The following is a 144,179-nucleotide window of genomic DNA, read 5'->3' on the forward strand; positions in this document are numbered from 1 at the left end:
GCACTGATTACTGTAGAAATGTCACTGGTAACCCCAAAAGTGTCAAAAATGTCAGTCAAGGGTCCGATCTGTCCGCCCCAATGTCACAGTACCGCAAAAAAAATCGCAGATCGCCGCCATTACACGTTAAAAAAAAAAACAACAAAAATGACAGAAATCTTTCCCTTTGTTAGTAAACACGATAACTTTTGCGCAAACCAATCAAAATACGCTTTTTGCGATTTTTTTTACCAAACATAGGTAGCATAAAACAAATTGGCCGAAAAAGTAAAAAAATTTTGATTTTTAAATTTTTTTTTTGGGGAATTTCATATAAAAAAAATGTGAAAAATATTGCTATTTTTGCAAAATTGACGCTCTTTTTTTGTTTATAGCGCGTGATCAAAAAATCGCACAGGTGATCAAATACCACCAAAAGAAAGCTCTGTTTGTGGGAAAAAAAGGACGCCAAATTCGTTTAGGTACAGCGTCGCACGACCGCGCAATTGTCCGTTAAAGTCACGCAGTGCCGAATCGCAAAATACCCCCTGGTCGGAATGGGGGTAAAATCTTCCGGGGCTTAAGTGGTTAACAAATACCAATTTAAACAGTAAACCATAAATACTCCAGTACACATAAGAGAATAAGGGGTTGTTGGTCTTGGGAGGCACCAAAAAATCCAATTAAAAATGGTATCAGTATCCAAAAAACCAACGGTCCCCAGCCGCGCAACACCAGCTCGGGAACAAACACACTTTACCACTGATACCCTTTGTTACCACTTCCCGGTTAATCCCCTATTAACCGGGATACACCATAGGGCTCCATACCGTAGATGGGTCACCCTATGCACTGACCAAAAATCTGTTAACGCCTCCAAAGACCCCCAACCGCCAACCCCAACAGCATTCCCCAACAACCCACAATCCGACTCAACATCTTCCACGTTCACATTCCAAATCCCAAAACTCAAGGGCGGGAGGGCGGGGATTCCTCCTTCTTCTTCACGATCCGTACGGCTCTGCTTGTGACCTGCAAGCCAACACCCAGTGTTACCGTATCTTTGACCCCACCCCACCCTGAATAACCCAATCCCCACTCTTGACCACCAGCCACAGCCCACCAGTTAACCCTTTCTTGCCCGTGTCCCGTGTTCCCTATCAACCCCATCATGAGGCCCTGCGCCTATTTTTTTTTGCTCCGGGCCTATCTTTAATTCAATGTAGCACATGAAGGAGAAACATAGAATGAACTATACAGATTGTAATCATAAAGTATTTATGAGTTATGTTAGCTCTGTGTAGGAGACAGGTCCCCTTGACTTAGTTCAGCATGTGTCATCTGACATGAAAAGAAGTCAGAAATCTTGTCTGTTCCAACAATCAGGTGTATTAGGCAGTGAAAGTAATTATTGGTTAGACGTGGTGAGTAATTAACATGTGATGCACTTGTAGAACATTAGGGAGAGTTACAATTATGAGTGGTAAATATTTACTGTAAGTTATCGCAATGTGCAGCGGCTTGTTCCATCGGCAAGTTATAGCAAGCTGAACCCAAGCGGCTCCTTCCCGAGTGATGCACGAGGTATGCGGAGAACATCTGGTTTACTGGTAACTATGTCAAGCCAGCAATGTGTACACCTTGTAGCACCTCATTACATGTTGCTGCGCAGCCAGAAAACAACAAGCCCATTCCGAGACAATGTGCAGATATTCCCATAGGACAGATTTCAGGATCGTCCACATTAAAGCTCAACTCAATACTCTTGAAGTGGGGCTGCCCCTGTACTGCAAGGGTTAATGCTTGTTATGCCTAGGGGACCAGAAAAGCACTTTTAGGCTTCATTAACACTTGCGGTTGGCGTGCAGAAAAGGACACGCAGTAAAGCCACATTTTTAATCATGCCCCCCCCAAATGCTCCCCGTTAAGCTACAAAGGCAGGAAACGGGGTGCACACATGGCACAGGTATGATGCTTTGATTCACATTCGGTGGGCTGTATCACCAGGGTGTGCAACCCATTCAACCAAATGGGCCATGTGCAATGTGCACAGTTGTGGTGTGGCATTTACAGGGTTAAACAGGCAGTGAGGAGTCAACAAATCAAATCCTCACAAACACCCCTGAAAAGTGATCTGGCCTCAGACACAGTGACAGCCATACATCTAAACCTACTACTACCTAACTTTCCTGATCCTCCTCTACCAAAGGCTCCCGCCATACGTCTAAACCTACTACTACCTAACTTTCCTGATCCTCCTCTACCAAAAGCTCCCGCCATACGTCTAAACCTACTACTACCTAACTTTCCTGATCCTCCTCTACCAAAGGCTCCCGCCATACGTCTAAACCTACTACTATCTAACTTTCCTGATCCTCCTCTACCAAAAGCTCCCGCCATACGTCTAAACCTACTACTACCTAACTTTCCTGATCCTCCTCTACCAAAGGCTCCCGCCATACGTCTAAACCTACTACTATCTAACTTTCCTGATCCTCCTCTACCAAAGGCTCCCGCCATACATCTAAACCTACTACTACCTAACTTTCCTGATCCTCCTCTACCAAAGGCTCCCGCCATACGTCTAAACCTACTACTATCTAACTTTCCTGATCCTCCTCTACCAAAGGCTCCCGCCATACGTCTAAACCTACTACTATCTAACTTTCCTGATCCTCCTCTACCAAAGGCTCCCGCCATACGTCTAAACCTACTACTACCTAACTTTCCTGATCCTCCTCTACCAAAGGCTCCCGCCATACGTCTAAACCTACTACTACCTAACTTTCCTGATCCTCCTCTACCAAAGGCTCCCGCCATACGTCTAAACCTACTACTATCTAACTTTCCTGATCCTCCTCTACCAAAGGCTCCCGCCATACGTCTAAACCTACTACTACCTAACTTTCCTGATCCTCCTCTACCGAAGGCTCCCGCCATACGTCTAAACCTACTACTACCTAACTTTCCTGATCCTCCTCTACCAAAGGCTCCCGCCATACGTCTAAACCTACTACTACCTAACTTTCCTGATCCTCCTCTACCAAAGGCTCCCGCCATACGTCTAAACCTACTACTACCTAACTTTCCTGATCCTCCTCTACCAAAGGCTCCCGCCATACGTCTAAACCTACTACTACCTAACTTTCCTGATCCTCCTCTACCAAAGGCTCCCTCCATACGTCTAAACCTACTACTACCTAACTTTCCTGATCCTCCTCTACCAAAGGCTCCCTCCAGGCTACCATTCCAGTCCCTGGAGGCTCTTCTCCCCTATGCAGTGGTCACAGGTCCTCTTTATTTGAAGAAAGTGGAAAATTAGAGCTGGACCCACAGATTTATCTCACTGGTATTGCTATCTTAAAGTATTGATGTTGCGGTAAATGATCAGGTTCTTATTTTTCTCATCAATTTCAATGCAGGGTCCATAGTCTTGCACTGGACGGGAGGACATTGGGGAAAAGTCCATCACGACGGAGCATACAGGAGAAGAGAAGAGTGCTGTCTAAGGGTGCGTTCACCTGCACAATGTGTAATGCAGTATAACACATTGCAGTAATTGTTAAGCAAAGAATAAAACCCATGAAGCCGCACATCAATGCATACCCACTGGTATTGGAGTGAATGGCAGTCTCAGCCTGGGCTTCCGCCAGGTCACGCACCCGATGTGTTTCGCTCCGCCCCTCTGAGCTTAATCATGGGCATTGCATTTACTGCTTTTCTTTCTTTTCATTTTTTTTTTCTCCACGCTGAGACATACGAGGGGACGCGGCGGCCATTTTCTTGGTTGGGAACCAGGTCCTGGGATTGCTCCCTCGAGATATATGCTTCATTATCTCCTTCTAAATGTGAGTTGCCACTTTTTAGTCCTTGCATTAATAAATTTGTGACTGTACTTCACTATGGGAGTTGTCCCCTTTCTTTATTTATGCATTCATATCGAGCGGAGCTGATGTGGTTATCGTAGTGAGCTGGGCTGTCATCTATATGGTTCATGCGATTTCCAGCATAAGCGGTTAATGATCTCTGTGGTGGGGATCATTGTATTGCGGTAAGGGGCCATTTCTCTCCATTTGGTGGTGGTCTATATGCACTGGACTTCAGGATGGTGAAAGTGTGACATTCATTACGGGGAGCACATCTCTTTTTCTTTGATGGACTTGATCTCCAACTATTTGATTTTATTTGGACTGTTTAGTTCAATGTACTATTAATACGAGCGCTACACCATATATGCTAAATGAAGGAGTAGTGCGCTCCGAATTACATGCGATCTCCACAGCCGCAATAATGTGAACCGGCACTTAAACAACAAAAATAGCATTTTCTGAAAGTACAAGGTGACAGGAATATGAGTCAGAACACCAAGGTCACACATTCTGTCTGTAGAGGCAGAGATATGGCATTAGAGTCAAGTATAACATCAGAAAATAGTGTCAAGCAGTAATGGAATCCAAACTGCACCATGTTTTAACATTGCTGGTATAAGATGACACCTCATTTGATTGTAAAGCACACCAACTTGGTGTAAACGCGTTTCAAGGGACAAACCCTCTTCTTCTTTGCTCTGAAGAAGAGGGATTGTCCCTTGAAACTTGTCAGCTGGCAAGACTGATTGGTGTCAGGGTCATGCCAGTTTAATCCCTAATCAAGGACCAGCTTGCCCTCTGGTTTACTGTATGTACATTGCTTTTTTTAACCTACAGCTATTAGGAGTATTAGAAGTGTAAATATGATATCACTCGCGCCTCTGGGATGTTATATATATAATGGAAAGCCGCTAGTTTAAACTATAGGTATAGTTGAAAATATGGTAAATGAATAAAAACTGCGCTATCCTCTGGTGATCGAGGGCTCTGAGACCCTACTGCATATGTAATGTGTCAAAAAAACTGTGTTGAGGTATTACTACCTTGTGCCCATATAAATCATATATATTAATAAAAATGTCACAATAATTATAAATGTGAAACGGTATAAAATATTTAATATATTATTGCACTATTTGCACCTTCTTTCCTCAAGCACATCTTTACTATGGACTATTTTTAATGATACTTGTTTTATCTTGGAAAAATTCATTGAAAAAAAAAAAAAAAAAATTGAAATTTATTGCACTTTATGGAGGTTATTTAATTAATTGTTTTGTGGAATAATATATGAATAATTGCCAGCACATATATTGCACTTTTATGGATGTCATTCACCCACCTAGAGATTATTGTTGATTTACATGTTGAAATATTTTATACCGTTTCACATTTATAATTATTGTTACATTTTTATTAATATATATGATTTATATGGGCACAAGGTAGTAATACCTCAACACAGTTTTTTTGACACATTACATATGCAGTAGGGTCTCAGAGCCCTCGATCACCAGAGGATAGCGCAGTTTTTAATCATTTACCATATTGGGAGTATGCATTCGATTGATTTCAATTTTCTAATAAAATGTCAGTAACGCACTAGGCCCATGCGCCCTTTTGTGTTGTTTCATTTGTTTCAAGATTCCCCGTTTTAACGAGGGCGGCATTGGCGCAGATTTCCAGTCCTGGATGGGGAACTGATACTAGAATGGTCATTGCTCACAACTGTTCTCAGTAATTGATGCTCCTGATGATGCGCGTGTCGCGAAACGGCCGTAAAGCTTGACTTATATGAGATTCTGCTGCCATTGTGAGCTCAGTTTGGCGGCATACTATGTAAGTTCACGTGCCTCATGTTTTCTTAGGCACTCTATATGGATTGCTTGCACCGTTAGTTGTAGAGTCCAAGCACCATTCCCTGCTGTTTGTGGTTTGGTGGTGTTTTTATTTGTTTTTTACATATTTTAATAAATACTACACTATGAGCAATTTTTTCTGATTTACGTGATCCTTCTGTCTGGCATTTGAGATTGAGCAGTTTCCCTGATGACTTCACCTGTGAGGTTGGAAGATCTACCACATCCATAGAGTATCAGATGTATCTTCATAAGGAAGACCACTGAATACTGAATGCACATTTGCTGTCCTATAACGTAGACAGCAACTGGTTCTGGTGAGTGTGCACTTCTTATATTTGGTGGAGGGAACACACAGATGGTGATTCACTGAAATTGTGGAGTAATAACACTGGAACTATTTCATTTACACTTATGGACTTTTAGAGCCGGTTCACACTACTCCGACTCAAAGTCGCCCCGACTTTGGGCGACTTTGAAGTCGCCTGTGCAGCGCGACTTCATCGCGGCTTGCAAACAACTTCTCATAATAGAAGTCAATGCAAGTCGCTCCGACTTCGCCCAAAAATAGTGCAGGAACCTTTTTCTAAGTCGGAGCGACTTGAGTCGCTCTGATTAGAACAGTTCCATTGCACAGCATGGAGCGCTACTTGACCAAGTCGCCTGACAAGTCATAATAGTGTGAACCGGCTCTAATTCACTTTATTATGATCTATTTTATTTGATTTAAAACTCAGTTTTGTTTAGGCACATTTGTATACTTGTTGAAAAGTATCACTATTAGACCGCATTCACACTAATCCGACTTGGACCGCGACTTGTAAGCCTGACAAGTCGCGGTCCGTCACGCTCCCATTGTGCGGTACAGGAGCCATTCTAATAGGAGTGACACAAGTTGCTCCGATTTAGAAAAAGGGTCCTGTACTACTTCGGAGCGACCTGGAGGCGACTTGCATAGACATTCATATGAAGTCCGTGCAAGTCGTGCCGAAGTCACGCTGCATGCGACTTCACAGGTCGCCCCCTAAGTTGGAGCGACGTAGTGTGAACCGGCATTTAGGCTGCATTCACATGTCAGCGTTTGGATCGCGGGCAGAACCGCCGCGGTTCCGCCCGCGATCCGGAGATTATTGCAAATCTCGGGACGCCTAGCGTTGCCCGTTGATTTGCAATAGCCCCCCAAACGCTGAGCGATGTTGCCGCGATTTCCGCCTGCCGAATCGCGGTAACATCGCGCAAACAAAATCGCGGGACGCAATACGCTCCAAAAAAGTACAAGAGCTTGCAAATCAACGGGCAACGCTAGGCGTCCCGCGATTTGCAATAATCTCCGGATCGCGGGCGGAACCGCGGCGGTTCTGCCCGCGATCCAAACGCTGACATGTGAATGCAGCCTTATTCATACAGTGTTGCTTTTTTCTTATATATGTTTTTTTATGTTCTCAGTACGGTGTCAAGTGTGTTCACGTTAGTATATGCAAAGCAAAGCTTTTTGCCTGTGCGTTGTGATGAGTCAGTTTTTTAAGTTGAATATGTGATTACAATCACCTAAAGGGGAGCTGAACCAGTTTTATTGCAACTACATTTTTTACTACACAAGCACCCCAAGTTTCCTCTTCCCCCTCCTCATGTAAATAAAATGTGTAAACCCTGACCTCAGATAAGATCATCTGCTCTGCTGGTTAACCTCAGTAGCATCTTCAACTTCTGCTAGCCTGCAGGTTGCATAATACTAAGCATGCAATGATTTAAAGCTGAACGTCGTCAAAAGTACAGCCCTGCTGCAAGGGTCAAATGCTTGTTTAGGTCTAGGAATCCTCCAGAGGTTGGTCGGGGTTCCCTGAACAATCAGTCATTTCTGCCTCTCAGATAAGTTCCCACTGACATCATTGGTCTTTTTAGCTATCTGTAAGGAGCAATCTTCCCACTGACCATCATAGTAATGTATCAAGAGTTGTAGAAATAGTACATTTTAGCAGGGGTTCACTGAGACCAGAAAGTTTTTTCAAGGGTCCCTCCATATTGAAAAAGTTGAGAAATGTGGGTCTAGGGCACAGGTGTCAAACACAAGGCCCGTGGGCCGAATCCGACCCTCCAGGCCATTTTATGTGGCCCTCGCACCTCTCCTGTAGCTGCAGGAGAGCTCCAGTCCTCCTCCAGACCTTATACTTTCTGCTTTCCAGCAATGTCTCCAGCTTCTTCCCAGCAGCACCACAGGGTAAGGGAAGTGCACTGTGATGTAAGGGAGGGTGGGGGACTCAACTTTTGATGGTGGAGAGGCTCTTGACATCTTATGCAAGGGTAGGGGATGCTCTTGACATCTAGTCTTACAGATACAACCGGCCCTTTTGAGGGCAATCATAATGCTAATGCGGCCCGCAATTAAATTGAGTTTGACACCCCTGGTCTAGGGGAACGAGAAAAAGTCTGGGGGAACAAGAAAAAGCCTTTTCTTCCCCGTACCCTGGTGGTAGCAGATTTTCTGGCATCATCAAGTCCAATACAGGGTCCATTGCATGTGAGGACACAGAAGAACAGTCTACCACTGGAGGGTAGGGAAACCCCAGCATTCCCGTCCCCTAGACCTAGATGAGCATTTAAACCTGCAGCGTGGGGGTCCCAATTCAAGGGGGAGTTTTGTTTTCCCTGGGGCTGGGTTTTTAACTGTAGACTGGCCCCACATCTGTTCATTAACACCTACAGAATAGCCTTTATATTCTAAAACAGAACCAGCATGTATGCAGTATTGTACAACCTATTGGACATCAGGGCAGGAAGATGCTTCAGAAGATGGCAGCTATTATTCTAAAAACCTCAGGGGAATTGCAAAGGCAACTTGAGCTGTTGAGCTCAGTAAACAAGAGACTTTTTCCAACAGAACAGTTAAGGAAACCCTAAATACAAGTTAGGCTGACCATAATCGGTTCAAATCTCAGCCAGTTCAGCAGGAACCAGATGAGATTTGAACCATGTATGGGGAGGCTAAATGTGCCAAGTTGATCGATCAAACAACGTAGGTATAGCAAGCTTGCTGGATTTTGCGTGTGATTTTTATCACTGTTTTCTCCTGGCAGGGATGGCAGTGGTCATTTTGGAGGCGTGTTTGGGGTTGCTATAATGTTGAAATACTGTCCTGCGGCCCAGTCTCCAAAGGGAGGAGATCACGCTCTGCTTCAGTATGTCACAGTACATATTGGCATTCATGGTTCCCTCAATGAACTGTAGCTCCCCAGTGATGGCACCACTCATGCAGCCCCAGACCATGACACTCCCACCACCATGCTTGACTGTAAGCAAGACACACTTGTCTTTGCACTCCGAGTCCTCACCTCATTGCTGCCACACACGCTTGACATCACCTGAACAAAATATGTTTATCTTGGTCTCTTTAGACCGCATGGTTCCAGAAATCCATGTCCTTAGTCAGCTTGTCTTCAGCAAACTGTTTGCAGGCTTTCTTGTGCATCATCTTTATAAGAGGCTTCCTTCTGGGACGACAGCCATGCAGACCAATTTGATGCCGTGTGCGGCATATGGTCTGAGCACTGACAGGATGACCCCCCACCCCTTTAACCTCTGCAGCAATGCTGGCAGGACTATTTCCCAAAGACAAACGCTGGATATGACGCTGAGCATGTGCACACAACCTCTTTGGTCGACCATGGCGAGGCCTGTTCTGAGTGGAACCTGTCCTGTTAAACCACTGTATGGCCTTGATAAAAGAAATGTAAAATGCAAAAGTGCAATATTCTTAGTCACAACCAGAGCAAAATCACATTCAGCAGCGCTTAAATCAAACTATAAGGTAGCATGACATTAGTCCATAATACTGATAAACTGTCCATGTATTATGAACCATATAGTATATCCACTATTCGGAATGTCCAATGTGTAAACAGAGATAGTGTGAAAGCGCAGTCTCCCAGGCTAATAGGTCACCAGTGTTCCTTATCAGATGCTCAGTAGCCTTCACCACACCTTCTGTGCTCCCCTTAGCAATGGACACTCTCCAAATATCAATTTAATATGAGCCTGTATGCATCGGCTGCATGAGCCCTTGTCCCCGGATATCCAGCCAATTGCAATGGTTCTGCCAGTCAGGACACCTTATCAGCTTCCTCCAAAGCCAGGGTCAGGAACCGTATCACAGCCTGTGTGCTGGGGCCGGTGGCGGAGATAGCGCAGCGGGAAGATGTCTGGACAAGCCTCGTCACACTTGGCGGGAAAAGACGAGCAGAGGACCAGCCAACCGGTTACAAGAAGAAGCGCCCGGCCACCGCCAGAACTATAAAGAAACCCCCGTCCGGAAGAAGGACTCTTGTTCCGGACGGGGGTTTCTTTATAGTTCTAGCGGTGGCCGGGCGCCAAGTGTGACGAGGCTTGTCCAGACATCTTCCCGCTGCGCCATCTCCGCCACCGGCCCCAGAACACAGGCTGTGATACAGTTCCTGACCCTGGCTTTGGAGGAAGCTGATAAGGTGTCCTGACTGGCAGAACCATTGCAATTGGCTGGATATCCGGGGACAAGGGCTCATGCAGCCGATGCATACAGGCTCATATTAAATTGATATTTTATGAGTGTCCATTGCTAAGGGGAGCACAGAAGGTGTGGTGAAGACTACTGAGCATCTGATAAGGAACACTGGTGACCTATTAGCCTGGGACACTGCGCTTCCACACTATCTCTGTTTACACATTGGACATTCCGAATAGCGGATATACTATATGGTTCATAATTATTATACAGGATTTATATAGCGCCAACAGTTTGCGCAGCGCTTTACAATTTGAGGGAAGACAATACAGTTCCAATACAGTTCAATACAGGAGGAACTAGAGGGCCCTGCTCGTTAGAGCTTACAATCTAGAATACATGGACAGTTTTATCAGTATTATGGACTAATGTCATGCTACCTTATAGTTTCATTTAAGCGCTGCTGAATGTGATTTTGCTCTGGTTGTGACTAAGAATATTGCACTTTTGCATTTTACATTTATTTTATCGATTGTTATTCTTACAGTCGCTGCTAGTGTACACGTTAGGTGTTATACACAATTTTAACCCCAAACAATTTTATTATCTATACATTTCAATAGACCACCAGCGCCGGGTGGGTGTATGTGGGTTTTATCTTCAGACACCTTTTTTATATACTGTATGGCCTTGGCCACTGTGCTGCAGCTCAGTTTCAGGGTCTTGGCAATCTTTTTATAGCCTAGGCCATCTTTATTTAGAGCAACAATTCTTTTTTTTAGATCCTCGGAGAGTTATTTGCCATGAGGTGCTATGTTGAACCTCCAGTGACCAGTATGAGAGAGTGAGAACGATAATACCAAATTTAACTCACCTGCTCCCCATTCACACCTGAGACCTTGTAACACTAACGAGTCACAAGACACCGGGGACTGAAAATGGCTAATTGGGCCCAATTTAGACATTTTCATGTAGAGGTGTACTCACTTTTGTTGCCAGTGGTTTAGACATTAAAGGCTGTGTGTTGAGTTATTTTGAGGGGACAGCAAATTTACACTGTTATACAAGCTGTACACTCTCTGCTTGACCTTGTAGCAAAGTGTCATTTCTTCAATTCTGTCAAAAGATATAATAAAACATTTACAAAAATGTTAGGGGTGTACTCACTTTTGTGAGATACTATATATATATATTTTAATGTAATGTTTTAGTTCTAACCAAAATGGAAAAGAAAATACTTTATTTGGTCAAACGTATGTAGGCCCTCCTTAGAATTATTGAGTTTGCATGTTTCCAGTGAAAGGGTACTGTGAATGTATAAATAAAGGCAAAACCTTTCCCTAGATTTGGATAGAGTGGTAAGGAAGTTAGAACCTTTGGCAGGTTTTTTTCCTGTCTGTGCTCCCATGATTGAGTTTCACCTTTTCTATTCGTCTTGATCACCATTGAAATTGGAAATGAAAGTGAGGGTTAATTCAACATTTTGAGTTGCCACCAAGACAGGAGAGGGAAATAGGGACATTTGTTTCCGTGACAATGGTCTAAAACAGGATTCCCTCATGTTGGAAAATATTTTCTAACTTCCTGATAGGTGTACAGGACAGGAAGTGAAGCGAAATATCCTTACTGAGACGAAGATGGAAAAAAAAAACTGATAGTGGTTCTAACCTTCACCTAAGCTATCCAAAATCGAAAAAAAAAAAATTGACTTTAGCTATATTTTAATGCTACAACACACGCAGACATTTTAGACAATTGTAATTACAACCCTGTGACAACAGTTAGGTGAAGGTCCTTATCTGTTCTAGCATGACTGTGCTCCTGTGCACAAAGCTGACTCTATAAGGGCATGGTTTGATGTGGAGAAACAAAAGTGGTCTTCAGAAAGCCCTGAACTCAACCCTACTAAACCTCTTTAGCATGAATTGTAACATTAAGGGAAAGACAGGTCTCCTCATCCAACATCAGTACCTGATCTCAAAAATCCTTCTTTAAACGAATGGGTGCAAATTCCACAAATCCACCCTCCAAAATCTTATGGAAACCTTCCTAAAGGAGTGACCCCTGATGACGTTGGCTACGCGCTGACGAAACGCTTCGAGACCTGGGATCGTAATTACGCTACTTCCGGTTTCCCTTGGAACACAGCTGGAATGCGGAAGCCGCGTTCTGTCACTCGGGAACCGAGATTGTTGCTGTACTGAATTAAGCATGAAGATTTTATCGGATGGATATGTATATGGGTACGAGGACATAGAAGGTGGATGGTGTACAGGTACAGGCACACTGTACTGACCTCAACCCGATAGCACACCTTTGGGATGAATTAGAGCGGAGACTGCACGCCAGGCCTTCTCGTCCACATTAGTGTCTGACCTCACAAATGCGCTTCTGGAAGAATGGTCAAACATTCCCATAGTGAAAAGAATTAGTGTTAAGCGCCCCATCGAGTTGAGGTCAGTACAGTTTGCAGGCCAGTCAAGTTCCTTCACCCCAAACTTGCTCATCCATGTCTTTATGGACCTTGTATGTGCACTGGTGTGCAGTCATGTTGGAACAGGAAGGGGCCATCCCCAAACTGTTCCCACAAAGCTGGGAGCATAAAATTGTCCAAAATGTCATAGTATGCTGACGCCGTAAGAGTTCCCTTCACTGGAACTAAGGGGCCAAACCCAACCCCTGAAAAACAACCCCACACCATAATCCCCCTTCACCAAATGATTTGGACCAGTACACAAAGTAAGGTCCATAAAGACATGGATGAGTGAGTTTGGGGTGGAGGAGCTTGACTTGAGTCCTGACCTCAACCCGATAGAACACCTTTGGGATTTTAGAGCAGCAACTGCGAGCCAGGCCTGCTTGTCCAACATCAGTGACTGACCTCATACATGCGCTTCTGGAAAAATGGTCAAACATTTCCATAGACACAGTTCTAAACCTTGTGGACAGCCTTCCCAGAAGAGTTGAAGCTGTTATAGTTGCAAAGGGCAGGCCAACTCAATATTGAACCCAAGACTAAGACTGGGATGCCATTAAAGTTCAATTGCATGTAAAAGCAGGTGTCCCAATACTTTTGACTATATATATATATATATATATATATATATATATATATATATATATATATATATATATGCGTGTGCTTTTGATCTGGGGCTTAGAAGTCTTAATTTTTAGTTTTTAGTTAAAAAAAAAAAACAATTATGGGCTCCCCTTGGGATGTTCATGGGGGGTTTGATGAGTAGTTATGTAAAGTAGAGGACACATAAAGTAGAAACGTCATTCAATACATATTACTCAGCAGGGTTGGTTACTCACATCTGTGATAGATTTCGTTTTTAGAATGAAAAGTAAAACTTTGAAACAAGCTGACCCCTTTGATGTACCTAGAGTTTGTGAGTCATGGAATTCAGACCATGTGTGAACATATATACTGTTGGTTTTACTGTGTAATGCCATGGGAAGATTGGAGTTACTTGTGGCCGGTCTGATTAAAAGACCAGAGAATAAGTCACAAACAAAATCAGTGCAAGTGAATGACGCGGAGCTTATGAAATGTTTGATTACACGCTGACCACATAAGTGACTGTCCTCCGCCTGTCACTGATCCCCCTCTCTGAGTAACCTGATGATGGAAAGGGGGACCCCCAGGTCTGACCAGCGGTCAGTATAAATATGATTAACTGGGGCAGCTACATAATAACAGGTTGCAGCTCAGACAGACGGAAATGTTTGTCCTGCTGTAGAGGAGAAAGCCAGACGCTTCCTCTCCCTGCCAGACAGGACTCAACCATTCCTGTACGGAGTTATTGTACGGCATAGTGATGAGAGGGATGATGATGCCGAGTATCTATGACCTGTAATCATACTGCTCGGCATATTGGTGTTCAGTATCTATTTTGTGATAATGGCCACAAACAGCTCTGTACAATAAGTCTTAGGCCCCTTGCACTTTGGGGCTGTCTAGTTGCAGTGCGTCCCTCCCGGCATTTTAATGCATCCAGGAGGGAAAGTTGCAGCCTCCAGCCCTGCTGCATGCAGCCTGTCAAAGTCTATGGCAGGCTGTGGCTAAATGCTGGACCGAGGGGTACCTGTGTTTAGTGCACTCTGTATTGAGGGACAAATGTCTGGAACACAGGTCTTCTGCATTCCAGACATTCATCCCTAAACACATAGGGCCATAAACACTGGTACCACTTGGTACAGAATTCAGGCTCGTACAGCCAGTGCCTGCCATAAACTTTGGCAGGCAGCAGGGCTGGACGCTGCAGCTATCCTTCCCGAGCGCACTAAAACGCGGTGAACTGCGGCTAGATTACCCTGTCTGCGAGTGCCTTTATAATGATAATACTGCTTGATATAATAATAGAGAGATGGTCAGAAACTGTGGGTATGATACAAGAGATGGTCAGAGAGTGCAGTCATGATACAAGAGATGGTCAGAGACTGCAGACATGATACAAGAGATGGTCAGAGACTGCAGACATAGTAAAAGCGATGGTCAGAGACTCTGGGTATGATACAATAGATGGTCAGAGAGTGCAGTCATGGTAGAAGAGATGGTCAGAGACTGCAGACATGGTACAAGAGATGGTCAAAGACTGCAGACATGGTACACGAGGTGGTCAGGAACTGCAGACATTGTACCAGAGATGGTCAGAGACTGCAGAAATGGTACAAAGATGGTCAGGGACTGCAGAAATTGTACAAGAGAGAGCCAGGTACTACAGACATGGTACAAGAGATGATCAGAGACTGTAGTCATGGTACTAGAGATGGACAGGGACTGCAGACATGGTACAAGAGATGGTCAGAGACTGTAGACATTGTACAAGTGATGCCTAGAGACTGCAGACATGGTACAAAAGATGGACAGAGACTGTGGTCATGATACAAGAGATGGTCGGGGACTGTAGACGTGGTAATAGAGATTGTCAGGGACTACAGACATGGTACTAGAGATTAGGGATAGACCGATTATCGGCAGGGCTGATATATCGGGGGCAGATATGCACTTTCCCCGATATATCAGTATCAGCCCCGGAACTGCCCGATATTGCCGATATTTTTGTGATGTCATTCTGCCTTCTTAGGCTGCCTCCCTCGCCTTGGACAGCCTCGTCTGGAGTCTGAACTAGTCTTGCGGGAGTGTATCACAGCCATATTCCCACCCACAGCAGCCCGGTGCCCAGGGCCGCTGATAAGCCAGTACAGCCAGCCCTCCTGTAGGGGGCCCGAGCTCTGTCACTTCAGAAGAGGGGCCCGGGCACCTGCAGGAGAGGAGAGCCGACTATACTGTCATGTGACTCCTGTGGATCTACTTGCAACACTGCCAGCTTTCTTCCTCCAGCAGCTTGGCAGTAGGGTGACCACTTTTCCAAACTGCCATTCAGGGACAACCCCCCCCCCCCCGACAACTCCCCCGCCCAAAAAAAAAGACCACTATAACTGTATAGGAATATTCACCTAAAATGGAAATTTAGCGAAGAGATTCAAAGGGGGTCATGGGACTAAAGTTGAAACATGCCAGTTAAAATAAATATAAAGGACCTATTTCCAAGAACTGTCATAGACATTCTGCAATAGATTACCAACGCTACAGTGGGATACCCCTCTCCAAGCTTTTCCTGGTGACTTTGTTGTTTGGGAGTTTGAGAACTCTAGTAGAGCTACCCAGTATGTAAAGGCTAGCTGTATTTGCTGAGCTAAAGCCAAGTTCCCAAAAAGCTTCTATGTTTTACACAGATAGAGATTGTGCAAGATTTTACCTTAATCACTAAATTCCCTTGCAACGTACAGGCCGCCACTGCTGTGTAATTAAGCGCCCTGCGGACAATACATGCCAGCCAGGAGGACTGGTGTCAGACATTTTATTGAGAATTGGGTCAGACCCAGAAACAGTTCTAATTTCTGCTGTAAGGCACTGGCTGGCAGGATTGTGGACAGTGTATGTGTATCACCTAGATTCCCCATATACACACGAGGAGTTCCAGGTTCTATAGCTGATGTAGAGAAAACAGACTTTTTGTTTCTAATACTGTAAGTTCTGCTCTGATTCCTGGAGGCTTTTAGGAGCCTTGGGTGGGATGAAGCCTCCATCCCTAGGTTTACATCTTATCCAGTAGCCAGCTTAGCTTTTGTTGACCCCCTTTTTTGCAGTTAGCTGTAATACCTATTAACAGGTTCTCTGTAAAGATCACATGAATAGAATGGTAACACTGAATAAAAACTCTTTACTAGGGAAAAAATAAACTCTTTAGTCAATGCAGCACAACAACAATTTCAACTGGTGGTACACTTGCTGAACATACATTAGAGCATTGCAGAATGTCTATGACGGTTCTTGGAAATAGGTCCTTTATATTTATGGTCAGTGTGTGGCACTGGCAGCAGACATCCATTGAATTGAAAAGTTTAACTTACATTTTTTTTGTCCTCCTCTTCTTAAATGCTGATAACCCGGCCCGCCGGCCGGCCATTGGAGACAGTTACATGAGGAGCAGGCAGGCTGAGTTGAGCTGAGGCGGCGCCGCACATGAGATGATCCCGGGCCGGCTCCGGCTGACGTCACCGTCCACCTCTGCTCACTGCTCTCCTATTGGCTCGAATTGCAGGCAGCCCGCCCTCTAATGGTACACACAGCCCAGCCCAGCCATGACGAGCCATCCTCCCTCATCCAGCCGCGGACTGACTCAGACATGATACACAGACAGTCCAGACTGACCGAGTTCGGCGGACATTCCGGGACACTGCATTGTCCCGTAATGAGGGTGACCGGGACCCGGGACAGACACCCCAAAAACGGGACTGTCCCGGGCGTTCCGGGACACGTGGTCACCCTACTTGGCAGAGGGATCGGTTCTACATGCTGGCAAAGTGTCCAGATCTGAAGTAGAAGGAGACAGCTGCAGAGTCTCTGTCTGTATCTGCCCGGTCCTGAAACTCCCCTCCATCTCTCCCCCTGGTCAGTAGTCGGCAGTGTTATCTCCTGGCTGTCAGTGTGATGAATGAGCAGGAAGCTCCACCTCCCTCCAGATCGAGCACTCACTGCTGTTTCACTATGACATCCAGGGTTTGGATGCTTCAATTCTTCTGCTGGAGGGGGTGAGTGTGGGGGTGGAGGGTGTTGGGGGGTTGCTGCTTGAGTGAAGGGGACAGAAACTTCAGGATTTTTGAGAGGGGTGAACATGGACCCAGCCTAGAACTGCAGGCAGCTGCTACTGCACTGCTGGAGCTGGGAGCCACTGTACACATCTGTACCCAGCCTTTTCTATATACCACTCTTAGTGCCGGTTCACACTGATGCGGCTGCGGGGTTCGCATGTAATGTCGGAGCGCACTGCTCCTTCATTACATGCGATTGGCTGTGCGGATGCGAGTTCAGCCATACACTTTGTATAGCTAAATTCGCACTGCACCCGCAGCAAAGACGCACAGGACCCTTTTTTGCAGCCGCATCAGGATCGGATCGCACAGCGGTTCACACTTGTGCGATCCGATCCTGTGCGAACTGCAAGATCGCACTGCGATATGCGATCAAACTGGGGGTGTCGTTAAGATTACATTAACACCCCCAGCGTATCGCATATGGCAGTGTGAACTGCCGGGGGTGTGTGTACGGGAACAGGCTGCGGATTCACAGCCTTCCCGCATCGCATAAGTGTGAACCGGCACTTAAGGCCCACTTTATACTTCACATAGCAGTAACACACGTTCCTGCTTGCATTTTTTTTTCTTCCTTTTCGTAAATAGGTAACCTAATCACTTGAATGGGCTGTCATATGTGTGACAAACACATCATAGAGGCTCTAGTACCTATTAAGACATGCAGCTTTGCCACATGACAAAACGCAGGTCTGATAATTGCATTTGGGGTGCCATTAACAATTAATGACACCACAAGTGATTTGCGCATTTGCAGTGCATTTCCAAAATGCACTGCAAAACGCCCGTTACCTGTGCACTTATTCACACATTCAGGAAACATCACACAAGTGTAAATGCGGCCTGATGCCTAGTATATACTGCTAGTTTTTTTTTTTTTCGTTCGACCCTGTGGGCTAAACAAAAAAACCTTACACCTCAGGTCAGAGCCGCTGTACTAACAACCCAATGTCAGTACAGCAATCTCCCCTGCTGTTCAATTGTGTTTTAACAAGGGGACCACCCACCCACCAGAAAACTCTGGTCAGCGCTCTCAGGCCATTGGCTGAGAGGACTGATCGGGAGATGGTTGGCAGACATTTTTTGGTCATGCCCCTTCGACAGAAGCCAGCTATCATATAGTCAGACAGGACTGTGTACATGCCATGGCTGCGATGATTTACTTCATAGCTGTGGCATTTTTAACGCAGGCTACAGAGTTTGACAGGCAGTACCATCTGTCAAACTCCCCATTGAGTTCAATAGGGTCGCTCTGCACCTTGAAGTCAAATAATTGGCTCACAGTTGCAATGCGATCTCACAATGTGAAATTGCCATTCAGCAATTTAAAAAACAAAAAAAAAAAACATGCCAGTAGCGAGGCTCTAATTTCTGCCATGGCAGCATACCATTGCGACCATGGCATTTTAGCGAATTGATATTTCGGGGGGGGGGGGGGGGCCCTGTCAGGTAGGTTGTAGGGGGCCCCGTGATTTCTAACAGCGGCCCTGCCGGTGCCAGCCAGCCACCCACATCCACAGGCCCTTTACCAGCCAGCCACTGTACCAGCGAGCCACCCACAGGCCGTCTACCAGCCAGCCACCCACAGACCCTGTACCTGTCAGCCACAGGCACTGTACCAGCCATCCACCACAGGGTGCTAGCAAGCCAGCCACCCACCACAGGGTGGCAGACAGCCAGCCACCCACAACAGGGTGCCAGCCAGCCACCCACCCATCACAGGGTGCAGCAAGCCAGCCATTATGCATTAAACAAAAATTAACATGTTCAGTACCAGATTTGTGTCAAAAATTGTTTTTATTTTTAAAACTTTAAATGTACAAAATATCGGCCCATATCGGCTGATACCGATATGTTGTGACCAAAATATCGGTATCGGCCCTAAAAAAAAACATATCGGTCTATCCCTACTAGAGATGGTCAGGGACTGCAGACATGGTACTAGAGATGATCAAGGACTGCAGACATGGTACAAGAGAAGGTCAGGGACTGCAGACATGGTATTAGAGATGGTCAGGAAATGCAGTCATGGTACAAGAGATGGTCAGAGACTGTAGACATAGTACAAGTGATGGCTAGAGACTGCAGACATGGTACAAAAGATGGCCAGAGACTGCAGTCATGATACAAGAGATGGTTAGGGACTGCAGACATGGTACAAGAGATGGTTAGGGACTGCGGACATGGTACTAGAGATGATCAAGGACTGCAGACATGGTACAAGAGATGGTCAGGGACTGCAGACATGGTACAAGAGATGGTCAGGGACTGCAGATATGGTACTAGAGATGGTGAGGAACTGCAGACATGGTAGAAGAGATGGTCAGAGACTGCAGATATGGTACAAAACATGGCCAGAGACTGCGGTCATAATACAGGAGATGGTTAGCGACTGCAGACATGGTACAAGAGATTGTCAGGGACTGCAGACATGCTGGCAGAGCCATTGTTGGAGACTGGGGACATGCTTTAAGAGAGTGATAGACTGGAAACACATTACATGAGACCGCTAGAGATCACTGCCATAACAGGGCAATTAGGAAACAGTTTATTGCGAGGGCCCAGAGGGCTGCACAAAAAGTGCCAAAGGGCCGCAGGCTGGGCACCAAGAATCTATACACTCATAATAATCACACAGCTCTGTTACTGTATAATATTACATTGTATCTATACACTGATAATGATTATACACTGCTCTGTATAATACTGTATATAGTATGTATAGACTGAAAATAATCACACAGCTCTGTATAATAATATATGCTATCTATACAATGATAATGATCATACAGCTTTGTAAAAAGAATATATAGTATCTATATACTGATAATGATCATACACTAGTCGAGGTGCTGAGTATCTATACACATATTGATCACACGGTTATGTATAATATTTATGAGTATGTATGATAAAGGTCATAATGTTCTGTATAATGATGTAGGGTGTCTGTGCATGAATGAGCACATTGCCCTGTCAAATGAAGCTGGTTAGCTAAAGTTATAAATCCAAAGTGCACTGCATAATGATGTGTAATGATGCGCTGTCTTTACTATTTTACCATCTGCAAAGGTCTGTGTAATAATGATGCATATCTATAGCCCCATCACAGCCTCAGTGCTCAGTTTAATGAAGAAGATTGTCTATGCAATAATGATCAAACTGCCTTCTATAATGAAGCTGAATAGCTAAGGTGATCCATCCACATTGCTCTGTATAATGATGCTATCTGTACTATTTTACTAATCCTAATGTTCTGTGTAATAATGAGGTATGTCTTATCGCCACACAGCTCTGTATAATGAATAGTATCTAAACATTGACAATAACCACAGTCCTTTTTTAAAAAAATAATTATGCCAGGTATCTGTACCACATAGAGGGACTTTGAAGCGTATTTGAAAAATAAATATATAGTATAAGGTATCTGGTAACAATATATAGTTTCATTCTCAATGTCATGCTTAGTTGTGTTTTTATTAAAAAAAAAAAAAAAAAATTTGCTTAGCAATTTACCTAGTGAAAGTGCATGTACATTTATTCTGTGTGAATTGGGGGGGGAATATGAAAGTTATTAGGCTATTTTATGTGCTGGTTGAATGCTTTTCATTGATTTAACACATAAAATACTGTATTTGGCCACTAGATGGCTGTAAGTATCACAGAAATTTTACATAGTGTAAATGCAATATTTTCTATCTTAATCAACAAAAAAACATTTGACCAGCACAGGTGTAACAAGAAACAACTCCATAAAGGTGGAATTATCAACAACCTGAGATATGCAGATGGTACCACACTAATTGCAGAAAGTGAAGAAGAGCTAAAGAGTCTCTTAATGAAGGTGAAAGAGGAGAGCACAAAAGCTGGCCTGAAATTCAACATTAAGAAAACTAAGAGCATGGCAATCGGCCCCATCACTCCTTGGCAAATAGAAAGAGAAGAAATGGAAACAGTGACAGATTTTATCTTCCTAGGCTCCAAGATCACGGCAGACGATGACTGTAGACATTAAATTAAGACGCTTGCTTCTTGGGAGGAAAGCAATGGCAAACTTAGGCAACATTAACAAAAAAGCAGAGATCACCCTACGGACAAAGTATAGTCAAAGCTATGGTATTCCCAGTAGTAACCTATGGCTGTGAAAGTTGTACCATAGAGAGGGTTGAACCCCGAATAATTGATGCTTTTAAACTATGGTGTTGGAGAAGACTCTTGAAAGTCCCTTGAATGGCAAGAAGATCAAACCAGTCAATCCTGAAGGCAGGGCCGGTGCTAGACTGTTTTACGCCCTAGGCAAGATCAGCTACTTGCGCCCCCAAAAAAAAAATAAAATAAAAAGGGAAGGGGTTAAAAACTGTTCTATGTCACATCCAGTGACCCTGATCTGATGGTTCCTCTTAGTAATGCTGTTATACCCAGTGATCCCAATGTTCCTCTATGTCACATCAGGGGTCCCTGATGTTCCTCCATGTCACACCTGGGGACCTCAATCCCCCATGGCACACCCAGGGATCCCAATTCCTCATGGCACACCTGGTGACCCCAAACCCCTGTTACACTTGTGACCCCTCTCCCCCATGTCACACCTGGTGACTCCGATTCCCCATGACACACCTGGTGACCGCAATTCTCTTTCACACCAGGGATACTCCATGTCACACCCAGGGACCCTGATTCCCTGTTCTGGGGACACTTACTGGGCAGTATGAAGAGAGTGGCCTGCACTGTGCCCTCCTTCACCATGATCCTGCTTATTCCTTCTCCCAGGGCACTCCTCTCCTGGACCACAGTGCTCACCACAGCTCCAACCGGCTCCTGGTGGAGGGAGAAGCAGCAGTCAGAGAGCTCCGCACCTCCTTCATCACCAACATCCTCAGACCATTCAGTTGCCTCGTCGCTTCTGCTCTAGTAAAGGTGCCGCCCTCCAGTGCCAAGCCCTGGCTCAGGTTCAGCTCTCCTCCACTCCCTGCTTAATACCGACCCAGGGAAATGAACGGCTGCCCACCAGCTCAGATTAGAGATTCACTTCCCGCCCAGGGATTAGGCCGCTCAGCTCCAGACGAAGAGGATCATTATGCAGTTAGCACTCCGGTGGGCTCCTTTCCTGCCCCTTGGGGCTCCCCCAACAATGGTGGAAAGCCAGGGCCTGGTAGTTCTGCCACTGCCCCAGACACCTGGCATCTTCCTCTGTCCCTTCTTCCTCCCCCACTGCCGCTCCTTTCCTCAGCTCACAAGGATCATTCATGACGGAGAGTGAGTGCTGACTCGTGGCTGCGCCCCTAGATGGCAATGCGCCCTAGGCGGCTGCCTAGTTTGCCTAATGGAAGCACCGGCCCTGCCTGAAGGACATCAACCCTGAATATTCACCGGTAGGACAGATCCTGAAGCTGAAACTCGAATACTTTGGCCACCTAATGTGAAGAGAGGATTCATTGGGAAAGACCCTGATGCTGGGAAACATGGAAGGAAAAAGGAGAAGAGGACTACAGAAAACAAGATGGATAGATAGCATCATCGAAACAATGAACATGAAGTTAAGCAAGCTCCGGGAGGCAGTATAGGACAGAGAACCTGACGAGCTATGGTTAATGAGGTCCCGAAAAGTTGGACACGCCTAAACAAATGCACATCAACAACAATATACTTAGAGGAATCCTTTTTTTATTTTTTTTATCTAGCACCTTGTACTTATCTGAACAGCAGGAATGGAAAAGGGGGGATGGGGGGGGCAGCACCATGTAATTATGCTCTCAAACCAATAATTAATACTCCACTGATGCTGTAGCCACTTTTTTTTCTATTACATTTACACTGTATGTATATATACTGTGCGTGGGTATGTATATATACAGTGTGTGTGTGTATATGGATTAAATTCATTATTTTCCTCAAAATTCTACAAACAATACCCCATAATGACAACATGAAAGAAGTTTGTTTGAAATCTTTGCAAATTTATTAAAAATAAAAAACAAAACAATTATATGTACATAAGTATCACAGCCTTTGCCTAATACTTTGTTGAAGCACCTTTGGCACCAATTACAGCCTCAGGTCTTTTTGAGTATGATACTACAAGCTTGACACACCTATTTTTGAACAGTTTCTCCCATTCTTCTTTGCAGGACCTCTCAAGCTCCATTGGGTTGGATGGGGAGCGTCAGTGCACAGTAATTCTCAAATCTCTCCAGAGATGTTCAATTGGGTTCAAGTCTGGGCTCTGGCTGGGCCACTCAAGGACATTCACAGAGATGTCCTATAGCCACTCCTTGTTATCTTGGAAGGTGTGCTCTCACTGTGTCCCTAAATACGAGTGCCACATCCCGATATGAGAAGCATATTTGAGAATTCCCCTTGGGGTGGGACTTTGGAGGTCACTCAAAAGATATACAAAAAATGTATTTAAATATATATATTGGTTAACCAATATATATTTAAATACATTTTTTGTATATCTTTTGAGTGACCTCCAAAGTCCCACCCCAAGGGGAATTCTCAAATATGCTCCTTGTTATCTTGGGTCGTTTTCCTGTTAGAAGATGAACCTTCACCCCACTCTGAGGTCCATAGCGCTCTAAAGCAGGTTTTTATCGAGGATGTCTTTGTACATTGCTGCATTAATATTTCCCTCAATCCTGACTAGTCTCCCAGTTCCTGCCCCTAAAAAACATCCCCAAAGCATGATGCTGCCACCACCATGCTTCACTGTAGGGATGGTATTGGCCAGGTGATGAGTGGTGCCTGGTTTCCCCCAGACATGACGCTTGTCATTCAGGCTAAAGAGTTCAATCTTTGTTTCATCAAACCAGATAATTTTGTTTCTCGTGGTCTGAAAGTCCTTCAGGTGCCCTTTGGCAAACTCCAGGCGGGCTGCCATGTGCCTTTTACTGAGGAGTGGCTTCTGTCTTGCAATTCTACCATACAGGCCTGATTGGTGGAGTGCTGCAGAGATGGTTGTTCTTCTGGAAGGTTCTCCTCTCTCCACAGAGAAATGCTGGAGCTCTGTCAGAGTAACCATCGGGTTCTTGGGTCAACTCCCTGACTAAGGCCCTTCTCCTCTGATCGCTCAGTCTGGCCGGGCGGCCCGCTCTAGGAGGAGTCCTGGTGGTTCCAAACTTCTTCCATTTACAGATGATGGAGGCCATTGTGCTCATTGGGACCTTCAATGCTGCAGAAATGTTTCTGTACCCTTCCCTTAGATCTGTGCCTCAATACAATCCTGTTTTGGAGGTCTACAGAAAATTCCTTTGACTTCATGGATGGTTTGTGCTCTGACATGCACTGTTAACTGTGGGACCTTATATAGACAGGTGTGTGCCTTTCCAAATCATGTCCGAACAACTGAATTTACCATAGGTGGACTACAATCAAGTTCTAGAAACATTTCAGGGATGATCAGTGGAAACAGGATGCACCTAAACTCAATTTTGAGTGTCATAGCAAAGACTGTGAATACTTATGTACATAGGATTTTTTTCGTTTTTTATTTTTAATACATTTTTCAAAGATTTCTAACAAACGTCTTCCATGTTGTCTTATTGGGTATTGTTTGAAGAATTTTAAGAAAAATAATTAATTTAATCCATTTTTGAATAAGGATGTAACATAACAAAATGGGAAAAGAGTTAAGCGCTGTATTTTCCGGATGCACTGTATATACACACTGATCTGCCATAACATTATGACCACCAACCTAATACTGAATATGGCCCCCTTTTGCTAAAACAGCCCTGACCCATTGAGGCATGGACACCAAAGTAACATCCATATGAATGGTTTCCCAGCAGAACATTGCCCAAAGCATCACACTGCCTCTGCTGACTTGCCTTCTTATACTGCATGCTGGTGCCATCTCTTCCCCAGGTAAGTGACGCACACGCACCCGGCCATCCACATGATGTAAAAGAAAACATGATTCATCAGACCAGGCCACCTTCTTCCATTGCTCCATAGTCCAGCTCTGATGTTCATGTGACCATTGTAGATACTTTTAGCTGTGGACATGGGTCACCATGGGCATCACAGCCCCAAACACAACAAACTGGGATGCCCATTTTTTTTGTTTTCACCACATCAACTTCATGGACAACATGTTCACTTGCTGTAATATATCCCACCAATTTCCAGATGCCATTGTAATGAGATATTCCCTTTACCTTTCAGTGGTCATAATGTTATGGCTGATATATATATATATATATATATATATATATATAAATACCAACCTAATCGCTCTCTTCGTTCCTCTCAAAACCTCCTGCTCTCTAGCCCCCTCGTCACCTCCTCCCATGCTCGCCTCCAGGACTTTTCCAGAGCCTCTCCAATCCTATGGAACTCCCTAACCTTATCTGTCCGACTATCTCCTACTCTATTAGCTTTTAGGCGATCTCTGAAAACCCTCCTTTTCAGAGAAGCCTATCCTACCAACACCTAAGAAATGTACCTCCATTTTCTCCATCAACCCATCCCCCACGGTTATTGCCTTTTGTTTCACTTGACCCTCCCTTCTAGATTGTAAGCTCTAATGAGCAGGGCCCTCTAGTTCCTCCTGTTTTTAATTGTATTGTAACTGTATTGTCTTCCCTCACATTGTAAAGCGCTGCGCAAACTGTTGGCGCTATATAAATCCTGTATAATAATAATAATAAAAAAAAAAAAAAAAATATATATATATATATATATATATATATATATATATATAATCTTTTTTTTTTTAATAGAAAGTTGCATCAAACACTTAGGCTGGGTTCACATATGTGCGAATTGGATGCAATTTTCACCGGATACAATTCGCATGATGAGAGTGTGACCGGATAGGCCGCAGTGCGGATTCCAAAATGGTCCTGTGTGTTTTTGGGTCCGGTTCAGGTGCGAATTCATGCAAAAATTTGGACCTGAATCGAACCTGAACCAGTTGAACAGAAATGCAACGGACCCCAGGCTGGAAACCGCGGGCGCACATATGTGAACCCTGACCTTGACGTGGTGGCTGCCATAGTTCTACATTTTTTTCCTCCCTTTATTTTCCCCTAGTGATCTGCCAGTAACACACCTCCTGTCCTAGAGTGACAACACACACTGCACTGTATCTATGGAGGAACAAGGTTGTCACACTATTATTTCAGTGCTACAGACCTTCCCCTCTCCTCATCTCCATCATTTTTGAGAGAGTGGTGTTCTGTAGTCCAGAGAGGGCCGGCAACAATGCTGATAGTGATAAGCAGATACAGAGAACACAAGGAGTTATCAGCTCACTAGATTTATGAAAGGATTTAATGGGGACATTTGTTCCAGTGGTATTAGAAAGATAGCTTCTCACTTCCTGTTGTGTCTACAGTACAGGAAGTGAAGGGAAGTCTCTCGAATGGGACACCGAAAAAAAAAAAAACTGACAGCGGTTATAACTCCCTTTACTGTATCCAAAACTAAAAAAAGTTTTGGCTTTAGAGATTTAAAAGCTCTGAATACGACCACTCCTGTTGAGTCTTCTGTTTGTTAAACGGTCGAACTTTCCAATATTTGTCATACATAGACATTCTTTTATTCTCAGATTATTTGTAATGACTTTCAAGTAAGCTATGTTGCTGTACATTGAATGTACTGTTTATACGTTGATTTATAAGAGACTGTATGTTTTCTTAACATTTTTATAATTTTTCAATAAAATTTTTTTGGAAAAAAAAAAAAAAAAAGCTCTGAATACAACTTGCTTACGCTTGAATATATCATCAATTGTTTACATTTTATTTCTAGAATCCTCATTAACTAAGTAATATGGACATTTTTTTTGTAATTTTTGGATGAAATATTAGAAGTGTCCATAGCAGATTTATAAACAGCCACTACAGCTAGAGTGCGATTTCCCATAGAAAGTAGAAAAAAATAGTGATTTTAGAGATCCAATCATGGTAAGATAACTTGAAAATTGCTTTGTACGTTCTGTGCCCATCGTGGTTTTGGTGCAATTCTACACATGACCTCACAGCCTTCCCTTCAGATTTATTTTTGCCCATAACTCTAATATTAAACCACTGGGCAATTAAATACTTTTGATTGGTCTATACGCACCAGTGGAGGGATTATGGAATAACAGCAGTAATTAGCGATCAAAGGCTCCTAGGAGGAAATCTTGGGGTCTTACGTAGCGCTGCGGGTTGCAGCCATTAATTGTATCCCACAGGATAATTAGTGTAAAGGAACACAGCCGGACAGTCCATTAATGGGCGCCCTATAGAGTTACAGTTACAGATTTATCCAGCTGACCAGAGATTCCCAGAAGTCACCAGTGGAAGAACCAGTCAAGTGAGAACATACCAGCCAATTATGGGAACACATTTCACTTCTAAAAAGTGATAAACATTCAGTATGTCATAATTTCTGTGTCATACTCATAAAAATATAATGTATCCTAAGGGCATGTTCAAACCATGTCTGCATTGTTGATCTGTATAGATTTATTTATTACAGGTACTTATATAGAACCATCAAGCAGAGTCCACCAATAGCATCTCTCTCTATGCCTGGGATTGCAAAAACCAGAAGGCTCAATGACAGTCTGTAGACATTTTTCTTTTCAATTTTAGATACAGTGGGAAAGGTTTAGATCAGTCATCAGTAAATGGCGGCCCCCGGTCCGAACATAGACTGAGCCGCTGTCCCACCCTGACTCGCGGTTGCGCCATTCAGAAGCCTTCCTTTCCCCTGGCCTCCACCACTGTCATTCTCAAGGCAGCACGGAGATCGAGAGGCAGGGGGTTAACAATGAGAGAGTGGGAGGCATAGCTGCACTGGCACTGAATGGAGGGCAGGAGCTGCATGAGTTACCTTTCCAGATTAACTAGCAGGTGATTGGTTGCTAGGACACTGGGCTGCCTTAGCAACCAATCACCAGCTTTTTAGTAGGAAAGTTAACTCGGCAGCCCCCTGTGTTGTGTCTCCCACCCTTCTCTGTTCTGTGTAAAGTAGGCAAGAGGACATGGTTGTGAAGGGGTTGGGGGGGGGGGGGCAGGGAGTGAGGTGAAGGCATCAGTGCTGCGTGTGTCTGCACATGTGACGGGAACAGGGCACATTTTTGTCGGGGGAAGTTGATGTCAAAGGGGAGCAGTGCTATGGGGGGAGGGTAATGCACTGAGGGGCAAGTGGGGGGGGGAGATGTAAAGGGAGTAGTGCTGTCGGGGGTGATGTGAAGGGGAGCAATTGCTAGTGGTGAGGTTGATTTGCAGGGGGGTAGTGCTGTGTGTGGTGGGGGGATGTAAAGGAGGGCAGTGTTGTGTGGGTGAGTTGTAAAGGGGGGGCAGTGCAACTGGGAGCAGTGCTGTGGGGGGGGTTGTGAAGGGGAGCAGTGCTGTGGGGGGATGTGAAGGGGAGCAGTGCTGTGGGGGGGGTTGTGAAGGGGAGCAGTGCTGTGGGGGGATGTGAAGGGGAGCAGTGCTGTGGGGGGTTGTGAAGGGGGGCAGTGCTGTGTGGGGCGGGGGGGATGTAAAGGGGGGCAGTGCTGGGGGGGTGTAATGGGGAGCAGTGCTGTGGAGGGTTGTGAAGGGGAGCAGTGCTGTGGGGGGATGTGAAGGGGAGCAGTGCTGTGGGGGGATGTTAAGGGGAGCAGTGCTGTGGGGGGTTGTGAAGGGGGGCAGTGCTGTGTGGAGTGGGGGGGATGTAAAGGGGGGCAGTGCTGTGTGGGTGAGTTGTAAAGGGGGGCAGTGCTGTGGGGGGTGTAATGGGGAGCAGTGCTGTGGGGAGGGGTAATGTGAAGGAGGGCAGTGCCGGGGGGGGTGGGTGGGCTGGTTTAGTGGAAACGAATGTGAAGGGGGGAAACCGATGTGAAGTGGGTGACTGAAGTGTGGGGGACTGAGGACATTGATGTGAGAATGGGATTGTGATATAAAGTGAGGGGGGCTGTCATGGGCAGGATCTGAGTGGAAAATTTTACTGATCGGACCTCCATTAATTCTAAATCAATACCCCTGGTTTAGATTATGTGTTGGGTTTTTACTACAGTGTTTGCCCCTGCTGCGGAGATTGCTATCTCACTTTCTGCCCCAGGTGGCACAAGATACCAGGCAGGAAATTAGGGTAAATCTTCCCAACATGAACACATACAAAAATCGAGGTCCAATTCTTCCACACCCTTCTAAAAATGAAGGTGCTCTCCCTGCTGTCTGTGTCCCTGCTAAGGAGATTCCCCTTTTTTCTGTGCTGGTGGTACCAGTGAGGGGGAATCCCCCCTCCACTTTGCCGCGCCTGCACCGGAAGTGACGATCGGGGCCGCTGCAGACACATTGACTCCTGGGAGCGATGACGTTCAGCTCCCAGGAATAATCACAAACCGGAAGTGACGGCGTGGGCCGTGGCCGCAGAGGGAGGAAGTGGAAGGAAGGTGAGTATATTTTCTTCTATAATAAGGTAAGTGACAAAAAAAAAAAAATCGCCATTATCCATTTCCTTTTTAGGTTCCCCTTAGCAAGCGGATGGCCCAAAATCGATTTTATGGATTTTGATGCCGGAACTCCGCTTTAATGTTTGGCAGGTTTTTTTTTTCTCCTAAAGTGTTAGGACCTTATAGGGCTCCACTTCCATCCTTCCTCACCGCGGCAGGGTACGTAATATCCTCCCACCCGTTGGCTCCTGAGATATAAGGGTCATCAATCCCAGAAATCAATTGGCATCCTTCAGGTTGGAATGTGATTGACAGGCTGCCATAACACTTCCGCTGCTATGGCAACCTGTTCTGAACAGCCTGCACAGCATACGTGTCATTACTGCGCAGGTGTGAAATTTGGAGGTGCATGCTGGGTAGCCAGCTGCACCAAAATCTGGAAAAAGACACAAGCAGGCTTCAGATGCCTACATCCTAGATGGCTCCCTGCCTGCTTCTGAGATCAGGTAAAGATTAAGGCTCTTCTCACACCTGAGCACACTGTTTTCAGGCGTTTTTTGGGCATTTTTTTTAGGTGTTTTTCAGGCCTCTTTTGAAGGTGTTTGGAGGCAGGCATTGACATCTGGCCAAAAACGCTTGTAATCTGCCAAAAAAGAACCTTGTGTACTTTTTTGAGCTTCAGGCGTTTTGCTACATTCGACAAAACGCTTATATTTAAACAGGGGCCATTGAAATGAATGGGATTTTGCTTGTTGGGCGTTTTGAGACTTCAGAGATGAGCATTTTAGAAGCTGAAAAATGCTCAGGTGTGAACAGGGCCTTAAAGATTTAAAAATAATCTGGATGAATATAGTTGAAAAAGTAATCTAATGTAAATATAACAATAACAAACACAGCGGAGCTTTTTAAAAAAAAAAATCTGTTATGGGGACCTGAGCGCCGCTTTAAGCACCCAGACTTTTCTACTACGAAGCCATGCTATTCTTGTAGATGCAATATGTGGTTTACCATTCTCCTGCTGAAATATACAAGGCCTTCTCTGAAAAAGAGGTTATCTGGATGGGAGCATATGCTGCTCTAAAACCTGGATATATCTTTCAGCATTGATGGTGCCTTTCCAGATGTGCAAACTGCCCTTTCCATATGCATTAATGCCCCCCCCCCCCATACCATCGGAGGTTTTGAACTGAGCGCCGATGACAAGCCAAAAGGTTTCCCTCCTCTGTAGTTCGGGGGACGCGGCACCTATAGTTGCCAAAAAGAATGTCAATTTTTGATTTCAAACTATGGCACTATATATACTGGAATTTTCTGTTTATTTTATACTAGTAATGGCGGCAATCAGCAACTTATAGCAGGACTGTGATAGTATGGCAGGCAATCTGACACTAACTGACACTTTGTGGGAACCAGTGACACTAATACAGTAATCAGTGCTAAAAATATGCATTGTTACTGTACTGACACTAGCAGGGAAGGGGTTAACATCTAGGGTGATCATAGACATAGAATGTGTGTCGGCAGATAAGAACCATTTGGCCCATCTAGTCTGCCCAATATATCTGAATCCTATGAATAGTCCCTGGCCCTATCTTATATGAAGGATAGCCTTATGCCTATCCCATGCATGCTTTTGCAAAACTTTTAGATTTGGATTGAGTCATTCGGGACCTAAATCTCTTTTAAGTAGGGATCGACCGATTATCAGCAAGGCCGACATATCGAGGGCCGATATTGACTTTTGCCGATATATCTGTATCAGCCCCAGGACTGGCCGATATTGCTGATATTCCAACTATTGCTCATGTAAGGGTAAAATGATGTCACATAGCATAATTCTGTTTACAAATGTTATTGAATATGCCACTCACATATGTACAAATTAAAGATATAAGCAATGAAGTGATTTCATGACATCACTTCCGGGTACTCGGCGCCAGATGAAAAAAAATGACAGCATTCAAAACAGCCAAACTTGGCGTTTTAAATGCTTTTAAGTGCAGAGGAGGGGTTAAGGGTCTTTTAAACCCCCAGATCCCTCCACAAGAGTACCTGTCAAGTGAAAAAAATACTTTTTTTTTTTTAAATGTACGAATATATTGGCCAATATTGGCCGATACTGATATGCATTGGCCAAAATATCGGTATCGGCAACGAAAAACCGATTTCGGTCGATCACTACTTTTGAGTATTTTATGCTATCTGTGTCTCTGTTAGGGAGATTTACTCTAATTGTTCTGATCACCAATCTCATCAGAGAAAAATGACATTGCCTATGTAAAGGAGTCCCCCGGCCCACCAATACTCCCCTTGCCAGCACTCCCCAGCCACAAATACCCGGTGATTCTGTGTCTAGAGAAGAATGAGACCTTATTACATGTTACAGTACTTGGATCTAGCAGCCAATCGCAAGGCCCTTGACACAAAGGATTTCGCAGTTGTTTTGACCAATGCGCATACAGTTTGGATACTGTGGAAATGATACAGATCTGAACTTCACTCATTACAGCCGATGTAACAAGATGGTGCTATTGGTGGCCACAACAGACGACGCTATGTATAGAACATACACTATATTACCAAAAGTATTGGGACGCCTGCCTTTACACACACATGAACTTGTGGCATCCCAGTCTTAGTCCATAGGGTTCAATATTGAGTTGGCCCACCCTTTGCAGCCATAACAGCTTCAACTCTTCTGGGAAGGCTGTCCACAAGGTTTAGGAGTGTCTCTATGGGAATGTTTGACCATTCTTCCAGAAGCGCATTTGTGAGGTCAGGAACTGATGTTGGGAGAAGGCCTGGCTCGCAGTCTCCACTCTAATTCATCCCAAAAGGTGTTTTATCGGGTTGAGGTCAGGACTGTATTGGCCAGTCAAGTTCCTCCACCCCAAACTCGCTCCCCCAGACCCTATGCATGAAATTATATACAGGTACGTGCTTTTGCGCAGGAGTGCTGCCCTGCTGCAATATATCAGCGTGGGGCCGTCCTCAAGTGGTTAAAAAAGCATGCACAGTGTTTTCCATGTATTCTAATGGTCCTAGTTCACACAAGTGCAGTCAACAAAAGTAGATCAATATAGAAGAAATGGCTGCACTCCAGGTATCATCAAAATTCTGGTTTATTAACCAAACATCCCAATGTGGCAAACAACAGGTAGACGCGTTTCACACACTAGCAAGTGTGCTTAATCATTACGCAAATCATTAAAAACGAATCATTTAGTAATGATTAAGCACACTTGCTAGTGTGTGAAACGCGTCTACCTGTTGTTTGCCACATTGGGATGTTCGGTTAATAAACCAGAATTTTGATGATACCTGGAGTGCAGCCATTTCTTCTATATTGATTGTCTGTGGAGGCGAGCCGAGGCGTGCACCTGTACATCATCAGGCTTCTTGATTCACCTGGAGCAGTGAGTCTTCCTTGTCTTTGTAAACAAAAGTAGATCCTGCTGCATTTTGTTCTGTTTGGAGCGCATCTGGAATGCAGCAAAACACATGTAAACGCATGGGAATGCACATTGACCTGGAATTTCTCAAACGTGTCAAAAGAAAAACACATAAACACATATGCAAAAACACATCCAGAAAGTAGAACTTGCAGTGTGAACCAGCCCTGAGTGCCCTATGTGTTATATACATGGCAGAAGAGGAGCCGCTCATAAGACCTCGGCAGCACTGAAGTCCTGCTTGCTCACTCCTCCAGGGTCCGTTTCTCCCATCCACCATTAAGGAAAGTCCTAAAGCTGCACAAATAAAAACGTTACAATCTTCACTCCTGTGCTGATGTCTCTCCTTCGTTTTATGGCTACTGTGGATTGCTGGTGCTTTGGGAACTCACTCATAAAAGTACTAATTGGCACATTTCTCATACAGAGCTATACTGCTAATTGGCAATCAGCGTTTTTTGACTTGTCTATGCAGCTAAACTTCTTTTTCATGTGGTATTTCTCATTAGCCCACCGCCTATAGGTGCTTCATACAGGCAATTCATGAAGCACTATGTGGATTAAGCAGAAGTGACTTTGAAGAGGATGCAATGCTGGACATAAAGGAGTAGATTTACTAAAAGCAAATAGACTGTGTACTAAGGATCGACCGATTATCGGCAAAGCCGATATATCGAGGGCTGATATGCACTTTCCCCGATATATCGAATCGGCCACCAAGGTGGCCAATATTACTGATATTTTGGAAAGTACTGAAACGGAGTGATGCCTGCAGCTAGATGCATCACTCCGGTACTGGCATCCATAGCCAAGGGTCAACTGTCTTGTAATGACAACCGATGCGGCTGAGAAGCCGCTCGGCTGTCAATACAAGGAGAGGTGAGGGGACCCCTCCCTCCTGCCGCCTTTCGCGGCTCGCCCGGGTCTCCTGTCCCACCGGGAGACTCCGGCATCCTACTTGCTCGGCCACCGAAGACCCGATCAAAGCCACTCGGCTGTCATTACAAGGAGCCCCCCCTCTCGCGGCTCCTCCGGGTCTCTCCTACCTGCTCGGCCACCGAAGACCCGATCAAAGCCGCATTCAGCTCTGATCGGGTCTCCATGCAAATACCTGGAAGTGATGTCATGACATCACTTCCGGGTACTGGCACCAGATTCAAAAAAAATGACAGCATTCAAAACAGCCAAACTTGGCGTTTTGAAGGCTTTTAAGTGCAGAGGAGGGGTTTGGGGTCTTTTTGACCCCCAGATCCCTCCACAAGAGTACCTGTCAAATTAAAAAAGAAAAAATGTTTTAAATGTACGAAAATTTAGGACCATATTGGCCGATACAAATACGCGATGACGTAAATATCAGTATCGGTATCGGAAATAAAAAAACTATATCGGTCGATCCCAACTGTGCACTCTGCAAATTTCAGTTGCACTCTGCAAGAGCAGGTGCTCCAGAGCTTAGAAAATGAGCAGAACCTCTTCTGACTTCCATCATCCAATGAGGTGCAAGCAAAAATGCTGTTTTTTTTTAAATTTTCATTGCATGTAATTGGGTATTCTTTGCAAAATGAAACTTTACCTCATTTACTAAGCTCTGGAGCAACTGCACTTGCTGACTGACACTGCACTTTGCAAAGTGCACAGTCTATTTGCCATTAGTAAATCAAGCCCAAAGTTGCCCAAAGGCAGCTGCTCCTTTCCTCCACCTGCCAGCACTGCCCTGTATTCTACAATGCTAGGCTTGCTTCTGTACCCATTAGTAAAATGGTCCTTGAATATCTAGTGCCATCTCCTGGACAGAAAAAGTAATTCATCAAAGGAAAGCGATCTTTTCCAATGTACACAGATTTTTGCTATTTTACCTCCACAGCCTTATAAAAAGAAGGCTCTGTTTGTACAAGAGGGAAAAATGTCAGAACAGAGCCTCATCCATACAGTATCCAGCTTTAAGGTTTATGTATACACATACATGGTTTCCATTTATATAAAAACTTTCTGAAGCAGACATCTAAAAAGGTGAACAGGAAAGGTTCTCCACCTACAGAGCACTAATCCAGATGATGGTACAAACGGCTCTTTCATATAGGGAAATGGAAAACGGATATGTCTGCTTGTAATAATTTAAAATATAAATAAATAAAAATGGAAAGACGGACTGGCCCTGAGAAGCGGTTGTGCACTGGATAATGGATAGAAGAAGACAGGAATGCTTACATTTTATATTGAGTCACAGACAGCTGCTGGTGGCCTAGTAGAACAACTTGAATGTTAGCTCCACTGCCAATAATTAATCAGGTTCACATGATACTAATAAGACAATGTAGAAATGGTGGATGCACAGTGGGAAAGAATACACATGCTGGTTGCGCAATATCGTAGAGTGACATTTTATTAGACATAATAGATTTTTAACACAGAACCTCCGTAGAGGGGTTCTATGGACCTCTGACTATCCCCTCTGTGCACTTGGAGGGTGGACATGGATTGACTTGGGTACAATCAGCATGTCGGGCTTTTCTGCAATTATTGCCAGCACCTATAGCTGCTAGCATAAATCACTATTGTGTTCTCCCAGCAGGGATGTCTCCCCGCGGCCCCCTCCCCTGCCAGGAGAACACAATAGCTCCATGGGAGGGAATCCCTCATTAACACTGACTGACTGCGCCGTGGTTGCAGGAAAGAAAATCGCACCATCTAACGCCGGCTTTCATTAACTCTAGTTTCCCCATCTTTGAACGGGTAGTAATTATTTTTTTTAATTTGTCCCAGCTATGGCATCCCACTGTGAAAGTGCACAAGTAAGAACTAACTCAATAAAACTGTTGCAAGGCTTTTATGAACTAAGCACAGGACTTTTTAAAGTGACCCTACCACCAGAAAAGTATCACAAATCAGCCCCGTAGGCAAACCTTCTCCCATCTGCAATCATATTATAGACAGTTCATATATTCATATATATATATACACATATATACACAGTACAGACCAAAAGTTTGGACCCACCTTCTCATTCAAAGAGTTTTCTTTATTTTCATGACTATGAAAATTGTAGAGTCACACTTCAAGAGGTGGTCACCTGAAATGGTCTTCACTTCACAGGTGTGCCCTGTCAGGTTTAATAAGTGTGATTTCTTGCCTTATAAATGGGGTTGGGACCATCAGAAGTCAGGTGGATACACAGCTGGTAGTCCTACTGAATAGACTGTTAGAATTTGTATTATGGCAAGAAAAAAGCAGCTAAGTACAGGAAAACGAGTGGCAGAAGAGACTTGTTTGGACTAAAGAACACAAGGAATGGACATTAGACCAGTGGAAATCTGTGCTTGGGTCTGATGAGTCAAAATTTGAGATCTTTGGTTCCAACCACCGTGTCTTTGTGCGAGGCAGAAAAGGTGAACGGATGGACTCTACATGCCTGGTTCCCACCGTGAAGCATGGAGGAGGAGGTGTGATGGTGCTGCTGGTGACACTGTTGGGGATGTATTCAAAATTTAAGACATACTGAACCAGCATGGCTACCACAGAATCTTGCAGCGGCATGCTATTCCATCCGGTTTGCGTTTAGTTCGACCATCATTTAATTTTTCAACAGGACAATGACCCCAAACACACCTCCAGGCTGTGTAAGGGCTATTTGACCAAGAAAGAGAGTGATGGGGTGCTGCGCCAGATGACCTGGCCTCCACAGTCACCGGACCTGAACCCAATCGAGATGGTTTGGGGTGAGCTGGACCGCAGAGTGAAGGCAAAAGGGCCAACAAGTGCTAAGCATCTCTGGGAACTCCTTCAAGATTGTTGGAAGACCATTTCAGGTGACTACCTCTTGAAGCTCATCAAGAGAATGCCAAGAGTGTGCAAAGCAGTAATCAAAGCAAAAGGTGGCTACTTTGAAGAACCTAGAATATGACATATTTTCAGTTGTTTCACACTTTTTTTTTTATGTATATAATTCCACATGTGTTAATTCATAGTTTTGATGCCTTCAGTGTGAATCTACAATTTTCATAGTCATGAAAATAAAGAAAACTCTTTGAATGAGAAGAAGAAACTTTTGGTCTGTACTGTATATATATATATATATATATATATATATATATATATATATATATATATATATATATATATATAAACACACACACACACACACACACACACACACACACTTTCAAAATACTCCAAACCTTTGCCATTCTTGAGATATTCCTGTATACCGTTGTCTCTAAAAAAAGCTTGGCTCAATTGCTGTTCACATGCAAAAGACTACTGGAAGATGTCCGCCTATAGTGGAAGTAGGGCTTGGAGAAAAGAAACAGGAAAAAAATATACAAGATGGCACCTGCTTCAACAGGCACCAGAATATAACCAGACTACACCACCATCACGATAGGCATAACAATAGAAGTGTATAGAGTCTTTATGAATAAGGTGAAATTTGAAAATGGTGTCATGACTTTTTTTGGCAGTAGTTTAATGCCACTTTACCAGTAAATCATAAAATGCACCGTGTATCCCCCCAAATGATCCTAAATGTAAGCAGACATTTTTTTTTTTAACTGTGTATAGGGGGAGGGGCACTCTACACACAATTAAATAATGGCTGTGCGCATTGCAACAAGTCTTTGTACATTGACCGTTACAAGTGTTTTATAATCAGATTGCAAAATGTGAACATATTAGATAGTACAAGCTCAAAACAAATCCTTTTTTTCAAAAACCATTTTACTGTACAAAAATATTTAAAATTATTTTTGAACTAAAAACACAATAATATAAAAACACAACAGATTAAAAAATACAAAAATCATAGTTGTCCATATGGCCATCAGTTATTAACACAAGTACCAAATGTATGCAGTACCTTGTAGATAAAAAGTGCCTGATTAGAAGCTTTACCTCTACATACTGAGGTATTATGCTTGGAAGAAAAAAGATTAGGAGTTCTGGAGAATCTTTAAATGTCAGTGTGATAAGATCCATGAAAACAATCTCTAACATTCCACACCATACCGCTCAAAGTTCCTGTGTATGACCGTTAGTTCCAGGTGAACCTGCCCCATGCTTGTAGTCTGCAGGCGGTAGCGGTCGGCACCTCCATATATGAGGCTTGAGGATTTCAGCTGAGGTCCCCCACCCACAAACATCTGGGAGATCTGCTCCTGCCAAGTGCCCAAAGGTCGCCATGTTGGGGCCAGCAGAGAGTGAGTGCCAGGTGTGGAAGGGATATGAAGGAAGCCATAGCCGTAAAGCTCATTCCTTCCAAAACTGTCTTGGTGCCAAACCTGGAGATGGAGCTTGGGCCAACCTGAGGAGAAAGAATTAGCAGGGTTACACAGCGTCACACAAAACCTGTTACTTACACTGGAGGGTGACAATGGCAGAAGGGTTTAATAAAACACAGAGACTGTGTGTGTGTCAATCCCAACGCAGGGAGCTGAGACATGGGGTCTCACATACACCCCCAAGTTACAGCTATGAAGATCAGATACTATCCTTGAGTTCCTTCCACTGCACGGAGACATAAGATGCTATAAGACATGGAGTCTGTCTCCTACACTGCAGGGTAACACAAGGAGAAGGGAACTATAAGAAATGGAGCCTGCCCCTTACACCCCAGGGTGACATAGCGAGAAGGGAGCTATAAAGATCAGAGACTAACCATGTGTCCCTTCCATTGCAGGGAGACCAAAAGGAGCTATTAAACATGTGAGGGGGGGGAGGGGTGCAAAATCTGGTGCAGCTCTGCATAGAAACCAATCAGCTTCTAGGTTGTATTGTCAATGCTTAACTGAAAAAGCTGAAGTTAGAAGCCGATTGGTATATATGCATGGCTGTACCAGATTCTGAGTGCACCAGTTTTAGTAAATCACCCCCGTGGAGTCTGTCTCTTACACCTCAGGATGACACAGAGAAGGGAGCCATGAAAAATTAAGCCTGTCCCTTACCCCCCTAAGGGGACAAAGGGAGAAGGGAGCGGAGACACTGAGCCTGATCTTACACCCTAGGGCAGCCTTTCTCAAATGGTGTTCCATGGAATGCCGAGTTTTGCTCCAAAGGCTGCTAGGGATTCTTTGAACAATAAGCAGTTTCTGCCACTCTGATGAATAACCACTGACAACAATTATCTTTTTAGCTATCTATAACATAGGACTGACCACAAATGTAACAAATACTCTTCCTATTGACCATCCTGCCAATGTATCATGAGTTGTAGATACGGTATTTATTAGTAGGGGTTCCTTGAGACCAGAAAGTTATTTCAGATTAAAAAGGTTAAGGAAGGCTGACCTAGGGTGACACAGGGAGAAAGGTGCTGAGACACGCAGCTTGCCCCTTACACTGCATGTTGACACAAGAAGGTAGCTAACACATGGAGCTTGTCCCTTACACCCCATGGCAAATAGGGGGAGAAGGTAGCTGACATATGGAGCCTGCCCCTTAAACCCCATTGCAACCCAGGGAGAGGGTAGATGGCACATGGAGCCTGTCCCTTACACCCCATTGCAACCCAGGGAGAGGGTAGATGGCACATGGAGCCTGTCCCTTACACCCCATGGCAACACAAGAAGAGAGCTGACACATGGGGGACACAGGGAGAAGGGTGCTGACACATGGAGCCTCCTACTTTCACCCCATGGTGACACAGGGAGAAGGGAATGGATACATGGAGCCTGCCCCTTACACCCCATAGTGGCACAGGAAGAAGGCTGCTGACATATGGAGCCTGCCCCTTACACCCCATAGCGACACAAGGAGAAGGGAGCTGGCACATGGAGCCTGCCCCTTACACCCCCATGGCAACACTGGAAGAAGAGTGCTGACATATGGAGCCTGCCCCTTACACTTCATAGGGGCACAGGGAGAAGGGAGCCGACACATGGAGCCTGCCCCTTTCATCCCATGGTGACACAGGAAGAAGGCTGCTGACATATGGAGCCTGCTCCTTACACCCCATGGCGACACTGGAAGAAGAGTGCTGACATATGGAGCCTGCTCCTTACACTTCATGGAGACGCAGGGAAAAGGGAGCCTACGCATGGACTGAAACACTAGAAAAGGACAGCGTGTCAATCAGGTGTCAAAAGAGAATCCCCAGTCAGCAAACCATGTAAAAAGGTATAGTTTATTGGATGAATAAAACCAAGGAAGGCCGACACATTACCACTGGTATGCAGGTGGTGGTGAGGGCATTGTGGATGGTGAATGCCAATGGTCACAGTGAGGTAATCCTAAGCCTCTAAGAGTTGTGAAGGTATCCAACACACCGGGATCCCTATGGAGGAAGGGAAGATCCTAGCCAGTCGTCGCCGGCACGAACCAGCCGTGTTGTGGAACCGCTGAGGGTTGCGTGATGCCTGGAAGTGACGTTGCTCTGTGGAACGAGGCCTGATGCAGGAACCAACGTGGAACGCAAGCCAATCCATTGCCGTGACTACGCATTTTGCGAGCATGCGCTTTGTCAAGTCCTTGCGCTGTCCTTTTTTAGTGTTTCAATTCATTGCATTTGCATCCCATGCTTGGGACCAGCAGCACAAGAACTGTTATAGTTTGGATTTTCCAGTGTCCCAACAGTCAACCTGCTGCAGGGAGTTTTTGATTAATAGCGTTTGGATTTTTTTAAAATTTTAGCCAACACATGGAGACTGCCCCTTACACCCTATGGCGGTACAAGGGGAAGGTACCTGAGACATGGAGCCTGCTCCTTACACCCCATGGGGACACAGGGAGAAGGGAGCTGAGACATGGAGCCTGCCCCTTACACCCTATGGCAGTACAAGGAGATGGTACCTGAGACATAGAGCCTGCCCCTTACACCCCATGGCAACACAGGGAGAAGAGAGCTGACACAAGGAGCCTGACCCTTAAACACCATGGCGATACAGGGAGAAGGGAACCGACACATGGAATTTCCCCTTACACCCCATGGCGGTACAAGAAGGTACCTGAGACATAGAGCCTGCCCCTTAGACCCCATGGTGAAACAGAGATAAGGGAGCTGACACATGGAGCCTGCCCCTTATACCCCATGGCAATACAAGGAGAAGGGAGCTGAGACATGGAGCCTGCCTCTTACATCTCATGGCGACTAAGGGAGAAGGGAGCTGACACATGGAGCCTTATAAAATTGCATATATAAAAAAAAAAAACAAACAGCGTCAGATTGGTTCAATCAAAATAAAAAAGGTGTCCATACATGAGGTGAGATTACTTCTGGAGGGTGGAGCACTTCGTGGTGATTTAGTTGTCTTCACCAATTTTGAGCATCAAAGGAAAAGATGGAGTGAAAAACACTACTGTGTGAATCTTATTCATGTGGAGAACGCTGTTTCTTCTATTTTGCATGGACACTTTTTTTTTTGTTTGGATTGCTCGAATCTGATGCTGTTTGTTTCTTTTTTATATATGCAATTTTATAGATATTTTTTGTTCACATTATTAATTCCACATAGCAAATGGTGTGTTAATAAGCACTATAGCGCTGAGAAATTGTAAATTATTCTTTTCTATCTATCTATACACAATTTCAGACACATATTTTAGTAGCGTGCAGGTTTATTTGTTATATATGACACATGGAGCCTTCCCCTTATACCCCCATGGTGGTACAAGGAGAAGATAGCCAAGACATAGAGCCTGCCCCTTACACCCCATGAGGACACAGGGAATAGGTAGCTGATACATGGACCTTACACCCTATGGCGACACAGGGAGAAAAAAGTCCTGGCGTCTGTCCCTCCCAGTGTGTGCTTCTGTCAGAATACCGCTTCCTTCCGTCTTGAACATAGATAGATATTTTAGCCGCCCCCCATACAAAACTAGCTGAGAATTGCTTGTATAAGATCTGGAACATTTATTGAACAAACTCACACCGAATATATACCCCACCAGGTCAGTAGCCTGATTACATTATCATATGCAGATGAAATTATGTACAGAAATATAATTCATATATCTAATATGACAACCAACACAAACAGTATTCTACTTTCCCACTAACAACTAATAGATGACAGTGATGTAATTAACTTGAGCTAATTAACTAGCAGACTTGCTCTCATCGAGCTCATGAAGTACTATACACATTATTATAAGTGTAAACACATCCCCACAGTAGACAATAGGTAAGTTAATTAGCACAATCAACAATGTGTGGAAGACAGGTGGTTCAGTTGATGATATTAGCATCTGCCATGAGTCTGACTGTGCGAAGCAGTCCCCTATTGGCAATAGGCAGCTAGGCCTTTAACATAGATCCTAGGCCTAGAGTCCCAGTGTCTGTGTGTCTTGGGGAGATGTGGACTTGAATCCAAAGTAACATTACTCCAAGTGTCCCCCCAGCATAAACCCCGCAAAGAGCAGTGTTCTCTGGCAAAGCCAGTAGGCAAGAGGATAGCTTGCAGTCTACTGCAAAAGCCTCTGTCTTGAGTGAGTTTGTCACATAGTGCTTACCTTGTAAGCCCTTGGTAGCAAAATGTATATCAATTGGGTGTGACCAAAATGCCATTTCTTCATTTTGAGGATTATCCACCTGAGTTTGACCTTCCACCACCCCAGACAGCAGTTTCCAGGCTCCACCTGAATGAAAATACATAAAAAGGTATATAAGAGACAAGATATGACAGCTTATAGACACTTATTGTTTTTAAACCTCTCCAGAAGAAGAAGTTTGAGGACTCCTTCCAAAAATTCCCTTCAAAGCTGTGCATAAAAAATGCATGCCAAATACTACAGGCAGGTTTTTTTTTTTAGTACATTTCCCTAATATCAGGACAGCCTGCTTAAGATCAGTGATGAGCTCAGGTATGTTCTGGGTATAAACCCACCTTAGCTATCCCACCAAGAAGCTGTCAAAGCTGACAGCCATTCATAGATGGCAGAGACATTCCCCTCCCCACAGCCCCCAGTAAACACGCCCTTTGCCTATGTGCAGCTGTGGAACAGGGAATACCTTGGCCGCCTATGATTTGCTGTCTGCTTTGGCAGCTTCCCTGTGTCCGAACTAGGGATTGACGGATTATCGGTGGGGCCGATTATCGGAGGCTGATATTCCCTTTTTTGAAGCATCTATATCGGTCACGATATTGTGCGAAGAGCACATGTCATTGCGTATGTTGCGCCACACGCCTCCGGGCCTGCACGTTCTGGCTTCTTAGGCCTCCTCCCTCATTTTGGACAGTGCATGCCACAGAGGACATACCAGCCAGCAGCCACCCACCCACAGCCCCTGTGCCAGCCAGCCAGGCACAGCAGCAGGGTGCCAGCCAGCCACCCACAGCAGAGTGCCAGCCAGCCACAGCAGGGTGACAGCCAGCACAGGGTGCCAGCCAGCCCCCCACAACATGGTGCTAGCCAGCCACCCACAACATGGTGCCAGCCACCCACAACAGGGTGCTAGCCACCCCCAGCAGGGTGCCAGCCAGCCACCCACAGCCCCTGTGCCAGCCAGTCAGCCACCCACAGCCCCTGTGCTAGCCAGCCACAGCAGGGTGCCAGCCAGCCACCCACAACAGGGTGCGTGCCAGCCAGCCACCCACAACAGGGTGCCAGCCAGCCACACACAGCCCGGTGCCAGCCAGCCAGCCATAGTCCCTGTGCCAGCCAGCCACCCACCCACAGCAGGGTGACAGCCAGCCACCCACCCACAACAGGGTGCCAGCCAGCCACAGCAGGCTGCACGGAGGGGATGCAATTTCTATATTGCCCTTCAGCTGATGCCGGTCTGGGTACAAATTTCTGTAAGCATAACTATTGCAGCTTTTGTGTGGAGGCTTACTCCTACAATAAAACAGAGTTGCACTATTATTTGTTTCTGTTTCTTTCTTCCGGTTATCTGAGAGGAGAGTGAGCGTTTTTCTGGATTGGAAACCCACACCTGTGAAAAGGCTGTTTCGGTCCCAGTGTCCTGGGACTTTTGGTGAGCATAAGTGTGAATTGATTCACAAGGTGGAAAGGCTATTAAGAAGTGACTTTTCAGGCATGATGCTGGTGTTTGGGGCCACAAGATCATCTTTTTTATGGTTTATGGACTGTTATATTTGTTAAAAATTACCTATCCATTTGACTTTTGTATATTAAGAGATTTTTCTAATTCATTGTTATTTATGCACTTAAGCACTTTTGGGACACACTTGCACTGAATTCCTAGTGTGTATATAATTTCATTATTTACTATTATGTATTCATGTCATGATTTGATTTTTTATATATGAATTTAAAGCGGAGTTCCGGGCACAGAAAACATTTTTCAGTGAACATACCCCCGGGACAGTCAGGGCTAGTACATTCCACAATGGCTAGCCTCTGATCTGTCCCGGTTCGCACTTACCTGCAAGAAGAAATACTCACTTTTAAAATTTCTTCCACAGCGTTGCCATCTCTCTTGTGGGCAGCTGAAGCCGGCGCGATCCTCTTCTGCATCTTCTTCCGCGTCCTCTTCTCCCAGAATGCGCCCGCACCGGCCCCTCTCATCACTTCCGGTGCGGCGCCGCATTCCTCCACAGCTTCTGGGCATGCCCAGAAGCTGTTTAGCAGGGAATGCCGCGTCGCCCCGGAAGTGACGAGCGGGGCCGGTGCCGTCGCATTGATTCCTGGGAGCGATGACGTTCAGCTCCCAGGAATCATCGCAAGACAGGAAGTGACGGCGGAGCCGCGGCTCAGAGGGAGGAAGTACACTGAGGTGAGTATTTTCGATCTTCAATTACAAGGTGAGTAAAAAAAAAAAACCTAACTATCCAATTCCTTTTCAGGTGAAGGAGAACAAGCGGACGGGCACAAAAAAAAAAAGCTCGATTTTGTGCCCGGAACTCCGCTTTAAAATGTATTTCATTTAGTTCATGCATTAAAACATGTAAGCAGGTCATGAGGGACAGCCTCACCAAACGTTTTGAGAAGCATGAAGAGAATCAAAATGTTGTGCTGGCAAGTCTTTTGGATCTTCGATACAAGAACCATGCTTTCTCTTCTGATGATGTATTGACCAAGGCAAAACAATGGCTGACAGAAGATATTCAACAGGAGGTGCAGGAGGTTCCTGCCGAAATGTCAAGCCAGGAAGAGCATGTTTCTAATCTGGAAGAGCAGAATGCTACAAAAACAGACAAACGTCCAAAAAGACAACGGACAGAAGAGAATCTTCATTGTGGTCGAATTAATGACATGTTTAGTGTTTTATTGGGGCCTCATGCGGAGGATTCTTCTTTATCTGCAATAATCAGCCTGGATGATGAACTTCATCTCTATTTGATGGGACCAGTAATTGACAGAAGTGGTGATCCTCTTCAGTGGTGGAAAGAAAATGAGGCACGCTACAAAAGACTTGCTTTCGATGCTAGAAGATACCTCTCTCTCTGCTCCTCCTTCCTCAGTACCAAGTGAGCGTGTTTTTAGTGAAGTGGCAGCAATATATGAAAAAAAACAGAAGCCGTTTAACTGGTGAACATGCTGAAATGTTCTGCTTTCTGCACTATAATATTGTTCTACTTAACTGGGAGTATTGAAGTAAGTGTAGTGTCCACTGTCTTGCTTTTGCACTGCAGTAGTGATTTAAATGTAATGATTGCAGTGAGTGCACTGCAGCAGTTTATGCCACTTTTCTATGTTTTGGGAAGTCTTTAATCATTTTTTATTTTCCAAGCACTTTATGTTTCACAGTTGTCTACTTCTAGGCCTTGTTCGTTCAGTCACACAGTATAGACAGAGACATCAGCTTTGCTGCACACATGCTGCAAGTGCACAAAAAAAATTGTTCTTCTCTTTAGGCTACGTTCACATGTTGGCGTAGCGGATCACGGGCAGAATCGCTGCAATTCTGCCCACGATCCGGAAATCGTTGCAAATCGTGGGACGCCTGTGCGTTGCCGTTGATTTGCAATGGCACCCCAAACGCTGTGCGATGTTGCCGCGATTTCCGCCTGCCGAATCGCGGTAACATCGCGCAAACAAAATCGCGGGTCACATGACGCCCAAAAAATGTACAAGAGCTTCTTTGGGGCGTCATGCGACCTGCTATTTTGTTTGCGCGATGTTACCGCGATTCGGCAGGCGGAAATCGCGGCAACATCGCACAGCGTTTGCGGTGCCATTGCAAATCAACGGCAACGCACAGGCGTCCCGCGATTTGCAATGGTTTCCGGATCGCGGGAAGACTCACCGCGATTCTGCCCGCGATGTGAACGTAGCCTTACTCTTCTTCTCTATGTGCCCTGTTCAATGTTCACACCACACAACATGCATGAAAACTGAATCACGCATGAAACCTCATGTGAAACATGTCTCTGCAAGTGAAATCTGTGCGGTTTTCCCATCACTTTTCATGTAGGCAGGTATGGTGTGAAGAACGAGCCCTTAATGTTAAACATTTTTCATAAACATTAACATGTTCAGTGCCAGATTTGTGTCGAAAATTGTGTTGATTTTTTAAAAAAAACTTTAAATGTACAGAATATCGGCACCTAATATCAGCTATCGGCCTGAATGGTGACCGAAAAATGGGTATTGGTCCTGAAAAAGCGATATCGGTCGATCCCTAGTCCGAACACACATGAGCTCATCCCTACCTAGGATCTAGAACTGGGAGAAGATTTTGATAAGGTTTCATGCAGTTTAAATCTCCTATAGAGCACCCCAAAGACCCCATTCACACTTTTGCATGCGTTAATGCACAGGTTTCCATTCTTTGAGGTATGATGCTTTAACGCTGAACTCCAGGCAATTGATGAACTACACATAAAATACATACATGAGAACTGTTCTACCCACCAAAAGATTTTGATCTCTGTCCATCCAAGTATGAGATTTAACCACTTTCTGACCGCCTACTGCAGTTTTACTGCAGCAGGCTGGCTCGGCTGCGCGAAACGACGTAGCTCTACGTTGGTCGCGCACGTGGCGCTGGGGGGCAAGCACGCGCCGGCGCGCTCCCGCCCCCACTAGGCAGCAGGGATGCCGATGCACGGGGACAGCGGCCGCTATTGCTGCCAGGCACCCACGATCGCTCCCCGCTGAGAGAGAAGGACGGTCAGCTGATGTAAACAACACAGCAGACCATTCTTCTCTCTGAAATGATCACAGAGAGCCTGTGATCCTTCTATATAGGATCACAAGTCTATATGATCATTTCACAAGCCCCATCCCCCATACAGTTAATAAACACTCCCCTAGGCTCACACTTAACCCTTTGATCACCACTAGGTTAACCCTGTCAGTGTCATTATTACAGTAACAGTGCATATTTTTAGCACTGATTACTGTAATAATGTCAGTGGTCCCCCCAAAAGTGTCAAAAATGTCATTTAGGGGTCCGATCTGTCCGCTGCAATCCCGCTACAAATAACAGATCGCTGTCATTACTAGTGAAAAAATAAAAATAAATGAAAATGACAAATCTTTCCCGTAGTTCATAGACGCGATAACTTTTGCTCAAACCAATCAAAATACACTTATTGCGATTTTATTTTACCAAAAATATGTAGCATAATACAAATTGGCCTAAAAGGGTGAAAAGTGTTGCTTTTTAATTTTTTGGGGGGAATGTTATAGAGCAGAATGTGAATATACACATATATATATATATATATTAGGGATGCACCGAAATTATCGGCCGAAAATGAGCCTATCCCATTTCGGCCGATAATGGGTTAACAGTGCCGAAATTAATATGGCCGCTGTGAGGAAGGAGGAGGGCGCAGCGCAGGGCAGGTTTTAAAAGTCCCGCCTCTGGCCGGCCACCCTACGTCCCTACTACTAGATGTGTGCATGAATGAAGGGACATACCAGGCGGGAGGGCGGGGCGAGCGGCTGCTAATAGATAGAACTATGTGATCCCTCCTGTCAGCTCAGCGGGACTGTGTGTGAAATTCTGTGAATGAGAACTGACCTGACACCGGGGGAAAAAGTCATTTTCGGTTTTCGGCCAATGGCATCCTGCATTTTCGGGTTTGGTTTCGGCCCAAAATTTTCATTTCGGTGCATCCCTAATATATATATACACACACACACATATTTTTTTTTTTTTCAGAATTGACGCCTTTTTTTGTTCATAGCGCAAAAAAAAAAAAAAAAAAAAAAAATCGCACAGGTGATCAAATACCACCAAAAGAAAGCTCTGTTTGTGGGAAAAAAGGACATCGATTTTATTTATGTACAGTGTCGCACGACTGTGCAATTTTCTGTTAAAATAACACTGAATTGCACAAAATGGCCTGGTCATTAAGGGGGGCAAATCCTTCCGGTCCAGAACTGGTTAAAAAGCTCTATCTGGCAGGGAAGGAGACCTGACTTTTCTCTGCTGCAGTTCAGATACACTTACAGGTCTCCTCCCCACCCCCTCCCTGTGATTGGACAGTGAAAAGAGAAACACTGCACTGATAAGCTAATCTCTCTCTCTGCTCTCTCCTCCTAAGCTTCTTGCACTGCAGCATAGCTGATTGGCTCCTTGTGCTGCTTCACCCTTTCCCAGTCTGGAGCTGCTGTACAGGGACTGTAAGAGGCGGATACAGATTGAAATTAAGTCATTTACCCTGCTTGCAGTTAAAAAAAAATACATTTAATGATGTCTGAACATTTTTTGTCAACTCCGTGCAACCACAAACCACAGTATTCACATCTATCTGTGGGTATTCCAAACAATAATTGGGTACAAGAGCTAACACGTTCCAGGGAACACACATTGCCCCCATATCAGGGCTTATGATATTGGAAGGTCTGTTTGTGAAAGCCTCCAACAGCGATTAATTCTTTGTTGTAAAAAAACGAACGAACTCGGTAACATTCAGATGCTGGCTTGAGCTCCCTCCGCACAGCCAGGCACTGGACCCCTCTGTAGATTACAATGCAGATATAGCAACACATTCACATTCAGGACATGTCATAACCAGTGAGTGAAGAATGAAGGAGGAGCAGCAGCACATCTATGAGATCATTTGTGGTTTCGCCTCCTGAATGCTGGTTCTGTGTTTTAGGGCTCATACACACAGGTGTAAAAATTGCTGTATACAGATCCATAATGTATACCAATCTACAGGCAGAAATGCTGTATACTATGTGTACTGCTTCATTTTGGTCTTTTTTTTTTTAACCACTTTACCACCGGAGGATTTTGCTGTCTTACGTCTGGGCCACTTTTTGCGATTCGGCACTGTGCGAATTTAACTGACAATTGCGCGGTTGTGCGACGCCGTACCCAAACGAAATTTACGTCTTTTTTTTTACCACAAACAGAGCTTTCTTTTGATCACCTGTGCGATTTTTACTTTTTGCGCTATAAACAAAAAAATAGCATTTATTTTGAAAAAATAACAATATTTTTAACATTTTTTTTATATGAAATTCCCCCCAAAAAAAATGTAAAAATCAAATTTTTTTTACATTTTTGGCCAATTTGTTTTCTGCTACCTATGTTTGGTAAAAAAAAAAATCGCAATAAGCATATTTTGATTGGTTTGCGCAAAAGTTATCGCGTTTACTAACTAAGAGAACGATTTCTGTCATTTTTGGTGTTTTTTTTTTTTAACGAGTAATGCCGGCGATCTGCGATTTTTTTTGCGGGACTGCGACATTGCGGCGGACAGATCGGACCCTTGACTGACATTTTTGACACTTTTGGGGTTACCAGTGACATTACTGCAATAATCAGTGCTATATATATATATATATATATATATATATATATATATATGCACTGTTACTGTAAAAATGACACTGCCAGGGAAGGGGTTAATTTTATTGGAGAGGGAGGGGTTAATGTATGCCTGGTGCTTACTAACGTGTGTGGGGGGAGGTGACTGAGTGACACAAGGACAGATCGGATGTTCAGCTATGCAGAACACTGCAATCTGTCACTCCCTGTCACTTAGGAGATCCGCCCGCTTTGTTTACACAAGCAGGCGGATCTCCAAACTAGATTCCCCGACGATCGGGGAAGAGCAGCGGCGATCACCGCCGCTCCTCCCCTGGCCCGACTCCCGCTGTGAATGAATACAGTGGGAGCGAGCCTCCGCTGGTGCGCAAACGCCGCCTACAGGGGGAGGAGTCCAGCGACGTAGTACGACGTAGTACTATGTCGCTGGACGATAACGAACCACTTTGCCGCAGTACGGTCAACATGACCGGTCGGCAAGTGGTTAAAGTGGTTGTAAACCACAGCGGGTTTAAGAAAAAAAAAAAACACCTGTAAGGCAATGGCATAATGTGCTTGTATGCATCACATACTAGCACTTTATGAAATTCTTACCTTAGAACGAGGCCCTCCCTTAGCACGCTGTCAACACTGAGCGGCCTGACATCTTCCCCCAGTCTTTCTTCCAGTTTCGCACGCTCCGGCTGTATGATTAGCCGGAGCCGCTATGACGTCACTCCTGCGCATGCGAACGGGAACCGTCGGTTAGGGCACTAAGCTCTAAAGTTCCGGAAAGCTCTGACGTTCTGTAACCTTCAGAGCGCATGCGGCGGTGATGTCACTGGCTTCACCCAGGGTTGATATCTTCTAAACGGTGCAGGTTTAGGATATACTCACTTTACCTACAGGTAAGCCTTTAAAGTGGAGATCCACCCTAAAATGATACTTACCTCCATCTTCTCGCTTCGGGTCACCTGAAAAACAAATGGATAATCGCAATTTTTTTTTTTTTTTTACTTACCTCGTTTAGAAGAAAATATACTCACCTTACCATCCACTTCCTCCTTCCTCGGCCACGGCCCGCGCCGTCACTTCCGCTTTGCAATGATTCATGGGAGCTGAACGTCATCGCTCCCAGGAATCAATGTGCCTGCACCGGCCCTGACGTCAGTTCCGGTGTAGGCGCGTCATACCTTGCAAAACAGCTTCTGGGCATGCCCAGAAACTGTGCAGGGATGACGCTGCGGCACCGGAAGTGACGGCGGGGCCGGTGCAGTGCATCGTGGGACCGAAGAAGACGGAAGAGGACACAGAAGAGGATCGCGCTGGCTTCAAGTTGCCCACACCTGAGATGGCAGCGCTGGAGAAGACATTTTCAAGGTAAGTATTTCTTCTTGCACGTAAGTGCAACCAGGGACAGATCAGAGGCTATCCATTGTGGAATGCACCAGCCCTGACTGTCACGGGGGTATTTTTATTAAAAAAAACAAACTTTCACAGGTTGGAACTCCGCTTTAAGTAACTTTAAAAATAAAAAACATGGTATACTTACCTGCTCTGTGCAGTTGGTTTTGCACAGAGCAGCCCAGATCCTCCTCTTCTTGGGTCCCTCATCTGCTGAGGGCCCCCAGAGAAAGCTGCTTGCTATGGGGGGCACCCAAGCTGAGCCGCTGCTCTGTGTGTCTATTCAGACAAGGATCAGCTGCTTGGCCCCACCCCCTCTCTCTCTTCATTGACAGCGGGGGCAGCGTCAAAATTGACTTTGATTGACAGCAGCCAATGAGGAGAGGGAGCCCTGGACAGTTGAGGATCTCGTGCAACATCTCTGGATCGAGATGGGGCTCAGGTAAGTATTAGGGGGGCTGCTGCACAGAATAAATAATGCGTTTAGATTAATGCATAAAGATAAAAAATAAAAAAACCTCCTTTAGAACCTCTTTAACCAGTTGGTGACATTCTGGTTGCACCACCTATGCATACTGTATATGTTATGTACTGCAGAGTTATGGAAGGATAATAACAGAGTTACAGTATGAAAAAACAAAGTGATGGCAATTAAAGCCAAATGCCTAATACACACAATAAGTATATCAGACAGACAACTGCACTTGATGTGATCATCCGATAATCCATTCGTTAGTGCGCAGCTTTCGAGAGCCGAACATGACAGTTCATGTGAAAATATCCAAAAGGGATAACACGAAAATATTTCTTGTAAGATGACAGAACTAATGATTTTCGCGTAATTAGTATAGTATTTGTTTGAAAAAAAGTGACCAAAACCACGCATGTTGGAAACTAAAAAAATACATTACAATACAATAAATAGATTACATTACTTCTGAACATGTATTCTGCCTTACGAGAATTTTCGTAACTTTAGTAACCCATTTGTTTTCCATATGTAACTAGCATGCAAGAAAAACGTATGATCATTCGTCCGATATTCTTATTGTGTGTACAAGGCATTCGTTTAGATTGAAAAAAAAAAGAAAAAATCAGCACAAGTGACATTACTTACTATAACTGTATACCCCTTGTGCTGCTGGTTTAGCTGAAATCTTCCTGCCTGGATTCCCTCCCTTACCCCGTCCGCCGTAATCTTCAGGTGTGCCAGGCAGCTGTGAAGGCACTTATTAAGACAGCCAACTGTCCCACCTAGTACTTGGGGTGGGCTGTTTCGGCAGTCCCCCCTGGAGAACGGGGTCTGCCTGGCTTCGACTAGGCAGGCCATAGTGCAGGGCTCGACAAACCCCGGGCGCCAGGTAGCATTGGCGACTAGAATCAGCGACCTGGTGCCTGGGGTGCCCTGCAGGAGGTGTCCTGTCCCTTTTGCGCCCCCCCCACCTCCTCCCTGAGTGCACGGACTAACGCGACGTCCAAAAATTGAGGCCCCGGCTTTTTGGCCTTCTTCTGTGAGATGAGAGAGGCTTCCAACGGGGAACTGGCGCCCTCTTGTGGTGGCCGGGAGTTTCACAAGCAGTCACTAATGACTGTTTCCACTGCCTGTTCTCAATGCCTGCCCATCTCCTTCCCAAGAGGAGATGAGAGGGAAGTTTTTGCAGGCTTCATCTCCCTGTCCACTTACCTTTGCTTAAAGGTAAGTGGACAGGGAGTGTGGTTATTATTATTTATTAAATTATTTTAAAAAATAATAATAATAATTTTTCTTTCTTTTTTTTTCAATTATTGAAAAATATATATAATTTTTTTTTTTTTTTATCATGTCCCTGCCATGTCACAGCCACACAGCTGAAGGCTCCTTTCACACAGGCTGTCTGATCAGGTCCGCCTGTCAGTTTCTTAGGCAGACCTGATCGGACCCTTCAGTCTCCTCTATGGAGCGGTAATCTGCCGCCATCTGATCCTGTCTGCCAAAAACAGACGGATGGTGGTTCTATTTTCTATCCATCCCGTGGATCGGATCAGATGGCATCAGATGGAAACAGACAGACGGTCTGTTTCCATCCGATTGCCCTATAGAGCAGAGCGGTGTTCTAGTCATATTTATATATATGTGTGTAAATTTAGTATCAGTTTTTTTTTTAAATAAAGCTTGGTTGTTAGTTTAAAAGAAAAGAAAAAAAACTGGCTCCTAACTTTTTTTAGCTGGCTCCTAGATTTCAGGCAAATTTGTCAAGCCTTGCCATAGTGAGTACCTCAATCCCTGTCAGGAGTCTTGTGCCCCGGGGGATCAGGTTCAGGGCCCTTCCTTTTCGGAGGAGGGCTATGTGTACTTTTTGTGTGTCTCACGTTTTGCGTGTGTGCACTTTTTTATGCACCGGGTGTAGCTTTTGAGTGTGTTTCACACACCACGGGCTTAAAAAAATTCATAGATAGTTGAACTAAACCAGGGGACAGCACTACAAGGGGCTCATCGCAAGAATAGTAATGTCAACTGTGCTGATTTTTTTTTTTCTTTTTCTATTAAAGTCAGGCTTTTATTATACAACAGGAGATCAGATATATATATATATATATATATACAGTACCGGTGTGTACACCCCATTTGCAAAACAGACTGTGCTGTGGAAAACCACTGGCCCCGATGATCTGTCCAATAATGTGTACCTCTGCCATCGCTGTGAAAAGATGAGAGAATATATCGTTATCACTAAGGTCACATTCACACTGACATACATTTATAGAACATTTGTAAACACAAACAGTATCTCACAAAAGTGAGTACACCCCTCACATTTTTGTAAATATTTTATTAAATCTTTTCATGTGACAACACTGAAGAAATGACACTTTGCTACAATGTAAAGTAGTGAGTGTACAGCTTGGATAAGGCCCCTTTCACACAGTCCGCTCCGTCGGCAGACTCTGTTTATCTCAGCGGGGGATCGATCCGACGATCCCCCGCTGAGCAGGAGGATGACAGCTGTTCTCCGTGCTGTGTGCGGAGACACAGCTGTCAGGTCCCCATGCATCTCTATGGGGGAATCGGATGGGAACGGACCATCGGTCCTTTCTCATCAAATCCGATCCGCTGGATGGATGGAAAATAGGGTTTCCATCTGTCCAGATTTGACGGATCGGATGTTAGCGGACATGTCTCTGCTGACATCCAATGCCCCATAGAGATGCATGGGGCGTCCGTTCAGATCCACCAAAAAAACTGACAGGCGGATCTGAACGGTCCGCCTGTGTGAAAGGGGCCTTACAGTGTAAAGATGCTGTCCCCTCAAAATGACTCAACATGGAACCATTAATGTCTAAACCGCTGGCAACAAAAGTGAGTACACCCCTAAGTGAACATGTTCAAATTGGGCCAAATTAGCCATTTTCCCTCTCCGGTGTCATGTGACTCGTTAGTGTTACAAGGTCTCAGGTGTGAATGGGGAGCAGGTGTGTTAAATTTGGTGTTATTTCTCTCACTCTCTCATACTGGTCATGGAAGATCAACATGGCACCTCATGGCAAAGAACTCTCAGAGGATCTGAAAAAAAAAAAAAAAAAATTGTTGCTCTACATAAAGATGGCCTAGGCTATAAGAAGATTGCCAAGACCCTAAAATTGCAAGCTGCAGCATGATGGCCAAGGTCATACAGCTGTTTAACAGGACAGGTTCCACTCAGAACAGGCCACGCCATGGTTGACCAAAGGAATTGAGTGCACATACTCAGCGTCATATCCAGAGGTTGTCTTTGGGAAATAGACGTATGAGTGCTGCCAGCATTGTTGCAGAGGTTGAAGGGGTGGGGGGGGTCAGCCTGTCAGTGCTCAGACCATACGCCGCACACTGCATCTAATTGGTCTGCATGGCTGTCGTCCCAGAAGGAAGCCTCTTCTAAAGATGATGCACAAGAAAGCCCACAAACAGTTTGCTGAAGACAAGCAGACTAAGGACATGGGTTACTGGAACCATGGCCTGTGGTCTGATCAGACCAATATAAACTTATTTGGTTTAGATGGTGTCCAGCATGTGTGGCGGCAACCAGGTGAGGAGTACAAAGACAAGTGTGTCTTGCCTACAATCAAGAGTGGTGGGAGTGTCATGGTCTGGGGCTGCATGAGTGCTGCCGGCACTGAGGAGCTACAGTTCATTGAGGGAACCATGAATGCCAACATGTACTGTGACATACTGAAGCAGAGCATGATCCCCTCCCTTTGGTTACTGGGTCGCAGGGCAGTATTCCAATATAACGACCCCAAACACCCCTCCAAGACGTCACTGCCTTGCTAAAGAAGCTGAGGGTAAAGGTGATGGACTGGCCAAGCATGACTCCAGACCTAAACCTTATTGAGCATCTGTGGGGCATCCTCAAACGAAAGGTGGAGGAGCGCAAGGTCTCTAACATCCACCAGCTCCGTGATGTCGTTATGGAGGAGTGGAAGAGGATTCCAGTGGCAACCTGTGAAGCTCTGGTGAACTCCATGCCCAAGAGGGTTAAGGCAGTGCTGGAAAATAATGGTGGCCACACAAAATATTGACACTTTGGGCCCAATTTGGACATTTTCACTTAGGGGTGTACTCACTTTTGTTGCCAGCGGTTTAGACATTAAGGTGGAGTTCCACTGGCTTTTGTGTTTATTAAAAGTCAGCAGCTACAAAAAGTGTATCTGCTGACTTTTAATAAACACATACTCACCTGTCCCATGATCCAGCGATGCGGCCGGGGGGAGCCTCGATTCTCTCCGTGGCGCATCTCTAGTGTGGGCACCTGGCTGTGACAGCTTGTGGCTACAGCCAGGGGGGGGCATACAATGCCAGGGGGGCGTACATGAACATCCTTCCATGCTCACGCTGCCCGCGCGCCCCCTGCAGGGTAAAGGGCTAATCACAGCAGTCCTTTATTATTGGCACTCTCCATTTACCATCCCCATCTCCATCGTAGCACATTTGGTGTGTACTACCCTTGAAAAAAAAATTATTGAAATCGATTGCTTCCTGTAACCATCAATGAGAGTTTCTTACACCTCTCTACTGGGATTCTGGACCACTTTTCTTTTACCAGCTGCCCCAGGCCACTCAGATTGGAAGGGTTTATATTCCTATCTGCTGTTTTGAGATTGCTCCTGCAACAGAAGGTAACCACTTGCCGACCACCCGCCGTAGTTATACGGCGGCAGGTCAGCTCTGATACACGAAATAACATACATGTACATCGCTTCGTGTCACAGTTAGTGTGGGCACACGGTGGGGGGGAACCAATCAGCAGGTCCGACGGCCGCGATGTCCGCTGGGCACCTGCGATCACTCCCCATAGAGACAGAATGGCAATCCGCCAATGTAAACATGGCAGACCGCTGTTCTGTCAGAGATGAACACAGGGATCCTGCGTTCCTCCTATTTAAGAACACAGGTCTCCCTTTTCTGTGATGATCTTTGTCAGCAGCCTTCCCCTCTCTAGTTGGTGCAACTTTGGGACCATACGACACATCTACATCTTATATAATATACCCGAAGGGTCAAGTGGCATATATCCAAAGTTTGGGCGCCTTATGCCCCCTCTGAATAGAGACATATCCAGGAACTGCAAGCCACTATGTACAGGTATGAATCTGAGACATTGACACAGTGTGAGTATAGGAGACTTAACTCTATGCTTTTTGGATGCTATTACCTTTGTATTTTATTCCATGTACTATGCTAACACCTATATATGTTACATTTATAGAAAAGAGATAATGCTCTCCTTTCCTCTCTCCCCTGAAGATTAAATCACGTTAAATTTCGAAACATGTTGGGATGTTTGTACACTTTATACGGGGTTGGCTCTTTACTGCTAGAGACCCATCCTATGTTCCAGATTTAGAGCGTATCTGAGTACTTGGATGTTCTATATCAGGCATCACTAAATGGTGGACCACGGTCCGGATCTGGACCCAGTTAATGTCTCATACGGACCCCTGCGGTCCCACCTTTTAGAGTCGTTCTGCCCACAGCCATCACCGCTGCCATTCTCACAGAGCCAACAGCTGGAGGCAGGACAGCTATAGACAGAGGGCCGGGGCTACCCAAGTTAACAAGCAGGTGATTGGTTGCGAGGATACAGGGATGCCATCGCACAAACATGCGATTCGGACCCTTGCTGGAAGAATATTTTACTGACTGGACCTTTGTAAATTTTAATTCAATACCCCTGTTCTATAATGTACTTGCATTGGATTTTGTGATAATTCTTTGATGTTTTTAGAATACTTTTTGGTGATTTTTCTCACCTTTTATGCTTGTTGAAAGATATTTTCTTAACCGGTTGCAAACCGCCGCACGACTATATACTGCGGCGGTCAGCCCCGGCCAGGCAGAGTGACGTATGGGTACGTCACTCGCCTGTCACTGACTTGAGAGCCAATTGCGGGCGGGCCCGCGCCCGCCCGCCGCGGCTCGTTTACTGAAAAGTCAGTGCGTGTGACCGGCGGACCCGATGTCCGCCGGTCACACTACGATCGCTCCGGTGAAGGGAGAAAGGCGGAGCGGCTTATGTAAACAAGCCGCCTGTCATTCTCCCCTGTGTAAAAATGAAGATCAGACGGTTCTACAATGTAGGACCGTTGATCTTTGTTTTTACACCAATAGCAATGTCCCTATACAGTTAGAATCACGCCCCTAGGACACACTTAACCCCTCCCTCTCCAATACAGTTAACCCCTTCCCTGCCAGTGTAATTTTTACAGTAACAGTGCATATGTATAGCACTGATTACTGTAGAAATGTCACTGGTACCCCCAAAAGTGTCAAAAATGTCAGTCAAGGGTCCGATGTGTCTGCCGCAATGTCGCAGTCCCGCAAAAAAAAAATCGCAGATCGCCGCCATTACGCGTTAAAAAAAAACACCAAAAATGACAAAAATCTTTCCCTTTGTTAGTAAAAGCGATAACTTTTGCGCAAACCAATCAAAATACGCTTTTTGCGATTTTTTTTACCAAACATATGTAGCAGAAAACAAATTGGCCGAAAATGTTAAAAAATTTTGATTTTTACATTTTTTTTGGGGGGGAATTTCATATAAAAAAATGTGAAAAATATTGTTATTTTTGCAAAATTGACGCTCTTTTTTTGTTTATAGCGCGTGATCAAAAAATCACACAGGTGATCAAATACCGCCAAAAGAAAGCTCTGTTTGTGGGGAAAAGGGACGTCAAATTCGTTTAGGTACAGCGTCGCACGACCGCGCAATTGTCCGTTAAAGCAATGTCGCAGTGCTTAACCACTTCTGAAGGATTTGCCCCCTTACTGACCAGGCCATTTTTGCAATTCGGCACTGCGTTACTTTAACAGAAAATTGCGTAGTCATGCGACGCTGCACCCAAATAAACTTGATGTTTTTTTTTTCCCCACTAACAGAGCTTTCTTTTGGTGACATTTGATCACCTGTGCGATTTTTATTTTTTGCGCTATAAACAAAAAAAAGAGCGGCAATTCTGAAAAAAAAAAAACAATATTTTTCACATTCTGCTATAGAACATTCCCCCCAAAAAATTTCAAAATCAAAATTGTTCATTTTTACAGCCAATTTGTATTCTGCTACATATTTTTGGTAAAAAAAAAAAAAAAAAAATATCGCAATAAGTGTATTTTGATTGCTTTGCGTAAGTTATAGCGTCTACAAACTACGGGAAAGATTTATGTCATTTTTTTTTTTTTTTTACTAGTAATGGAGGCAATCTGCGATTTTTAGCAGGACTGCGACATTGCGGCGCACAGATCGGACCCCTAACTGACATTTTTGACACTTTTGGGGTTACCAGTGACATTACTACAGTAATCAGTGCTATAAATATGCACTGTTACTGTAATAATGACAGTGGCAGGGAAGGGGTTAACCTAGGGTGGATCAAAGGGTTAAGTGTGAGCCGAGGGGGTGTTTTCTAACTGTGGGGGGGAGGGGCTTGTGAAATGATCATAGAGACCTGTGATTCTATATAGAAGGATCACAGGCGCTCTATGATAATTTCACAGAGAACGGTCAGCTGTGTTTACAACAGCCGACCGTCCTTCTCTCTCAGCGGGGAGCGATTGCAGGTGCCTGGCGGCAATTGCGGGGAACGATCGCGGATCCCCAGGTCTCTCGTCCCACCGGGTAGGAAGGGGGTGAAAGTGCCAAGGTTGTAAACAAAGAGAAGGTGGTGTACGTGGACTGACATCGCAGATTTCTTTTCACCGATCTCTATGCAGCGCAGGTTGGCGTGTCTGTGTGTACAGGCCCATTAAAAACAATGGGATGCATTTAGATCAGTGAAGAAAACATGCTGAATGCCCAATAATATGACGTTTTTAGACGTCCTGTGTGCAAGAGGCCTAGAGCCATTAGAACAATTGTATTCGTCTAACCGCAGCAGACCGGTGTGGTGATTAGTCCTTACATGAAAAGCTCCATAGTAATCAATAACTGGCAGTCATCCCCTCCCCCCCCTCCGGTACACATACCCCCTCAATCACACACAGCGCTCTTCTATCCGGTACATAAGTACACCGGCCGCTACTTCAGGAGCTTCGGTAAGATTTCTGCTGTTGCTTGGCAACCCGACAAGGCGCCCTTCCCTACCAGAGCCAGGGCGGAAGTACGTCATGGATGGGCAGCGGCAGCCGAGGAAGTGAGGTCAGACAAGTTGTTTCTGATATGAAGCGTGTGCGGCCATGTTATGTGAGGGCAAGTGGAGCATATCTCATTGTCGTGTGAGAGCAGTTATAACTGAAAAAGAAAAAAAACACCTGCACCCAGATAATGTATGTGGTGTGAGCATTAGGAATTATAGCTCCCATCTGTCCAATATTGTTCTGCCGCTTTTTCCTCTACATTGCTACATGTATAATTGTAAAATAGCTATAACAAATAAGCCTTGTTCACATTGGAGCGACTTGTCATGTAATTTGACCGGTCATATCGCATGACAAGGCGCACCTTATTGTCGGCAATGGCCATGTGCAAATCAATGCGTTGCCGACTTTAAGGTGCCTCATCGATTTGAAAAAGTTCCTGCATTACTTTTGGAGTTTTCGGGTGCGACTTGTATAGACATCTGTGCATGAAGCAGATGTCTTCAAAGTCGCACTGACATTCATCTTTGAAATCCTGCGATTTCAGATGAAGTCGCACAATTTCAAAGCCGCATTCAATGTGAATGAGGGCTTAATGAATGCTGTAAATGCAATATAATATGAAATGTGCAAATGAAAAATCTCACACTCACTCCAATAAGGGAAATGGAAGCCGCAGCATTGTTATAAACTTTGCTATAATAAATACATATACAGACACACCACACTATAAATACACACAGATGCATTGTGCTATAAATAAATACATATAATATATAAATACACACAGATGCATCATGCTGTAAATAAATACATATAACATATAAATACACACAGATGCATTGTGCTATAAATAGATATAATATATAATAACACACAGATGCATTGTGCTATAAATAAATAAATATAATATATAAATACACACAGATGCATTGTGTTATAAATAAATACATATAATATATAAATACACACAGATGCATCGTGCTATAAATACATATAATATATAATAACACAGAGATGCATTGTGCTATAAATAAATACATATAATATATAATAACACAGAGATGCATTGTGCTATAAATAAATACATATAATATATAAATACACACAGATGCATCGTGCTATAAATACATATAATATATAATAACACAGAGATGCATTGTGCTATAAATAAATACATATAATATATAAATACACACAGATGCATCGTGCTATAAATACATATAATATATAACAACACAGAGATGCATTGTGCTATAAATAAATACATATAATATATAAATACACACAGATGCATCGTGCTATAAATACATATAATATATAAATACACACAGATGCATTGTGCTATAAATAAATACATATAATATATAATAACACACAGATGCATTGTGCTATAAATAAATACATATAATATATAAATACACACAGATGCATTGTGCTATAAATACATATAATATATAATAACACACAGATGCATTGTGTTATAAATAAATACATATAATATATAAATACACACAGATGCATTGTGTTATAAATAAATACATATAATATATAAATACACACAGATGCATTGTGTTATAAATAAATATAATATATAATTAACACACAGATGCATCGTGCTATAAATAAATACATATAATATATAATAACACACAGATGCGTCGTGCTATAAATAAATACATATAATATATAATAACACACAGATGCGTCGTGCTATAAATAAATACATATAATATATAATAACACACAGATGCGTCGTGCTATAAATAAATACATATAATATATAAATATACACAGATGCATCATGCTGTAAATAATCTTTAAGCTGGGTTCACACTAGCTTCAGCCGTGGCTCACAGCAGGGGATCCAGGGCGTCCCTGTTCTCCATTTCAGGTGTGAATCAGGTCCGAATTTTTGCCTGAATTCAGACCTGAAACAGAACCAAAGACACACAGGACCCTTTTCCAGTACGGCCTGCGGCCACCCCGGACTTGTGTGAACTGGCTCCATTGTAAGCCAGTCACACTCTCCTGTCATGAAAATTGGATGCGGGGAAAATCTACATCCGATTCGCATAAGTGTGAACCCAGCCTTAGTGTACAAAGAGGTGAACATGAATCAAAGGTTAAAAATGTGCCCATCAGTCTCAATACCAAATGAAACAAATGTCACAATTCTTCACTTCACGTGTGCACCCCAATAACTGAGCCACTGAGCATGTGTCCGCATGAGAGGCGGTGACCACGCGGGCACGTTTTGGGGGTGCACACTTGGAGTAAAGAAGTTTGACATTTGTTCCAGTTGGTATTGAGACTGATGGGCACATTTTTATCATACTTTTTTTTTAGCATTTGATGTCATTCACCTATTTGTATTCTCAAATTTATTTATAGCGCAGTGCATCTGCATAGCTCCCAACTGTCCCTGATTTGGAACAAAGTCCCCCTTTCCTCCTCATTTGTCCCTCATTTTGGTCTGATCTATGCAGTAGTATTTAAAATGCACTTTTTATCTTTCAAAAAGTGTTTCCCAATGCTAAAACTGTCATCCCATTTCTAAACTGCTGAATTTATAAATTTCTAAAGCCAATGTGAAGGAATAGTAGCGGTAAAAAAAAGAAAAAAAAAAACACTTGTGGGTTTAACTAATCTGACAACCCTATTTTCAGCTGATGATTAAAAAAAATTGAACAGATTTCTCCATCCACACTAAACAGCTTTAGTGGAAGAATTTTCCTCTATGGTCATTGCATTCTACCTGGAGGAGTGGGGCATGGCAACCAGTCAACTCCTTGCTCTCAAAAGCTTTGGGCCTGATTTACACTTGTAGTTGGGGGGAAGGAGCAAGTCCCACATAACATAGGGGCTATAGGAGCTGCAGCTCCAGGCCTCTACCTTTCATATATGCCCAGCTATCCAAAAAGAACAGGCCACAGAGGGGGCTCTATGTATGACAATCCCAACTCTAAGGGGGAAGGTCAGATGACACACTTCTCTTTTCCCTAACCGGCACCTAACTTGTACCCGCCCATATTGGGTCCTGAGGCAGTGCTGTGCTCCTACAGTTAAATGGGAAGTGGGGTTACCAGAGGCAACAACGTGACTACAATAGGCTAAAAGGGCTCATAGCTGGCGCCACATTAACGTTTAATTTGCTCCCTCCATGCGTCTCATTAGTACCTGCATTGCGCCCTATCAGCGCCTAAATTGCGACTCTAGTGCCCTGTCTCGCTTATCTCCCTCTCACTATTGCTGATAAAACCCATCCTCTACCTCTAGAACCTCCTAGAGTTGAATACGGGCAGGGATTTCTTGCTGCTTCCTGGTTCGCTAAAAGTCGTTTGGGGAGGTGCTCAAGTTTTAAAGGTGGTGGGCGGGGTTTTGTCGGCTGCAGTGAGAGAAGCAGGATGAGGCGCTGTAGGGAGAAATTAGGTGCTAATGGGGGGGGGGGGGGAGTTAAGCGCTAATCAGACACCGGACATGCCCTTTATTTCTTCAATCAGGCCATGCTTGTCCCCCCAAAGCCCACTGTGCCTCCCCCGCTTTCATTGTAGCTGGCAAACCTCACCCATCCCCTCTAGAATGATAAGCTCAGAGTCCTGTCTACAAATGCTCGCAGTTTAGGTAAAAAAATCAATGAACTTGGGTCAATAATGGCATCTGAGAATGTAGATTTAGTGGCTGTTACGGAGACATGGTTTAATGAAAGAAATGACTGGGACATAACCATACCAGGGTACTCTTTATACAGAAGAGACAGAGAAGGCAAGACAGGAGGAGGAGTGGCCCTGTATGTGAAAGATAGCATTAAATCTAACCTAATACAAGTTGGTGAGGCCAACATAGAGTCAGTTTGGGTTACGTTGCAGTTTGCTAATCATGCAGTAACTCGTGTAGGTGTGATATATAGACCACCTGGTCAAGTTAAAGAACTAGATGATCTAATAGTTGAAGAAATAGCTAAAATGACAATGAAAGGAGAAGTTATCATTATGGGAGATTTCAATCTTCCAGATATAAACTGGAAAACCAAAATAGCAAGTTCTACCAGGAGTACAGATATTCTAAATTCCCTACTGGGGTTGTCTCTGCAACAAGTGGTTGAGGAGCCAACCCGGAGGGAGGCCATTTTGCATTTGGTATTCACAAATGGGGATTCACAAATGGGATCTAGTGATCACCAGTCAGTGTGGTTTAATATAAGAACTGTGAAAGTGTCACACCACACAAAAACAAAAGTTTTAGATTTTAGAAAAACAGACTTTTCAAAAATGAAATTAGTCATAAATGAGTCCTTATCAGACTGGAACCGATTACATGGAGTCCAGGAGAAATGGGACTACTTAAAAGGTGCATTATTGAAGGCAACAGAAAATTGCATTAGACTTGTCAGTAAAAGCAAAAAAAGGAAGAGACCACTGTGGTACTCAGCAGAAGTGGCCCAAATCATTAAAAATAAAAACCTAGCATTTTGTAATAATAAAAAAACCCAGAGCAATGAAGATAAGGAAATCTACAAGATTAGGCAGAAAGAGGCCAAGCAAGTTATAAGAACTTCTAAAGCGCAGGCAGAAGAAAAACTAGCTCAGTCTATGAAAAAGGGGGATAAGACATTCTTCAGATATATAAATGAAAAAAGGAAATTAAAACAAGGAATAACTAAATTAAAAACAAAGGACGGAAGGTATGTAGAAGAGAATAAAGGGCTAGCCGACTGCCTTAATGAATACTTCTGTTCAGTTTTTACAGAAGAAAAAGAAGGAGAAGGACCTCCACTTGAAAGGATGACTAATGAATCGTTTGATGCATGTGTCTTTACAGAGGAAGACGTTCTAAGATTGCTGTCTAAAGTGAAGACAAATAAGTCACAGGGTCCTGATGAGATACACCCAAAATTATTAAAAGAGCTTAGTGGTGAGCTGGCAAAACCATTAACAGATTTATTTAACCAATCATTAGTAACGGGAGTCGTCCCGGAAGATTGGAAATTGGCAAATGTCGTGCCCATTCACAAGAAAGGTAGTAGGGAGGAATCGAGCAACTATAGACCAGTGAGTCTGACATCAATAGTAGGCAAATTAATGGAAACCCTATTAAAGGATAGGATTGTGGAACATCTTAAATCCCATGGATTGCAAGATGAAAAACAACATGGGTTTACTTCAGGGAGATCATGTCAGACAAATCTTATAGATTTTTTTGACTGGGTGACTAAAATAATAGACGTGGAGGTGCAGTAGACATTGCATATCTAGATTTTAGCAAGGCTTTTGACACTGTCCCACATAGAAGACTTATCAATAAACTGCAGTCATTGAGCATGGCTGAGTGACAGACAACAGAGGGTTGTAGTCAATGGAGAACATTCAGAACAAGGTCATGTTACCAGTGGAGTACCTCAGGGATCTGTACTGGGACCAATTTTGTTTAATATCTTCATAAGTGATATTGCAAAAGGCCTCGATGGTAAGGTCTGTCTTTTTGCTGATGACACAAAGATATGTAACAGGGTTGATGTTCCTGGAGGGAAACGCCAAATGGAAAAGGATTTAGGAAAACTAGAAGAATGGTCAGAACTCTGGCAACTGAAATTTAATGTGGATAAGTGCAAGATAATGCACCTGGGGCGTAAAAACCCAAGGGCAGAATATAGAATATTTGACACAGTCCTGACCTCAGTATCTCAGGGAAGGGATTTAGGAGTAATTATTTCAGAAGACTTAAAGGTGGGAAGACAATGTAATAGAGCAGCAGGAAATGCCAGCAGAATGCTTGGATGTATAGGGAGAGGTATAAGCAGTAGAAAGAGAGAAGTGCTTATGCCGCTGTACAGAACACTGGTGAGACCTCACTTGGAGTATTGTGCGCAGTACTGGAGGCCATATCTCCAGAAGGATATAGATACTCTAGAGAGAGTTCAGAGAAGAGCTACTAAACTAGTACATGGATTGCAGGAAAAAACTTACCAGGAAAGGTTAAAGGACCTTAACATGTATAGCTTGGAAGAAAGAAGAGACAGAGGGGATATGATAGAAACTTTTAAATACATAAAGGGAATCAACTCGGTAAAGGAGGAGAGCATATTTAAAAGAAGAAAAACTACCACAAGAGGACACAGTTTTAAATTAGAGGGGCAAAGGTTTAAAAGTAATATGAGGAAGAATTACTTTACTGAGAGAGTAGTGGATGCATGGAATAACCTTCCTGCAGAAGTGGTAGCTGCAAATACAGTGAAGGAGTTTAAGCATGCATGGGATAGGCATAAGGCTATCCTTCATATAAGATAGGGCCAGGGACTATTCATAGGATTCAGATATATTGGGCAGACTAGATGGGCCAAATGGTTCTTATCTGCCGGCACATTCTATGTTTCTATGTTTCTAAGCCAAGCACTGCACCTCGGAGAGAATATGAATGTTGCAGCCTCCTGATAGGTTACCTCTGACTACCAAGGCTGAAGAAACCGGACCGGAATAGTGGCCTCCACCTTCTGCACTACTTAGTATGCTGTGTGGTTGGGGATGGGTGAGGGTGCTCCAGAGCAGACTGGCCAATTATCAACAGAAGTTCACAATAGAAGACATACTGACCATCCATCCCCTCTCTCTTACCCCGCTACCCCTCTCTTTTAACTTTTATTCTAACCCTCTTTCTGCCCCCGCTCTCACCAACCTCTGTCACCCCCTTCTTTCTCTCCCCACCCTCTTTCTCTCACCCCCTCTTTCTCTCTCTCTCTCCCCCTCTGTCTCTCTCTCCTCTCTTGTGCGCTCTCTCACACCCCCCTCTTTCTCTCTCTCTCACCCCCTCTTTCTCTCTCTCTCACCCCCTCTCTCTCTCTTTCACTCATCCCCCTCTCTTTCTCTCTCTCACTCACCCCCCTCTCTCTCCCCTCTCTTTCTCTCTCTCTCTCTTCCACCCCCTCTCTTTCTCACCCCCTCTCTTTCTCTCTCTCTCTCTCTCACCCGTTATCTTTCTCTCTCTCTCTCACCCCCTTCTCTTTTGCACTGTCTCTCTCTGTCTCTCACCCCCTTCTTTCTCTTTCTTTCTCTCAACACTCTCTTTCAAATTCAAATTCAAATAAGCTTTATTGTTAGGACCAAATACATTTTAGCATTGCCAAAGCAGTTGAGTTTTGGGGGGGGGGGGGGGGGGGTAATGGGTAATATAAAGGGGAATGGGGCGTGGGTCCATGTAAAGGATTTTTAAGTCCTCAGTTTTTCATGTCCCTCTCAGTCAATTTTACCATTGGCTCCTCTTCTCCCAGTAGGATTTGGAGTTTCCTCTTCTCTTCTATAGAAATGAACTCCAAGATGAAAGCGGAGAGTCTATGTAAGTGAGTGTTTCTCACTGATGAGTACTTAGGGCAATGTAGCAGGAAGTGGTCCTCATCCTCCAGGACCCCCTGGTCACACTGCTGGCACAATCTTTTCTCCCTGGGCTTGTAGGTTTGTCTGTGCCGTCCTAATTCCATTTCCAGGCTGTGGGCGCTCAGTCTGTACAGGCTCAGAGTCTGTCTGTCTTTGGGCTCTTGTAGCACCTCCAGGTATGGGGCCAGTTTGTAGTCTCTCTGCAGTGACTGGTAAACAGTTAGTTTCTTCGAGTTTGTTATTTCATTTCTCCATTCTTAAACATATTTTTCTTCTGAATAATTTGTGATTTTGTCAGGCCAGACTGTTGGGAGGTTGGGATAGACAAGGCGCTGATGAGTTGTTGCAGACCGCCAGGCTGGCTGGTTCTTATTGGTCAGTAGGGACTTATGGTGGTACGAGTCAGGACTGCTTTTTTGTAGATGATCCCAGAATGATAGAGCCCTCTTCTGTATCTCTCTCTCTCACCCTCTATCTTTCTCTCTCTCTTCCACCCCCTCTCTCTCTTTCACCCCTCTCTCTTTCACCCCCTCTCTCTCTCTCACCCCCTCTTTCTCTCTCTCATCCCCCTCTTTCTCTCATCTCCTTCTTTCTCTCTCTCTCACCCTGTGTTTTTCTCTCTCTCTCACCCCCCTCTTTCTCTCTCTCTCACCCCTATCTTGCTCTCTCTCTCCCACCCCCTCTCTCTCTTTCACCCCCTCTCTCTTTCACCCCCCTCTCTCTCTCACCCCCTTTTTCTCTCTCTCATTGCCCCTCTCTCACCCCTTCTTTCTCTCTCTCACCCCCTTCTCTCTCTATCTCTCTCGCTCTCTCTCATCCCCTCTTTCTCTCTCTTTCTCTCTCACCCCCTCTTTCTCTCTCTCTCTCTCTCTCTCTCTCATCTCCTTCTCTCTCTCTCTCACCCTGTCTTTTTCTCTCTCTCACCCCCCTCTTTCTCTCTCTCTCTCTCCCCCCTCTTTCTCTCTCTCCTCTCTTGCGCGCGCTCTCTCTCTCTCTCACCCCCCTCTTTCTCTCTCACCCCCTCTTTCTCTCTCTCTCTCTCTCTCTCTCTCTCTCTCTCATCCCCTCTCTTTCTCACCTCCCTCTCTTTCTCTCTCTCTCTCACCTGCTATCTTTCTCTCTCTGTCACCCCCTCTCTTTCGCCGCATCTCTCTTTCTCACCCCCTACTTTCTCTCTCTTTCTCTCAACACTCTCTTTCTCTCTCACCCCCTATCTTTCTCTCTCTCTACCACCCCCTCTCTCTTTCACCCCCCTCTTTCTCTCTCTCTCTCCCCCTCTTTCTATCTCTCCTCTCTTGCGTGCTCTCTCTCTCTCACACCCCCTCTTTCTCTCTCACCCCCCCTCTTTCTCTCTCTCTCTCTCACCCCCTCTTTCTCTCTCATCCCCCTTTTTTTCTCTCTCTCTCTCTCACCCGCTATCTTTCTCTCTCTCTCACCCCCTCTCTTTCGCACCGTCTCTCTCTCTTTCTCTCACCCCCTTCTTTCTCTCTCTTTCTCTCAACACTCTCTTTCTCTCTCTCTCTCACCCCCTATCTTTCCCTCTCTCTCTTTCACCCCCTCTCTCTCAGTCCCCCTCTCTCACCCCCTCTTTCTCTCTCTCTCACCCCCTTCTTTCTCTCTCTCTCTCACCCCCCTCTTTCTCTCTCTCTCTCTCTCTCTCTCTCTCTCACCCGCTATCTTTCTCTCTCTGTCACCCCCCTCTCTTTAGTCGCGTCTCTCTCTCTCACCCCCTTCTTTCTCTCTCTTTCTCTCAACACTCTCTTTCTCTCTCACCCCCTCTCTTTCTCTCTCTCACTCACCCCCCCTCTCTCTCTCCCCTCTTTCTCTCTCTCACCCCCTCTTTTTTTCTCTCTCTCTCTCTCTCTCTCACCCCCTCTCTTTCTCACCCCCCTCTCTTTCTCTTTCTTTCTCTCTCTCACCCGCTATCTTTCTCTCTCTCTCTCACCCCCTCTCTTTCGCACCGTCTCTCTCTTTCTCACCCCCTTCTTTCTCTCTCTTTCTCTAAACACTCTCTTTCTCTCTCTCTCTCTCTCTCTCTCTCTCTCTCTCTCTCTCTCTCCCCTATCTTTCTCTCTCTCTCCCACCCCTTCTCTCTCTTTCACCCCCTCTGTCTTTCACCCCCCCTCTCTCTCTCTCTCTCACTCCCCCTCTCTCACCCCCTCTTTCTCTCGCTCTCCCCCCTTCTTTCGCTCTCTCTCTCTCACCCCCCTCTTTCTCTCTCTCTCTCTCTCATTTCCTTTCTCTCTCTCACCCTGTCTTTTTCTCTCTCTCACCCCCTCTTTCTCTCTCTCACCATCTATTTCTCCCCTCTCTCTCTCTCTCTCACACCCCCTCTTTCTTTCTCTCTCCCATTTCCTTTTTTCTCTCCCTCTCAACCCCCCCTCTTTCTCTCACCCCCTGTCTTTCTCACCCCCTCTCTTTCTCTTTCTTTCTCTCTCTCACCCGCTATCTTTCTCTCTCTCTCTCACCCCCTCTCTTTCGCACCGTCTCTCTCTTTCTCACCCCTTCTTTCTCTCTCTTTCTCTAAACACTCTCTTTCTCTCTCTCTCTCTCCCCTATCTTTCTCTCTCTCTCCCACCCCCTCTCTCTCTTTCACCCCCTCTGTCTTTCACCCCCCCTCTCTCTCTCTCTCTCACTCCCCCTCTCTCACCCCCTCTTTCTCTCGCTCTCCCCCCTTCTTTCGCTCTCTCTCTCTCACCCCCTCTTTCTCTCTCTCTCTCTCTCTTTCCTTTCTCCTCTCTCACCCTGTCTTTTTCTCTCTCTCACCCCCTCTTTCTCTCTCTCACCATCTATTTCTCCCCTCTCTCTCTCTCTCTCTCTCTCTCACACCCCCTCTTTCTTTCTCTCTCCCATTTCCTTTTTTCTCTCCCTCTCAACCCCCCCTCTTTCTCTCACCCCCTCTCTTTCTCACCCCCCTCTCTTTCTCTTTCTTTCTCTCTCTCACCCGCTATCTTTCTCTCTCTCTCTCACCCCCTCTCTTTCGCACCGTCTCTCTCTTTCTCACCCCTTCTTTCTCTCTCTTTCTCTAAACACTCTCTTTCTCTCTCTCTCTCTCCCCTATCTTTCTCTCTCTCTCCCACCCCCTCTCTCTCTTTCACCCCCTCTGTCTTTCACCCCCCCTCTCTCTCTCTCTCTCTCTTACTCCCCCTCTCTCACCCCCTCTTTCTCTCGCTCTCACCCCCTTCTTTCGCTCTCTCTCTCTCACCCCCCTCTTTCTCTCTCTCTCTCTCTCTCTCTCTCTCTCATTTCCTTTCTCTCTCTCTCTCTCACCCTGTCTTTTTCTCTCTCTCACCCCCTCTTTCTCTCTCTCACCATCTATTTCTCCCCTCTCTCTCTCTCTCTCTCTCTCTCTTTCTCTCTCACACCCCCTCTTTCTTCTCTCTCCCATCTCCTTTTTTCTCTCCCTCTCAACCCCCCCTCTTTCTCTCACCCCCCCTCTTTTTCACTCTCTCATCCCCTCTTTCTCTCTCTCACCCCATCTTTTTTTGCTCTCTCACCCCCTCTTTTTCTCTCTCTCTCTCTCTCTCACCCCCTCTTTCTATCTCTCTCTCTCTTCGCTCTCCCCTCTTTTCTCTCTCTCACCCCTCCTTTCTCTCTCTCATCCCCTCTTTCACTCTATCACCCCCCTCTTTCACTCTCACTCCCACCTCTTTCTCTCTCACCCCCTTCTTTCTCTCTCTCTCATCCCCTCATTCTCTCTCACCCCCTCCCCCAACACACACACACACAGACCTCTCTCTATTTAATTTATTTTGTTTAAACACAAAATTGCTATTCCCATTGAAAAAGGCTATTCAGCCAGACACTGCAGATTGCATTGAGGTCTCATGTACATGACATATCACATATTTCAGCGAACACCGATGCGAGGGCTGTGTTTGCCCGCATGGGGATGCACAGGTATCATGTGCTTCCCATTGCAGGACATCCCATTCATATCAATTGGAATGCAGCAACTGCATAGACAGTCGCTGTTCCCAATATGACAGCTGTGTGGGTGCACTCCCCTGCACACTGTCTGCATTCAAGGCTTTGGTCCTGTACCCGCGCGGCTATCAAATTGTGAGCAGCACTTGTGTTTCTGCAGAACTCATATGTGAGAAGCCTCTGAATGAAACAGCCATTCCCTGACTGTGCTGCATAATAGTTCCAGAGCAACAACCATACATCGATTGGCTGTTCCAGGGATAGTTTACAGTGCAGATTCAGGAACAGTTTCTTCCAGCAGAGGCTGTTTTTTTCTTCTTTAATGACAGGTTCTCTTTAATTTTATGTGGTGTAAAATAGCGTAAGGAACAATCAAATTGGGGGAAAAAAGCACACATGCTGATTTATGGTAATTGGTTTGGATCATTCTCAGTTCTCAGTCCCAAAGAAAGAAGAAACGAGTCATTGGTAAGACTTACCTAATCACCTGATTCATATTTTACCCAAATCAATTCATAGATTTACAGCAAATCTGCAGGAATCCGCTGCAGGACGTCCTCTTCATGCTCGCCGCGCATGCTGAGAAATATATTTCTAATTAATTGTAATCACTCAACTGTTTAAATGGGCTCGCTAGACGGCCTGCAGTAACACTGCCCGGTGTCTTATCTCCCCGCCATGCCAAAATCCTATTATTTCTGCCGAGCTGAGCTCACTGCTAGAGTGAAAATCCTTCATTTAGAGGGAATTTCGAGGAATTGCAGAACTCATTTGAAGCCTTTATTATTTATTGAAAAAAACCACACCAGCCCTGACTCTCGAGGGGACATAAAAGATTGACATTTACATATACTTAAAGGGGGATTTCAATTTTAATTAAAAAACTGTAAAATATTCTTCATTCCCTGTACTATTACTGCAGGAAACTGAGAGCCAAAGCAGAAGTGAGAATATTAAAGTGGACCATCAGCTCTTTCCTTAAATGTGGTTGTTAACCCTTACTTATACCCAGGGAAGTAACTGGCTTCAGGGTATACACAGAGATGAAACAAATCCTCCTACATAAGTTGTACCTTTTTTATCTGCAGTCTTTTCTACTCTTTATCCGTTCAAAGTCTAGAATTTGCACATCATTTCTAAAGTTCAGAAAACAGTGGGCAGGGATCTGATGTCACAAACTGCACAACATAGAGCAGGAAGCTGAGTGTAACCTGAAACCTGAGTAAAGGAAAAATATACAACCCCCTCTACAAAGTCTCATAGGAAACATTAACAGCTGAGGCTTCCAGTCACCTGCTGTGTGCTAGAGGGGAGAGGAGGCGGGCCGTCTGGTGTTGGCATAGGCATAAAAGGCTTTCTGTAATTGGATATTGTGGAGGTGGTAACATCCCCACCTGAATCTCCACCTTGCCCAAACAAAACTTTTTTCAATAAAAAAAAAGTATATAATCCAGTACTTCTTGCAGAGCAGCGTGGTGCGTTGCAATCCACTGTTTCACACTGTGTTGCGACCACTGGACCCTAATGATGCGTCAACTGGGACATTTCAACGAATAAAAAGACAAACGATGCAATGCGCCAAAACTAGCGCATTGGCACTATTCCTTCCCATCGCATACCTGTGTCCCCATGTTCAGCGCTGATGCAAAGGAGCCCTAAAGTGCTACACAGTATGTTTGAATTAAATAAGTTCAGGAAATAAAAATTTAAAAGAAAGTTTTCCAGAATATAATTATGCTTTCCACTTCTCCTATATAACTGTCAGATAAAATTATGATTAATATGTAAAACAGTAGAAACAAGCGGTTTCTTACTCCTGAGGACCCAGCTGCAGAGTTAGCGCTATATTAAAACATAAAAATAAATGAGATGATCATTAGCAGTCTAATAAAATATAGAAGTGGATACAAAAGAAAAACAGTTGGTCCTGAATGATATGCACACATTGCCACCTAGTGACTAAGTCATGATATGACAGCTTATTCATTTTCAAGCTTAAAGCAGGAAAAGAAGCAAGTAAGCAGTAAAAGAAAATGGAAAAAAAACCCCCAAAAAACGCAAACCCCCCTGCAAGTTAATGCACCGTGTACTATCATATTATGCCAGAGTTACCTTTAAAATGAAGCCCTACTATGGTGCACTGTCACCCCGCCAGCCCTTCTATCTTCACGTGGTCTTCTTTCTGGTTTGCGTGCTTCAAATCATTTGAATGGCGGATCCGCGATTACATCACTCCGGCACATGCGCAGAATCGTGGCACAGCACCCTGAAATGGTGGCACACTCAGCATGCCCTTAATACTGAGCGGACTGCGCTTGCACCGGTGATGTCACTGGCTGCTACAACTGTGAAAATCTCCTAAAAGGCACATGTTTCACTGTACCTACAGGTAAGCCTTTTTTTTATAATCTTACCTGTAGGTACAACTGAAAAAGCAGTGTTTACTATCGCTTTAAAATCAAATGGTAATGCTTGGCACTCAGATGTCTAGTTTTCCTGCAGCAGCCAACAAATCATTGCTTCACCATTAATAGTGGCCATACACTTTCACCCCAAAGCATGTCTCAGGGGCAAAACCTGGTCATTGTAAAATCCATATACAGAAGAATGATCACACACCAGATAAATGGTCAGATGTCTTTTTTATTAAACAGTTGGCATATCCACAGGATAAAAAGCTATTATGTCTTTCATGCAAATCAGATCACTTTCATAAAGATTAGCAGACCACATTTGCCTGAATCTATAGCACACACTTCATCAGGAAAACCTATATAAGCTAAGTAATTGCTATTTCCTTGTTAAAACCCAGTAAAAAAAAAAAAAAAATATATATATATATATATATATATATATATATATATATTTGCATCTCATAAAATTAGAATATCATCACAAATGTATTTCAGTAATTCAATTTAAATTGTGAAACTCCACTGGGTTTTGCCAAGTCCAAAGTCAGCGCAGTCCTCTATCAGGAAATTCTAGAGCACTTCATGTTTCCTTCTTCTGACCAGCTTTATGGAGATGCTGATTTCCTTTTCCAACAGGAATTGGCACCACACTGCCAAAAGTACCAATACCTGGTTTAATGAATATGGTATCACTGAGCTTGATTGGCCAGCAAACTCGCCTGACCTAAACCTCATAGAGAATCTGTGGGGTATTGTCAAAAAAAGATGAGGGACACCAGAACCAACAATGCAGATGAGCTGAAGGCCGCTATTAAAGCAACCTGGTCTTCCATACCACCTCAGCAATGCCACAGGCTGATCGCCTCCATGCCACGCCACATTGATGCAATAATTCATGCAAAAGGAGCCCCGACCAAGTATTGAGTGCTTGCTACACTGTACATGGACATACTTTTCAGTAAGCCAACATTTCTGTAATAAAAATCCTTTTTTTTTATTGGTCTCATGTAATATCCTAATTTTCTGAGTTACTGAATTTTGGGTTTTTACTAGCTGTAAGCCTTAGTCATCAAAATTAAAAGAAAGAAATGCTTGAAATACATCACTCTGTGTGTAACGCATCTATATAAAATGTATGAGTTTAATTTTTTTAATTTAATTAGTGAAATTAACTTTTGGAGGATATTCTCATTTTATGAAATGTACCTGTATACATACTGTGTGTGTGTTAATAATAATTAATTTATTTATTAAAGGTTTTCACAAAGTACACGGTTGCATAGATAAACAGAAAACGTACAAATTATACATGGACAGTACATTCATGAAGATCTAAGGCAGTATCAGAGATGTATAGTAACGAAGTAGAACTACTTAAGTACTGTACTTAAGTACCGAAATGCGGTATCTGTACTTTCCTAGAGTAGAATTTTTTTCTCCTACTTCTACTTTTACTTCACTACATTTTTTCGATGATTTCGATACTTCTACTCAAGTATTTTTTTTTTGCGCTGCATAGTTACTCGTTACTTTTAAAAAAATTACCACTGCCAGAACAGTAGATGACAGGTTGCATAAAGCTCAAAAAAATGTGTATAATGTCATTTGTAAATCAGCGCATACGAAAATAAAGGCTGTGTATAATAAAAGCTGCTATACCAAATCTTTCCAATAAAAAGAAAATATGAAACAAACAAATAAATGGTGCTACAGCGCTTAAAGTGCATCAAGAAACTACTAACAAACACAGGTTAATCATTTGAATAAATCATTTGAAATAATAAAAACAATATGATGTTCATACTTTTGACTTCTTTCTTTAATAACTACATAACACAGTACTTGTACTTCTACTTTCAGTACTTGAGTAGAATTTTTTTTTCAAAACTACTGGTACTTTTTACTTTTAGTACTTAAGTAGCAAATTTTTTGAAAAAACTACTTGCAATACTTAAGTAAAAAAAATGTTGAATACTTTAGTACTTCTACTTAAGTAACTTTTTCTGCGAGCACTTCCTCTTCTACTCAAGTAATTTTTTGATCGAGCACTTGTACTTTTACTCAAGTAGAAATTTCGAGTACTTTATACAAGTCTGGGCAGTATACATAACATATGAACATCTGTGGTACTGTCATATAGTGCAAACAGTAAAAAAAGGAGGTAAAAAAGTAGAACAGTGCGGGCTATGCTCCCGGAAGAGCAATTTGAGTTCTGCACTACCGCGGCACAACCTTGTGCATTGCTAGTGGTTACGGAGCATTTGCAGAGCAGTCCTATTCACGTAAATGGGTCGCATTTGGCGGGCACTACACCCACTGAAAGCGACAGGGGGTAGAATTCCCGTTGTGATCATGAAGCAAAGCATCGTGGCCATAGCATGTGTACCCCCCTGGCTGCTGCTTCTGCAGTTAAAGGAGGTAGTGGTTGGTGGCAAAAGCATGGCTCAACCATGGGGGTTAAACGCCCCTCAGCCACTAGTGTGATTGAGGCTTTGGAGATCCAGATAGGAGGTGGAAAAAGGAGAAGTGTTTGGCCAGGGGAAACTCTCAGCAGCTGTCTAAAAAAAAAAAAAAAAAAAAAAATATATATATATATATATATATATATATATATATATATATATATATCTTTCAATAACGTATAAGCTGTAATAACTCTAGTTTAGTGAATGAGTGGGGTGGATGGAAGGGATGGAGGGTGCTTCCAAATGTGTCTTGCAAGGGCTTGAATCAGTTCTTTATCCATATACAAACTTTCCTAGTCCTTATATCCTCAACAGCAATGCTCATAGTCTCATAGTTAATCTGGTTGAAAAAAAAGACGCAAGTCCATCTAGTTCAACCAATAAAAGGGGGGGGGGGGAGATCATACAATCCCATATATACAATCGTATACCCAGAGTTGATATCCAGAGGAAGGTGAAAACCCCAGCATAGCTTGATCTAATATGCTCCAGCAGGGGAAAAAAATCTTTCCTGATCCCTCAAGAGGCAATCAGATATTCCCTGGATCAATTCTACCTATAAATATTAGTATACAGTTACTGTATATTACTGTATGTACATTTAGGAAAGATGTTAGTCCTTTTTAAAGCAATCTACTGAGCTGGCCAGAAGCAGCTCTTGATGGGAACAAGGGACACCTTTTAGAAAAGTATGTAGGCATAGGACACACCCCCTGCCACACCCCTAAAAGAGATTTTAACAAAAAAAAACTACTATTCCTTTATACTGACTTTTAAAATTTACAAATGCAGCAATGTGGAAATTGGATGAAATGTTTAGCACTGGGAAATACTATTTGAAAGATAAATTGTGCATTTAATATAAAACTACTGTATATAGATCAGACCAAAATGAGGGACAAATGAGGAGGAAAGAGGGACAGAGGGACTTTGTTCCAAATCAGGGACAGTTGGGAGCTATCGGAGTCTAGTCCACATTTTAGCAAAATCTAAATATTTTATACCAATACCATTCCTACATCCAGAATTTAACTTCCATCACCATAAAAATGATTACTTTAGGTAGACATGACATATATTTCTGTATTTTCTTCTATAGAATGCTCTTTGCACTTTCGGACAGTGATGTCACTGCTGCGCCTCTCCACTTGGTCCAATCAGAGAATGCTTTGTTTTCATAAAAAAGAAAATACAAGATAGTCAGTGAATAGCACCCCCCTGTGTTCGCTATGCAGAAGGACAGCCACTCGGCACAGGATCTGGAAGACCATGGCGATCACTGTAGTAGCAGTGACTATTGTCCATTTTCACAGCAGTCTCACAGGTATGGAATTGTAGCCAGGTGCTTGGCTAGAGACAGAGAGCGATTTAGGACACTGTGCTGCAGTGCTCTCTGTGCTCCCAATAGACTTCAGCTGAATTGATTAACCATTTAAGCCCCGGAAGATGTTACCCTCTTCCTGACCAGGGCCTATTTTGCGATTCGGCACTGTGTGACTTTAACGGACAATTGTGCGGTCGTGCGACGCTGTACCCAAATGAAATTGACATCCTTTTTTTCCCACAAACAGAGCTTTCTTTTGGTGGTATTTGATCACCTGTGCAATTTTTGATCATGCGCTTAAACAAAAAAAGAGCGACAATTTTGCAAAAATAACAATATTTTTCACATTTTTTTATATGAAATCCCCCCCCCCCCCAAAAAAATGTAAAAATCTAAATTTTTTAGCATATTAGGCCAATTTGTTTTCTGCTACATATTTTTGGTAAAAAAATCGCAAAAAGCGTATTTTGATTGGTTTGCGCAAAAGTTATTGCGTTTACTAACTAAGGGAAAGATTTTTGTCATTTTTATTGGTTTTTTTTTTAACGAGTAATGGCAGCGATCTGCGATTTTTTTTTTTTTGCTGGACTGTGACATTGCGGCGGACAGATCGGACCCTTGACTGCATTTTTGACACTTTTGGGGGTACCAGTGACATTACTACAGTAATCAGCGCTATATATATGCACTGTTACTGTAAAAATGACACTGGGAGGGAAGGGGTTAACTTTATTGGAGAGGGAGGGGTTAAGTGTGTCCCTAGGGGCGTGCTTCTAACTGTGATTGGATGTGGCTGTGTGTGTAACAGCAGAGATCAACGGTCCTACATAGCAGGACCGTTAGATCTCTGCTGTTACACAGGGGAGAAAGACAGGCGGCTTTGTTTACATTAGCCGCCTGCCTTTCTCCCGCTGTATCCGACGATCGGGTCCGCCGGTCACACGTGCCGGCTTCTTAGGGAACGAGCGGGGGCGGTAGCGCGCCTCCGGCGGCACGCACTCGCCCCCTATTGGCTCACAGGCTAGTGACGTACCGCTACGTCACTTTGCCTGTGAGGGGCTGACAGCCGCCATATAGTTGTTAACCCTACCTCGCCCCTTTCCACCTGGGGGGCTGACAAGCAGAAGGAGCTCAAGAGATTTGATGGTTGGTAGCATTGAATCTTGGGAAATTAAGTTTGGGAAAGAAACATTACTATGGCATTCTATGGACCTGTTAGCTCAAATCTCGTCTGGAGGCAATTAAAAGATGATATACGGCCCTTCAGTGGCTAACCCCCCCCCCCCCCCCTAGATAGTGAATTTCCCCTCATCCAGCTGGGAGTTGTGACGACACATAGCACTCAAACTTAGCGCAGACACAACTGATTTTATTGCAAGTTTCGCTCATATTTAAGGCACGTTTTGAGCGTGAAAGACTGCTCCAAACGGTTTACAATTTACCGGTCAATTTGACAATAGAACATGTCTCACAGAAACAGTACATGAAAGGCTTTTGTTTTCTCTATGCATCTGTGTCAATATGAGGTATCTTGTGTCTGAATCTGTGTTTTGTGGCAGAGTCGCCCCGTCTGTATTCAGTTGTCATGTGTTAATGCAAGCAATTGTCAAATGTGTTTAGGTGGTGTCAGTAATTTCCATGCGCAGACTTAACCCTGTCAAGTGTCCAAATGAATGAATGAAAAGGTGTTTAACATGTCGTCTAAATGCAAAACACAGCTGTCTGATGTCCAGGGCCGTATGAATGAGTGTCAGTCTGGCTCGTTACCATGCAAATGCAAGGGCCCACATTTCATCATAGAATGGGCATAAGCTGAAATATATATGAAATATAATAAGGCATGTTAATACAATCTTTCAACCCAACCTTTGATCCCAACTTTATTCATAACGGTGGAATCACTTAGAGTCTTGAATAGCACTATGTGCCCTCCTGGGATATATGTCCAACTATGAATGAGCTGGACATTCTTGACATACCTGGGTTGTGTTTTTGTATGAGTGCATGTCATATTATTGGTAACTGATTTGCACAAAACAGGTGACATTATATTCTAAAGTGTATGTAGGCTGGTGACTTGGTTGTGTGCACATAGGGATATAACTTCTTAGAATTCTATTAAATCAAAAACAGACATGTTCAATGGGGAGGGTCATAGCTTGCAAGAATCCATGGCCTGAAAAATCCAACTCCATTATTATGGCAATAAAGTCACTACAAATAGACCATGGCAGCACATACCACCTGTTGACTATGGCATGTGTTTTTTCAACATGTCCTAAAGCCTTTGCCAGGAAAGGGCAAAAACAAACCCCCACATTCAATGGGAGGAAAAAATTCCCTTTCAACCCTCGTCATCAGAGCGGTCAGACTAAGTCCGTGGCGGTTACAACGTAAAACACTGTCCTTTATGTCCAATAGGCTTGACTTCGACTGTAAAGTGGAGACATGAATGTCTCGTGTCTCTCTCTTTTCCTGGGGTGAGGAAGGGCAAAAATGAGGAGAGATTCTCCGGGTGGTGAGCACATGTTGCAAGTAACCAGACAGTGGCTACTAGTGCTCAGCTTGCTACAAAGCGTACCACTGTTGCACGAATGCGAAGTCTTCCAGGAGTAGGGGTGTCCGTTGGCATTGTACCAATGCGTCTGTCTAGATCCAGCTGGAATTTGTCTGGTGCTCGTCACAATCTCCGGTAAGTTGTCTGATGCTCGTCACAATCTCCGGTAAGTTGTCTGGTGCTCGTCACAATCTCCGGTAAGTTGTCTGGTGCTCGTCACAATCTCCGGTAAGTTGTCTGGTGCTCGTCACAATCTCCGATCCTAAGTCGTGGGGTCCAGAGGTGGGGCTTCCGTCTGTCTTGATATGTGGATCCAAACCGGGGAGTCATCTGTCAATACCGCTGTTCTGGTCACTGCTTGAACTGTCGTAGGAGGTCCGTAGGGTGGGTCTAGCGACGTCAGCTTATGGAGGGCCTTCACCAGGACTCTGTCTCCAGGCTTGAATGGGTGGGTCGGTGCACCTGTTGGCAAACGAAACGAGATCGAAATATCACCATAATCACTGTTTAATTTTTTCAATTAATTCTGCCACATATTCCTCTTGCAAAATCTCTAGATATGAGAATAAATGGACTCATGGGGTTGAGACGGGTCTCCCCATCAAAATTTCAAAGGGATATCGCTTGGTACTTGGTCTGGAGTCATTCTGACTTCAGCAAGAATAGCAGGTAAGTACAGAGACAAGAATACAAGTTTTACAAGAATGGCAGGAGTATATTGCGGCACTGGGCTTCTGGCCTACAGGCAGGCAGCAAAAATAAATGCTTGTCGCAGCACTAGGGTTTAGGGCCTACAGGAAGGCAGGTGATTTTAAGACAGGAAGGATACCTAATGACACTATTTTGGGAGAACACAGCATGTCTACGCATGCAACAATGGTGAGGGCCCTTGAAGGGGTTGAACTGCCTTGTATTCCTATAAGGTGGAGATGGGTTGGCTTGCAGTCCTCTGACTCACCCAAGCAGGCAGCTACCTAGAACTGAGAATCCCTTGCAAGGCTAAGATGCTGTGATCACTGAACAGCAGGGAGTGAAATTCAAGCTGTCTTGTGTACATGGACACATAGAGACACACAAAACAGCTAGAAGTAAGTACTCATGCAAACATAAATTTATAAGAGATTGCACAGTTTGCTCAGTGACACCAAGCAGGAAATTGAAAACAAATAGCCTTGGAGACACAGGATCTGACTTCAAGGACCATTTATATGCAAAGCCTGGGCAATGAGTCACCTTTAGAATGAAAAGAGATGGCTTGGTGTAAGATTCTGGTACCTTCGGTACCCTTCCAGCCCATTTCTTCCGCATTGCGTTCCACCATTCAGGTAGGTGGAACGCATATAGCTACCTGTCCCTTTAACTCTCATGACGTCATCACTAGGCGCCGCTCTGAGCGGCTATTTCAATCGCCGGCTTTCACTCACAAGGTGTTCGTGCAAACCGCTTGTTATACAGCCTTGTCTGACGCTGCCGAAGCCTCCAGCTATTTCCCCAGTATCTGGATAGACCGGAGTCTCTCTACTTGATCCTGTATCTCGCTACTGATCCTGTATCTCGCTACCTGATCCTTATCTCATTACCGGACCCCTCATCTCTCTAAACCAACTAGTGATAAGTACCCCACAGGGGATTCCTTCCTATCAACTTACACTATCTACTCTTGCATACTAAAGACTGTTGCTATCTATGCATACTATTTCTATCATCTGCACTGTTACATAGATTGCTAGCTCTTGAGTCTACTACCATCTATATCCTTGCACTGAGTTAGCAATTCCTGTACACTTCATCTGCTGTCCCCTACCACCTGTTATTTGTACATGATTGCTAAACCTATCTGCATACTATCTATCACCATCTGCTAACACTCCTGAACATTACTATTGAGTGCCTATCATTGCTATCACTACTCACGCCTGTCCTTTCAGCACATCACCTCTATACTATCGTATACAACCTATCACTCCAGGAACATCTTATCTGAGTGTCTGTATATTTGCATGCTGAGGCAGGCTGGGCCACAATGATGAGTCTGGAGAGTTGGATATGGTAATTCAACACATCTCTACACGACTACTGAGTGGAAATTCTGCAGCTGCAAATCCAGTTCACTAAACAAACGTCGGAGCGTTACAGATTGCACGAACCAGAAAAAAAAATGGATTCAGCAGAATTAGCCACTCATGTGATACAACTAACACAAAAGGTAGATGCATTAATCCTTTCCCTTGCCGAAGTGAAAAATGAAAATCAGACCTTGAGACAGCAGATAGCCCGTGTTTCACAGCTCACTGCTGCTCAACCTTGTGAGCCCAAAATAAACCCTCCTCTAGTGTTTACAGGTGATCGGAAAAAATTTAGTGAATTTAAAAACGCATGTCAATTGCTTTTTAATTTAAAACCTTATACTTACACTACAGACCAAATTAAAGTCTGCACCACTATCTCATACTTGTCGGGTGATCCACGGGCTTGGGCAGACTCTCTTTGAGAAAAATGACCCTCTTCTTTTTTATTTTTCTTTATTAATTTTTTTAGGTAAAAAAAGGAATATTACAACACTCCAATCGCTGGAGAAGTTTTCCATACACTTTATGAACATAAAACCCTTTAATCCCTTTATTCCTCCTCCCTCCCTCCCTTATCCCTCCTTACCCCCCACTTCCTCTATCGATCCATCTCCTATTAGGTCTTTATATTCCTTTGAGCTTTTAAAGTTTAACCATTCATCCCAAATTTCCTCTCCATTCCCCTGTTCCTCCTCTTCCCAGTTTCTTAATTGTTCTAACTTTCTAGTTTTTTCTACTTTAGTCAACCAATCTTTACTGGATGGAGGTTCTTCTTTTTGCCATTTTATAGGAATTACACTTTTAGCTGAATTTAATAGATGAGGGAGTAGTGTTTTTTTGTATTGTTTCACTGACATATGCGTTCCGTGAAATAGGCATTTCCAAGGATCCATGGGAATATCTATTTTTGTAATTTTATTTATCAGGACTAGGACGTCTTTCCAGAATATTTTAATTTTGGGGCACTCCCACCATATATGGGCCATAGTCCCTATCATCTGGCAGCCCCTCCAACAGACTCTTGAACTTTCAGCTTGGAATCTACCTACTTTGTCAGGGGTGTTGTACCACCTTGTGAGCAATTTGTAGTTCATCTCCTCGGTGTTCGTATCTATCGCTGATCTATGTACTAGTTGCAAACTCTTATCCCATAGTGTGTTGTTCCTACATGGACCAAAGTCCTTTTCCCATTTCTCTTTTAATGAAAGTCCTCTCTCTTTTGTTATTGTTAATAGGATTTTATATACATTAGATGTGTTATTAGCTGTCTTATCCGAGAAACATAGTTGCTCAAAAAGTCGAAGATCACTCATATCTCTCAATGGCTGAGGTAAAGTCTGTGTAAAATGCTTCAGCTGCAGGTATCTCCACTCGTTTAACTTCCATTCTCCCTTCCTTTGTTTTAACTCTGCCAAGGGTAAAATTTTTCCCTGCTCAATTATATCTCCTAATCGTGCTTCTCCTTCTTCTAACCATTTACCCAGTTCCTTCCCTTCCCCTGGAGGAAAAAATTTAGTGCCCTGTAAGGGGATCATTGGTGAATTGTGCTTCCAATTTTCTTGTTTGTGTATATTATCCCATATTTTAATAGCATGTCTTGTGATTGTGTGCATATTAGTGTCTAAGTTTCTAAACCTCTGAGGTATCCATATAGCTTTTGCCAGGTGTGTACCACTCATCTTGTTTTCTATTGTTACCCAATTTCTCTCACTTTTTTTTTTTGTCCATTCTATCACCCTAGTGAGTATTGATGCTAAATAATATTTTTTAAAATCTGGTAGTGCTAAGCCTCCTTGTCCCTTTCCTTTACTAAGTGTAGTGTACTTTACCCTTGGCTTTTTAGATTTCCAAATGAAACGAGATATTAGAGTTTTGAGTGTTTTAAAGAACGCTTGCGGTATTGGGATTGGGATCATCTGGAATTTATATAAGATTTTAGGCAATATTATCATTTTTATCATGTTTATTCTCACTATCCAGGAAAAAATTCTTGGGGATACTCTATTCAATTCTATTCTTATTTCATTTAGGAGTTGTATAAAATTAATTCTATAGAGTTTTTCAGGGGTTGGGGTTAATTTAATCCCTAGGTATTTAATCTCATCTTTTCTCCAGTTGAACTGGAATTCATTTTTTAGCCTCTCTTCTTCTAGTTTGGGGATATTGATATTTAGTATTTCTGATTTTTTTTGATTGATTTTTAAATTAGATAACTCTCCGTACTGTTTCATTATTTTTATTATATTTGGTAATGTAGTCCTAGGATTACTTACATAAAGCAGAATATCGTCCGCAAAGGCAGAGACCTTGTACTCCTCTTGTTCCATCCTTACTCCCCTGATGTCTGGACTATTCCTAATGGTTGCCAATAGGGGTTCTAAGGATAGTACAAATAGCATCGGTGACAGGGGACATCCTTGTCTTGTTCCATTATACATTTTGAAGGGATCTGACAAAACTCCATTAATCTTTACCTTTGCAGTTGGTTTGTTATACAGTGTTTTAATCCAGGCCAACATTCTAGCTTTTATTCCCAACTCCTCTAAGGTATTTATCATGAACTCCCAGTCTACTCTGTCGAATGCTTTTTCAGCATCTATTGACAGAAGTACACTGGGTGATCTACTTTTTATCATTTGGCTAGTCAGGAGTAAGGTCTTTATCCCATTATCCCGTCCCTGTCTACCCGGGATGAATCCTACTTGGTCATTATGTATCCATTCCCTCATTAGGTTCTTCATCCTAGTAGCCAATATTTTTGTAAATAATTTAGTATCAACATTAAGGAGGGAGATGGGTCTAAAACTAGAACATAATAGTGGATCTTTCCCCTCCTTGCGTATTACTGTAATTGAGGCAGATAGTGCATCTTTACTCAGTGTGTAATGGGTACCTATTCCGTTTATGTATTCTTTGAATCTTGGAATTAGGATTTCCTTATATTTTTTATAATAATTTATAGTTAACCCATCAGGTCCTGGACTTTTACCTGAACTCGTTTCTTTAATAGCTCTCTCTATTTCTTGCTCTGAAATTGGTCTTTCTAGGAATACTAATTTATCCTCTTCTATTTTTGTCAACCCAGAATCTATAAGATATTTTTTAATTTTCTCTCTCCTATCTGTTTCGTTCTCCTGTTTATCCCCTTTTTTTACTGCATAGAGATTTGCATAGTAATTATGAAATTCCTTGGCTATTCCTGTCGTTGATTGAATTATTTCCCCATTTTTATTCTTTATTTTCTCTATAAAATTTCTCCCTTTTTTCTTTTTTAAGATTCTTGCCAAGTTTTTTCCCACCTTGTTACTTTCAATATATTTTTCTTTTATGCATCTTTTCATTTCCTGTTTGATTTCCTGTTCTAACAAATCTTTCAGTTCTTCCCGTTTTACCTCCAGTAGGTTATTTACTGATGTATCTTGGGTATTTTTATGTTTTTGCTCTAGTTGGTGTATTTCTGTCATTAACCTAGCCTTGTCTTTAATTCTTTCTTTTTTCCTTTGGGCCCCTTTTGAGATGAATATACCCCTTATATAAGCTTTATGAGCTTCCCATACCATATCTTTTGATGTTTCATTCGTATCATTTATTTGAAAGTAGAGTTCCAACTCTTTCGCTATTTCTTGTTCCCATTTTTTTTCTCTTAACAGCTCTTCATTTATCTTCCACGCATCCATCCCAGGCCGCTCTTTCGCTATTTTCATCTTAACCATAATGGGGGTATGGTCGGACCAGGTCCTTATCCCAATCTCTGCCTCACTTACCCTTTCAATCCATCTATGTTCGATTAGGATGTAATCCAATCTCGAATCTTGAGTAACACGTAAAATCTCTATCTTTTGGGTGGAGAATTCTCCAGATATCTGCCAATTGATTTGTAAATAATTTTTCTTTTATTTTCCCTATCTGTATTCTATTTTTTCGTAGAATTTTTGATGTAGTGTCTATTTTAGGGTCGAGGCATAGATTGAGATCGCCTGCCAGTATCACTCCCCCTTTTTTAAACTCCATTAATTTTCCCAGGACCCTGCCTAGAAAATCTACTTGTCTCTCATTAGGACTATATATATTTACTAGGGTCAGCTCTTCATCCCCAATTTTACCTCTTAAAAAGAGGTATCTTCCCTCTGGGTCCACTAGTCTCGACTCCCGGGCGAGTCCGCGTAGTACCAGATAGGGTGGCTCTTAGAGTAAAGCCTGATATTAGATGCGTGGGATATATGAGTCTCTTGTAGGAATGTTAGGTCTGCTTTCAAATAACTGATTTCATTTAAAATTTTCTTCCTTTTGTCTGGTGAATTTAAACCTCGTACATTGTAAGATAATATATTAACTACTACCATATCTGGTTATTAACCTTCATTCTTATGGCTCTTTTCTTTATCGCTCAGCAGGGCTTTAAAATGGCCAGAGAAATATGTGGGTATGTGCTCCCTTAATTCTAGACTTTCCTCGTAGGAGATAATCAAAACTTTTAATTTCTTTTTCCCTCTTGCCTTCCCTCTCTTCCTCCCCCCCATACCCTCCCTCCCTCTCTTCCCCCCCCCTCCCCCTCCTTTGTGGGGGTCTGGCTAACCCCCGCCCCTCCGCCAGATTTGTCGATTTCCCTCCCTCCCTCCCTTTCCAATCGACTTGTGGCCGAGGTCGAGCTCTGCCAGTGATCGCCCTCCCCGCCTATCTTTCCTATTGCTAGGTCCGACAGTAAGCGCCTGCTGATTCCCATGGAGCCATCTAGTTTACGTTCTTATTTTACTCCTCCCCTTCTTCCCCGCCCCCACCGACCGCCCCCCCACCCCCCAGATCCCTCAAGTCCACCCAGGATTCTTCCTCATTCTCTTATTGCTTTCTTTTTCAGTTCTTTCAGCTTCTTCTTCTGTTTCCATTGGGTCGGTTCTTCTTCATCTGTTTCCTCTTCTAGAAATTCCTGCTTTGTCCAACCCGGGATATCTATTAATGGTATATTTACTGATTCACAGAATTCTTGAGTTTCTTCTGGAAATCTAAGCAATATTGTCTTCCTGCCTCTCCTTACTCCTAAACCTGCTGGATAGTTCCAAAAGTACTGTATATTCTTTCCCTTTAATACTTCTATTAATGGTCTCAGGATACGTTTTCTATTAATCGTTTCTTGTGCTAGGTCTGGAAAGATCTGGATATCCTCTCCGTCGTATTTTAATACCGGTCTATCTCTCATTTTCTCCCAGACCTGGGCCCTTATCTCATACTTGTGGAATCTTGCTATCACATCCCTTGTTTTCTCTTTTGGGATATTAGGTGGTTTGCGTAATCTATGTATTCTTTCAAATTCAATTTTGTCTGTGATCGCTCTTCCCAATAGAGGATTGAGTATACTTTCCAGGATTTCTCCTAGGTTCTCAGCTTGGCCTTTTTCTGGTATTCCTCTTATTCGTAAGTTTTTTCTTCGATTTCTGTTCTCTTGGTCTTCCATTTTGTATAACATATTTCTCTGATCCAATTGCATTTTCCTCATCTGTTCTTTTAAGTTTTTTAACATTTTCCCATGCAGCTCCACTTTCTCTTCTGTTTCTTCTACCCTTACCAGTATATGCCCCAAGTTCCCATACAAGGTCGCCATTTCAGTTTTGATGGATTTCTCAAGGTTGGCGAACATTTCCCGCATTTCCGATTTTGAAGGGGGGGTGTCTTTTCCACTCAGATCATCTTCTTTACTCATGTCTCCATCCCCTATTGTTAGGACACTTTCTCTTGAAACCTCCAAACTTTCTTCTCCACTTGCTCCTGAGGGTTTTTGGTTCTTAATTTTTTTGGTTCCCTCGGTTGTTTCTCTGGCTGTGTATTTTTTTTTTTCCTTTCCCTTCTGGCGTCATGTATATTTTAATTGACCCTGGGCTTGCTGTTTTTTTTGCAGGTTTCCCTGCCACTTCTTTTGCCGGTTTATTTTTCATTTTCCTCAAAAGAGGAAAAATATTCAAAAAAAAGGAAATACGGAAACTCCAGTTAAATTCAACCTTGCAAGGGCTCCCTGGTTATATAGTTATATCCCGTCCAAACCTCTGAGCCTCTATTTGTATAATGTTTTTTTTTTTTTGTTTTGCCTTTCTTTGTACAATAATCCTTATACCATATGGCAAGTCTTTATACACTCTGGGAAGGCTAGTAGACCAAAGACAAATCAGGGTCGGCTCTGATAGGATATCGCAAGATATAGAAAAAATAGCGACTACATAGACCTCTATATTGGTCTAATTGACCAACTATAAAGGGTCAAAATCCCCACATATGGTTGAGTTCTTGAATGTTCTCTTCTTTTAATAAAGTATAAAGTATAAGAGGTTCAATATATTTAAGACGACAGTGTAAGGAATTTCTCTATTTCACATTATCCCATCCAGACCTTGCCTCTGTTAGAAACATAGACTTTTTCAACGCTCCTTCTTCTCAATTAAAAAGTTTTACCCCTACTGTTGATGATAGTCTAACGAAACCTCATGGGAAGGCAGTTTTTCAGTTATACGTACAGTATACTAGCAGGAGATATATTTATTTATTTCAGATCCTGTAAACAGTCCTGACTTATAGCTTACTTCTGGGGGAGTTGTATACAATCTCTCTACTGTATACCTTCCAATCTTATCCAACCTTTCCCATCCTAGTGTGTATTATGCAATTGATACTTCATTCATTGATCGTTTTTAATGTCCTTATTCATATATAAATGCAAGTGTCCAAGTTCATACACATTATCCAGGGTGCATAATAAGGAAGGTGATGTGAGCCAGGTATGGATTAGAGGGGCGATTAGAGAGAAACAAAAATAATAAGGGGGGGCTTTCACCCTCTCACCACTCCTTTGTCAGCGTGTATAGGCTTTCTCTGGAGCTTCTAGGTGGCGGTCCCGCTCCACTTCCCTCCAGGTAGACCAGGCTGGCTGCCAGCTCTCACACGGTGCGTTTTGGCTGTCCTCCGTATCTCCGTATCTCCGCTGCTGTCTTCTGTCGGAGTCAGCTTCCCTCTCTGGCAGCCACGCTGCTCACTCGCGCCTTGGCGCGTCCTGCCCGATCTCCGCCTCTGTTCTCCAGCGGGATCCGGCCACACCAGTGGCAGCTCTCTCCTGGTCCGGAGCGGGTCCCTATGGTCCTCCACCGAGCCTCTTTTCACGCCGGCGGTAAGGGGGGTAAGAGGGGGGCGGCGTTCCTAGGGGGGGCCGCTCAGTAGCCCATGGAGGCTGGGGAGGCGAAGGCTTTCAGGTGCATCTCTCTGGACGGCTCCCCTCACGGCATCAGCCTGCGCATCGGTTTGGCGCCATTGACAGGCTCCTCCCTCCTCGTGTGGACCCTCTTCTTAACTCCTATCCTTTATTCTTAGCAGAACTCGCTAGCTTATATGAAGACCCAAATAGGCAGAGTACTGCTGCTAGCCAATTGAGGGCTTTAAAACAAGGAAGGAGACCTGTTGAAGACTTCGTAGCAGAGTTCAAAAGATGGACCCTTGATTCAGGGTGGAATGATGCATCTTTGCGAACCCAGTTCAGACTCGGGTTATCAGAAGCCGTTAAAGACGAGCTCGCCCGAGCGGATTTACCTGGCACTTTGGATGCCTTAATACAACTCAGCATCAATATTGACAGGCGACTGCGAAAAAGAAAGGCTGAGAAAATGGGAGTACCATTATCCAATCCTTCTCGGGTTTCGCCCGTTGACCCTACTCCTATGGAGGTAGGAACCATACGCCCACCATTATCGTCTACTGAACGAGCCAGGAGAAGATCTGAAAATCTCTGCATGTACTGCGCCTCCCCGGATCATTTGATAAGCGTCTGTCCCCTTGTCCGCAAAAAAGAGGGTGAGTGTTCACATGTCTTGCTGGGGGGATTAACGACTTCTTTTTCTAATCCCTATCTTTTTATTCATTTGACCTTACAGTGGGACCACAATAGGATCACCACTAAGGCTATGATCGACACAGGATCTTGTGGGAACTACATTGACACTAGTTTTGTTGCTTTAAAATAAATAAATAAACCTGTCTCTGTTAGTTTTATTAACGGTATTCCGTTATCTTCTGGTCCAATTACCAATCAGACACAAGCACTCCTTGCTACTGCTAACGAGTCTCATGCTGAGACCACCACTTTTGATGTATTACCTTCACCACATTTTCCCATTATTTTGGGACTTCCCTGGTTACACATACATCAACCAATCATCGATTGGAAAACACGGACTCTAACCTTCCCTTCTCACTACTGCGAGACCACGTGTAACCTCCAATCATATAAAAAAATCCTGTCCATGGTGTCAGATGAAATTTCACCACTACCATGTTATCAGGATCTATCAGAAGTCTTCCTTGAGAAAAATGCTCAAGTATTGCCTCCCCATAGGGACTACGATTGTTCTATTGATCTACTCCCTAATAGTAAACTACCTTTCGGTCATGTTTATCCTCTTTCTCAGGATGAACTTTCTCATCTCAAGGAATACTTTGATGAGAATTTAGCGAAAGGGTTTATTAGACCCTCTACTTCTTCCACAGCTGCAGGACTTTTCTTTGTCCGCAATAAGGATTTAAGTCTCAGGCCTATTATTGACTATAGGCAATTAAATACCATTACGATAAAGGATCGCTATCCTTTACCTCTCATTCCCGAACTCATTGAAGAAGTGCGCGGAGCTACCTACTTTTCAAAATTGGACCTAAAAGGGGCATACAACCTCATCCGAATCCGTAATGGGGATGAGTGGAAGACGGCATTCAGAACCAGATACGGATTATTCGAATATCTAGTGATGCCTTTTGGGTTGTGTAATGCTCCCGCAGCATTTCAGCGATTCATAAATGACATCTTCAGAGACTTACTTGATGTTTGTGTTGTGGTATATCTGGATGATATACTCATTTATTCTCAGTCCTTGTCCGAACATGTAAGACATGTAAGACTTGTGCTATCCAGATTACTCGCACACAATTTATACGTAAAATTGAAAAAATGCCTATTTCATAAGGAAGAAGTACTATTCCTAGGATACATCATATCTAAGAACGGTATCAAGATGGATATGAGCAAGATATCGTGTATACTGGATTGGCCTGTACCAACAACTCGTAAGGCATTACAACGATTCCTTGGATTTTCAAACTTCTATAGGAAGTTCATCAAGAACTTCTCTTCTATTGTGAGACCGCTCACACAACTTACAAGTGTAAAGAAACCATTCAAATGGTCTGAAGAAGCAAATAAAGCTTTCCGCTTGTTAAAATCAAGCTTCACTTCTGCTCCCATACTACGCCATCCAGACCCATCCCTCCAATACATCCTGGAGGTAGATGCGTCAAATATGGCTGTAGGAGCAGTTCTTTCCCAACGACCAACGAATACTTCACCACTCCACCCAGTTGCTTTTTTCTCTAAATCACTAAGTAGCTCAGAGGTGAATTACCCAGTGGGTGAAAAAGAGTTGCTTGCCATAAAACTGGCACTAGAAAATTGGCGACATTTACTTGAAGGTACTCGATTGCCAATACTCATATATACAGATCATAAGAATCTCCAATACCTTCAGACCAACAAGACTCTTTCCCACCGACAGGTACGTTGGTCATTATTCTTCCTAAGATTCAACTTCCTAGTGACCTACACGCCTGCAGACAAAAACAAAAAAGCGGATGCGCTATCACGGCTAACCGACGATAACTGCGCCAAAATCCCTTCACTTCCTATAATACCCCATGACCGTATTATTGGTGTTGTTCGTTCCTTGAAGGAAGAGATTCTGCACAGTATAGGACTGGATTCACCACCACCACAACTAAGTGCTGATGCAGAAGGCTTCCTCTACTTTAACGACAAACTCTACATACCTCCTGGTATGCGTACCAAGATCTTGGAATTATCACATGACGTACCTATGGCAGGACATATGGGTATGACTAAGACATTCAATTTGCTCACCAGGCAATTTTGGTGGCCTGATATGAAGACGTCTGTACAAAAATTTGTTTCCTCATGTGACATCTGTGCAAGGTCCAAAATTGACACTACAAAACCATCTGGTCTACTTTGCAGTCTACCAATACCCAAAGTTCCATGGGAAGTTGTGTCCTTAGACATTATAGTAGAATTACCACCTTCCAAAGGATTTACTACCATTCTAGTGTCAGTGGACCATCTGACAAAGATGGCACATTTCATTTCTATTCGCAGACTACCTTCATCTAAGGAAACAGCGGAATTACTAGTGAAACATGTGTTCAAGCTACATGGAATTCCAAAGACTCTTTTATCTGACCGAGGTTCACAGTTCATCTCCAAGTTTTGGCAAGCTCTTTGTCATATAATACAAATTGAGCGAAAACTTACTTCTCCCTACCACCCTCAGACCAATGGACAAACTGAAAGAGTCAACCAGTGCATTGAACAATATTTGCGTTGCTACACCTCATACCTACAGGATGATTGGGTGGACCTCCTCCCTCTGGCAGAATTTGCTTACAATAACGCAACTCACAGTACTACTAAGCAAAGTCCATTCTACCTAAACTATGGGTTTCATCCCACACTTCTTCCACCACGCATCCTGCCATCAAGTAACACAGTAGCCTCTGACTATCTTACCCAAATAAAAGACTCTCTGGGTTTACTTAACACCACCATCTCACATGCTCATAGCCAACAAAAAAGGTACTACGACCTCCGTAGAAGACCTTCTCCTCAATATGCTATTGGGGATCTCGTTTGGCTATCTACGAAAATCTTAAGGTTAAAGATCCCCAGTAAAAAGCTTGGGCCTTTGTTTCTAGGACCTTTCCCAATTGAGAAGCTCATTGGGAGAGCTGCAGTTCAACTCACCTTACCGGCAGATCTTAAAATACACCCCATCTTTCACGTGTCGCTACTGAAACCACATGTTCCCAACCAAGGAATAAGACCTACCATCTCGCCTCCACCTCCAGTACAAGTTGAGGGCGGAGAAGAATTTGGGATTAAGGAGATTTTGGATTCTCGTATCCACAGAGGGAAACTCCAATATCTCATAAGATGGAAAAACTATGGACCCCAAGACGACACCTGGTTGGATACTTCTGACGTTCACGCTCCCAGGCTTATACGAAGGTTTCACTCCAAATACCCGGAGAGACCAGTGCTATAGGCCTTCCGGAGCCGGCCTTAAGGGGGGGGGTACTGTAAGATTCTGGTACCTTCGGTACCCTTCCAGCCCATTTCTTCCGCATTGCGTTCCACCATTCAGGTAGGTGGAACGCATATAGCTACCTGTCCCTTTAACTCTCATGACGTCATCACTAGGCGCCGCTCTGAGCGGCTATTTCAATCGCCGGCTTTCACTCACAAGGTGTTCGTGCAAACCGCTTGTTATACAGCCTTGTCTGACGCTGCCGAAGCCTCCAGCTATTTCCCCAGTATCTGGATAGACCGGAGTCTCTCTACTTGATCCTGTATCTCGCTACTGATCCTGTATCTCGCTACCTGATCCTTATCTCATTACCGGACCCCTCATCTCTCTAAACCAACTAGTGATAAGTACCCCACAGGGGATTCCTTCCTATCAACTTACACTATCTACTCTTGCATACTAAAGACTGTTGCTATCTATGCATACTATTTCTATCATCTGCACTGTTACATAGATTGCTAGCTCTTGAGTCTACTACCATCTATATCCTTGCACTGAGTTAGCAATTCCTGTACACTTCATCTGCTGTCCCCTACCACCTGTTATTTGTACATGATTGCTAAACCTATCTGCATACTATCTATCACCATCTGCTAACACTCCTGAACATTACTATTGAGTGCCTATCATTGCTAACACTACTCACGCCTGTCCTTTCAGCACATCACCTCTATACTATCGTATACAACTTATCACTCCAGGAACATCTTATCTGAGTGTCTGTATATTTGCATGCTGAGGCAGGCTGGGCCACAATGATGAGTCTGGAGAGTTGGATATGGTAATTCAACACATCTCTACACGACTACTGAGTGGAAATTCTGCAGCTGCAAATCCAGTTCACTAAACAAACGCCGGAGCGTTACACTTGGCAACTAATTGAATTCACCGCAGGAGGTTACCTTTAAAATTTTAAATCTTTAACAATATCAAAGTAGTAACATCTCAAAGTAGTAACGCTGGCATAAATTCATTATAATTCTTAGCACACTATCAACAAGTCATCCAATTCCATCCTATTTTTTTTATTAGCGGACCATTGAACTACAATTCCCAATGCAAGATGTGTATAAAGGGAGAGAGAATTGTATTTTCTCAGGCTGAATATCGAGGAACTCTTTCTTTGTTGCAAGGAGACTGAGATGTGCGCATTGCTGCTCCTGTGTGCACATCATTTGCCTGCTACTGTGTGCTGAGGAACGGAGTCACTACAGGCAGATCCAGAAGTGAGCTGACATCTGAACAGCGGGACCCGTGTTGCTATATTGCTGGGACTGGTGAGAGGACACTGCTGCCATTAAACTGTTGCTGCTAGCAGAGACTGAGCACATATGGACTGGCCATCTAACTAGCAGCATTATTTAATGCATACAGACTTTACTGGGGCTTACCACCATAAAGTCTGGGCCCCAATGCTAGCCGGTTGAAGAACTAGTGCTAAAGACTGTCACTCAGATATCAACTTCACTGTTGCCCATAGTAAGAGGTACCTCTTTAGGAAGTTTTAAATTTCATTGCTGCCATTCATATAGCTTGCACTTTAAAGTGGATATAGCCAGCAATTTACAGAGGAGTTACCGCCATATTGATTATCATTGCTGGTACTGTTTTCTAATGCCATTACTTTTTGCTGATTTTGTGGATTACCAGGTTTACTTTAATTTAGCTGCATAGAACTCCATTCTATGCTGCTATAGCCTAGTAAACATATTGTCTAGTGCAGCCTTTTTTAACCAGGGTTCCCAGGCATCCTGGGATGCCTTGAGGTTTCTTTAGTGATGCCTTAGCAAAATTTCTAACATTTGCCTAAAGATTGTATACAAGGCAGCAGATGGATGAAGCCTGCCTTTTAATTACACAAAGCCACATATTTTCATTGTGCACTATTACGACCTACTGGCTTCCAACCTACAAATGACCAATGACATGATCAGTTGATAAGAAGAATGTCAGTCGCCCACATAGCATGCTTGTTTGACCCTCCCTTGCCTCTCTCAATCAGTTTTAGGGTCACATTTGCTGAGTGATGAAGAGAAACATTTGAACACTAGTCAGTACCAAATTGCACCTCTAACGTTGGGTGTCCTATGTGTGTGGATGTTGCTGCAATATGTAAAACTATTAGAATAGTTTTTACATTTTAGGATGGGGTGCCTCAAGACTGTTCATAATTTGGAAGGGTGCCTCGAGAATGTCGATAATTTTAAAGGGTGTCTTTACTGAAAAAAGGTTGAGAAACACTGGTCTAATGAACTGTGATTGATCTAGTTCTTTACTTACTCATTTACTGTATGTGCATACAGCTACTTACTGCAACCCATGACCGATATATATTGGGTTCACTTACCACTAACCAGTCTAATGTTTGCTTTTTGATATTGAACCTTAGCTGTGTGCAAGGTATCTAAATGTGTGTTCTCAGTATCAGTGCAGTATCTATTTGATTAACCTGGTGTGTCAATGGGGCTGAGGCTATTCTCAGAGTCAAGGCAGAAGAACAGAGAACCCAATCTACCAAGCTGCTCCTGTAGAGGTAGTGCTACAGAATATGTATACTTATGTTGGTTCAAACTGAATTAATGTAACAATACAATAAAAAACATACCTGGAGTTTAGCTTTAACCATTCCTGACAACACATGCTTAGGATTTCCCTCCTGCTATTATTGTGTACTCACATCACGTCCACATTTCCCAGAGAAATAAAATTATTATCTTTGAGCAGAAATGTTTTAAAATGAGTCACTTCTTCCAAAACCTTAATTAAATGTGTCTCAACAAACTGCCGTTTTGGCATGAATACAGAAAATGAAGTGGTTATTATTAGAGCCAGACCGCTGTCTCCTACACAGATAAACCCTGGCTATATGCACACTCTGCGACGTTCAATGACCTCCCTCTGATTAACTCATTGTCTCCTGGTAAGCTGAAGCCAGCCACTGACGGCTGAATTTTGGCTGCTGATTTCCTGCTGAATCTGCCGAAATGTGAGCCATGGGTGGCCCTGGTGGCACCACCTGGCTAAACAAATGTTGACCAATAAAATGAAAGCTAGGTGAAAAATAGTTGGCTAAACATTGACTGCATCTATTTTCTGTACAACAGTTTGCATGCTCTCTTACCGAGAAGGACAATCTGCAGTTTGAGACCACAAATGGAGCCCCGCAATAGATGGTTGCAAAAATGTTCATTAAACCAGATTGGGGGACCATAGTTACATAGTTACATACATAGTTACATAGTTTGTGAGGTTGAAAAAAGACATCAGTCCATCCAGTTCAACCTATGATGTGTGCGTGTGTTTGTTGTTAACCGTACATTGTTTACCCCTGTATGTTGTGGTCTTTAAGGTGCCCATCTAATAGTTTTTTGAAACTATCGATGCTCCCTGCTGATACGACTGTTTGCGGAAGAGAATTCCACATCCTTACTGCTCTGACAGTGAAGAACCCCTTACGTATTTTAAGGTAAAACCGCCTTTCCTCTAGTTTTAGTGAGTGGCCACGTGTCTTATTGTATTCCCTTTCTCTGAATAGTTTGTTCCTTATGCTAGGGTCGCCTGTACAGTATTTGTACATTGATATCATATCCCCCCTCAATCGTCTCTTCTCCAGAGAGAAAAAGTTCAGTGCTTGTAGTCTTTCTTCATAGCTGATGTCCTCCATTCCCCTAATTATTTTTGTTGCCCTTCTCTGGACTCTCTCCAGTTCCAGCACATCCTTCCTGAGGACCGGTGCCCAGAACTTGACAGCATACTCCAGATGTAGCCGGACTGGAGTCTTGTAGAGTGGGAGAATAATCTCTTTATTTCTGGAGTGAATCCCCTTTTTTATACATCCCAGTATTCTGTTGGCTTTGCTTGCAGCGGCTTGGCATTGCATGCCACTGCCAAGCCTGTTGTCTACCAGTACCCCCAGGTCCTTCTCCATCCTAGACTCACCCAGAAGTCCCCCCCCCCCTTAGTGAGTAGTTTGCTTTCTGGTTTCTGGCACCCAAGTGCATTACTTTACATTTTTCAACATTAAACCTCATCTGCCATGTAGTTGCCCACCCCATTATTTTGTTCAGGTCCGCTTGTAAGGTTTCCACATCCCGCATAGAAGATATTGGCATGCTTAGTTTAGTATCATCCGCAAATACTGAGATTGTACTAGATATCCCCTCCTCTAGATCATTTATGAATAAATTAAACAGGATTGGCCCCAGGATAGAACCTTGGGGGACCCCACTTTCCACACCCGCCCAATCCGAGTACTCCCCATTAATCACCACCCTTTGCACTCTCCCCTGGAGCCAGTTCTCTGGGGAACGGTGTCAAAGGCCTTTGCAAAGTCCAGATACACCACATCTACAGGCTTACCTTTATCTAGGTGGCAGCTCACTTCATCAAAGAAGGTTAATAGATTGGTTTGGCAAGAACTATTTTTCATGAATCCATGCTGATTACTACTAATAATACAATTTTCATTACTAAAGTCTTGTATGTGGTCCCTTAACATCCACTCCAAAATCTTGCAGACTACTGATGTTAGGCTGACCGGCCTATAGTTAACCGGGATATATCTCGGCCCTTTTTTTAAATATTGGTACCACGTTGACTTTTTTCCAATCAGCTGGCACCATACCCGTCTGTAAATTATCCTTAAAGACCAAGAATAATGGTCTGGCAATCACCTGGCTGAGCTCTTTAAGAACCCTCGGGTGCAAGCCATCCGGTCCCGATGTTTTATTTATGATAAGTTTCTCTAGTTTAGTTCTAAGTCTATCTTCTGTTTGCCATGGGGGTACTTCCTGAGGTGTATTATTTAGTTTAGCCTTACAAGCCGGGTTAGTGTAGCCCCCCAATTCTTTTGCGAAGACTGAAGAAATTATTTAACACTACCGCCTTTTCTCTGTCCTCTGTGGCCAAATCTCCTTTGTCGTCTTTAATGGGGCCAATGTGTTCTGGCCTCGCTTTCTTACTGTTTATATACTTAAATAATTTCTTGGGGTTCTTTTTACTCTCTTTCGCTTTTCTTCCTGCCAAAGTAAGACTCACTTGAATTATGCTAGTAAGGGGCATCTACTAAGCTGCTGAAAGAAAGAAATCAAGATTTATATTTTTTAAATATTTATTGTTGGTAATATATTCAGGTAATATGTGCGAAGACAATACAGCCAATCGAGTTTACAGTTTTTGGGTTTTTTGTATATTAAAGTCACTGTGTTTGTCAAAAAGCAATATTTTTGTTTGTTTATAAAACTTGGTTTTATTTATAAAGACGTTATATATCACAATGGCTAAATCCGTGTCTGTGTGCATGTTCAAACCTTAATACCATGAATAATAACATGTTATTAGATTTTTACTCCAGAAGTAATTTGTTTGGAAATTCTAGAGAAATGTTTAAATAATGCATTACAATTAACCCAAACCTATTCGATTTGTAGTTGACTAAAATGTATGAGATTTTAGTCGACTAAAATGTACAGAGATTTTAGTTGACTAAAATATGACTAAAATGAAAATAGTTCAAATGACTTATCTGAACAGTGGCAGCATCTGATCAGATGGTGGTGCTTTTCCTGCTGACAATTCTCCACCCAACTCCTTCAATTTTTACCTTGCGGTTTGTTGTTTATAGTTTTTTTTTCTTTTGGTCATTTATTATTTATGTGCAAAAAATAATGATCACAGGGGTGATCAAATACCACCAAAAAAAAGCTCTATTTGTGGGAAAAAGGACACAAATCTTGTTTGGGCACAGCGACGCACGACCGCACAATTGTCAGTTAAAGTAACGCAGTGCCGTATCGCAAAAAATGGCCTGGTCATGGAGGAGAGCAAGTGGTTAACGGGGGTCACAGACAGCAATAAAAGCTGACAGGGGTTCTAATCCCTCTGCAATCTATCCAAAACTAAAAAAATAAGTTTTGCCTTTAGTTATACTTTAACCACTTGCCGACCGCCCAGCGCAAATTTACTGTGGCAGGCTGGCTTGGCTGTGCGAACCGACGCAGGGGTAGGTCGGTTCGCGGGAGCGGTCCACTTGGCAGTGGGGATGCTAATGCACGGGACCGGCGGCCGCGATTGTCGCCGGGCACCCACGATCGCTCCCTGCTGAGAGAGAAGGACGGTCGGCTGTTGTAAACACAGCTGACCATTCTTCTCTCTGAAACAATCACAGAGCGCCTGTGATCCTTCTATATAGGAACACAGGTCTCTATGATCATTTCACAAGTCCCTCCCCCATACAGTTAGAAAACACTCCCCTAGGCTCACACTTAACCCTTTGATCACCCCTAGGTCAACCCCTTCCCTGCCAGCGTCATTATTACAGTAACAGTGCATATTGTTTTAGCACTGATTACTGTAGTAATGTCACTGGTCCCCCCAAAACTGCCAAAAATGTCAGTTAGGGGTCCGATCTGTCTGCCAAAATGTCGCAGTCTCGCTAAAAATCGCAGATCGCCGCCATTACTAGTAAAATAACATAAATCTTTTCCCTAGTTTGTAGACGTGATAACTTTTGTGCAAATCAAAATATGCTTATTGGGTTTTTTTTTTTTTTTTACCAAAAATATGTAGCTGAATACAAATTGGCCTAAAAGGATGAAAAAATTTGATTTTTAAATTTTTTTTTGGGAATGTTATATAGCAGAATGTGAAAAATATTGTTTTTTTCAGAATTGTCTTTTTTTTTTTTTTGTTTATAGCGCAAAATATAAAAATCGCACAGGTGATCAAATACCACCAACAGAAAGCTCTGTTAGTGGGAAAAAAAGCTCATCAATTTTATTTAGGTACAGCATCGCACGACCGCTCATTTTTCAGTTAAATTAACCACTTGCCGACCGCCCACAGTATATTTACTGCAGCAGTCAGCCACTCACAGGCAAAGCGACGTAATATTACGTCGCTAGCCTGTGAGGCTCTAGGGGGCGAGCGCGCGCCGCCGGAGGCGTGCTCCCACCCCTGCTCGTTCACAGAGCCCCCCCATGCGTGCCACTCGCAATCGTCTTCTGTGAAGAGAGAAAGGCAGGCGGCTAATGTAAACAAAGCCGCCTGTCATTCTCCCCTGTGTAAGAACAGAGATACTATGCAGGATCGTATATCTCTGTTGTTACACAACCAACCACATCCCTTCACAGTTAGAAGCACGCCCCTAGGGACAGACTTAACCCCTCCTTCTCCAATAAAGTTAACCCCTTCCCTGCCAGTGTCATTTTTACAGTAACAGTGCATATGTATAGCACTGATTACTGTAGTAATGTCACTGGTACCCCCAAAAGTGTCAAAAATGTCAGTCAAGGGTCCGATCTGTATGCCGCAATGTCGCAGTCCCGCAAAAAAAAAATCGCAGATCACCGCCATTACATGTTAAAAAAAAAAAACAACAAAAATGACAAAAATCTTTCCCTTAGTTAGTAAACGCAATAACTTTTGCACAAACCAATCAAAATACGCTTTTTGCGATTTTTTTTTTTTTTACCAAACATATGTAGCAGAAAACAAATTGGCCTAAAATGTTAAAAAATGTATTTTTTTGGGGAATTTCATGTAAAAAAAAAATGTGAAAAATATTGTTATTTTTGGAAAATTGTTTTTTTTTTTTTTGTTTTATAGCGCATGATTACAAAATCGCAGAGGTGATCAAATACCACCAAAAGAAAGCTCTGTTTATGGGAAAGAAAGGACGTCAAATTAGTTTAGGTACAGCGTCGCACGAGCGCACAATTGTCCGTTAAAGTCACGCAGTGCCGAATCGCAAAATAGGGTCTGGTCAGGAAGGGGGTAAAATCTTCCGGGGCTTAAGTGGTTAACGCAGTGCCGAAACACAAAAAATGGCCTGGTCATTAAGGAGGCAGATCCTTCCGATCCAGAACTGGTTCAAAGCCCTGTCACCATAGAACATATATATAGGCTACCTGAGAGCAAAATAACTTTTTTTCGCTCTATGTAATTGATACATTTTTGATGGTTGGATGTCTTGGCCAGTTCTGTGTTTTTTTTTTTTGTTATGCTCTTTTTTTCGGATCAAAATCTGGTTGAAACTGGTTCCAATCGCCAGAAAACTGCTGTCTGTGTGGCTAGCAAAAGAAATGATTGATGATTGTACATCAACAGCAGCAAAACAGACAGACTGGTAGTAGCGGGTCGATGTTTCCTTGGTATTAGGAATTGTGAACACCAGGGAGTGAAAAGCTCATAAAGGCTCAGATCCCACTTATTCCCTACGAGACTTATATAGCAGTTTATCAGATATCGCAATGGAAAAACTCATATGTCTGAGTTAGTTACACACCGTGCAGGGGAAATTTGTTTTTCTGCAAAGGACGAGAAGTAAAGTCCCTTTGTGTAATATGATTTTTGGACAGCTTGACGGCTGATTTGTGAAGCGCTTGAGTAATATTATTGCCCTGACAAGTGTTTCTTCTTATATGAGGTATTGCCTGCTTAAGGCAGTTTTTTATTCTCCTGAATTAAACACAAGCAAGCTGATAAAACAGATGTATGGTTTGTACGATCCCTACTTCCTAGTAACAGGAAAAGCAACGCACTAAGCCCAGGATTCTATAGAGACCAATTAGGCATCACCTTTTACCTTCACACTGATAAGAGCCATTATCTGATTGGTCGCTACTGGGAATTGGGGATCTTTATTAAGCACTGCTTTATTGAATTAAAAATTCACCTTTGCACTTTGAAAGATAAATGAAAAAATGTGTGTGTGTGTGTGTGTATGTGTATACAGTACATATATACAATATATAAATAGATTTTAAACATTTTTTTTTTTGTTTATCAGTTTAAAGCCGTATTAAACCCAAAAGCAAATATTAAACCCAAAAGCAAACATTTATTATATTGCAGCTTACCATTTCTTAGATGTGATGGCTGCATTCATTTTCTTTTTAACCACTTCTGGACCTTCTGGACTTCTGGATTTTTCCCCTTAGGCCCCCTTCACACAGGCGGACCGTTCAGATCCGCCTGTCCATTTTTTTGGCGGTTGTGAACGGCCCCCCCCCCCATGCATTCCTATGGGGGATCGGATGTCAGGGGAGACATGTCCGCTGACATCTGATCCGATCCGTCAAATCTGGACGGATGGAAACCCTATTTTCCCTCCGTCCATCGGATCGGATGGGATCGATTGAGAAAGGACCGATGGTCTGTTCCCATCCGATTTCCCCCATAGAGATGCATGGGGAACTGACAGCTGTGTCTCCGCACACAGGGCGGAAAAACAGCTGTCATCCTCCTGCTCAAGGGGGGTTCGGCGGCTCGATCCCCCGCTGAGAAAAACGGAATCCGTCCGAATAGTGTGAAAGGGGCCCTAATTACCAGGCCATATTTTCGGCACTGTGTTACTTTAACAGACAATTGCACGGACGTGCAACACTGTACCCAAATAAAATTTATATCCTTTTTTTTCCCACTAACAGAGCTTTCTTTTGGGGGTATTTGATCACCTGTGCGATTTTTATTTTTTGCTCTATAAACAAAAAAAATAGCGACAATTCTGAAAAAAAATTTTTTTTCACTTTCTGCTATATAACATTCCCAACAAAAAAAATGTAAAAATCAAAATTTTTTAACCTTTTAGGCCAATTTGTTTTCTGTTACATATTTTTGGTAAAAAAAAATCGCATTAAGGTTGTTTTGATTGGTTTGTGCATAAGTTATCGTGTCTACTAACTATGGGAAAGATTTATGTCAATTTTATTGGGTTTTTTTTTACTAGTAATGGCGGCAATCTGCCTTTTTAACGCGACTGCGACATTGCGGCGGACAGATCGGACCCCTAACTGACATTTTTGACACTTTTGGGGGGACCAGTGACATTATTACACTAATCAGTGCTAAAAATATGCACTGTTACTGTAATAATAACACTGGCAGGGAAGGGGTTAACACTGTGGCTGATCAAAGGGTTAAATGTGTACCTAGTGGCATGTGTCTAACTGTATGGGGGCGTGGCTTGTGAAATTACCATAGAGACCTGTGATCCTATATAGAAGGATCACAGGCACTGTGATCATTCCAGAAAGAAGAACGGTCAGCTGTGTTTACAACAGCCGACCGTTCTTCTCTCTCAGCAAGGAGCGATCGCGGGTGTCAGGCGGCAATCAAGCAGGCTGCCCCCTGTGCATTGCCTTCCCCGCTGCCGAGTGGGGACGGCTCGCCCCCTAGCTGCAGGTTTGCGACTGATGTATACCTACATCGGTTTGCGCAGGAGGGCCGCCCTGCCACAGTATAACTGCGGTGGGTGGTCCTTAAGTGGTTAAACTTTCTTTCCTTTATTTTCACCTGATTATCTAGCCAGTAATTCCCAGTTCACATATGTGCGATGTCAGACATCGCATGTGATTCGGAGCGCACTGCTCTGAAAATCACATGCAATGTATTTGTGATGAGAATTCAGCCACACAGATTGTATGGCTGAATTCGCATCGCATTCAGACACAACTCACGCAGGACCCTTTTTTGGGTCCACACCAGAATCGGATCGCATGGGTGTTCACACATATGCGATCTGATTCATGTCTGAACTGACAGTTCGCACTGCAATATGCAAACTGATCTGGGGGTGTCGATAACTTGGTATTGATACCCCCATATGGCAGTGTGAACTGCCTGCAAGTTGAATGCGATTCGGGAACCCACAGTGGATTCGCAGGGTTCCCGCATCGCATGTGTGTGAACCGGCAGTGGTGGCTGGTGCTCAAATTTTTTTTTTTGGGGGGGGGGGGGCGCAAACAGAAAAATGTTATAGGCATTGCTTTGCGGCAAAAAACGCTGTAAAAAATTGCGTGACTTTGAGGTCGCAAAAGTGTGAAAGGGGCCTTCAGTAATTAAGGTATAGTGTGCCCCCTTTCAATGCACAGAGACCAGCGTGCCCCCTTTCAATGCACAGAGACCAGCGTGCCCCCTTTCAATGCACAGTGACCAGCGTGCCCCCTTTCAATGCACAGTGACCAGCGTGCCCTCTTTCAATGCAGTGACCAGCGTACATGCCCCCTTCAATGCACAGTGACCAGCGTACATGCCCCCTTTCAATGCACAGTGACCAGCGTGCCCCCTTTCAATGCAGGGACCAGCGTACATGCCCCCTTCAATGCACAGTGACCAGCGTACATGCCCCCTTTCAATGCACAGTGACCAGCGTGCCCCCTTTCAATGCACTGTGACCAGCGTGCCCCCTTTCAATGCAGTGACCAGCGTACATGCCCCCTTCAATGCACAGTGACCAGCATACATGCCCCCTTTCAATGCACAGTGACCAGTGTGCCCCCTTTCAATGCAGTGACCAGCGTACAGGGCCGGACTGGGAATAAAATTCAGCCCTGGAAAAGATTTCATACCAGCCCCATAGCATTATTATACCGACCCAACAGCATATCGCCATTATTTTCTTGTTCATAAAAGGGAAAATTATGCATTTTAAAGCACATTTGAAGAGTGTATTATATATAGAAAAGAAAGATATGAAAGCATGTAGTGCTTCATATATATATGAGCAAATTCCGGTTAAAAGCGGTAAAAGTGCGGACACGATAAAGGAGGTGCAGGGGCTGCGGGCATGGTACAGGAGATGTCAGAGGCTGTGCGGACATGGTACAAGAGATGTCAGAGAGTGTGGACATGGTACAGGAGATGTCAGAGAGTGTGGGCATGGTACAGGAGATGTCACAGGCTGTGCGGACATGATACAGGAGATGTCAGAGGCTGGGCGGACATGGTACAGGAGATGTCACAGGCTGCGCGGACATGGTACAGGAGATGTCATAGGCTGTGTGGACATGGTACAGGAGATGTCATAGGCCAGTGATGGCGAACCTTGGCACTCCAGATGTCTTGGAACTACATTTCCCATGATGCTCATGCACTCTGCAGTGTAGTTGGGCATCATGGGAAATGTAGTTCCAAAACATCTGGAGTGCCAAGGTTCACTATCACTGTCATAGGCTGTGTGGACATGGTACAGGAGATGTCAGAGAGTGTGGACATGGTACAGGAGATTTCAGAGGCTGTGCGGACATGGTATAGGAGATGTCACAGGCTGTGCGGAAATGGTACAGGAGATGTCACAGGCTGTGCGAACATGGTACAGGAGATGTCAGAGGCTGTGCGGACATGGTACAGGAGATGTCACAGGCTGCGCGGACATGGTACAGGAGATGTCATAGGCTGTGTGGACATGGTACAGGAGATGTCATAGGCCAGTGATGGCGAACCTTGGCACTCCAGATGTCTTGGAACTACATTTCCCATGATGCTCATGCACTCTGCAGTGTAGTTGGGCATCATGGGAAATGTAGTTCCAAAACATCTGGAGTGCCAAGGTTCACCATCACTGTCATAGGCTGTGTGGACATGGTACAGGAGATGTCAGAGAGTGTGGACATGGTACAGGAGATTTCAGAGGCTGTGCGGACATGGTATAGGAGATGTCACAGGCTGTGCGGAAATGGTACAGGAGATGTCACAGGCTATGCGGACATGGTACAGGAGATGTCAGAGGCTGTGCGGACATGGTACAGGAGATGTCACAGGCTGTGCGGACATGGTACAGGAGATGTCAGGGGCTGTGCGGACATGGTACAGGAGATGTCACAGGCTGTGCGGACATGGTACAGGAGATGTCAGAGGCTGCGGACATGGTACAGGAGATGTCAGACTGTGCGGACATGGTACAGGAGATGTCAGACTGTGTGGACATGGTACGGGAGATGTCAGAGGCTGTGCGGACATGGTACAGGAGATGTCAGAGGCTGTGCGAACATGGTACAGGAGATGTCAGAGGCTGTGCGAACATGGTACAGGAGATGTCACAGGCTGTGCGGACATGGTACAGGAGATGTCACAGGCTGTGCGGACATGGTACAGGAGATGTCACAGGCTGTGCGGACATGGTACAGGAGATGTCAGAGAGTGTGGACATGGTACAGGAGATGTCAGAGGCTGTGCGGACATGGTACAGGAGATGTCAGAGGCTGGGCGGACATGGTACAGGAGATGTCAGAGGCTGGGCGGACATGGTACAGGAGATGTCACAGGCTGTGCGGACATGGTACAGGAGATGTCATAGGCTGTGTGGACATGGTACAGGAGATGTCATAGGCTGTGTGGACATGGTACAGGAGATGTCAGAGAGTGTGGACATGGTACAGGAGATGTCAGAGGCTGTGCGGACATGGTATAGGAGATGTCAGAGGCTGTGCAGACATGGTACAGGAGATGTCCCAGGCTGTGCGGACATGGTACAGGAGATGTCAGAGGCTGTGCGGACATGATACAGGAGATGTCACAGGCTGTGCGGACATGGTACAGGAGATGTCAGGGGCTGTGCGGACATGGTACAGGAGATGTCACAGGCTGTGCGGACATGGTACAGGAGATGTCAGAGAGTGTGGACATGGTACAGGAGATGTCAGAGGCTGTGCGGACATGGTATAGGAGATGTCAGAGGCTGTGCGGACATGGTACAGGAGATGTCACAGGCTGTGCGGACATGGTACAGGAGATGTCAGAGGCTGTGCGGACATGATACAGGAGATGTCACAGGCTGTGCGGACATGGTACAGGAGATGTCACAGGCTGTGCGGACATGGTACAGGAGATGTCAGGGGCTATGCGGACATGGTACAGGAGATGTCACAGGCTGTGCGGACATGGTACAGGAGATGTCAGAGAGTGTGGACATGGTACAGGAGATGTCAGAGGCTGTGCGGACATGGTATAGGAGATGTCAGAGGCTGTGCAGACATGGTACAGGAGATGTCAGACTGTGCTGACATGGTACAGGAGATGTCAGAGAGTGTGGGCATGGTACAGGAGATGTCAGACTGTGCTGACATGGTACAGGAGATGTCAGAGAGTGTGGGCATGGTACAGGAGATGTCAGACTGTGCGGACATGGTACAGGAGATGTCAGACTGTGTGGACATGGTACATGAGATGTCACAGGCTGTACGGACATGGTACAGGAGATGTCAGAGGCTGTGCGGACATGGTACAGGAGATGTCATAGGCTGTGCGGACATGGTACAGGAGATGTCATAGGCTGTGTGGACATGGTACAGGAGATGTCAGAGGCTGTGCGGGCATGGTACAGATGTCTGGCGCTGTGCGGGCATGGTACAGATGTCTGGCGCTGTGTGGGCATGGTACAGATGTCTGGCGCACCACACTGGATATCCAGAGCAGAGATCACACACACACCCACAATGGAGGGAGAGTTCAGGCTCCTTAAAAAGCCCTAGAAAATGGGACACTCAGCCATAGCATGGATGAAACCGGACTGCTCACTCAGACACTCACTCTCATGACTCTGTGACCTCAGGCTCACCCCTCACCTGCGATCACATGCTGATGCTGATGGCGCGTGAAGTCTCGTCGTCTGTGTGGGAGACTGGGAGGGGGAGGGATCGTCGGCGCCGTGACAGCCAGTCAGCTCGCCTCAGTAACTTGATGCACCAGCACCGCCGTCCGCTGCGCAGGGCACAGGCGCAGCCGCCCCGTGACGTCATGCCGCTCACAGCGGCTGACGTAGAAAGAGATGGACGGTCATGGACCGTCATTCTAGAGCACAGCGGGGGCCGGGGGCGGGGCAGTGCAGCCTGCACAGTGGCCATCATCAGCGGCGAGCGGCCCCAATCAATGCAGCGGCCAGTGTACCGGCAATACTTAAAGCGGCGCTGCGGGCGGCCCTATTAAAGCGGCCCCAGGGCCGGCGGCCCACCGGGAAATATCCCAGCGTACATGCCCCCTTCAATGCAGTGACCAGCAGACATGCCCCCTTCAATGCAGTGACCAGCGTACATGCCCCCTTTCAATGCAGTGACCAGCGTACATGCCCCCTTTCAATGCAGTGACCAGTGTACATGCCCCCTTTCAATGCAGTGACCAGCGTACATGCCCCCTTCAATACAGTGACCAGCGTACATGCCCTCTTTCAATGCAGTGACCAGCGTACATGCCCCCAATGCAGAGATCAGCGTGCGTGCTCCCTTCAATGCAGTGACCAGCATACCATTCCCCCAATGCAGAGATCAGCGTGCGTGCTCCCTTCAATGCAGTGACCAGCATACATTCCCCCAATGCAGAGATCAGCGTGCGTGCTCCCTTCAATGCAGTGACCAGTATACATTCCCCCAATTCAGAGATCAGCGTGCGTGCTCCCTTCAATGCAGTGACCAGCATACATTCCCCCAATGCAGAGATCAGCGTGTGTGCTCCCTTCAATGCAGTGACCAGCAGGGCCATTTGAAGGAATTTGGGGGCCCCAAGCAAAATGGACATGGAGGCCCCCCCACACACACGCAAAGCCTACAGGAACCACAGCATAGCCATACAGACTGGTATCCACTAAGATCTCTGATCATCTTATACAGCTTTATATTTTTCATTAAACTTAAGTGACCCTTATACAACAAGTTGCCAGATATTATCGCCCCTCCCGTTCCCCCACCATGTGCCCTAGATGATACCAGGGGGACTTTTTTCTTATGCTATGGGACTATCCAGCTGTCTGTTAACAGTTAGGGTAGGTATTGTTCCCAATTGGACAATTGGTCCAATTTTTGCACGAAAAAATGGAGTGACAGACTTTCAGTGTGATCATACCTGTCGCTGGCCTGGTCCGGTCCACGTGTGTGAGGAGGATGTGATGACTCGTGGTGTGTCTCTCTCTGGTGAAGTTTGCGGGCCTGGTGGGGTGGCGCCACTCCCGCGCATGCTTTAGGCCGCCTAGGCTGGGGCGGGGCTGGTGCAAACTGCGCATATGCGCTCTGCCGCCGCGCACTCTCCTCCTAGCAAGCCAGCGCCACGTGACGTCATGCCGCTCCTCCGCTGTGCGTTTGCTCGCCGGCCTGTCACAGGCCGCCTGTGTGTTGTGAGGCCGGCCTGTGTGTGTGTGTGTGAGGCGCGGCGTTTGTGTTTTAGGTTTTTGGGATAATATCAGTCTGTGTCTTGGGTCTTGAGGCCCCAGGCCAGCTTGGGACCCCAAGCAATTGCTTGTTTTGCCTGCCTTGACGCGACGGGCCTGGTGACCAGCATACCATTCCCCCAATGCAGAGATCAGCGTGCATGCTCCCTTACTTACCTGGAGCAGCAGCGGCGGCGGGCGGCTTCTCATCAGTCTCTCAGCGTCAGCTTCTCCTCGGTCCCGGCGTCGCATCTCCTCCAGTCCTCCCGCTCCTGCCTCCTCCTCGGCCAATGGCATGGGGTTTGCCTTGCGGACAATAAGGAAGCATTTATCGGACACGCTTCCTGATTGGCCAGGAGGAGGATTGGTGTGACAATAGTGAATTTTCATTCGCTAATGTCATACAATGGGTGGGCTCGGGATGCACTGCTCTGCCCCCCGGGTCCTCCTTTTGCATCGCCCTATTAGAGCCTCCGGCTCTAATCAGGTGATGCCAAAAAAAAAAAAGCCCCATTGAACTCCATGCGTCCGGCGCCCCACATCAAATGATTAGTAAGCTGCAATATATTACTCTTTTGATTTAATACCACTTTAACCAGTTCCTGACCACCCACCGCAGATATACTGTGGCAGGGCGGCCGCTCTGTGCCAGATCATGTACCTAGTACGTGATCCGACACTTCCGGGTCTGGGGTCACATGCACACCGCCGCCGGCCTACTCCCGCTGTAATTACACACAGCGGGAACTGATCTGGGGGTACAGCAGACTCGATGTTCGCCGGCACCCGCCAGTCATCAGGCAGAGATCCAGAGTTCTGTCAGTAGGGAAAGCATTAATCTTGGTTCCTGCAAAGCAGGAACATGGATTAATGCCTTTCCCCTAGTAAAATCACCTCCCCCACAGTGAGAAAACACTGGCATACACTTAACCCTTTGATCGCCCCTGATGTTTAACCCCTTCCCAGCCAGTGTCATTAGTACAGTGACAGTGCGGATTTTTTGCACTGATCACTGTATTAGTGTCACTGGTCCCCAAAAAGTGTCAGTTAGTGTCCCGATTGTCTGCTGCAATATTGTAGTCCTGCTATAAGTCACTGATCGCCACCATTACTAGTAAAAAAATAAAAATATCCCATAGATTGTAGAAGCGATAACTTTTGCGCAAACCAATTAATATACGCTTATTGGGATTTTTTGTACCAAAAATACGTAGCAGAATATTGGATATTATTTATTAGTTATGTCTTATGGCAGAAAGTAAAAAATATTGTCGCTTTTCTTTTGTTTACAGCACAAAAAATAAAAACCGCAGAGGTGATCAAACACCACCAAAAGAACGCTCTATTTGTGGGGAAAAAACATAAATATTATTTGGGTACAGCGTTGCATGACTGTGCAATTGTCAGTTCAATTAATGCAGTGCCATATCACAAAAAATGGCCTGGTCATGAAGGGGTGGTAAATCTTCCGGTGTACGAGTGGTTAAAACCAGATTTCAACAAATATCTAATTTTTCAATTTTAAGGCTTGTTCACGTGTGGCATGGACTGCCGTTCCACGCCTGCATCACCTTCTTTAACCCTGTAATGAAACCACAACCCACACTGTGTTTTTTCGGGCTTCCATCAGAATACCGCTTCTTCCAGTCTGAACATAGATATCAGATATTCTAGCCGCCCCCATACAAAACTAGACGGAACTTAGCTTGTATAGAACTGGAACCTTTATTGAACAAATTTACACCGAATATATACGGGATGGACATCCCCCTCCTGATCAGATGACCTCACCAGGTAAGGTGCCTGATTACATTATCATATGCAGATGAAATTGTACACAGAAATATAATTAACCTGAACTAATTATCTAAGGAACCACCAACACAAACAGTATTCTACTTTCCCACAAGTAACTAATAGATGACAGTGATTCAATCAACCTGAGCCAATTAACTAGCAGACTGCTGTCATCGAGCTCCTGAAGTACAATACACATTATTATAAGTGTAAACACACCCCCACAGTAGATAACAGGTGAGTAAATCAGCATATTCAACAATGTGTGGATGACAGGTGGTTGAGCTGATGATATTAGCATCTGCTATGAGTCTGACTGTGTGAAGCAGTCTCTAATTGGCAATAGACAGGTAGGCCTGTAACATGGAACAGAGGCCAATGTGACCAGCTCTTTCAATAAACATGTTCAGAATCAAACAGACCAGGAAAAGTCTTCATATATTTCTTGCGATATATGTTTGATAAATATTGCTATCCCATTTGAAGTAATCCAAACCATATTCTCAGTATCCATTACGTCCATCATTTTCTTGGTCACCGTGTGTCCCTTATAGACACAGGGTGACTTACACATAAGAGGGGCCTAGGGGGCTGAGAGAGGGATTTCCCAACCTCTCTAAGTTAAGCTGTGTTCCACGGGCCCCCCCAACAAACCCCTTCAACCCTCGCACTGCACTCATTGCACACAGTTGTGTGGCCCTATTCACTTAAATGGGTCACAATCAGCAGGTTGTAGCGCCCGCCAAAAGCGAAAAACTGTATGATTCCTGCCGGGCCGGAAAGCATAGCATCATGGCTGTGGTATGTGTACACCCCTTGCCGCAGCATCTACAGCTAAAGGTGGAGCGTTGGGGGGGGGGGGGTAAAACTACTCTCCATCTTTACATGTGAATAAGCCCAAAGAGTTTTTTGGCTTTCAGTGCCCCCCCCCCCCCCCCCCACACAGAACAGCAAGGCAAAAAATGAGGAAACCGGTTGTCACTGGGACAGGAAGACACAGAAAAATTACAACCTGACATAGGTTCTAACCATTCCCTTTTTTCTCGCAAGTGCTCTGTTCCCAAAATGGGGATGCAGACTGTAAAGGAAAACCTGACAGAGGTTCTATTCCTTCCCCACTATGTTCACAAAAGAAAAAAAAAAAAAAAGTTTGGGTTGGGGTTAGGCCTTATTTCCTCGGATTATGAGATTATAGGGTTGGGACTGAACATGGAAAGTATATTCAGATTTTCTTGCATGAACTGTTTATCTTTTAAAGTCACCCCGCATTGTGTTTTCTGTGGCTGGCAGTTAGAGTGATTTCCACACTATTTTATTTTTTGCACATAGGGATGTTTTTGTAGAGTACACCAATGGCTATATTGCAGTAAACATTACAAGTGATCAATATTTATATACACTATATTACCAAAAGTATTGGGACGCCTGCCTTTACACGTATATTGAGTGGGATTGTGTCATTACAAACATACAAAGGGTACCTACATCCCAGATAGCATGATACAATTAAGGAACTGTTGGGTCCAATCCCCCTGAAGAAAAGATAGTTAAACATGTCGGGCGCTATTTGTTGGATATAGCCTCATCGGGTTACCTAAAAGGATGTCATTTTGAGAGATTCATTTTTATATGCAATGTTTTCTATGTTTTGTCTATGTATATTGATTTTATGAGTTATATGAAAAAAGTTTATATTTTTATACCTCTGCTGTATGAGCTTTCAACGACGTACCATTAAAGTCCCCCCCCCCCCCCCCCCAGCCCTCACCCCTTCTTGTTCTTTTTCTGTTCTAATCCCTTCTCTCTCTTTTCCCATATTCTGACCTTTAGGTCATTCCTTGGTCTGATTGGTCTTATTTCCTTTTCAATACCTCCCTAGAGGTGGTTTTGATTCTATCCCCTATTGGACCCAAAAGTCCCTTAATTGTATCATGCCTTGAAACGCACATGAACTTTAATGGCATCCCAGTCTTAGTCTGTAGGGTTCAATATTGAGTTGCCCACCCTTTGCAGCTATAACAGCTTCAACTCTTCCTGGAAGGCTGTCCACAAGGTTTAGGAGTGTGTCTATGGGAATGTTTGACCATTCTTCTAGAAGTGCATTTCTGAGGTCCAGTCAGAAAGCTGCTTTCCTGTGACCAAGGAAATCATAGAGGAATCAAGAACTTCTCAACATCGATCCGCCCCTTGAGATTTCAGTGGTTATTTTGGGTCAGGCAGAGTCTATTTAAGGTTCAGTCTTCTGGGCTTGGCGCGCTTTATGCGAGTACCTAGCGTAGGGACAGGTTCCCCTTATCTGTCAGGGACAGTGCTTAGAGATAGGAAAAGGTTCCAGAGGGGTAGGGATAGCGCAGGGATTACGTCTTCCTCCTCCAGGAAGCCTCTTGTTTGGATGTGAACTGGCCAGGCTGCATTCTGCTTCTCGTGGCAGATGCTGTCGACCTCTCTGAATCTTCAGAACAATGTTTCACGACTGTTGCAATGCTTGTTGAATTCTACAGTATATTGCTGTACCTAATTTGGACTCTGTGTGCTCACTGCCCACCACACCCCACTGTATCCAGCCCACGTGCTTTTTAACTGTATTTTCTTTAATGGTCTCCCAGCAGCTTAAAAAAATCATCTCTGGTCACATCACTCACCTCCTCTTTATTGCTGTCCCCTGCAGTATTTCCTTTTCACCAATAGAGGATTTAGGACATCTAGAGGCAAAAAGGAACTACTGCAAGGGACAGCACTGAGGACATGCTATGGACGCAGTGTGTCATGGACCTGCCCTCTAGGGGGTATTACTCACAGCGTAATGATTCATCACATCAGCATTGACTCCTGCATCATCAAGGGTCACCTGCAGCAGATCCAAAGAAGAAGAGATCACTTTTCCCATGACTGGCCTAAAAAGTCCTGGAAAAGATAAATATAGATAAAGCAAAAACACATCCTGATACGTCCTCTGGATGTGCAAGGGAGGTTACTGGGGGCAGGGAAGAGTTAAGTGCAGGTACTCCTATCTCACACCAACTCAGAATTTGAGCCATCTAATCCAGTGAACTGAAATCTGATGGTTGCTAGGCATAGGCGTGCGCACAGGGTGTACCAGGTGTGCCTGGGCACACCCTAATCACCCTGTTCTGTGCAGATTCCCCCTGCTGCTTGGCTGCAGAGAAAGGGACTGGGGAATCTTGGTTCCCAGTCCCTTTCTCTGTCTCAAAAATGAGTCATCAGGGGACTGTTTAGACCCCTGATATTTTACCAAAGCCCCCCCGATAGGGCTCTTAAAAAAATATATAAAAAATGATTGTAAAAAAAAAACATTGGTATAAGTAGTTCATTTTTATAATTTTTTTTTCTTTTATATTCTATTTAATATTATTATTAATTATTTTTATTTTTTATTTCTCCCCTACTGATACCGTCCACTTTTCTACTGACGCCAACCTCTGCCCTACTGACATTGTCCACTGCTCTACTAACACACTGTGCTATATATATATATATATATATATATATATATATATATATACACTGTATAATGTGTGTGTGTGTGTGTGTGTGTGTGTGTGTTTGAGCTTTGGTGTGCACACCCTAATGCAATAGGCTGCGCAAACCTATGTTGCTAGGGGTTAATGCACTTTGCACATCCTAGTTATCCTTTTGCACTGTATAATGGAATGAACTCATAAAAGATAATTTATCTTCTCAACAACAGTGCCTTTTGGTATTTCAAATAACCTCAGTCATTGTCACTTCCAGCCAATCCCAGTCTCCCTAGCGGCACTTGGTAGAAGTTTTTTGAAGGAATGTAGAACAGCGGTACGCCTTGAGTGATACATTATTGAGGAAATAGATTTACTCTATAGGGAGCTCAGCGTGACACTATTTAATAGCATAATAAAATAGGAGAATATGAAAATGTATGATTAATAGCATCATTATTTCGGAAGTAATGAATGTGCAGGTTTCAAAAGCAAATAAGTGTGTGTCTTCTCTAGCTCCAAAACTAATCTGTAACACGGAAGGCATTTGTAATCAATAAATGAGATTAGTTTATCTCTTATCCTTTGATTATTTCTAAAGTTGACAGAAACAACACATAGAGAGACAGCTGCATCTATAATGTCACAGATTTAAAGGTAAGCATTAATACATTCTCTGTATGAATGAATTTTGAATTATTTTAACTTTTATTCAAAAGTAGTGCTGTTGAGACATGAATATCGGCGCTCCATATTCTGGTGATTTTGTTTTTTGATTTTGACTTACACATACCCATCTAATGGCCATCTGTATAACAAGGAATGTAAGTAGCAACCATGCTTATAATAGGAGTAGGCAGCCTTTTAAAAGGTCTATTCCAGCCATTCTTAACCAGGGTTCCTCCATTGATTGCCAGGGTGCCTTGGGTTTTGGCTGATTGACCTCCCATTTGATGATGCCTACATAATTCTAGGGCCACTGCCATTGGGCAGAACTAGCAGAATGACACCAATTATTTTTTTAGCTGTCTGCAAGGGTGACATTCTTCCTGCTGACTATAAATGTAAGGGACATTTCCCCAATGACCCCTGATGAATTTATTATTTTATGGGTTCCTCTGAGTAAAAAAGTGTTGCGAAAGGCTGCTCTATCATACTGAAGTCCTGGTAGAGTCAAAGAAAGAAGATCAGTGAAGAATAATCACCATTATAATAAGCACCATTGATAAGCTTAGTCGTGTTCAGACTAAGATACAAATCCATGTGTGTGAGCTGACAGGAAACTATCATCTGTACAGGCCAATCAACTGAGGCCAGGGCATTTCCCACCCTGCAGCCACATGTATACACACCCCTAATATACATGCAGGTGCATGGCAGGGAATGCCCTGCCCAGAAATAATTGACCCCGACAGGTGACAGCTGTCTTGCTTGCTTGGCTGGCTTGTAGGCGCTCAACTGTAACGGCAATGCACAGAGAGGAAGTCATGGGGGACAGGGTTCCTCTGTGATTTCCCGAATCACTGTGGCAGTGGTCTGATTGAATGCTGGCCCCCCATGTGACACTGGTGGCCATCTTAGGTGTGGTAGAGTCTATTTAAGACCCTGGCCCCTGAGTTTGGCTCGCGTTATGCGAGTGGATAGTGTAGGGAAAGGTACCCCGTCTGTTAGGGACAGTGTTAGCGAAAGGGAAAGGTTCTTAATGAGGAGGGAAAGTGTAGGGTCTCATCTGCCTGGATAACTTCCACACTTACAGGCTCACACATAGGTTTGGATCCTAGTCAGAAAATGCCCAAGCTAATCACTAATGAGCACGTAAAAGAGACTAATCAGGAAGAAAAGTATATACTCATAATGGGTAAGCATATCAGCCCCCATCCAGCATAATATAAAGAGAGAAGAGTGTTTCATGTTAGTATTTGTGGCAAATTCTTGCACACATTAAGCTACGCCCTTGCCACCTTACACACCGCCTCTCTGTATGGCCATTTACCCCTCATGTTCTTACTACCCCTTTCATCCTGAGTGTTGTACTCTCATCCCGAATGGCTGATTTTCCTCTGATCCTTATCTCCTCCTTATCCACTGGCCCCCTTAGGGCCTATGTCGATGGGTTTTGGGCTAGTGTTGATTGCATCAGTTGGACATGAATTTAAAATGCTTCAAACTTCTTTCAGAATTCATTGACAGATTCACCTCTTCTGATCTGCAGTTAACCTGCTTAAAATAGAATTTGCAATCCTTTAGACTCCTTTCACATGGCAGTGTCTGTTCCGATCAGCACGGGGATCATGAACATATCCCCTGCTGAATTGGCAAAGAACAGGTGTCACTTTTTTGGCATCTGTGTCTGTTCAGATTTTTGACCTCCATCTGGGTATAAAGGAAAAAAATAGAGAGCTAAAGTCCCGTTTTATATCTATAGGAAGGCAGACGTAAATGGCTGTGTATCCGTTTATATCCACTTACCTCCAATCCGTCGCATTTAACAAAAACTAGAAAACCAGAAGAGGACATAAACATTGGGAGGGCACACATATTGGAACAGTCCCACAGGGTCTGCGTCACAACAGTTAGAGGGTATGTAGTCATACAAAAATCAATGAAATGATATGTTGACCATTGAACAAAATATAATATTCAGTAGTAACAAAATGTATTTTTATACAGACTTAAAGCCTTTTTGTGACACACATGTTTATGTTGGGCAACACCTGCCGTCGCAAACCGTGTAATCTGATCCAACAGAAGACCCAAATGCAGCAACTGTAAATTAATACAGGTGCTGGGATGTAAAGGGTGAATATACAGTGGGTACGGAAAGTATTCAGACCCCCTTAAATTTTTCACTCTTTGTTATATTGCAGCCATTTGCTAAAATCATTTAGGTTCATTCTTCTTCCTCATGAATGTACACACAGCACCCCATACTGACAGAAAAACACAGAATTGTTGACATTGTTGCAGATTTATTAAAAAAGAAAAACTGAAATATCACATGGTCCTAAGTATTCAGACCCTTTGTTTAGTATTTAGTAGAAGCCCCCTTTTGATCTAATACAGCCAGGAGTCTTTTTGGGAAAGATACAACAAGTCTTTCACACCTGGATTTGGGGATCCTCTGCCATTCCTCCTTGCAGATCCTCTCCAGTTCTGTCAGGTTGGATGGTAAACGTTGGTGGACAGCCATTTTTAGGTCTCTCCAGAGATGCTCAATTGGGTTTAAGTCAGGGCTCTGGCTGGGCCATTCAAGAACAGTCACGGAGTTGTTGTGAAGCCACTCCTTCGTTATTTTAGCTGTGTGCTTAGGGTCATTGTCTTGTTGGAAGGTAAACCTTCGGCCCAGTCTGAGGTCCAGAGCACTCTGGAGAAGGTTTTTGTCCAGGATATCCCTGTACTTGGCCGCATTCATCTTTCCCTCGATTGCAACCAGTTGTCCTGTCCCTGCAGCTGAAAAACACCCCCACAGCATGATGCTGCCACCACCATGCTTCATTGTTGGGACTGTATTGGACAGGTGATGAGCAGTGCCTGGTTTTCTCCACACATACCGCTTAGAATTAAGGCCAAAAAGTTCTATTTTGGTCTCATCAGACCAGAGAATCTTATTTCTCACCATCTTGGAGTCCTTCAGGTGTTTTTTAGCAAACTCCATGCGGGCTTTCATGTGTCTTACACTGAGGAGAGGCTTCCGTCGGGCCACTCTGCCATAAAGCCCCGACTGGTGGAGGGCTGCAGTGATGGTTGACTTTCTACAACTTTCTCCCATCTCCTGACTGCATCTCTGGAGCTCAGCCACAGTGATCTTTGGGTTCTTCTTTACCTCTCTCACCAAGGCTCTTCTCCCCCGATAGCTCAGTTTGGCCGGACGGCCAGCTCTAGGAAGGATTCTGGTCGTCCCAAACGTCTTCCATTTGAGGATTATGGAGGCCACTGTGCTCTTAGGAACCTTAAGTGCAGCAGAAATCTTTTTGTAACCTTGGCCAGATCTGTGCCTTGCCACAGTTCTGTCTCTGAGCTCTTCAGGCAGTTCCTTTGACCTCATGATTCTCATTTGCTCTGACATGCATTGTGATCTGGAAGGTCTTATATAGACAGGTGTGTGGCTTTCCTAATCAAGTCCAATCAGTATAATCAAACACAGCTGGACTCAAATGAAGGTGTAGAACCATCTCAAGGATGATCAGAAGAAATGGAAAGCACCTGAGTTAAATATATGAGTGTCACAGCAAAGGGTCTGAATACTTAGGACCATGTGATATTTCAGTTTTTCTTTTTTAATAAATCTGCAACAATGTCAACAATTCTGTGTTTTTCTGTCAGTATGGGGTGCTATGTGTACATTCATGAGGAAGAAGAATGAACCTAAATGATTTTAGCAAATGGCTGCAATATAACAAAGAGTGAAAAATTTAAGGGGGTCTGAATACTTTCCGTACCCACTGTACTTGCAACTGATGACTAGAGATTAAACCACCCAACAATTTCTTATATCTCTTGGGGATGCTATTAATGAGTTCTTAGGTCTGCTTTGACTATTATAAGGTGGTCCAACTTCCCCTGTTGGATCTTCTTTGTTCTTTTGTTAACTGGAATACACAAAGGGGAGACGGAAGATTAAAAACTCCTGGGTGTGTAAACATGAATCCCCTTTTACATAGAAAAGTATAGTGATCCCTTATTTGGTTATCCTTCTACCTGGCCAACTCCAGGTGCTCTACGCTATTCATTTTTCCCCCTCCTATGCACATTCCAGGATGGCCTAAAGAACTGGAACAATCCTTGTTTTTCTTTGGCAGATCTTTCGTCCTTAAAATTAATGTGCTACCAAGATTTCTATACATCACGCAGACAATACCTATTAGCTTGCCATTGGCCTTCTTTACTTACCTAAAAAGTATAGGGGTATTGTGGGAGGACACTAGATCATAACACATCCCAATATAGTCATAATGTAAAAGAGAGAAAGAAGAAACTGGATTTTTAGGATATGACCACTCAGCAAAAGACCCACATGTGTTAAAAAACAAAATCAATATCTTTATTACCACATAACAGTTAAATCCAGTACTAAAGTTTTCTTTCCTATTGCCCTCATTTTCCCCATCCTTTTATGCTTCCTATTTTTTTTCTCCTCCTTTTTCTAACTCTCTTGTTTTCTACATGTGGCACATACCTTCACTAAACTCTCCCAGGTTGCTTCAGGTATATCACTCCCTCAGTTTGGTTTGCTGAATGGTGTAACTCTTTTCAAGAGTAGTGAGTTATAACGTTGGTGCCTTAGCAAATTACATCATCTAACTTCACAATGCATTTATCTTCCTATATTGTTTAATTGGTGGTACTCATGGGTAGTTTGTATTGCGGCCCTCCCAATACTTGCATTCTTAAACCCTTACAACTATTGTTCTTGATTTCATGGAAGATATATCTCTAGAGAGGGGCCGAACACCCCTCAGTTGGCCAAAACTCTCAAACATCACAAAAGTTTGGGGTCGAATAAAGAACCCCATTAAAGGCTATAGGACCCAAACTGGAAAAAATAAAAAGTGCCCATTTTGAGGGCTTAGATGCAAGTTATTGGGCATACAAAGGGTATGGGGGTCTGGGTACTGCCCTGGGGGACAAGTATTATTAAAGAAAAAGTTTGTAAAAAAATAATTTTTAAATGAGCAGTGATTTACTGATTTACTTAAAATGAAACAATAAAAATGAAAAATACCTTTAAATATTGTGCCTGTGTGGGTCCCCTTTGACTGCCTGTAAAGTGGTGCATGTGTACCATGTATAGAACCTGCTGCAGCAAAAAGGACATTTATTAAGGTAAATAAATAAAATTTTCCCTGCAAGCTTTCTTTATTGTATAAACAACGACTTGGGGAGCCAGTCTGTATAATGAGCCCACAATTTAGTGCACTCAGAACAAGATTACATATTTTTTTTTGGATAGATCCTAGTGTCTGTTTCACAGACTTGGGATAGAAGTGACAGGTGCAGAAAAATTGGGCTTTGGGTGTTGGCGGTGCCTTCACACTGTAACCCTATAGAGGTACTCTTGATGAAAGGAAGAATTGGCCTTGCTGTCAAAAATTTAAATGATATGCCACTGTGGTGGAAAAATTGGGTCTGCTCCAGCAGGAACACAACAGGGACTGTGTCACTGATGCATGTATTGTCACGGCTCACCATCCTTGTCGCCTTGTCAAATGGTGACAGTACAGTGCATGCATCCTTTATCAGCAGCCATTGGCATGGGGAAAAAAAAACAAGCCAGCCTGAGCCTGTCATTGTGCCATCCTCACATAGGCACTCATTGACAGCCCCCTGCTGCATGTGCAGCCACTGCAGCGTTTTAAAAGCTGAGCTCCACCTGGTAGGCATGTCACAAATCAAGCGGTTTATAAGCAGATGACATTCCCGCTGAGTTTTAGCCAACTGAGCACTGACTGTATATCACTGCCTGAAATGGCTACAGACTCTTCTGGCCTACTTTAGCAGAACTTCCAACCCTGGGTACCTAGGAAATGCTGCACCACCAAATCGAGGACCCTCACTTTACTCCTCTGCCCTATCTGCCACCCAAGTCGTGTCAGTGACCTCATCATCATCATCTCCTCCGTCCTCACCATCACTGGAGCCAACTTGGCAATACGCTGTGGCTGGGGGAAAATGACTGCCAATTTGTTGTTTACCAGTGTTCTCCCCTCTCTGTGGGCTCATGTTCCTACCTTTCCCGACCTCAGAGTCAGAACCAACATCAGAATCAAGTAATCCATGTGCATCGTCAAGAAGCAAGTAGCTGACGCTGTGTTCAAATAACTTAGCTGACTCCTCCATGCATGATGATGGCGCTATGGCAGGAGTAACTGTGGACAAGGAAGCAGAAAAAGCCGCTCTGGCAGCTGCAGTGGACTGCGCATTTGTCTCTGCTTGGGTGACAGGGGATGAGCATAGTTTTGTAAGCCAGGCCACCACTACCATGGCATGCTATGGGTGGATAGCACGGACAATATTACTAAACAGAGGAAATGGTGCCCCGCCTGTGGACGGACCATGTCTACCTTTGCCTGGTTACATTTGCTGCTGGCCCCCTCACAGTGCCATGGGAATGTCTGCCTCTCCTTGTGTGCCTCCAAGATATGATGGTTGGGGGGGGGGGGGGGTTATTACTGAAATGTAATAGAGATAGGGAAATGTGTACTTGGATGCACTTTAATCAATGGAAAGTAATGTTTGGTGCACTGTAACTTGCGCTAATGCACTGCAATATACTAAAAAGAGGAAGGGTGGGAGGAGGGACCATGAAGGAAGACCCTCTAATGTTTGTCTGGTACCACATCCTGTCAGAGAAATTGCACAAAAAGACCCTATAAGCTAAATTAAGGACTTTGACGGTATCACTTAATAAAAAGAATCAAAAATGTATTTATACAAAGTTTAAAATCATTAGGACATTCAATGAGAACATAGGATAACACATAATTTCATGTACAAGGGTACATTTATACTCCACAATATGAAATTGGATCATTAATCCTTATTGGATCAAGTGATGAATAGCGTGCTGCGACTTCCTAGGCAGTTGCGTTTCATGGGTCAATGCCCGCTTCTTCAGGAAAGCAAATCACAGTCAAGCTCTAAAATAGAACACATATATATATATATATATATATATATATATATATATATATAGTGCCTTGCGAAAGTATTCGGCCCCCTTGAACTTTTCAACCTTTTGCCACATTTCAGGCTTCAAACATAAAGATATAAAACTGTAATTTTTCGTGAAGAATCAAAAACAAGTGGGACACAATCATGAAATGGAACGACATTTATTGGATATTTCAAACTCTTTTAACAAATAAAAAACTGAAAAATTGGGCGTGCAAATTTATTCAGCCCCCTTAAGTTAATACTTTGTAGCGCCACCTTTTGCTGCGATTACAGCTGTAAGTCGCTTGGGGTATGTCTCTATCAGTTTTGCACATCGAGAGACTGAAATTTTTGCCCATTCCTCCTTGCAAAACAGCTCGAGCTCAGTGAGGTTGGATGGAGAGCGTTTGTGAACAGCAGTTTTCAGTTCTTTCCACAGATTCTCGATTGGATTCAGGTCTGGACTTTGACTTGGCCATTCTAACACCTGGATATGTTTATTCCATTGTAGAATTCAAGAACAAACAAATAGGATAATGGGACTTTTAAGGTGCTAATAATTGTTCAAAGATGGAGAAAAAGTCATTTTTTGTATAAAAAATATCAAACATAATTTTATTAAAGACAATGATACAAACATGAATTCTTTTAAAACATATAAAAGAAGGGAGAAAGCACTTGGTTATGTCTGCTCAACATGTTTCACCATCTTGAAATGGCTTCTTCAGGAGACTGACAAACATCTTTCACAAGTGAACATTCTATATATAATAAGAGACATTATGAAAATAACAAGAATCATATGAATAACCAGTAGTATATATCAAGTAACAACAGTCACTAAGTAAAATAATCATGATGTTTTAAATCCATGAAATTTACACAGGCCAAACAAAAAGGCATACCTCAAGAAACTGAACTTTAGCCCATATATGGAGGAAGCCGTAGATCTCTGCAGTTCATCCAGAGTGATCATGGGCCTCTTGGCTGCATCTCTGATCAGTCTTCTCCTTGTATGAGCTGAAAGTTTAGAGGGACAGCCAGGTCTTCGTAGATTTGCAGTGGTCTGATACTCCTTCCATTTCAATATTATCACTTGCACAGTGCTCCTTGGGATGTTTAAAGCTTGGGAAATCTTTTTGTATCCAAATCTGGCTTTAAACTTCTCCACAACAGTATCTCGGACCTGCCTGGTGTTTTCCTTGTTCTTCATGATGCTCTCTGCGCTTTAAACAAACCTCTGAGACTATCACAGTGTAGGGGCATTTATACGGAGACTTGATTACACACAGGTGGACTCTATTTATCATCATTAGTCATTTAGGTCAACATTGGATCATTCAGAGATCCTCACTGAACTTCTGGAGAGAGTTTGCTGCACTGAAAGTAAAGGGGCTGAATAATTTTGCACGCCAATTTTTCAGTTTTTTATTTGTTAACAAAGTTTGAAATATCCAATAAATTTTGTTCCACTTCATGATTGTGTCCCACTTGTTGTTGATTCTTCACAAAAAATTACAGTTTTATATCTTTATGTTTGAAGCCTGAAATGTGGCAAAAGGTCGCAAAGTTCAAGGGGGCCGAATACTTTCGCAAGGCACTCTATATATATATATATATATATATATATATATATATATATATATATACAGTATATAGGAGTAGGTGCAATAGGGCTACTTACCTTAGAGGATTATTGGATCCCCCTCGTGTCCCTCCTCATTCTACATCTATTGTTTTTCATTAGATATTTCATTAGTATCACTACACAACAAACTTTAAGCCTTGATGACCTATGGATGAGGCCTTTTGGACTGCCCCATAGACTGAGGGAGTTGGCAACAGCTGGTCGTAAGATGAATAATGTTGTACATTGTTTACACTGATGTTTTCATATACTAAGGTACGTGGAGTGCTCATACTGGAGGCCTCATACTGTAATCCACAATCATAGTATTAAAATTAGTAAGTGTATATATTGTATTTTAGAGCTTGAATTGTAATTCGCTTTCCTGTAGAAGCGGGCAATGACCCGTGAAACGCAACTGCGTCGGAAGCTGCAGCAAGCTATTTATCACTTGATTCAATTAGGATTAATGATCCAATTTCATAATGTGGAGTATAAATGTAACCTTGTACATGGAATTATGTGCTATGCTATGTCCTCATTGAATGTCCTAATGATTTTGAACTTTGTATAAATACATTTTTGATACTTTTTATTAATTGGTACCGTCAAAGTCCTTAATTTGGCTTATAGGGTCTTTTTGTGCAACTTTAATATAATAAACTTTAATACAATAATAAAAGTGCACTAATGGAATTCAATATCCTAAAAAATATCCACTTTCGGTGGATCAACCCTTTGAATTGCACACACACAGAAATTAGATTATAATTGCCCTTTTAGAACAGAAGACTGCATCCACAGAACACCATGGTATAATAAATCTATTCTATTTTCAAAAAAATAAATAAAAAAAATCTGAATTTTGGACCATTCTTCCAGCAGTGTGGGTTCATCCTAAGCTATTTATACTTCTAGGTGACAGGATTTTAAAGCCTCTGTCATTCCTCTTGATGGGGATGTGTTTGTTAAACCTAATCTATTTTCCCTCTCTGCATCCTCTGCTATCAGTATAATGAATAGGCAATTAACATGGAAAATAAACTGAATTACCTAAGTATTTAATTTCTACTGCCAGAGGGCTGTTACTTGGCAACGCTGGTGAGAGAATTCCCTCGTACACGTGCTATTACTAACACTGCTCACGCCATCCTCTACCCACTCATGCAGAGAAAGCCGCAGTACTACATCAACTCCCCTGGGGGACGATCAGCACAAAGTCCTGTGGCAGTACGTCCATATAATGGGACAATTTGCTGGCGTTTTTGAGTAGGCGCAGTGGATCAAGCATGTTTGTGAATTGTAATGTGCTCCTTCATTACCAAAAAAAAATCTTTTGTAGTAACTGTAATAATTGTAGTATGTTAGAGCAGGTGTGATTACACAAGAGGCTGTTTGCAATGGAGGTAATTAATTAACTAAATTAAACATGTGGTAAAGTGAGAATGTAGGCTCGGCCCATCATCAACTGGCTGAAGAAACAGATGCTCCAAACTTCAAATAAAGAGGGATGGGGCTGCCAATTTTTAGGGAAAAAAACAGCTGAAAGGTCCAGATATGAGTTTATTTCAATAAGGGTCAGGGGGAACATTTGGCAATCGATGGTTCCCCTGATCCCCCCAAGAACACTGCAGGCGATTGAAAGCCTCAGGTGTAATTGTTTCCCTATGAGACTGTGTGGAGGGGGTGTGTCCATTCCCTCCACTCAGGTCTCAGGTTACACTCAGCGCCCTGCTCTGTGCAGTGTGTGGCATCAGATCCCCGCCTCCCGTCTTCTGCATCTCAGAAATGCTGTGTAAATTCTGGACTTTGAACAGATGTAGAGAAGATTGCAGATAAACAGGTATAAGTTATGTAGAATGATTTGTTTAATCTCTGTGTATCACCTGAGGCCAGTCACTTTAGCGGGTAGAAGGAAAGACTGTCTACTAATGTTGGCCATTTGTAGTTAGTTTTTTTTTTTTTTCTTTTTTGTTAAACCAGCAGACTGAGCAAAGAAAAGGACAACAGATTCCTCCAACCACACAAATGAGGTGGATGGAGGAACCCCCCATTAGCACATGGTACATAATATACAGTATTTCCATATTAGATGCCATAAAGTCAGGAAAAGTCATGCTCTAGTAATAAAGTGTAACTAAAGCTGGGCGCACATGGATTGAAATTTAGCCAGTTCAGCAGGGACCAGACAAATTCCGATCTGTGTGTAGCCCTCTCTTTTCAACAGAAAAGATCATTGGAAAATCTTCATCAAACAGCGACTTGCAGCCAATCAACTGCAGCTGCTGATCAGTGTGTAGCACCCTCCTCGATAGGTGCTAGGTTAGGTAAATTTAGTACTGGACTCACTGTAATCAGTGTAGCTGTTTATGATTATTTGGGTCTGTTCAGTGTTTCACTGGCTGCAGGGTTGACTGCTTCCCCCTGTCTGTCTAGAAATGTTCTGGAAGATAGAGGGCAGGGAGAGTCAAATCTGCAGCTTCATATTTATGCAGTCCTAGCCAATCCCTGGGGAGAGTGTGCCCAGATGATGGCTGGGAGTGTGTATAAATACTATGAGATTTGGAACAGTCTTGTTTTATCCTAGAGGAAATCCTCTAGAGACTTAAAACTGTGGGCTCCTGTAGGGGGCGAGAGCTGCAAGTGTATTCTGACAGTGGATAGGCCCTGCTGTCAGTATACAATGTCCCAGTGAGGGGGAATCACACAAGTGATGTGGATGTACTTTGTGTACCCAGCATAAATCAGAGAGGAGCACAGCAGCCTTTCACCTCTTAGGCAGAACTTTGACTTTGAAAAGTATAAAAGTAATACAGGTTCCCTTTTATCCTCATTAATAGCATTTCTAAACAGGTATTAACCTTCTTACAAAATCAACAAAATTGGCTGATATTAATATAATAGCCCAGACTAATGAGCTGGCATTATAAGAACCCGCCGTGTAGCAGATCGGCGTGCGCATTAAATTGATTCTGTTAGCTCATGAGCAGCGATGAATAAGGCCTATTGTAATATGATCTATTGAGTGAAAAGCTGATGTTCAACACTGAATAATGTAACACATGTAACAAACCTGTTACTGAGGGTTACAGAATTAATCTACCACACCAGCACAATATATCCTCTCTTACTGAATAAAGTGATTGCTTGCAGAGAGCTGCCTAATAACACTTGGCCAAGCTTACCGCTATAAATCCATGACAAAGTGCTGTCAATGTGGTATCTTAAAGCAAACCTGTACCTTGCTCATGCAGGCCAAAATAATAGGTTTACTTGATGTCTCACTCCTTCAAGGCTCTTAAAGCGGAGTTTCAGCTACCTGTCAAAAAAATAAAAGTCAGCAGCTACAAATAGTGTAGCTGCTGACTTTTAAAAAACAGCCACTTACCCGTCCCACGGTCCAGTGGTGCACATACCCCAGCCGTCTTTATCCTCCGTCCTCCCTCAGCGCTGGCATCTTCATTATGGGCACCCAGCTGTGACAGCTTGCGGCTTCACGCAGCGCATTGTGAATGGTAGATGCAGTCTTCTTGGACCTGTCAGTGTCCCAGAACACTGCAGGGGGGGAGGAAGGAAGGAGAACTTCCGTTGCCGAGTGTCAAAATCGGGTACCTGCTCCCCCATCCCGCTCCTAAAAAGTGCCAATTGTGCAAGAATTCAGCATCAGCCTTCTAAAATGGCGGATGGTTAGTAAAAATACAAAAGGTTTGATTCTGACAAGTTTGTTTGTGGAACTACAGGGAACAGCAGAAGTGGCATAGCTGAGTACTTTCAGCCCTCTCATTCTCCCCTCCTCTGCCTAACTTCCTCCTTAGCAAAGAACACAGACAAGTGAAAAAAAACACAAATCTGAAATAGAAATTTACATGTAGCACTGTCTCCGTAAGGACTGCCAATTGTTTACTCTACGGGTCTTCTGAGTTACCAGCACATAGTCATGACAGATACAAGTTCTTAATTCCTTCACTCGGCTCACTCCAATAATCAGTCCAGGGGTATTTGGTTGTTTTGTGGTTTATTGTAAAATGGGGAAAAATGGGGATAGGAGAAGGAAATGGTGGGATTGTCCAATTTAACTATACACAATGTTGAGGACTCCTATCTTCGATTCACCCTGCCCCTTTGGAGGAATTTGGATTGAGTCTCTTTTTTCCTAAGACGACTCTGTGAACAAACAATTATCTTCAGGACACTCTCCCCAGTATCCTCTTTCTCTTTCTCTGCTGACACCCATCCACTGACTATTCTATTAGCAGGGGTGGTCACCCTCTGGTCAGGCTCATTGACACGAGTCCCTGTACTCACGATACTGTAGTCCCAGGCTCAACAGTGTCCCCCCTCTCAGTCAGCTTTCCTGGACCTCAGGATTCAGCTCCTCTCAACCGCTCCTCTGGTCCTTAGGAGGTCCTCCTGACACCTCTACAGAGGAGGAGGTAGCCACCCCCCCTCCCTCTGGGACTCTGCTCTCCAGCCAAAGACCCCACAGCACATGTGCTCCTGGCTTTTATACAGTATCCCAGAATGCACCATGGTGACCTGCCCTCTGCCAATAACCAGGACTGTATCCAAAGCCTATGCACCCATTTGTCAGGTTTCCTCCCACTGTCCAAAATGCCTCCCTATTGGACCAGCATGAAACAATCTTCAGACTGAATGAATCTCATACTGAGCACATTGAGCAGACCTCACTAACATATCCTGCTCCCTGATAGGCAGAGAGCAATATAGATTTACCTGCAGCTCCCCTGGTAAGGAGACAGAGTTTAAAACTATACTCTCTCACTAGCACCTACCTAGGAGGGTGCTACATACAGGAAGGAGCTACATAAAGAAATGTATGTTTTGCTTAGATAAAGGAAAATGTGGGATTTGTATCTTTTGTATCTGCACTTGTGACACAACTGTTGATATATAAGTGATGTGCAAGCCTATTTTGAGAACTTAGCAAGCGAGCGTGAGCTGGGCTAAGTTCTCTTCACCCGCAAATAAAAAGGTTTGTTTTTCTGGAAGTCTGCGTCTGCAAATTCCATCTTTGGTTTCTCAAAAGCTGTTTGCTGCTACATTTCTTGGTGCATTGGCCAGGAAACCAGGTGGAACTTTGAAATGGGTGGCTGTTCCACTGCGACTCGTGGGGATCGGTCCAGAGCCGGCCCCTTGGATCACACATACATCTCAGGCACCACTGGACGAATTGTCTGGGAGACTACACTGTATCTTGGTGGCCTGCTCCGAAACCGCCCCGACGATGTCTTGAATCAGGACTCAAGAACCAATCAAACTGTTGGAGCTCCACTTCAGGACCAGGTGAGATCTTTGCCTTTTGGTTGTGATAATAGTCAGACAGAACCTCTCAACGGTATTCGAGCTAATCACCTTTCGAGGAAATCCCAAGTCGGATGAGTGTGCATCCTGGGCGGACCTCAATCAGTTAGTTATCCCGTGTATGCATGAGACGTTGCCTGGCAACAAAGTGATAGTGGACCCTGTGTAGATGCAGTTCCCAGCCGGGCGACCGCATCTGAGTCATTGATAAGGGAAAGCGATTGTCGTTTCAATTACCCCTTTGTGTCGAGAGTCTTGGACCCCTTACCATATTCTCAAAACCTTACCCTACCCTCTGTGTCTGTCTTGATGTTTCTAGGGCTACAAAATGGGACAGGGACCAGTCAGTCCTATCCCCCTTAGAGTGTATGATCAAAAATTTCAAGAAGAGATTCTGTAAAGGTTGTAAACTGAAACTGAGTTCTTAAAGACTAGAAACACTGTGACAAAAACTAGCCCCGCTATGGAAGGCGGTGGCCCCTGCAGGAATACTAGACCTAGAGACTGTTGACCGCCTGTTAACACTGACAAAAACATAACCAAATCCCATACAAAGACTGTTGGAAGAGGGTAATAGAGGATGACCCAAACTGGATATAAAAAAAAGCAAGTGAGGAACAGTGCCTGACTTATGGTTATTAAAAGGTACAGCCAGCAACTAAGAGTACCAGACGTATATATGTCTATCCTGAGGCTGAAGAGCAGCCTCCCCCATACATAGAGGGACATGTCACGGGCAGGTATGAATAGAGAACGAGTGCCGATGCCCCACCCTGTAGACTGGGGAATCAAACTTAAGTCATCATGCCGCACAGGAAGGTGACCAGACCCCGTCAATACCTAACCTCAGTACATATACTTCCATATGTACTCCAGGGGTGACACTGTCAGTATAAATAGGGGAGGTCTAATGCGCGTGTGGGGCCATTGCCACGCATGCGTATTAGCTTATCCCTGCCGACATCAGCCGGCGGGGGAGACCTAATGAGCATGCGTGACAAAGGAGAGCAGGAGAGCCTGACCCAGCGCCGACTCTGCCGAGGGTTTTAACCCCTTCAGCAACTTGGGATGGGGGTGGGAGCACTGGGAGGGAGAGAGCGGCACTTAAGTCTAAATTAAAACTGCCACACCCCCTGATACATGGTCTGACTGTAAAGTATTCATGCACAAAAACAATTAAACTCTCTAAGGCTCTTCTGTTACCACTACTTTTCCTTTATGGCCCAATTCACACTATGCTTTGCCGCATGCATTTTTGTATGTTGAGGTATGTTGTTTTAAGGTGGCTCTTCTATTGTGAACGAGCTGTGAATGTATTTCAGTGCATGAAAAAAGTACCTGTTCTCTTTAGCTACACACTCACATCGTAAGTCGAGCATATGGGGGCGGCAACTTTTATTTTGAATAGGGCAGCAAAAATCCTTGCACCGGCCCTGATTTGCAGTAAAGCATGCTTGTTATACTCACTGTGGAACTTGAGGGGTTATTCCTCTGCATTATGTAAAAAGGATGTTTGATCCTGGCTTCTCTGATCCTCCCCCTTCTTCCACTGTCTCTTGATAATCTCCTGATAACACAGAGTCTATGGAGTCAGGCTGCACATGCTCAGTTTGGTGCGTATTGCTAGAGAGTTTTTTTTTTTCTTTTCTTGGGAGAGTGCATGAGATCAGCACAGGGCCAATCAGAACTGTCCGTACAGAGGATCGGGGGTCTTTCAGTCCCATAGGACAGTCATAAACCTACTCATACAAGCTTTAACTAGTGCTTGGCAGGACACTGATAGAAGTCACAAGGCTGCTCGAACTGCCGAATAGAAAAGGTATTTATTAGTTTATATTTACTAAAATAATTGCATGTCCATGTTCTGTGTACTGTGGGAGACCAGATATAGTAAGTGCAGGCTCCTGGGTTTAGTAACACTTTAAGCTGTGGCTAGTTGACCTCCCATCTGATGGCTCCTTCATAGTTCTAGTTCCATTACTACTTGGCAGAGCCAGTATTATGACACCAGTTATCTTTTTGGCTGTGTGTAAGGGTGGCATTCAAAACACCACTGTTAAGCCCCGTACACACGTACCGATCGTCGGCTGAACGATCTGCCGTCTTTTGTCCCCGGGCTGTCGTGTCCGCTGAAAAGTGCAAAAGACTGCACACGAATTTTGTCCGCCAACAACAGCCGACTGCAGAAGTGATGTCATGTGATGGTTAACTTTCCCTGTGTTTTTTCTTTTCTGAGCATGCCCAGTCTTGCAAATCTGCTGTCTGTCGGCCGAAATCTGTACTGACTGGCGAACAATCGGCCTGTTCTGGTGTCGGCATACAAAAATTTTAATGCTTGCACGACAGATTCTGTTCGGCCGAAAGTGCGCTGTCGGCTGTCGGAAGCATCATACTAACAAGCCGAAAATCGGGCGATCGGTCGTCGGCCGAATCTTTTTGGCCGACACTCTGCACGTGTGTACGGGCCTTTAGGGGACATTCTTTCCAATGACCACCAATGTATGGGGCAATTTCCTAATGACCCCCAATAGACTATTCTTAGCACGGGTTTTCATGAGACCTGAAAGTATTTCAAAAGTTCCTCTGAAGTTAAAAATGTGAGAAAAGCTGTTCTATAGTATTCCCCTTTACGTCTCATCCAGAAACGACATTAAAGGTTATGTATGGGGGATGAAAGGAGGGGCACAAGAGCTGGGCCAGCAAAAATAGTAATTAGACACTCCCAGAAGAGGAGAGTGCTATGATGTGAAGAGGAGAGGGATATGATGGGCACCTCTCACTGGGCTTTCTGGTCCCTAGTTATCACTGTACAGAATTATACAAAATGATGGTTTTAATAGTAGCTCACTGTTGACTTGCAGAAGCAAGATGGGACAGGCTCAGTTAAAATCATCCTGGGGCCATCCGCATGCTACAGCTTAACTCTAATTCTTTTCACCTGTAATTTCATTTAAATATGTGGGCTTATTGACACTCAACTATAGAAATCTTTTTTTACTGCTCTTGAGTGGAAAGGCTTCAACTCAACCAAATAACAACAGCGATATAAGGTTCCATGTTTATTTTTATCACAAAGGTGCACTTAAGGATATACAGTAATTGCCCATATAGTATTTGTTTCAGTTGAGTTGGAGCAAATGAATCCAATTGCCATGATTCACATGAACTGGAGAGTAAATTTTACTTTTTTTTTTTTTTTGCTGAAAGGGCTTTGGTGCTGTATTGGCAAAATCAGCGGAAGCTGAATTTAAAGGAGACCTGTTACAAGAGAAATATGGCCCACTGCCTTCTCGGAATGATGTTAGTTGAGCGCCAATTATCATCATTCTCTGGATTCACTACTGTCTGAGTCAGTGACCTAGAACACCAAATCAATGAAGTCAGCTCACTTGATCTACTACCTACCAAATATCTGAAATCAGAGGATCCGGATTACAGCCAACCTATGTATAATGCTACATACACACTGTAAGTTTTTTCCATTCAACCCAGCGGGCTGCCAGCGCTGATCGGATGCTGGTTTTGCAGCATGCTCGTTCAATAGAAGCCGGTTGTTAGGCTGCTGTACCCACTGTCAGTCGGTTTCTGTTGAACCAGTTGATACCAGCCGATATATTTAGCATGTGTGTAGCATCCCTTACTCTCCTGACTGGTTTTCTTTCAGGAAGCCCACATTGCCAGCCAAAGTGGAAGCACCTTATGTATAACTGGCAGATTGCACTGTATCTACTAGGAAAAAAGTAGGGACAGGAGCCTGTGTTATTTGTTCTCCTGGCTGTGCATATCTATCACATCAATTTCTGTACATCTACTTTTATCTAAAGTACACTAAGTACTGGCTGCAAGTGGTAAATATGAACTATATATATATATATATACAGTAGCTAACAAAAGTGAGTACACCCCTAAGTTAAAAATTCCAAATTGAGCCCAATTAGCCATTTTTCCACACCGGTGTCATGTGACTCGCTAGTGTTACAAGGTCTCAGGTGTGAATGGGGAGCAGGTGTGTTAAATTTGGTGTTATCTCTCCCACTCTCTTATACTGGTCACTGGCTCAACATGGCACCTCATGTCAAAGAACTCTCTGAGGTTTTGAAAAAAGAATTGTTGCTCTACATAATTATTATTATTATTATTATTAAGGATTTCTATAGCGCCAGCAGTTTACGCAGCGCTTTACAATATTAGAGGGAGACAGTACATTTACAATACAATAAAATACAAGAGGATTAAGAGGGCCCTGCTCAGAAGAGCTTACAATCTAATGGGGTGGGGCAGGTGTTACAAGAGGTTGTAAGAGTAGGGAATGAGCTTATGGCAGATTAGTTGGCGGTGTGATAGGCTTCCCTGAAGAGATGAGTTTTCAGGGATCGCCTGAAAGCAGCTAGAGTAGGAGATAGCCGTACAGGTTGAGGTAGAGCGTTCCAGAGGATGGGAGAGGTCCTGGAGAAATCCTGGAGACGAGCATGAGAGGAGGAGACAAGGGAGCTTGAGAGTAGGAGGTCTTGAGAGGAGCGGAGAGGACGGGTTGGGTGATATTTGGAGACAAGATTGGTGATGTAGCTCGGGGCAGAGTTGTGAATGGCTTTGTATGTTGTGGTTAGTATTTTGAATTTAATTCGCTGGGCAATCTGGAGCCAGTGTAGGGATTGGCAGAGAGGGGAGGCAGACTCTGAGCGGTTGGTAAGGTGGATAAGCCTGGCAGCAGCAATCATGATAGACTGAAGAGGGGATAGCCTATGAAGTGGTAGGCCTATGAGAAGGGAGTTGCAATAGTCGAGGCGAGAAATAACAAGGGAGTGAATGAGTAGCTTGGTGGTTTCAGTTGTTAAAAAGGGGTGAATATTAGAGATGTTGCGGAGGTGAAGTCTACAAGCTTTTGACAATGATTGGATTTGGGGCTGAAAGGACAGGTCAGAGTCCAGGATTACACCTAGTACCCTGGCATGAGGGGAGGGATTGATGGTTGCATAACTAATTTTGATAGAAAAGTCATGGAGGGGGGCACGGGCGGAGGGAATATTACCAGCTCAGTTTTAGAGAGATTTAGTTTGAGGGAGTGGTGCGATATCCATGTTGATATGTCAGTAAGTAAGTTAGCAATGCGAGAGGAGACTGAAGGAGTGAGTAGACAGATAGATTTGAGTGTCATCGGCGTATAGATGGTATTGGAAGCCGTGGGCGGTTATCAAATGACCAAGGGAGGCGGTGTAGATAGAGAAGAGGAGGGGTCCAAGAACAGAGCCTTGGGGAAGCCCCACAGAAAGGGGCAATGGGGAGGAGGAGGTAGAGTTGTGGGTAACACTGAAGGAGCGCTGTGATAGGTAGGAGGAGAACCAAGATAGAGCAGAATCTTGGAGGCCAAGGGAACAGAGTTTATTAAGAAGGAGCGGGTGGTCAACAGTATCAAAGGCCGCAGAAAGGTCAAGTAATAGAAGTATGGAGTAGTGGCCATTGGTTTTAGCAGTTAGTAGATTGTTTGTAAGTTTTAGTAAGGCAGTTTCTGTAGAGTGCTGCGAGCGAAAGCCAGACTGTAAGGGATTGAGAAGGTTATTTTCACTGAGGTAGGAGCTGAGACGGTTGTAGACTAAGCGTTCTAGAAGTTTTGAAGTGAATGGGAGCAGTGAAATGGGTCTTAAGTTGTTCAGGTTGGTGGGGTCTAGTGAGGGCTTTTTAAGTACAGGAGTGATCTGCGCTTGTTTTAGAGGGGAGGGGAAGGTGCCACTAGAGAGGGAGAGATTGAAGATGTGAGTAAGGGAGCATAGGATAGAGTAAGAGGGTGTCCGTAGTAGTTGTGAGGGAACAGGATCCAGGGAACAGGTGATTAGGTGGGCATCTGAAAACAGTTTTTTAACCTCTTCAGTAGTAGCCAGTTCAAAGGAGGAGAGTGTTGACTGTGCTGTTAGGCAAGGTATGTTGAGTGGTGAAGATGTGCATGCAGTGGAGGTGTCCTCACGTATTGCATCAACCTTGTCTTTGAAGTGATTGGCAATCTCTTGGGCAGTAAGTCAGTTAGTGAGTAGAGGGGGTAGGGGACGAAGTAGAGAGTTAAAAGTTGAGATGAGCCGGCGGGGACTGGATGACAGGGTAGTGATAAGAGAGACAAAGTAGGCTTGTTTGGCAGCATGGAGGAATGAATTGTATGTTTGGAGGGAAGATTTATATAGGGTGAAGTCCTGCAGACATTTGGTTTTACGCCATCGTCGTTCAAGAGCACGGCAGTGTCTCTTGAGATTTCTACTGTTGTCAGTTTGCCAGGGTTGCAATGGTCGGGGCCTGATTCTGCATGTAGTTAGAGGAGCAAGGGCATCAAGTGATGACAAGAGTGAACTGTTGTAAACAGAGGTGGCCAGGTCAGGACAGGACAGGGGAGAGATTATGTCATGTAGGTGGTCAGTAGCAGAATAGAGGAGAGAGGGGTTAAAGTAACAAAGGTTTCTACAAGTAATTGTTTGCTGCTTGGGGGGTTGGGTGATTTGAGGCAAGGATACAGTGAAACTGATGAGGTTGTGATCAGAGAGAGGAAGGGGGGTGTTGGTGAGGTTGCCAGGAGAGCAGAGATGGGAGAATATAAGGTTGAGGGTATTGCCATTGGAGTGGGTGGAAGTGTGTGTGTCCATTGGGTTAGGTGAAAAGAGGAAGTTAGGTTGAGGAGTTGAGTTGTAGCTGTGCTGTTAAGATTGACAGGGATGTTGAAGTCACCAAGAATGATAGTGGGTGTTTCAGAGGAGAGAAAGTAGGCTAGCCAGGCAGCAAAGTCATCGAAAAAGTGTGATGCTGGTCCAGGGGGCCGATAGATTGCTGCAATCCTTAGAGAAATTGGAGAAAACAGATGAATACAATGCATCTCGAAAGAAGAGAGTGACAGAGAGGGAGGGTTTGGAAGGACTTTGTAGGTGCATTGCGGGTATAAAAGGAATCCAACTCCACCTCCTTTCTGTCCGGTGGGTCTGGGGGAGTGATGGCCGAGGCTATAAGAAGATTGCCAAGACCTTGAAACTAAGCTGCAGCACAGTGGCCAATACCATACAACGGTTTAACAGGATAGGTTCAACTCAGAACAGGCCTCTATATGTCCAGAGGTTGCCTTTGGGAAATAGACGTATGAGTGCTGCCAGCATTGCTGCAGAGGTTGAAGGGGTGGGGGTCAGCCTGTCAGTGCTCAGGCCATACGCTGCCCACTGCTTCAAATTGGTCTGCATGGCTGTCGTCAAAGAAGGAAGCATCTTCTAAAGATGATGCACAAGAAAGCCCGCAAACAGTTTGCTGAAGGCAAGCAGACTAAGGACATGGATTACTGGAAGCATGTCCTGTGATCTGATGAGACCAAGATAAACTTATTTGGTTCAGATGGTGTCAAGCGTGTGTGGTGGCAACCAGGTGAGGAGTACAAAGACGTGTATAAAGTGTGTCTTACCTACAGTCAAGCATGGTGGTGGGAGTGTCATCGTCTGGGGCTGCATGAGTGCTGCCGGCACTGGAGAGCTACAGTTCATTGAGAGAACCATGAATGCCAGCATGTGCTGTGACATACTGAAGCAGAGCATGATCTCCTCCCTTCGGAGACTGGGCCCCAGGGCAATATTTCAACATGATAACAACCCCAAACACACCTCCAAGACAACCAATGCCTTGCTAAAGGAGCTGAGGGTAAAGGTGATGGACTGACCAAGCATGTCTCCAGACCTAAGCCCTATTGAGCATCTGTGGGGCATCCCCAAAATGGAATGTGGAGGAGCGCAAGGTCTCTAACATCCACCATCTCTGTGATGTCTTTATGGAGGAGTGGAAGAAGACTCCAGTGGCAACCTGTGAAGCTCTGGTGATCTCCATGCCCAAAAGGGTTAGGGCAGTGCTGGAAAATAATGAGGGTCCTTCAGTGGTAAAGGTAAGGAGCCCAGCTGAAGTAAGTTGGCTCAATAGGGCTTCTACAAAAACTCCCAGGGTGCTTAGAGAGTTGCTTAATCCTGGAACCACTTTTGTAAATAAAGGTCAGCATGGAAGAGTTGCTGAGACATCGTGTTATGGCAAATGCCAATCAACACAAGTGAACATCGAACAAAGGAGTGCAAAAGAACAGTTGCAGTGGATTCTGGAGGCTGAGCAGCAAGTTCACCAGCAGAGTTTGGAAGCTCAGCATCAATCTGAGGATCGCTTCATAAACCTGTTGCAGCAGCGACCGCAGACCAGTCAGGCAAGTGGTTCAACTAAAGCCCCGTACACACGCACAGATCGTCGTCATACAAATGTTCGTCTTTTCTCCCCGGGATGTCGGTGTCTGTTGAAAAGTGCAAAGACAGCACAAGGACAGCACAAGAATTTTGTCCGCAGACTTCAGCTGACTGCAGAAGTGATGTCATGTAATGGTTAACTTTCCCTGTGTTTTTTATTTTCTGAGCATGCCCAGTCTTGCAAATCTGCGGTCTGTCGGCTGATTTCTGTACTGACAGGCGAACAATTGTCCATTCTGGTGTCCGCAGACAAAAATTTTCATGTTTGCAAGAAAGACTCTTGTCCGCGGATTGTGTGCAGACAGCTGTCGGAGGCACCATACTAACACGCGTACAATCGGCAGATCTTTCGTCCGCCGACGTTTGTATGACGACGATCTGTGCGTGTGTACGGGGCTTTATACACCATAATTTTGTGTTAGCAGTTTACTGCCAAAAATGATTGAAGATGATGATCCTAAGGTGTTTTTGACCACCTTTGAAAGGACTGCTGAAAGGGAAAATTGGCCTAAGGAGAAGTGGGCTGGACTGGTGGCCCCGTTATTAGCTGGTGAATCGCAGAAAGCTTATTATGACCTGGAGCCTGACCAAGGAAGAGACTATGATGTGCTGAAAACTAAAATTTTGGCGCGGCTGGGTGTGACCCTGGCTGTCCGGGCTCAGCGTGTGCATAATTAGACTTTTCGGCTTGGGAAACCCCCCAGGTCTCAGATGTATGATCTCATTCACCTTAGCAGGAAGTGGCAGCAGCCAGAGACTTTGACCGCACCAAAGATTGTGGAATATGTGGTTATGGATCAGTTCCTGAGATCTCTTCCTACTGCCATCCAAAAATGGGTAAACCATGGAGACCCAGAAATGGCAGACAAGCTTGTGCATCTGGTTGAGAGGTACTTAGATACAGAGAACCTGACCTCTTCTCCCAGGGACTCACAGAACTTTCCACCCTAAGACCACACCATCCCCAGCGGCGGGTAAGATTATACCAAGAGGTGAGGGTGAAGAGAGTGAGAAGGCGGGAATTCTACCTATAGTCTGGCGGGAGCAGCCTAGGAAGTCAAGGCTGCAAGAGGCAGCGAAAAAGATTATTTGTTACCGCTGCCGACAAGAGGGACGTATTGCAGCAAATTGCCCAGTTATGGAAGAACCTATGCAATGTGACTTTCTAAGGGACAGACGTCAGTTGCTATGTGTGACAGTTGCATGTACTGCCATTTGGGGAACTGAGAAACATTTATGCAAAATGCATATTAATGGTAGTAATATTGTTGTGTTGCTGGATTCAGGTAGCCTGGTAATATTGGTAAAAGCTGAATTAGTTACTACACTACAGAGGTCTCTGGGCATAAAAAGGTGGCTGTTGTTTGTGTGCATGGGGACACCAGAGAGTATTTTGTGGCTACATTGTCTTTTGAGACCCCCAAAGGTAACCTATCTCATTAGGTGGCGTTATTGTCTCACTTACCACATGATGCTATTGTGGGGAGGGATTTTCCAAAATTCTGGGAATTCTGGGATTGACCTGCCCCTACCCCCCCCACCCCACCACCACCACCACCACGGTTACCCCTTTAAACCAGGAAGGTGAATCCCAGATATCCTCTGAGAGTGGTGAGGATTCTCCAGCATTCCTCTTGTCCGTACTAGTAGGGGAGACTCGAGAAGCTGGGGAAGAGCCTACATCCTCAGACGAAAACATGCTGTCTGTTGAGTTTTCTGACCTAGATGCTTACAGAGAAAACTTTGCCACTGAACCGTTAAAAGACCCCACACTGATAAGAGCATGGAAAAATGTGGTAAAAATCAATGGCGAACTAGTGAACCCAGATAAAATTTGTGCTTACCCGTACTTCGCTGTGGAAAGGGATCTATTGTATCGAGTTGTTCAAAAGGTGGAAGAAACCATTGAGCAACATGTAGTGCCTAAAATTTACAGGAAGTTTGTGTTGGAATTGGCCCATGGGCACATTCTTGCAGGTCATTTCGGGGGCAGAAGAAAACCCAAGAGAGACTATTGCAGAGATTCTTTTGGCCTGGGGTCATTAAGGAAATAGGAAATTATTGTTCCTCCTGTCCTGTGAGTCGGTACCTATGCCACATTCCTGTAATCCGCTGGTACCCCTTCCCATCATTGAGGTCCCCTTTGAGAGGATCACAATGGATTTGATAGGTCAGTTGATGAAGTCCGGTAGGGGGCATCGCTACCTTTTGGTAATACTGGACTATGCCAACCGCTAACCAGAAGCGATTTCTCTACGAAATACCTCTGCCAAGGCAATAGCCAAAGAGCTATTTCTTGTTTTTAGTTGCATGGGTATTTGTAAGGAACTGCTTACGGACCAAGGTACACCCTTTGTGTCTCAGGTAATGATAGAGCTGTGCAAGATGTTCAAAGTGAAACAATTGCGTACTTCTCTGTATCATCCCCAAAAAGACAGGTTGGTTGAAAGGTTCAACAAAACCCTAAAACAAATGTTAAGGAAGGTGGTGGATAGAGATGTAAAGGATTGGGACTGTCTAATACCTTATTTGATGTTTGTTATTAGGGAGGTACCCCAATCCTCTACGGGATTTTCACCATTTGAGTTACTCTATGGGAGGCACCCAAGAGGGCTGTTGGACATAGCCAAGGGAACTTGGGAAAGTGAGAGTTCTCCCGACAGAAGTGTGATTGAGCATGTCGCACAGATGTAATATTAGAATTGCACAGGTAATGCCAAACGTAAAAGAACATTTGGCCCAATCGCAGTTAGCACAGCAGAGGGTGTACAATTGTGGTTCCCAGACCTGTACATTTCCCCCCAGGGATTGGGTACTAGTGCTAATCCCTACAGTTGAAAGCAAATTCCTGGCCAAATGCCAGGGCCCATATGAGATAATGGAAAAAGTGAGTGGGGTGAACTGCAGGGTCAGTCAACCAGGAAGGGGAAAGCCCAAACTGATATATCACATTAAACTGTTAAAAGACTGGAGGAATAGGGAATCCCTGGTTGCAGAGACTTGTTTGTCACCAGCTCAGTCTGATTGCTTGGTCCGTGAGGTTGGAATAGCAGTCACCTTGTCGAAACCCCAACAAAAGGAAGTTCAAGAGTTTGTACTCCACAACAATGAGGTTTTCTTTGAGCTGCCGGGACAAACATCTTGGGTGGAGCATGACATTATCACCCCACCAGTTGAAAAGGTGAAACTAAAACCTTATCGAATACCAGAGGCCTGATGGGAGGCAATACGTGGGGAAGTACAAAGAATGCTTGAATTGGATGTGATAGAGGAGTCCCAGAGTGACTGGTCTAGTCCTATAGTGTTAGTACCCAAACCCGATGGGAGCTGGCAATTTTGTACCGATTTTTGACAATTGAATAAAGTTACAAAATTTGACACCTATCCCATGCCACGCATAGATGAATTGATCGACCGACTGGGAGCAGCATGGTACATGACAATGCTCGATCTGACAAAAGGGTATTGGCAAATTCCCCTATCCTATTAGGCAAAGGAGAAAACTGCATTTGTAACCCCAGATGGGGCATTCCAGTATAGAAGAATGCCTTTCCAGTATTATAGAATGCGCCGGCAACATTTCAGCTGAAAATGGATACGATTCTGCGGCCCCATCAGAAGTAAGTTCAAGCCATGTTGGATTCTATCGGGAAGGTGGGTTTACGGCCAACCCAAAGAAGTGTACTATCAGACAGGAAGAGGCCAGATATCTCGGGTACACTATTGGGAGGGAAGTAATATAACCCCAATTCAACAAGGTTGAAGCTTTACAGAGTTGGCTGAGTCCCGACAGCAAGAAGCAGGTATAGGCATTTCTAGGAATTGCTGGCTATTATCGGTGATTCATTCCTCATTTTGCTTCTCAGGCTATGCCTTTAACCAACATGACAAAGGGGAAGGAGGGTGTCTTGGTTAAATGGTCCCTGGAGGCTGAAGCAGAATTCCAGTCTTTAAAAAAAGTCACAGTAGGAGTCTGGTGCTCCACAATTTCAAATGCTATAAGATCACCTGGACTGTATATATGGGGCATAAAAGGGATCTGCTGTCTGTGCAATTGCAGTTAGGCAGCCATCCTCAGAGAGTGCTCAGGCTCTGTAATACATGTGAAAAGAAAGGAAGGGGGAGGCACCACTAAGTGTAGTATTATAAAAGTTAATTTATTCCGAAGGGTTAAAAGCACTTACAAGAATGTAACATAAAAAAGCTCATCTTTATGTGTGATCCGGCTGTCCACTGAGGTCCTTGGGACTTTCTCACCCCAAACCATGGAGATGGAGAACTGGCTGTAGTGTGTGGTGTTTGCGCGTTAACCAGCCTGAGACGCAGAGGCTGAAGTGACGTCACCGTTGCGGGAGTCCAGGACACTCAATCCGTAGAGACAGGCAGGCTATACGCTTGGAGCTGACGGCTTCTTCTAAATGAGGTACTAGGACACTGTTTACTTTCTATATTGTTGAAACCAACCACCACCCCCAACCAGAAGAGGAACATATGATGTCCAAAAATTGTATGTAAATGATCGTAAGGGTCCGAGAACGTAGCCTGCCTGATTCTACGGATTGAGTGTCCTGGACTCTTGCCCCGCAACGGTGACGTTACTTCCGCCTCTGCGTCTCCCGCTGGTCAACGCGGAAGCACCACACAGGACAACCAGCTCTCCATCTCCAGCGACGTTTGGGGTGAGAAAGTCCCCAGGACCTCAGTGGACAGCCAGATCACACACGTTAAGATGAGCCTTTTTGATGTTACATTCTTGTAAGTGCTTTTAACCCTTTGAATGAAATCACTTTTATAATACTACACTTAGTGGCACCTCACCCCTTCTTTTCTTTTCACAGTCTTTGAAAAAAGCCTTATGTAGCCATAGAAACATAGAAACATAGAATGTGTCGGCAGATAAGAACCATTTGGCCCATCTAGTCTGCCCAATATATCTGAATCCTATGAATAGTCCCTGGCCCTATCTTATATGAAGGATAGCCTTATGCCTATCCCATGCATGCTTAAACTCCTTCACTGTATTTGCAGCTACCACTTCTGCAGGAAGGTTATTCCATGCATCCACTACTCTCTCAGTAAAGTAATACTTCCTCATATTACTTTTAAACCTTTGCCCCTCTAATTTAAAACTGTGTCCTCTTGTGGTAGTTTTTCTTCTTTTAAATATGCTCTCCTCCTTTACCGAGTTGATTCCCTTTATGTATTTAAAAGTTTCTATCATATCCCCTCTGTCTCTTCTTTCTTCCAAGCTATACATGTTAAGGTCCTTTAACCTTTCCTGGTAAGTTTTTTCCTGCAATCCATGTACTAGTTTAGTAGCTCTTCTCTGAACTCTTTCTAGAGTATCTATATCCTTCTGGAGATATGGCCTCCAGTACTGCGCACAATACTCCAAGTGAGGTCTCACCAGTGTTCTGTACAGCGGCATAAGCACTTCTCTCTTTCTACTGCTTATACCTCTCCCTATACATCCAAGCATTCTGCTGGCATTTCCTGCTGCTCTATTACATTGACTTCCCACCTTTAAGTCTTCTGAAATAATTACTCCTAAATCCCTTTCCTCAGATACTGAGGTCAGGACTGTGTCAAATATTCTATATTCTGCCCTTGGGTTTTTACGCCCCAGGTGCATTATCTTGCACTTATCCACATTAAATTTCAGTTGCCAGAGTTCTGACCATTCTTCTAGTTTTCCTAAATCCTTTTCCATTTGGCGTTTCCCTCCAGGAACATCAACCCTGTTACATATCTTTGTGTCATCAGCAAAAAGACAAACCTTACCATCGAGGCATTTTGCAATATCACTTATGAAGATAATAAACAAAATTGGTCCCAGTACAGATCCCTGAGGTACCCCACTGGTAACATGACCTTGTTCTGAATGTTCTCCATTTACTACAACCCTCCGTTGTCTGTCACTCAGCCACTGCCTAATCCACTCAACAATATGGGAGTCCATGCTCAATGACTGCAGTTTATTGATAAGTCTTCTATGTGGGACAGTGTCAAAAGCCTTACTAAAATCTAGATATGCAATGTCTACTGCACCTCCACCGTCTATTATTTTAGTCGCCCAGTCAAAAAAATCTATAAGATTTGTTTGATATGATCTCCCTGAAGTAAACCCATGTTGTTTTTCATCTTGCAATCGATGGGATTTAATATGAAGCCAGCCAGTGTTGTACTCACTTGACTTCTCTAAGGACTTTGTTGTACAAACACATGCATCAGGTGTTGGGTTAGGAGCAGTGCTGTCCCAGGTTTGGAAGGGAGAAGAGCACCCGATCATTTACTTCAGCAGAAAATTGAAATACCATGAGGTGAATTACGCCATGATTGAGAAGGAGTGTCTAGCTGTGAAGTGGGCTCTAGATTTCCTTCGCTACTATATGCTAGGTAGACATTTTGACCTAACCACGCTCCCTTAAAGTGGATGGCCCAAAACAAGGAGACCATTAGAAGGTTAAATAGGTGGTTCCTGGCCCTACAAGAATTCAACTTTATTGTAAAGCATTGGCCTGGTGTTCAAATGGGGAATGTGGATGCTTTGTCCCGGGTTCATGCATGCCTTACTACTAGTGTTCCTACCCCAAGGTTAAAACAAAGGGGGGGGGGGGGTGTTATGTGACAGCAGGCAGGAAAAATAGCCTGGTTTCATCCAGGATGGCAGGTATGTGTGTCCTAGATTCAGGCTCTATGCAGATTTGTACCACTAGGGGGAAGTGCTGAGGGTCCTTCATTAGTGAAGCTATTGAGCCCAGCTGAAGTAAGTTGGCTCTTTTGGGCTTCTACAAAAACTCCCAGGGTGCTTAGAAACTAGCTCCATCCTGGTTTTGTGCCTGTGTAGACTCGGGAGCTTGGTACCTGCCTGTATGTCAATCCTCTTAGACAGGGAGATAGGTGCTGGTAACAAGAAATAAACAGATGGCGCACCGGCCTAGTGCATTATCCTTAAAGCCATGAATTTTAATAGGGTAAAAGAAAGGTCCTCACAAACGAATGTTTGGTACAGGCATATCGCATAAAAAGACAAAAGTGTCCACAGTATCTCGTCATGGATGAATTAAAACGTCCACAGGTTGGCTGACGC

The 144,179-nt window shown here is 44.0% G+C and overlaps 1 protein-coding gene across 2 annotated transcripts; it reads right to left on the reverse strand.

Annotated features, from left to right (window-relative positions):
• Positions 1-37,920: 37,920 nt before the first annotated feature.
• Positions 37,921-95,795, reverse strand: B9D2 (B9 domain containing 2). Of its 2 annotated transcripts, none has more exons than XM_082263713.1 (4): positions 95,673-95,795; positions 53,772-53,861; positions 42,615-42,740; positions 37,921-38,469 (listed from the first exon to the last, which is right to left on the reverse strand). In XM_082263713.1, exons 2-4 carry the CDS (start codon positions 53,857-53,859, stop codon positions 38,156-38,158), a joined length of 528 nt encoding a protein of 175 aa, XP_082119839.1. In that variant the 5' UTR covers positions 53,860-53,861; positions 95,673-95,795; the 3' UTR covers positions 37,921-38,155. The 2 variants fall into 2 exon arrangements, with proteins under 2 accessions (XP_082119839.1, XP_082119838.1); XM_082263712.1 differs by lacking the exon at positions 95,673-95,795 and adding an exon at positions 59,661-59,784 and having other exon boundaries at positions 37,923-38,469.
• Positions 95,796-144,179: the final 48,384 nt, after the last annotated feature.

The sequence above is a fragment of the Pelophylax lessonae genome (assembly GCF_965119305.1).
Source record: "Pelophylax lessonae genome assembly, chromosome: 7".
Classification (NCBI taxonomy): Eukaryota; Metazoa; Chordata; class Amphibia; order Anura; family Ranidae; genus Pelophylax; species Pelophylax lessonae.

What these genes read in the sequence shown, in the direction of transcription:
- B9D2 (XM_082263713.1), bottom strand. Translation starts at nt 53,859, where the DNA reads ATGGCAGAGGTACACATTATTGGACAGATCATCGGGGCCAGTGGTTTT. An exon ending in CAAATGGGGTGTACACACCG is followed by an intron (nt 42,741 to 53,771) that starts GTACTGTATATA and finishes ATTTTCATTCAG; the next exon opens with GTGGAGCCTGGAAACTGCTG. An exon ending in TGCTACCAAGGGCTTACAAG is followed by an intron (nt 38,470 to 42,614) that starts GTAAGCACTATG and finishes CTTTCTCCTCAG; the next exon opens with GTTGGCCCAAGCTCCATCTC.